This window comes from Tachypleus tridentatus, chromosome 9, assembly GCF_004210375.1.
Source record: "Tachypleus tridentatus isolate NWPU-2018 chromosome 9, ASM421037v1, whole genome shotgun sequence".
Classification (NCBI taxonomy): Eukaryota; Metazoa; Arthropoda; class Merostomata; order Xiphosura; family Limulidae; genus Tachypleus; species Tachypleus tridentatus.
The window spans coordinates 63,875,733-64,019,911 of NC_134833.1; the positions used below are offsets into that span (position 1 = coordinate 63,875,733).

At 34.7% G+C, this 144,179-nt stretch overlaps 1 protein-coding gene across 1 annotated transcript; it reads right to left on the reverse strand.

Moving 5' to 3' along the window:
* Positions 1–2,590: 2,590 nt before the first annotated feature.
* On the reverse strand, positions 2,591–107,797 carry LOC143227382 (cell adhesion molecule 1-like). Its single transcript, XM_076458835.1, has 6 exons — positions 107,542–107,797; positions 59,318–59,368; positions 33,535–33,870; positions 25,833–25,943; positions 22,512–22,808; positions 2,591–2,889 (listed from the first exon to the last, which is right to left on the reverse strand). Exons 1-6 carry the CDS (start codon positions 107,588–107,590, stop codon positions 2,591–2,593), a joined length of 1,143 nt encoding a protein of 380 aa, XP_076314950.1. The 5' UTR covers positions 107,591–107,797.
* Between the last annotated feature and the right edge of the window lie 36,382 nt (positions 107,798–144,179).

Below are 144,179 nucleotides of genomic sequence, written 5' to 3' on the forward strand. Positions count from 1 at the left end.
TTGTTTTTTTTCATATATACAAATATTTATCCACGTCTCTGTTTTTCCCTCTTCTACTTTCTGTTATACTTTCGAATTCGTTTTAAGTGTTAAACAAACATAAGGATATATCTGTATCTTTTTTTTTTTCATTTTCTACGTTGTATTTATATTCATAAATATTTGATAAACTCATATATTGGTTTTTTCTTGGTTTCAGATGTCTATATAATGTTACTAAATATTCTTTATCGTGATCGTTATTACAAAATATTTACTTTAATTTTATAAAAAGTTTTTCGTTTTATTGGTAAATAAATACGACTGCCCGTGATTAGTACCTATGACGTAATTAAACAGTGTTTTTATTACTTTTAGTTTATGGTAAAACATATTATAATATCGAAAGTAAAATTCATAATAAAGAGGTTAACAGACGATATAAATCCATCTGTCTATCGAATCTTCCTCTGAAATATAGCATTTAAAAAGTTTATTTTTCCTATAGTTAATGTTGTCCAAATTGTTGACACCAAACTTAATGCAAATTTATGCTTATATGTCGTGAATTTTCAGTCCTATTTTCTGGTGGTGTTTTTAAACATTTTATCGAGTGACAAAGGATTAAATAGACGTTGGAGAATGTTTGAAGTATATTTTCGACATTTTCAACGTTCTTGTTTTATTGAAAAGTAATGTAAATCAAGAAATGATAACTCATGTAATAAATCATTAATAAAGCCAAAATAATCAACGAAATAAAAATGTCTCGTTAAATGATATATGTGTCCCATAAGTAAAGCCACATCGAGGACTATTTGTAGTGTTCATCGAAGGGAATTGATCCCATAATTTCAGCGTTGTACCATCGTGGTTTTGATCAGTGAGAAACAAGAAATTGTAATATAAGAACCAACAAATAAGTTGTGTAACATCGACAGTAAGTCACCGTTAGGAATACTGTCTAATAAAACTTCACGGTTTCGATTACTGCATCGTTTCCTAGGCCAAGAATCGCGTAGCTTGGCTAAATTCATAACAAAGAGAATTGTCTACTTCAGTGTTCCCGAAACGTTGGTCTACTGACTGCTACAGGCCCTTGATTGTTTGGTTCGTTTTGAATCTCGCGCAAAGCTAGACGAGGGCTATCCGCACTAGTCGTTCCTAATTTAGCAGTATAAGACTAGAGGGAAGACAACTAGTCATCACCATCCCCCGCCAACTCTTGGGCTACTCTTTTACCAACGAATAGTGTGATTGACTGCACATTATAAGGCCCCCACGACTGAAAGGGCGAGCATGTTTGATGTGACGAGAATTCGAACCCGCTACCCTCAGTTTACGAGTCGAGTGCCTTAACCACCTGGCTATGCCGGACCTTTCTGAAAGAAATTATCTAAGTGTCATGTGCTCAGTTACGTGAGTGTGTATGTTTGACAAATAGTCAACGCAACTATTTATGTGCCTTGTAAGTAGAATACACACACATACACAGATAGATACATGTACAGGGTTATTCATACTTTACGTCACATTGAAGATTATTCGGAGGATAATACTTATAAGAAAAATGCTTATGAGAGATAGACTTGGTGAAGCACCGCTTGGCCACCAGAAAGCTGTTTAATTGCGAAGAAGATGCACACCTACATTTCTTCAGTACTCACAACAGAGTTAAAAAAAACTTTCAGATCGTACACTTAGAAAACGTACTTAACTGAATTTGTTGTACGTCAAATATAGACGCAACAGTACTCTAATTACTTCCGTTTCAGCTAATATTTGGTTTGGCTTTGATGTTAAACACAAAAACTATATTATTGGGACTACAGTCAAAAACTCTGTTGATACCAAAATAACTTATTTAATGTTTCAGTGTATTCTAATTATTTTTCGTTTCAGACCCCCGACTAAATTTTATCCCGTCACGTTTCAGTTCAAAAGATTTGTTTTTCAGATTACACCGCAACTTTGATAAATGGGGTTAATTAGCGCTATCACTAAAGTGTTATTTTGTCTGTTTGTTGAATTACGCGCTAAACTACACGAGGGCTATCTGCTCTATCCGTTCCTGATCTAGCATTGTAAGACTAGAAGGAAGGCAGCTATTCATCCACACTCATCGCCATCTCTTGGACTACTCTTTTACCAACAGATAGTGGGATTTACCACATCATTATAACGCCCCCACGGCTGAATGAGCGAGCATGTTTGGCACAACTCTCAGATTACGAGTCGAACGCCTCAACCACCTAGGCATGGCGGGCCAGAGTGTTAGAGTTATTATAAAGATGATAACTCTTAACACTCTTCACATGCAAGCTTTAGACGGTTTGTAATTATAGCTACACTCTCTCGAAGAATTACATATTAGAGGTAGAGGGACACTAAATATAGAAAATTGTCAGACTGGAGAAGTTTGGGAAATATTTCTTCCATAATACTATGATGAAGAACCCGACATCAGAAAAAAGAAATATTTCCCTGTTATTTGTATAAAGTAAATTTACAAATTACACAGTGCTATTTTTATCTATAGATCAATTTTTTGAAAAGGTCTAACTTTTATTCTAATTTAACTAGTTAACGGTAGTTACGGAATTTCTTAGCTTTACTTACATTCTACTTTGACAAGTACATTTTTACTTTCTCCCCTGCCCTCAACATTAGTGGCAAAGCATCGATAATAGCCACTGTGATGGCGCTGTACTCGTTGAATCACCAATGTTAGGTTATTGACAGCTACTCTCTGCAAATGGTCATTCTGGATTGCTTGATCATTAAAATACCAACCACTGCTGGTTATGGAAGGGATAGCGTCAACTTCACATAAAAGATGGATGTCTCTGCCTTCTGCCACTGTCCAAGAGACTTGGTTTACTCCTAATTTTATGATCACTTCTGGTTTATCTAAATGATAATAAAATGTTACAGGTTACTCGTCTTCTTTTAAAGCCACAATTAAAAATATATCATTACGTGGTCCGTATATCATCCACAACACACACTTGATTGACCAGAAGGTCTTAAGTTTATAAATGAAAATAAATACGGATACAGAGAAAATTGTTCAACCCATTCAATAGATGTATAATAATATGAAATATATAATAATTTACACACTAGCTTTAAGTTCTGTTAAGTAAGTTATGTATTATGCCTTGGAAATTTACAGTGATAAATTATGGGATATGCATCTTGCATGGCTGCTCTATGATATTGTTAAGATTCACAATATCACTTACATGTCACATATGGAAGTTCATATTCATACAGGATTTTACAAATCCGTTGCTAACTTCAGGAAATAAATTATATATATGATGTCAAGGCCCCATAATGAAACTTAGGAGACTTTCTCATCCATCCTTGATCACACTTCTTCTAATGTCCATAGTTGGGTAATTCTGACAACACTGCTATTTTCATCACACACACACACATTACCAAACCTTCCATTCATTCTCCATTGTACGTGAATGTCATATTCCAAGACCATTTTTAGCCATTCCCTATGTCCTAGAAGTCAATGAATTCCCAATCAGGTACATTCATACGTACAACAAAAAAGGATATCACATGATCTCTGGTTTAATTTTATATGGTCCTTAGAGCTGTTACTGTAAATTTAGACGTGTCATTTACTTGATGCTTAAAACTCGTTAGCAATCGTTTTCGAGAGTATCATTCCTCGACAAATATCCTGGGATATCTTGCACATACAAAAGTGTGATGGGGAACAACTTAGAACAATCTTTCTTGTAGGTTCTTTGCTGTTCACTGTGTTACGAACAGTGATTTTAAATTAGAGCTCAGGGCATTCAATTGATCTGCTCATCTTCTATACAATATTCTTGGTCATAAACTGACGTAACATATATTTCCAATGGTAAGCCTATTCCTAATGACATTGCAACGTTGCGCATTCAAACATTCGCCATAAATCTAAAGTAGAAATAGAAAACAAGTCGACCGTGGCCCAATGGTTCCAATGCACAGCAACACGTCACTATCTCTATATATAATAGCTAAATTTTTATCTATCACGCTCTGTATCTCCTGAACGGTTAATTGCAGAAATAAAAATGTATGTCAAAATGCTTTTTCTCAAGAGCACGTTACAGTCAACGTAAGGAAAACATATTAAAAACAAGTGTTTCCTTTTGTGAGTAAATTTCATGAAAACAATGAACCTTCCTTCGCCGACTGATTGAAAGAAATATTTCGAAGGTAGAAGTGTGAATATGAGCGGAAAGAAAGCATAATTTATTTATATTTGACGTCAGTATCATATATGTACAATATTATATTATACCATGTCGAATAAATTGATTTGAATTGAATTGAATATTTCCCCTTTGATATTTATTGTAGAAATGACAACCGTAAAAAAAGTACTCATTTTAGTGATAGCCTTTTCTTGCACTCAGTAAAACGACAAGGAACGATGACATCCCATGGAAAAAATTATTGTGGGTACTGAGCGAAACTGAGCATGCTATTGTACTGGATTCACCCAGTACCACAAAACTCGAGCACTTTTGCCAACAATACATTGTATTCAGCCTCCTTTACTTAAAACCAACTATGCAATTTTTGTTTATTGAAGTAACACAAAGAATGACAAAAAATGTTTGCAAACAGCCCACTAGACAATAATATTGAATATACGCTCTCATTCAACAGATTGGGTTGAGTGAATATTTTATATTTATTCATCGTTATTTTAGGAAAATTAACGTCAAATTCTTTCAATAGGCATATGCTAGTATTAATGTGTTCAGATTTTATATATATTGCGAACCGCGGCGTCTGTCTCCCGTTAGCAAAGCTGTGCACGCAGACAAAGCTCAACATTCACATTTGAACAGACATGAATAATGTTGATGGTAAATTATATCTCATAAGCAGGATATTCTAAACTGATGTTGGAATTAACCAAACCACCATTCACATTTCAAAAATTATTGTGGGTACTGAGCGAAACTGAGCATGCTATTGTACTGGATTCACCCAGTACCACAAAACTCGAGCACTTTTGCCAACAATACATTGTATTCAGCCTCCTTTACTTAAAACCAACTATGCAATTTTTGTTTATTGAAGTAACACAAAGAATGACAAAAAATGTTTGCAAACAGCCCACTAGACAATAATATTGAATATACGCTCTCATTCAACAGATTGGGTTGAGTGAATATTTTATATTTATTCATCGTTATTTTAGGAAAATTAACGTCAAATTGTTGCAATGGGCATATGCTAGTATTAATGTGTTCAGATTTTATATATATTGCGAACCGCGGCGTCTGTCTCCCGTTAGCAAAGCTGTGCACGCAAACAAAGCTCAACATTCACATTTGAACAGACATGAATAATGTTGATGGTAAATTATATCTCATAAGCAGGATATTCTAAACTGATGTTGGAATTAACCAAACTACCATTCACATTTCAAAATGTGACAAAACTTAATGACTAAAAATAAAGTTGCTGCACATTATTGTTGAATGGTTCTCAACATGACAGAAATGTTCAATAATTATTTTTCATGGTGGACGGTACAAGTAACTCAGACCTTTGGCTCTATGTGACACCAAGAGTGCAACACAATTAACCTCTCTAAAATCCATGAAACAATTTAAATTGTTAAATTAACTTAAACTGTTCCTGTCACTAGGGATGGTACTTTTCCTTGTGCTTATAAAATACTGTTGGTATACTATAGCAAATGATAAAGTATTTAGAAGTACTGTCAGTGCTATAGGTGTTGAAATCATACTATAAGCTTTCAGTGTTTAATTAACATAATAAACACAATGGTGACTACTTAAGAACACTTCGTATATTTTAAACCTTCAACAAGGGTTAACTGTCCAAGTTATACTGAAAGTAATAAATTCTCCGCTCACTAGAAAACGATTAGAAGCTGATAACAGCTTTTTCAAACGTGAAATATCATTTTAAATGCGGTGTACTTCACATTGCCAACATTACAGCTGTAACTGTCAAGAGTTACTCCCCCCTCTCAGTGGCACAGCGATATCTCTACGGATTCACACCACGAAAAACTTGTTTTTGACACCGTGGTGGTCAGAGCGCAGACAGCCCATTGCGTAGCTTTGTGCTTAGTTCCAAATAAAAAATATAAAATTTCTACTGAATATTTCATTAAATCTTTTATTTATAAATTTTCTTTTCTTGGTGCAAAGCTACACAATAGGTTATCTGAGGGATTCGAGCCTCTGGCTAAGAAAGGGGAGAGTTTTATCTGACTCATGGTCTTTTTATGCTCATGATATTCAACATTGTTATATTTTATTTTATCTAAGATCAAAAATCCTCTATTACAATAAACACTGATGACTCCCAAGTTTAGTAACAGTTTGGATCACTTAGACAGCAGGTTTCTTTTAATTTTATGTATTTTGTGCAAAACTGATTATGTACAGACACGAAAGGTTTCGTTCTGTTTATCTTTGCGGTTGATTAAACTAACCTCGTTTTTTGAAAGAAACTTCGAGAAGCTAGATCTGTTAAACAATTCAAAATCTGTTTCAAGACTATTAATTTTAATATCTTTGTTTTCACTTCCGTTTACTCACATTTCGTGCCATTTATTCTTAGAACGTTTACACTAACACAGGATCTGTACCCTAACGCAAGCTCTTTACACTAACACAAGATCTGTACCCTAACACAAGCTCTTTACACTAACACAAGCTCCTTACACTAACACAAGATCTGTACCCTAACACAAGATCTGTACCCTAACACAAGCTCTTTCCACTAACACAAGATCTTTACACTAACACAAGCTCTTTACACTAACACAAGATCTGTACACTAACACAAGCTCTTTCCTCAGTATGCCCTCTTCTCTTCTTGTTTGTAGGATCAATATTTGTAAAGTTAATTAAACCTTTGGATAATCCAAATTGTTCATGAGTATTTAAATGAATTAATATACAAACACGCGATTTTGTGTGTTTTAGTTTTTTTGTGTGTTTATTGAAGACGACAATTCAGTATATAATATAAATTATAACTGTTCTACTATAATACACCAACAAAGCCTATAAACAATCATAAAACAGCGCGTGTTGTAAATGTATATGTGCGTCAGAATAATTTAGCCATACGTCACATGTTTAACTGACAACTTCATTACAAATTCTACATCGTACAAGTGCTATTAGAAACCTTGGTTAAGCATTCGGTATTTAAATAGGCACGATGAATTTTGTAAAAATCTTAATATTGCATTTAGTTCCCTTACGTTATCAATCCCAAAAGAAAATACTTTGTCTGAATTTCAAATAATGAACATGACACATTGCATCCAATTCTGCCATAATTCGTTAATCTAAGAAAGTTTTATATATAGTGCTGCATAGTTAAAAGCGGAAATTACAATTGTGTTTTATAAAAATAATGTTAATTAAGTCACTCTTAATGAAGAACATGGATTTCATAAAGAATAAGATTATCAAAAGACAACAGCGGTTCTCAGATCACAAAAATATATAAAGTAAGTGCGAAAATAGAAACAGTACTGAGTATAAGTATTGAGATTATTATAACAGCTGTATGTTATATTTATATTATATTTACTTTGCCTTTATTAATTAAAACCTTGGAAAAGAAAGGCTTAGAAAAGTTTCATTAAATGTTTTATCCCATTTTTTTTTTCGCAGCAAAGGTTTACAAAGCAATTGTTCCTGTATGCTACTATGTTATAACAAGAAGGAATCCTCAACAGCCACGACACTGAAAATAATTTTAAGTAGGATTATGGTAAATGAATCTGTGAGGTTTATGTTTCCTTTCTATTAGCTATAGCCCGGCAGGGCTAGGTGGTTAGGACACTCGATTCGGGATCTGAGGGTAGTGGGTTCGAATCCCCGTCACGCCAAACATGCTCGCCCTTTTAGCTGTGGGGGCGTTATAATATAACAGTCAGTCCCACTATTAGTTGGTAAAAGAGTGACTCAAGAGTTAGCGTGGGTTGGTGATAACTAGCTGCCTTCCCTCTAGTCTTACACTGCTGAATTAGGAACGGGTAGTGCAGATAGCCCTCGTGTAGCTTTATCCGAAATTCAAAACCAAACAATTAGCTATATTTTTTGTGTCAGTAATACCAAACGTAAAGCGTACGTGTACCAAATTTTATTACTCATCAGGATCTCTACTAGCCTATCCTCGAATTGAAATTCATTTAGGCAAAATTAGATTAGATTTTAATCTAATGGAGGAGAGAAGAAAAGCTAAACCTAATAAGGAAAAATACCAAAAAATAAATAGACTTGTGAAGAAAAAATGCAATGTTGCCAAGAAAGAATGGATTAACACCCAGTGTACAGAGATTGAAAATAACAAGGTAAAAGACAGCAAATATATGCATAAGAAAATTAGTGAAGTGACAGGAAAGACTCCATCAGCAAAAACAGGATGCTTAAAATCTAAGAATGGAGAAATCTTGATGGATAAAAAAGATATACTTAACAGATGGTCAGAATATATTGGGGAACTATATAACGACAACAGAAGCCCAACCCCCACACATAGAAATAGACACAGAAGGCGTTCCAATTATGCCTGATGAAGTGGAACATGCAATGAAGAAGATACATAAAGGCAAAGCAGCTGGTCCAGACGACATACCCATTGAACTTTTATTAGCCCTAAAAGAAGTGGGAATCCAGGAAGTGACAAAACTACTGAACACTATTTATGACACGGGTGAAATACCGGAAGACTTTAAAAAATCAGTCTTTATTGCATTGCCGAAAAAGCCCGGAACAACTGACTGTGAACAGCACAGGATAATTAGTCTAATGAGTCATCTTACCAAGGTACTTTTAAGAGTACTCATGTCTAGAATGAGGAATAAGATAAGACCAGAGATTTCTGATACTCAGTTTGGATTTATAGCCGATAAAGGCACTAGAAATGCAATTTTCGCTCTAAACATGCTCATGGAAAGATCACTGGAAGTACAAAAGGATTTATATCTATGTTTTATCGATTATTCTAAAGCCTTTGACAAAGTGAGACATGGTGACCTATTCGACATGTTGTCAGACCTGAACATCGATGCTAAAGATCTAAGAATCCTTAGAAACCTTTACTGGCAGCAAATGGCAGCTATCAAAATTGAAAATGAATTGAGTGAATATAGACCAATTGAAAGAGGGGTGAGGCAGGGATGTGTATTTTCACCAGATCTTTTTTTAACTTATACAGCGAAATAATCCTACGAAACATCAATGAACATCAGGGAGTCAAAGTAGGCGGATGCAATATCAACAACTTGCGCTAAGCTGATGACACAGTCCTTATTGCGGACTCCGAACGAAATCTACAGACTCTCCTCACAACAGCAGTAGACGAGAGTGAAGAAAAAGGCTTGCAGTTAAACGCAAAGAAAACAGAGTGCATGGTTATCTCAAAACAATTAATTACACCCACATGTAGCATAACCGGCAAGGACGTGAGAATAAAACAAGTCGAAAGCTTCAAGTATCTTGGATATACTATAACATCAAATGCAAAGAGTGACACAGAAATAAAGAAAAGAATTGTAATGTCCAAGGATACTTTTTTATAAAATGAAGTCCATATTCACAAACAGGAACATAACAAATGTCACTAAAATTAACACCTTGAAATCATATGTATGGTCTGTTCTCTTATATGGCTGTGAGAGCTGGACACTGAACAAAGATACAGAGAAGAGATTAGAAGCTGCTGAAATGTGGTTCCTTAGAAGGATGCTAAAAATATCATGGACTGAAAGAAAAACAAATGTGGAAGTCATGGAACTGGCAGGATACAAAAGGTCCCTCATGAAAACTATAAGAAAGAGACAAATGGAATTTCTAGGACACATCTGTAGGAAGAATGGGATAGAGAAACAGATGCTATGTGGAAAAATAGAAGGGAGGAAAAGCAGAGGGTGTCAAAGAACTAAATATATTGACAGCCTCAATAACTATGTCACTAAGAACTCAATGAGCAACATCGAGTTGATAAGGAGGATTGACAACAGAGAAGTCTGGCATGCCATGGTCGTCGATGTCTGCCGCAGATTTGACACATGAAGAAGAAGAAGATTAAATTAATCTATGAGACCCTGAAAGTAGTAATTGAAAGGGTTCGACCTCCTGAGTCGAAAGCTGTCAAGAGTCGAGGGAGATATGACTTAAAAGTTTGTACTTGAAAAAACAAAACGAAATTCTCAATAACCGCGGCTGTAATTAGATTTCAAATATGTCAAAATATGAAAGAATTACTGTAAACAATACGTCTCTAAGACCAAATAGTTGACTAGGTTGAACAAAAATCACCTAACCTCACGCAGGTAGTGTTTCTGGTAAACCACTGCTGTATGGTTTTCTTTGAAACGACTGTTAACAAATGAGAGGGTTAGTCATCACTGGTAGCGGATGTAAAAGAGAAAAATAGGAAGAAAAGATTCTATGTGGATTTAACATGATGAAAATGGTTACTTGTATCAATAACATAACTTTATCAGGGATGGGAGAAAGTGTAAGTCACTGAAAGGCATTAGTTGATTCACGGCCTCAGGTCATGTGCTCAGCTAATGTCAATTAAAGTCAAAGACTATCTTTTAACACCCAAAAATAGATACTTCTTTGTAGTAACAATCATTTTGGAGAGACTGGAGGATCTTACAGTGAGATGACTCTAATGGAATTCTTGTATTTTACACGCTGCTACTGTGAACTTGGTAATGGTGATTCAGCAGATAAATAAAACAGGCTTGGCATTGAAACTTGGAGGTATGGACTTACACAGTACACAGGGATATATGTGCAGTTATCCTATGAAGATCTTATGTACGATTATCCATTCATCCTATTGATGCTGGAATCATATGCTAATAACTCCTTATTGCCAATGTAGTACAACGATAAATAGATGCACACAACTGAAGTTATTATCAGTTATAAGGACATCAGTTATAATTGTCTGGCATGAAGTTTGATATTTGATGGACCATGCATCATGCGAATAACTGACGAGCTTCATAAACTCTTACGTCCTGATTGCACATTATATTAAAGCACTATATTGAATATACCTTCATTATACAACATCAACTGAGAAGAAACAGGTGATAGTTTGCTATTTGCAAACTGCCCAAAAGATGGATAATGATCAGTAATAAAATCCACTATAAAGAAGAAAATTCATACAATCAATTATAATTTTGTTTCAGAACGGACACCTTAAAAATATAATCAGTGCTGTCAGGAAAGCTAATGAAACACTCAGACCTAACTTGGCTATTTCTTTCCACACAGTGAGGTAAAACATGGCTGTCAGAATCCGGTTAATGTAGTACAAATTGATGTAACATTTCGCAATTGTACAATCTGTTGCAAGAACACGAACATTTTTTCTACCACGTTATTAAATTCAAAAACATGGTACTTTACCTGTGTTGCATCTGAAGGTACCCAGGGGTTTAAGGCTAAAGATAATGCACGTTATGAATAATGCAAAAACTGGAAAACATTGGAGTATTTCACATACAACTCCCAGCATGTAAACATGATTTGTCTGGCTGTATATGTGTGACAAACGTTGAATGGTGGTGTAGATCCTCAGTAGCAAACATTGTACATCATATGGTAATATCCCTTTTAGAAGCAAACACAGGTAATTGCTTATGCTTGGAAAAAAGTTATGTACTAATAGGTCCTATGTCTGTTGTATATCTTTTAGTGTTCCAAAGATAATACACGAGTATCTACATGAATAATGGTAAAAATATATCACTTCTAGAAAGTGATTGCAGATTGAATCTCAAGCAATCAATTCAGCCTTACACCCACCACTACACTGGTACAGGTATGTTGATGATACAACTGATGGATTCACATCTACACTTAATTTTTTCAACCACGTTAACTCTATACACCCCAACGTTAAATTTAATTGTGAACAGGAAAAACTAGTCAAATAACATTTCTCAACCTCAAGATCACAAGAACTGATATACAATTCAAAATAGAAATCAACTGGATTATACATTTCCTGGAACTCATCACATGAAACAAAACAAAACATCAATATATTAACAAACCAAATAAACACAGCCACAAAACTATGCTCAACCGATACAATTAACGAAGAAATCAACAAAATAAAACAACACTTCATCAACATTAACAAATTTCCTCAAAAAACCGTGGAACAAATTATACACACACACTTAGATCAACAACAAACAATAAATCCCAAGACACAACAGACTACAAAACTTTACACTGCTGCATACCATATGTTCCCTACATCAGCGAAAAAAACAACCAACATTTGGAAAAGAAAAATTATAACAACACACAATATCCCATTAAACACCAAATTTATTCAAAAACCAGGTACAAAACTAAAGTCAATACTACGTATAAACTACATTGACAGACACAACACCAACATTATTTATAAAATACAGTGCAACAACTGCCATGACTTCTATATTGGAGACAAAAGCCGAAAAATGGAAACCAGACTCAAAGAACACAAAAACATGCCTTCACACGTGTTTGAACACTGCAAGCTAAATAAACTCAACATAACCAGAGGAAACACCCAGATACTAAGTAGGGAAAAAATGTAAACAAACGCAAAATCAAAAAGCCCTACTTAAACAGCAACTTAAACCAAAATTAAACCTATATAAAGGAACACCTTTATACCCATACTAATTAATTACCGAACATTTAACTGCAACACCCCTACAATCTTCTACACGTTTATACTCTCGTTCCTACGACATGAGCCTGGCATGGCCAGGTGGTTAAGGCACTCGACTCCGAGAGTCGCAGTTTCGAATCCCCGTTACACCAAACATGCTTGTCCTTTCAGCCGTGGGAGCGTTATAATGTACGGTAAATCTCACTATTCTTTGGTAAAATAGTAGCCTAAGAGTTGGCGACTGGTGGTGATGACTAGCTGTCTTCTATCTAGTCTTACACTGCTAAATTAGGGATGGCTAGCGCAGATTGTCGTCGTATAGCTTTGCGCGAAATTCAAAACAAACCAAACTCTAAGACGTTAACCTCAATATGACCTCGTAAGACTCAAACGTTGTTCTCTGCTTTATTAATAAAGATGTAAATTATGTATACCCATACCAGCCATTCTGAAATACAGATTAGGCATTTCTCCTCCACAAGAAAGGTTGCCACAGTTATGGAAACCAACTAATGAATAAAGCGGTAAAATTTAAGCACCTGAGCCTCTGTTGTCATGTTATTTTGATCGCCATTTAACATAGACCTCTATGGTTATACCTTTCATTTTCGATACCTAATCATATAAATATATAGAAAAACTAATCATGTTAATGGTTTTGGTGGTTTTAAAGAAAGTTATTTTGAATCTGAAACGGAGCCTTCAATGTGCAGAACGTCGTGTATTAAACTTATTTTGAAAATGGAAGTCAACACGTTTCGTGACATTCACAGCCGGTAAAAAGTTGAAATGAAACAGCATGTATCAGAACTAAATTTTGATATTATTTAACATTTAATAGTGGAATGCCACCTAAATTTGAGCATTTTGGGGAATATACATAGCATTCCTTTAAAACACAAAATATTAATATGAAACCTATTCACATTTGGAACTTAGAATTTACAAAATAGTGATATTCTTTGTAGTTTACAAAATAGTGATATTCTTTGTAGTTAATGGAAAACAAAGAAAACTAGTTCTATTTCAGATGCAGCAAGCAAAGTGTGGCATCTTGCAACAAGTGAGAATCCACAAACACAAAATACAATAGTAAAAGCCATTCATTCATCCCAGATAACATTATCCCCCATAACCGTAAAGGAACTTTGCCTGGGAACCAGGCCAACAGAGCATGGCTTTGCCAAGATAAGTATTATAGTCACACCTCCTATTAAATTATCAAATACCTCACACAAGTAGAGAATGATACTATCCAAAGACATGCCAGTCAAGTATGATTGTACAGGTAGTTAAAACTGACAGTTTGAAACCATCATCTTTCTGAAATACAAGCATTATGAAAAACACGCAGGTTGGAGTACTGTGCTTTGAACATGAAAGCCTTATGATGAAGTATTTTACCGTAGAAACCACATTTCATAGGTACTCTCAGGATATGCACAGTCATCAGATAAACAAAATAACTGGATGTGGCAATATGGTCTTTAAGAAAGAGGTGAGGTTCCCAGATCATTTTAGTGTAATGTAATTAACCGTTATATTTCTCTTAGGTATCATCCAGACATTAACTTTGTCCTTTAACTCAGCAAGTCAAGCATCTCCGTTTTTTTATACTTTCACTGGTTTTTTAAAGTCTTAGACAGTTTCAACCGTTTAGTTATTGTATTCAGCAGCAAGCTCTACAATTTGTCACAATAGGTATTTGTTTGTGATACCTTTTAGGTTTTGCTGATAAAGTATTTGTTATTATTTGTCTCCATAAGTTTTTTTTTTTCTCCTTTAACCAACAAAATAATTACTACACTTCTCCTTTAACACACTCTAGATCTGAGAGCTTGTATTTGTCGATGCGATCAGGTGACTGGTTGGCTTATTTTTCTTGACAAGTGTCAGAATACCACAGTGATTGTTTGTTGACGTATTTGCTACAACGACAAGATTTGTGGTAAACCTTCAGCACTTCAATTTACGTTGGTCGGTATGTCCAGTTTTTATGTTCGTTTTTTTATAGTGCACGAGTAGATAATAAGTCATAAATGCTTAAATAATCAAATGCTAAAACCTCAAATTCAATAACGATTTAAAAAGGTTTAGCTTGGCGTTGTCAGAGGATTGAACGGTTTTCAGACTAGAAATAGAAACCTCTTTAAAAAGCGGTGAGGATATCTCTATAACTCTTAAGTAATCTAGCAAGGGATTTTCGGTTGATAATACAAAACGAAACCCAGAATAGATAGTAAATCTCTATCGCTCGTGGTGATACTACTTTTTGGGGGTCTTCTGTATATTTACACATTGCCAAAAGTAATGAAGACCGATTTTCTAAAGGTTTAATATAAGGCTTAAAAACCGTTTACCAATCATTTTAAAGATAAATCGTCGAACATTAAAGTTGCCAAGACGTATTTATTCTTATATCTTCTAGCAGTGTATATTACTCCTTTTTTTTTTCGCAATACTTTGAATAGCCATGTTTTTCTTATGCAGAGATATTTTTCATCTTTCTCTAAATGGTAAAGTTTAGACCGTTTTTGGTCTTCTCTGTTCTTTCTTTAATAGTGTCTATTCTTTAGGTTTTTTTCACCTGTTTATATTTACCACATGGTGCAATGTTTCACGTGTTCGTTTTCTTCCCATTTTTTGGAATGTCAAAATCCTATCCGTTTCATTGCGTTGTCTGTGTCTATGTGTTATTCCACAGTATCTGAATATTTCACCTTTTCTCTTTATTACGACACTGTAACTTTTCTTTTTCATTATTCTGATTTTTTTCCGTTCCCATTTTTCATAAAGTTCCCAATCTTCGTCTTTTGTTTACCCATCTCTTTGAGTTGTGAATATCCGTTTGTCACATTTTTATACCTTTAATTGTATGCATTTCCTGTTTGTCATGATGGTCTGAATGTTTATATTTCTTTTCTCATTTTTTTTCAATATTTCCACACGTGCTTCCTCTCTCATACAGTTTCTCACTGTACACACTTCCTTTATTTAAAATGGTCCTGCATGTCCCTTTTCTCTGAAACTTTATTTTCTGTTTCCTAAGTTATTGATCGTATGTTTTCTGTTTCTCAAACTCTACTCAGTGCTCATGTTTCTTATCAGTTTCTATATTTCCTATTTTTCTACTGTACCAGATGTTTATTTTGTTCAATATTGTCAGTGTTAATGTTGTTGGTTTTTTTTTCATTCATTAACAGTAATTCTAATTTAATGAATTCCTATATTATTTCAACCGTAAATTTAAATGTAATGGATTCGTGTATTGCTTCAACAGTACACCCACAATATAATCGATTCCTACATTGTTTCAATCATACATCCGCAATCTGATGAGTTCCTATATTATATCAACCTTACATCCACAATCTGAGGATTTCCTATATTGTATCAATCTTACATCTACAATATAATGGATTACTCTATTGTTTCAACTACACATCCAGTAATGGATCCGTATATTGTCTCATTCATTTCAGAAGTCAATACAATAAACGCTGTAATATCAATGTGAGTTACAAGTTAATCATAAAACAGTTAATTATTATAAGAATCGGATCAACCCAGTTTGCTCCTCGAAAAAATATTCGAAAAGTACAATCTGCAAGTTGCTTTTACAGTTCGCGAAACGACCACTCACCTCTTGGGCAATTCTTTTACCAACGAATAGTGGGATTGACCGTCATATTATAACGACCCCAGGGCTGAAAGAGCGAGAATGTTTGGTGTGACGAGGACTCGAGCCCGCGTTATCACAAGTACCTCTTTAATGTGATGTATTTTAATAACTATTGAAAAGCACGTGGCATGATGCAAAAGACGGCTGGAAAAAGGAACGCTCTCAAAGAAAAGACAACGTTTTCGTATGCTTAGTAAATTTAATGTTCATCTACAACCACAACGAAATATTTATATAGATGTGTGCACAAGTTATTGTTTGTTTAGGCCTTTGCTTCATAGCTTTCCAGTTCTGAATATTTGCTGTTTGCATCAATTACAGTGAAAAGATCATTTTCAAATTTTAGTAAGTAAAATTCTGGTTGCTTTTAAAGTAGAAATGATTTTAAGCTTTGATTAATAGTGACAAACCACAGATGGTTTGGGTTTATAACAGAGTAAGTTTTGACATAAGGAACAAGGAGAAATTATAACACGGTTTCATTCCTCTTCGGCTTCTAGTTCTATTATTACGAACTATGAAACATTTGATGTAAGTTATGTGACATTAATTGACGGTACATTGTGCTGAATTTCACTCGCATTAAACATAATTACATTTTATCTGCAAATCTCGTTCAATATTGCGGTCTCGGACATCACGTCGTTCATTCGGTATTCCCATGGAACTGAAACATGTAATTCACGTATTAAGCTTAAAAGAAGTAGGAAGAGACTTTAAAAAGGCACACGCCCTACTTACTGCTAAGTGTAATCAGCTAAAAAAAACGCTTTGATACAATGAAATCGAGGGCAAAAAACTGGAAAAACTAAGAGCACGAAAAATGGTACAAGTTTTATTTTCGTTTTTTTTTCCTACTGCAAAGGATATTTTGTCTTCACTGTCGTCTTACCAAGTGAGGCAATATTTCTCTAATCAATAATATTGATCTTATTGTATATCTTAAGCATCTCAAAGCAGTGAATAAAAGTCATCACGGTTAAAACCAACCAGGGTAACTTACGTAAAATCAATGTTTAAAAACTTTAAGGCTTAAAAAACGGTAAATTTATGTTTCCGAATTATAAAAAAAACTGTGAATATTACGAATCTTGCCTATATGTGTGTGTGTGTATATATATATATTTAAAAAGAATATTAATACTGATAAAGTTAAGCCAACTAGTACAAAATCAAAGGATGGGCTGAGTTAAAAGCAGCAAATCCAAACCTTTGAATAATTAGATTAGTTTGTACACACAAGTATATAAATGCATATACATAGCATTTCATATTATTATACTCTCATAGTTTTTTGGTGTAAATATTCTGATCGAAAGTGGACTAAGAATTTATTGCTTTGTTTTTATTCTATTCACGAGATGTGATGGTGTGCAAAACTCTTTATCAACACATTGAACTTAGAAACCATTGTTTTTGTTCAGCACAAAGCTACACATTCAGCTGTCTGTATGATGCCCATCACTGGTGTCGAAATTCATCTTTTAGTGTTATGAACCTTCAGATTTACCGTTGAGCCACTGGAAGACTCGAGGGGTATAAACAGTGTTTGACCATTGTGAGGTAAAGCTTCAGTGTTAAGAATTTGTTGTGATAACAACATGAAATAGGTGCAATTTACTAAGCATTTCCCACTTAAAATTTGTTCTGTTTCTATAGCCTGTAAATCAGCAGAAAAAAAAGCTATTTAACTTAATATATAGGAGTTGATGTTCCCTTATTCTAAAACAGACATTCTAAAGACATGGAGCATAAGGCTGTGTATGTAACACCCTATGAATAAACATAAATTTCAATCATCAAAGAATGCGTATGCGTAGCAAGTTTAATTAGTATTATCACATACAATATACTACCAAAAGTATTAAAACCAAGCTCTGCTAATTACAAACTCATCTCACGCCCACCTAATGTGTTTTGGTATCCAATGTGATGTTTTGCATATCGTTCATTAACATTGACAGGTTATTGTTGCTGGTTTAAAACAATTTAGCTTTATTGTGAATCCCACTTCTGACACCAATTTGTTTAAATCGTGTCGTACTCGCACTTTACTTTCCCTTCAACTTTATTACAGTTATATTGATTTTTACCAATAGCTGATTGATACCAGTTTATGTATAACAAATAAATCTTATGTTTAGAACTGGGTTTTGTTTCTTACTGGTAGGATATTACTTTTTTCCTTTGGCTTGCTCGGTTTTAGTTATCTCTCTCACAATTTCTGGTATTTTTTTTACCCTTTCACTTAGATCCCATCTTATATATTCTTTTCTTTCATAGTTTGGTCCCGTTTTCATAATGAAGTTATGAAACTTCATAATCACAGGTGTTCTTGTAGCTTTCAGATCATATTGAAATTAGAAATTCGACTGTTCTCTCAAGTAATTTCCTAATGACTTAATGCATTTCAATCCCTTAATCCTTTACGTACCGACCAAACACAGACCGCTTTCTCTCATCTCTGAATCCCAACCAATGTTCCTTACACCTAACATTATAATAAGTATAATATTCTTCCATAAACCCCAAGAAGGTACTATGATAAAAAATTACCTCTTCACATATTAATAAGAAGCAGCCACCAAAATCAATTATTTCGTCATACATGTAAACACACAATGAACATGTTATATACAACCCATAAGCCACTTATTACAGCTGTGAGGGTATAAGAAACCTTGGTTTTCACTGTGTCTTAAATATCAAACTTAGGATGTAGAACTATGAACAAACATTACGTGGAGTGGAAAAACCTGTTGCTCATTGTTAGAACTATCAGGAACTATTATATATAGTGTGGAATCATGTTACTAATTGTTAAAACTATTAACAAACATTACGTAAAGTGGAGAAACCTGTTTCTCATTGAAAATTATGAACAAATTTTACGTGGAGTGGGAAATACTTTCACTCATTATTAAAACTATGAACAACCATTACGATGAGTGGGGAATACTGTTACTCAGTATATATTTAAAAACGGCTGGTATGGTTTGAGAACATTTTTATGCAGAGGAGCGAACAACGTTTCGACCTTCTTCGGTCATCGTCAGGTTCACAAAGACCCTAACCCGTCAATAGGCATTCCCAGCAACCAATTAGCAACCCTCATAGAATTCACCACGATGAAGATAAACTTCATGCTCAACAACCAGAACTATATACAAACAAATGGCCTAAGTATGGGCAATCCAGTATCACCAGTTCTAGCCAATATTTTTATGACACAAGTTGAAAAACAAGCAATTAACACAACATTACATTAGCAAGCTAGGATTAATAATCAAATAAGAATAATCTAGGATCAACAATCTAAGCTCAATACATTAAGAAATTTTGTATTAGCATAGAATTATTCTTTTCCGAAATATTTATTTTATTCTTTTTTCTTATGCATCATATTACCTTTTATGCACTATTTGATAACAAGTATTTTATTTTGAAATGCTAATTACTAACACAACTTAAACTAACCTTTAAAATAACTTAGGTTAAACTAAAAAAACACAAAAAACATGAACAGTTACTTACAGTTGTTGTTTGACGTTTACAAACAAACCTTTAGCAACAAAACTAAAAACTAACAGAATTACTGACGTGTTACATTCAGAACTACACAAAAAAAGAAAAAGATAAACGAAATTGTACGGAAGCAAAGATTCTTTCACTATCAGATTAAGCCTTATACAAAGCCTCTTGACAGAATGTTTGAGATTATGCTTGCAAGTGTTCCTAAACGAAGTATATACGACTGATCTAAGCTCATTACCTGAACTCTGTTTTTTTATCTCTCGTCATGTCCAGACGAAAAACAATCTTCGTAAGTTTTGTTGTGCCATGAAACTAAATATCGATATATTATACTTTGATAACAGCAGTTTTGGGCGTTTTCATAAATCCGTAAAGAATGACGAGTTTAACAAAAACAAGTTTACTCCTGTCCCCTTATATCTTTAATTCTACGTTTCAATAATGTAACATAAAAATAAATAAACTCCAGACAGGTTTTTTCTTTAACTGTGTTTTATAATTCCAAGAACAAATATCAATTTCATCCACCAAAGTATTCTATTTTGTTGGGAAAAAACATTATATGACTTTTAATGAAGTAATGATAAATGATTTTTTAACCAAAAATAGTCACGTAACTGAATATGTATTTCGGCTTATCTGTCTACTTCTGTTGACATTAAAGCATTTATTTATGTGAGACTCAGAACTGTTTCTTTTACTTTTCCCAAACGTTTCAATCATTGTTAACCCTGCCTAGTAAGGCGTGGTTAGTAAAGTACTCGATTTGTAATATGCAAGTTGAGGATTCGAGTCCCGTAACCAAGCATACTTTCTTTTTCGGATGTGGAGGAGTTATAAATTGACAATCAATTCCACTTGTCGTTGGTAAAGAGTAATTCACGAGTTGGTGGCGAGTGTTGTTGGCTGGCTAACTTCAAATTAGTCTATTACCTTAGAATTAGGGACGACTATCTCAGATGGCTCACGCAACTATATTCAGGTTGTTTGTTTCAAAGTGAGAATCTAATTAGTTAGGTAATTTGGTAGTTTTAGTTTACATTTTTTAAGACGAGAAGTTACATATTTTTGCAAAACATTTGGCACTTCGTTGTGTAAGATTGGCGTCTCACTAGAAAGAAATGGTTCTATTTCAATAAAACAATTGTCAAACACATTTTTCAGTTTAATACCAGATACTAAACTTTTCCAAAAAATGATTAGAAAATATAAAAGACACTTATACGAAAACAACAATTTTGTCTGAACACAAAACTAAAATATGACAATTCATTTCACATAAAGACAAACTTGAGAGCAATTGCCCACAATTTAAACATCGTCCAAAAACTTCTTGAATATTTATAAACATTAGAGACATTTTTGTGGTCGACTTTATTTGATTAGCGAATTCAAGTCTTATAGTTATAACTTTTCATAAAGTAAGAATCTTATGTTTTATAAAAGTAACACCAGATTTTTGCAAAACGCCGTATTTATGAACAGGAATGAAACATCAAAAGTTAATTTGTTTTAAAGCGAAAGTCAGTAGTAATCATGGAGACAAGACATTGTCCTGGACCAATGTCAGATAGCTCCTTAGTAGAAATTCAATAAATTAACGAATAAGTACTAATCGTTTTGGCGTTCATACATGGAATATCAACGTAATTAAAATAATGCTGACCTCTAGTGAGTTGCGTCACAGGAAGGTTTAACACGTTTTGGAAGAGGGTGGTCCGGTGTCATTCTATTAAACAATGATAAAAAGTAAGATGGGAAGCAAAGAGAGATTGAAAACCAAGAAAACGTACTCTGAATGAATTCGAAATTAGAAGTGCTCTATTTCAACGGATTTCTATATGATCAGCTGAAAAAACATTTAACTCAATATGGAGTTATTCTGGATGACCTATGAATAATTCTAACCCAACAGAAGCGCCACTAAACGACGCTGGCTTTCATACTTAATTTGATAGTTCTAAGGTAAAAATAGCTGAATACATCCAGCTCAGAAACAGATCTATAGGTCCATAGTTCGAGTCCGTGATGTGCTTCTGAACACACTTCGCGTTTGTGGTATGAACAATTTATAATAGTTGCAGTCAGTCCCGATTTTCGATTAAGAATACCTGTTTAGACGGCATTCCTTCTGTATGGATATTCCCCCCTTCGATCAATCGTTCTAAGTTAAGTATTGCTAAAATTCAACGTTTCTGGCCTGGTCATTTACAAAATACAGAAAAAATATTAAAGTTGAAACATTAAAAAGGTCATTTTTAAAGAAAGTTCCATTTTAACATAACAGTCATAAAATAATAAACGACTATAAATAAAGGCAGTCAGTTTAGCTGGAATCGCACGTGCTAACTCAGTATTATTAGCAACTGCAACACTTTCACTGGCGATTTCAAGACAACACCATATACGTCTTAGAGCATTAAAATTACGTATACTTCTTAAAACCTTAGACTTACGAGACTTTATCATACGATCAGTCTTCGTAAACAAAGAACGTTTTATGATGAATCACACTTTAAAATGACAATATGATAATGAACTTTATAATTTCATTAACGGGCACAAAAAGAGAATAAAAACCGCTTACAGAAAACTGTGAGATTCCATTTGTCTTCTATGGTACTCCCTGAAATCTTTGGGTTGTTAGAGGTACACATCAACATCTTCCCGTTATCTTCTCTAGAGGGCGAAAAGGTCAACTCGCTAACTGTGACATTCTGGCTTTCGGGAGGCATTCGTAAAATGCTGGACATTGGTTTGTTATCCTTCCACCACGTAACTTGGGCAGGTGGTCGAGATCCACTTGACTGACAAATAATTTTCACTTTTTTACCAGCCGAAAGGGGGCGTCTGAAAAATTTTATTCGTACGTCCACAGGCTTCACTAAGCAGAGAAAATAATTCATACACGTTAGCACCAACAATGATTTCATGTAATAGCAACTTAAAGTAAAAACAAACTAATTATCAATATTTCAAGCAAGTGCATCTCGCATGAAAGAGGAAAACTTAAATGACTAAGAAAAAAATGGGGTAGAAAATCGAGAAACCCTTTATTCAATCATATACATACACAGTTGACGTTTGAGGGGAAACAAAGACTTAGTTGTCTCGCCTGAAAATTATTTTTGTCGTCTGGTGTTTTATATAGCTTGATTAAAACTAATTTATTTGCTCAAGATAAAAAAAGCTATGTTTCTACGACTTCATTACCAGTCAGAACATTTCTATCGTACTACAAGAAGAATGAAATATTGTAAAACTGGTTTCATTTTACTGTTACTAAAAAAAGTTAGTTTTACAAACATAGGATTTTATCTAGTTGGTATAATACTCAGTTCAAAAACTGGTAAGAACAAAAGAAAATAGTAAATATATGTTATTGTAAGTGTGTTATTTAACGTATGTTATTATTAAATGCGTGTCATTGAGCATGCGTTGTTATAAATACTGTTATTGGACGCGTGTTATCGCAACGATTTTGTTGGGAACGTGATAAGTTATAAATAATTGTAAGTTTTTGTAAACGTATTAATGTGTGTTATCGTAAATATGTTACTGTAAATGTGGTATTGGAACTGTTATTTAAGTTTTTTATTATAAATTAGTTATTGTAAGTGTGTTAATATAAATATGTTATTGTGTGTTATCGCACTGAGGACCTTTACAAATGTTCAAAGATCTACGTGTAAAAGGTTTATAACACCTTTATTTGGCAGTAGAAAAAACTGTTTACCTACAAATTGAAATTAAAACGATGAATGTATTATACCATAATGGAGCTCTTGCTTATATGATACTGGAAAATCTTTTTATTACGCAGTGTTCAACCCCCTAAGTTGCCAAATATTTATCGTGTGTTTATGAAGATTTGCAGTATGGGTCACGATTTTTCCGTTTTGCTTCCGTTTCCAGTCACGGAGAACATTTTTTCTTTCATTCTCAGGGCGCAGATATGATGTATAAATATGTCACATGCGGATCTAATGCACCGGCGCCACGGGTATTTAAAAATAATCTTCTTAGTTACGAAATAATAGAACTGATCTTTCAAAATAGTATATTCTAGACTAAATAGATAAACTTAAAAACATCATTACGATTAATTGAAACTCGCCGTGACAAAGAATGTGAAGGTTTTGAGCCTAAAACAAACGTTATTTACTTTCATTACGTAAGTAGAAACACGTAAAATTTCCTGTCATTATAACGTTCATTCATATACATATGTAATAAAATACAACATTCAAAATAACAAAAAAATACTGTGTTTTTTTTCTAAACTTACAAAGTACAGGATAAAAGTTATACGTTAAGTGATTGAACGACTGTCTAACATTATAATTTTGTGTCCGTTGTAAGCACAATTTTATACAATAAGCTATCTATTTTGTGGCCACTAAAATTATCGAAGCCTCATTTTTAGTTTTATAAACTCTAAGGTTCACCTTACTCCCTTACACACCGTTGCAGGCCCGGCATAGCCAGGTTTTTAAGGCACTCGACTTGTAATTTGAGGGTCAGGGGTTCGAATCCTCGTCACACGAAACATACTCGCCCTTTCAGCTGTGGGGGCGTTATAAAGTGACGGTGAATCCCACTATTCCTTGATAAAAGAGTACCTCAAGAGTTGGCAGTGGGTGGTGATGACTAGCTGCTTTCCCCCTAGTCTTACACTGCAAAATTAGGAACGGCTAACGCAGATAGCCCTCGTATAGCTTTGCGTGAAATTCAAAAACAAACAAAAAACATACATACCGATGCCCTCCGCTTATTGCCCAACAGTAGCTCAGCGGTAAGTTGATGGCTTATAATGATAACGCTGTAAACCATGTTTTGATGCCCCTGGTCGAGAAATCACAGATAACCCATTGTGGAGCTTTGTGCTTAACAACGAAACAAACAAAGACTCTGCTTTGAGAAATTACAATCACCTAGCACTTACTAATTTAAAAATGCCGTTCATTAATCCAGAAATGTAAATTTAATTTCTCATTTTGGTTCGTTTTTTACTCCTATCATTTGGGGAAAATAAAACTGTTTAGAACTTTAAATGCAATAGCTTGTAAAAATTACAGCACCTAGTGGTAGTTATGTATCAGTGCACCTTTCACAGAGAGTTCAAACTTTAGGATTGAACGTAAGTCGCACTAGCATCTCTAAAATGTACGTTTCATCTTAACGTACTCACAATTTAAGTCAATAATAACGGAGGTGTTAAGAGGGCTGGTTATGTTTGTGTTATTCGCAACACAAATCAAACTGCTCAACAAATGGTCTCGCTTCAAACTTGGAATCACGAGAACGTTACGAACGACACCTGGAATCGTTTCTGAGTAATCATCGTTTATTAGTTCGTCATTCCTCCACCAGGTGACCGACGGTGATGGCTTACCTGAAATATTTAGGGAATAGTGCTCTGTATTCTTGAAACCATTACCGAAGTATATTAAACTTAAGATATATATATATTTCTATGTATACTACAATTAAAAAAAAACAATCTCGAGTCCCTGCAAATGTTTAGTAAGTAGTAATAGCCACACACTTCTCAATAACCTGAAACGAAAATTCTACTAAGATTTGATTGGTTACTTTCATTTAACGTATGCAAATATATAAAATGTTATTAACTATAGGACCTAAACTTCATTTTTTTCTTTTATATTTGAACACCACCACCCGAAAAATAAAAAGCAAAAAACATCCCAGGAAGCGATTAAAGTAGTAAAAATAATATGATAATAGTTTCCAATATTAATGTAAAAATGGAATTAAGGGCTTCATAAAACATAATAATGTAAAGAAGGACAATAAATTAACATTGTATGCATGGCAAATATGACAAAATGTAATGAGGTAACAGTTTATACAAGGTTATTGGAACACATCACGTAAAGTCACTTACCTCCTTTAACTTGACAGGTCAGTTTTAATTCAGAACCTTCGTCTAATGGGCCAACAATTTTCTTCAGCATTTCATTGTTCTCATTGAAAATCGCTATTTCTTTAGGAGGAACTGTAAGTGTAAAACAATACATTATATACATCTTTATCTTTAGGAGGAACTGTCAGTATAAACCAATACAGTATATATATATATATATCTTTAGGAGAAACTGTCAGTACAAAACAATACAATAAATATACATCTTTAGGGGGAACTATCAACAAAAAAACATTACACTATATATATTTCTATTTTTTCAGAATAAAACAATACAATATATATATCTTTAGGGGGAACTATCAACATAAAACATTACACTATATATATTTCTATTTTTTTGGGAACTGTCAATATAAAACAATACAATATATATATATTTAGGGAGAATTGTCAGTTTAAAGGGAAATGTCATTATAAAACAATACAGTGTATATCTATATCTTTAGAGGGAACTACCAATGTAACACAATACCGTATATATATATATATATCTTTAGGAAGATTCGTCAATATAAAACAATACAATATATATGTAAATAAACAACATTTTTCTATTTTATAAACAGATACATAATTTCATACAGTTGTAATTGGCCTATACTAATTAACCAATATAAAACTATAATACTTGGTAAATAATAAGACGATAAGAGATAAGAAATTCTCTTCCAGTGGTAAAACTAACAAACACCATGATACTAGTAATAATAATGTTTCTATGGTGAGAACTGTAGGACCAGAAGAGACGAAATGGATAACGTTCTCTGAATGTCAATCTGAAAGTTATGTTTTTGTGGCCCTTTGCCGTAAAAGTTCATTCCTTGTGCTGAGATGAGTGTGCGTTGTTACAAGACTGATGGTTAGTTTTTATTTCGATTACAAAAGTAACTCTTGAAATGGTGGTGGTGGGTTATTTAATCCTTGTAGGGGGAGGTTCTGTAAAACCAGTTGCTTTATTCCTTGTCTATCACTTCAAAATTCGCACAACTCTTCGCAAACAGCCCCTTGTAGGTCTTCGCGAAAATTCTGAAATAAACTGAGAAATATACACAACCAGAATTAAACATTTCACAATTTATACTTATTTAGAGATGACCCCTAAAACGTCGGGTCTGATCATAATGATATTTTCTTTTGGAAAAAATGGGGAAAAAAAACAAACACCGGTGCAACAATCAGAATTCGATTGGCTTGATAACAGCGACACCTGTGAGACTTAACAGAATCCTTTTTTTTTTTTTTTATCAAACATGCTTGCGTGCTGATGCAATTCTTAACGAAAACCCACAAGAACTGTTGAAATTGTGATGAAAGTCAAACAAATAGCGATTGTTACTGGAAAATAAAATCCCTGAGATGAATGGATAATTTTAGTCGAGTAGCCAATCATATCGGATTATACATTCAACAATCTGAAATGCCAGTTAAACAGTATTATTGTTCTGTTGTCAATGTGGAATGTCACATGTAAGAGCTGTGGCTGTGTCTCTATGGTTACACATCACCCTTGAACTAGAAGCAAGCACACGTTACACTGGCTGTTAAAACATTATCGGAACATTATTTCAGAGATCGATTCATCGGCAGACGTTTTCTACACAAGTGGTTTCCAGTTTTCATCCCTACCTAGTTGTAGCTTTGGGGCAGCACTTGTTGGGCGTCATGTGTATCCAATCTTGATAGGACTGAGGAAAATCATACAATACCTTTGGAAATCGTACAGCATTATAAGAAATAAAGGATGTCACTTCGAACATTATTAACAATTGTCTTTGTGAATTTTCACACAGTAGGTAAACTAACATTCATATATAGATCCTTCCCTTTATGTACTAAAACATTTTCTTTATAGTTCATACAACTACGAGTCTTACCAAAAACCTTAACTAGAGCGAAGAACGACACCAGCACGTTTCAGACAGATTACAGATTCGTTTTGATAAAGTACGTAATTTTTTTTTATTTTTGGTACTTAAAGAATATTTTGTTCGTCAAGAACCTTTCAAAGTGAATAATACATATCTCTATTTTATATTTAAATATTATTCGAAACGCACAAAACGAAAACAGTCAAAAACTTTAGTGCAAATGGATTGCCTTCCTCTTTAGTACCATGAACTTCAAGTACGATCTCTCGATAAGCCCAAATTTACAAATTTTATTCAAAGAGCGAAGGTTATAAGTGATATGAAAAAGAACGTTACTTGTAAAGGCAGCCATCACAGAAACGTAATATCCATTTTTATATGAGAGTTGTCCTAAATATACATTATACTTTAATATCAAATAATAGGAGTTTCTCCTGCCCTTAACGATGTTATTGAACATTGCTACCCTTAATTTATCTTTTTATGACACAGAGTATCTTTTTAAAAGGGGGTTCTCTGTCATACAGTGATAAGAGAAATAGCCTTGTGTATAGGCACCACAGTACTTTTTTCTTCTTTCACATCTATATATGATGGAAGAAGAGAGAGAGAATAGGTAAAAATAGAGTTATTTTTAATTTAGCGGGTCTATCTGTTTACCGTATTAGTTATAATTAACTTGATCTCAGTTACTCAGTATTAGGAGATATAAATATCTAACGGAGAAAAATAATAATGGAAACGTTTTTCATAAAACTGATTATCATAAAACTTATTAGTTTCCGTAACTAAAAAAAAAAGACATTTGTTGTTGTTTTTTAGCTTAAAACTACACAGGGTGCCACCTGTTCTCTGTCAACTGTGCAGAATCGAACTCCGAATTTTTGTATAGTCAATCAATAAACTTACCGCTTACCCGCCAAATAACTCAGATTTGTTCATGAAACATTCAATTATTTTAGCCATGAAATATCTTTATAACGCTTTGGTTGACACTTATGAGTGGATAGTAATTACAGTTAATGTTGTTTTAATGGCTCAGCTCTCTTGCGGGTCGAGCGTGGCCTAGTTGTCAACCTGTCGGACTGTGGACCTTCAGATCCATCGTTCATATTTTATTACAGAAAAAAGAATTCACCTCGCGTTTTGGGATCTTTGTTGCGTTATAAGAGTGAATGTTATATCTCACTTGTAAATCAACCAAATGTCCCTCGCATTTTGGTACCTTTATTGCACTGTAAGAGTGAATGTCCATTTTTTCCCACTTGTCAATGAAACAAAAATAACCTAATGGTTGGAGATAGACGCTGTTAACTAACTACCTTTCCTCTAGTTTATTAACTCAAAATTAGGGTAGTGTAATACAGATACCACTTGAGTATCTTTGTATCATGATTCGAAAACAATCAGCGTCTTCACGCGGAAATTAAGACAATTAATATAAAGCACAGTGTTTAAAAATAACCAGCTAACTGTAGATGTTTTAAACTAATGGTTTATTTTCAATGTAATGATTATTTTTCACAGTTTGTGTAACAGGCTGAAGAAAGTTTCTTTTTTTATGTTTTGTTTTTTTAAATATTATTTATCTCTTTCAGAACAAAGTTTCTGCTACATTCACTGCGGGAAATCGAATCTCAAGTTTTAACCATGTATGTTCTTAGTCTTACCGGCGTACGAAAGAGGAACTTTTAGAAATGTAGATTATTTGTAATCCGGCATGGCCAGGTGGTTAGGGCTCTGGACTCGTAATGTGAAAGGCACTGGTTCGGATCCCCGTCACACTAAACATGCTCACTCTTTCAGCCGTGGTGCAGTTATAATATGACAATTAATCTCACTATTCTTTAGTAAAAGAGTAGCTCAAGGGCTGGCATTGGGTGGTGATAGCTAGCTGCCTTCCCTCTAGTCATACACTGTTAAATTATGAACGGCTAGCGCAGGCAGCCCTCGTGTAGCTTTTAGCGAAATTCAAAACAAACACACAAACACATACTGGCTGATAACCAAAAGAGTATATGACGTAGAATAGGTTAGCAAATTAACAAATATTTTAACTTGTGCATCTTTAACAAGAATTGCTCGTGCTTGGCATGTGTCTGTATAACACGGCATTTGTTTTAACAAGTGTCGTTTTGGTAGCTGCTACTTAACATAACACATGATACCAACTGAGTGTTGAAAACAAAGCTCAACTTCTTTTGAATACCGTGAAATGTAACACCTGACAACGGATGTATACAAAAACTAAACTGTGAAATGTAACACCTGACAATGGATGTATACAAAAACTAAACTGTGAAATGTAACACCTGAGAACGGTTGTATACAGAAACTAAACTGTAAAATGTAACACCTGAGGACGGTTGAGTACAGACACTAAATCCAAGAAGCAAATGGACTGAATGTTTTCGTCTGTCAATCACATGCAGAAGTTAAACGTATTTTTTAAAAAATAAACGCTAACTGGTTCTAAGTATGTCTTGAGACCAATAGAAATGCTAAATGGTTCAAAGTGTGGTTTGAAGCCAATAAAAATATGATGTGGTCCTAAGTATGCTTTGAGGCCAATAGAAATTCTAAGTGGTTCTAAGTATGGTTTGAAACCATATGTCTAACAGAACAGAATTATTTTAATGTCAAATTATATGTTCTCTTATTCTTCCAGATGAGACAAACTTTTGTAACCAAGTTTAGTGCTTCTCAGTAGTATATAAAAGCGATAGCACATATTAATGGTTTAAGTGTTAGTACATATTTAATGTACACGTTTTAGCACATGCTGACTCTTTTCAACTTGATCAAATATTGATTGTTTATATACTAAACCGTCTCCTTGTTCCTGTGAAAAATGCACAATAAACATAGAGTCACACTTAGCTTGAGAACTTTTGTTCGTTCTATCAAATGCAAATCTAATGAATTAAAATATTTTATTCTCGTGAGAATCTCTTTGATTAAGTAAATGTTAAATTAATTTATTTAACTCTTCTATCTTTTTTTTAAACTTACATAGTTTGTGTTTGGACTTTGAAATGAATTTACTCTGTTTGTAATACAGTTTTAGGAGCACCTCCAATTTAAAAGCATTCTTATTTCTTTCTTGTACTTTCCTAAGTCTGTAAATCAAATTTCAGTCCTATGCTGAGCTTGAACCTCAAACCAAAATTTCGATTCAAGCTGAAAAATAAATTTTGAAGATTCTGGTTACGCCAGCTCCCTCGTTGTTTGTGTATTTTCGGAGGTTGTACGAAAAAAAACGACTACAACAAACAGTTCGCTCATGAATTATTTATGAATCAGAAACTGTCATCAGCATTTGTGACCGTTTTATTCCCACCGCTTTGTTTTGGATATCATAAAAGTATGTGATTAATACACGAGATTCCAAATTCAATTCGTTTCGTTATATACAAATATTAATATCTTCGATGAAAATGTTAATATGACATTTCATTCTCTATAGCTGGTTGAGAAATAAGTGTTTATTTGAATCCAAACACAACGAAAGTTTTTGTTTGTTTCATTCTTAAGCAAAACTTTACACAATGAACTATCTGTTAATACGACGTTTCATTCTGTATATTGAGGGGGGGGGCAAGTATGAGAGAAAAACATCGAATCTAAATATATTTTTTTTCATCCAAAATTTTTGTTTCATTACTGATTTATGTTGGAAATTATTAACCAAATAAAAACCCCGAAAGAGTGACAGAAATGTTTAAACCTTTCAATCCAAACCAATGCTCGTAACTCGAAATATATCTTCATAAGAACGGAATACGATTTTTAAAAATGAAAATTCAAGTTTAATTCATTCTCTTGTAAAGTGCTCCTCTTATCTTATGATGTACCAAAAATGACGTTTAATTTCTGCCTTTTGATTGGACTAAAGCTGCTGCTTGTGATATTTTACATTTTCTAGGCCTGGCATGGCCAAGCGTGTTAAGGCGTGCGACTCGTAATCTGAGGGTCGCGGGTTCGCATCCCGTCGCGCCAAACATGCTCGCCCTTTCAGCCGTGGGGGCGTTATAATGTCACGGTCAATCCCACTATTCGTTGGTAAAAGCGTAGCCCAAGAGTTGGCGGCGGGCAGTGATGACTAGCTGCCTTCCTCTAGTCTTACACTGCTAAATTAGGGACGGCTAGCACAGATAACCCTCGAGTAGCTTTGTGCGAAATTCAAAAACAGAAAAACAAACAATACATTTTCTATTGGCCCGGTGTTTCTTTTTTATTTGCCTTTTTTTTTCTTTTTCAAAGATGAGTTTAATAGTTTTCAAACAATATCAATAATTCCGGCATCTAAAATTATAGTCGCGATCAATTATAGTTTTAAACACTAATAAGATTTCTGCATAAGTGCACATGTGAGTCTTAACGAACTCGAGATGAATGTCAAGTTGCATTAACGTCAACCAAACTTAAAAAACAAGACCTCTTATCCTTGTGGAAACGACTCAGTTTCTTACAACCTGCTGAATACGTCAATTTATTGTTAAAACCAAGAGCGCCATTCTTACAAGCCAGTAGTCGAAATTAGATTCGATAATCTGGACATTTCTACATTACCAGCAATATCTACACGATAATAATAAAGTCATTTACTGACAGAAAATATATATATATGGTAAGGAAAGTTACACGTAGGAACGAGAAGGTTTACTGTATTTATTTTAATATACAAGTATGATTTGAGCTGCAGTATGCTAAAATTGAGTACAGTATGGATGTTATAACCGCAAATATTTATAGCATAACAAAATTTTTTAAAAAATAGTTTTATTAGGAATATTCAAAACTAATAGAAATGTTGTATTTCAAATATGTGTTAAAATTTTTTCATAACATCCACAGTTGACTAAATTGTTAACCTTTCGTCATAACATCCACAGTTGTCCAGACTGTTGACCTTTTGTCATAACATTCACGGCTGTTCAAAATACTAACCTTTCGTCATAGTATCCACAATTGACCAAAGAGCCTTGGATCGTGCTAAAATTACTTATAATTCTATTAGAAATATATATATATGTTATGAGTTTCATAATAATAAAGCCAAAACTCATAGGAATCGCTAAATAAGTAACGTCTGCCTGTTTCTTATGGCAAAAATCAAACATAAATACACATGAGTTAACATTCTTGCCACACCTACGTTATCCATGTTTCTTTAATAACAACGACCGTTTCAAATGACATCTCGCGATGACAAGAAACCCACTCGAAATAAAAGTATATCTCAGAACGGCTTTTATAGCCTGAAGATGACCTACGAAGGTCGAAACGTTGTTCTCTGCTTTATTAGCAAAATTATTAAAACCCATACCAGCCGTTCTGAGATATATTAAATGACATCTGTAACAGTGACTGAAACCAGAGACGCCTCAGAAAGAACATTTCATTGAACAAGTATGATATATGATGGTATTATTATGTTTCATAGATCATATTACATATAACACACCAAAATGTGTGCGTATATTTCAAATCTTGATTTTTTAGATGTTAGGAGTTGAATACGGATGCATGACCACTTGTAAGTAATATGCCATTAAAATAATTACATATTAATAAGAATAACAATATCGATATTACAGAAATAAATAAATGTATATATATACACATATATACATATATAGTAGATAATTTATAAACATCTATAATGTCTTAATAAGACAGTTTTACGAGGACCTCACTGAGGGTGATTAAGATAATTTTTGATACTACGATACATCATTGTGTGTATATGTACAGTGCCTTTAGAATATACAGTTGTATAAGGACCTCACCTTTCACCGTCAGGGTGACTGCACTATTCAACGTTCTTGCCCAACGATAATCCACACGACATCTATAATCTCCAAAGTCTTTCTCTAGAACTGGCTTTATCTTCATAATAGCAGGCTGGGTTCGTAAGTCAAAGAACGCTCGACTGCCTAGGAGGTCAGAAGAAAAATGTTTTGCGTCCATCAGATCACCGTTTCTTGCGTCAACACTGTATATCGGGGGGTTGATGTCCGCTCTGTACCAGAGAACGAGGGAGACGGCATCATCGGGACCCGGTCGAGATACATTACACGGTAGATCAGCGACTCCTCCTACAACTGTCGTGAATTCTGGAAATTCTGTACAAAAACGTGGATTACAAAACTATTTAATATCGGACCAATAGCTGTAACCCCAATGTACATTTAAATGTCATTGAACACGACGTGAACTTAATCTATAAACATGTTACACTGACGTTTAACGTCATTAATACACTAGTTTTGAGTTTTAAATTGACAATGTTACGAGTAATGATAAATCGAAATTACAACTGATACAAACGCTTTGTAAAAATAAAATAACCAAGTGGAACACCGATAAGTCAAAGGACTTACAACGCTAAAATCCGTGGTTGAATTCTTTGCAATAGACAGCAGATATCCTATTATGGCTTTGCTTAAAAACGAACAAACAAGCAAACCTTTATAACAACAATGGAAAGAAAAAACAGTTTTATTTTCTAAGTTTTTATTTCGATTGAAAATTCTTAAACATCAAAATTGGCTTCTTTTGGAATACTTTGTTTATCTGTTGCAGGAAGGGGAAATATTCAGTTGGAAATATTGATCGATAAAAACGAATTATGTAGTTTAGTTTATTCCCCATATCAAACACTTCCAACGTAAGAAAACTTCTGTCATAGTTGTAAATACAAGCCACATACTCGGCCCGGCTCGCTCAGTTGGTTAAGGCACTTGACTTGTAATCTGAGAGTAGCGGGTTCGAAACCCCCTTACATTAAACATGTTCGCTCTTTCAGCCGTGGGGGCGTTATAATATGACGATCAATTTCACTATTCGTTGGTCAGACAATGGCTCAAGAGTTGGCGGTGGGTGGTAATAACTAACTTTTTCACCTTATGTCATTTACGGCTAAGCCAGAGACAGCGCAGATAGCCCTCGAGTATATTTGTGCGAAATGCTAAAATTAAACTCTATAAAAGTCTTTCCATTTTACGTTTTGACTTAATTTTGCACGAGGGTAAGTAGGCGGCTGATATTTTGTAAAATTACACAGATCCTACTTAATTTTCATTGTACGTTTTTGCTGGATAATTAACTAATGCTTTGAATCGAACTAGCCACGAGAGAATACTAATATAAGGAAATTCGAGGAAAAGCAAGAGAAACAAGAATAAGGGTAGTTATTTACCATTTAATAGAATACTTATATCCAAGCCTTTATAACTAAAGTATAACATATGTGCTAAAAAACTAAAAAAAAGTAAATGTAAGTTAGTTAATCCTATAATAATCATTTCTTCTCATTAAACGGATCTTCATATGTTATTCGATATAATGCTTAATTAAATATTGACGGTAAACATTGTCATCGAGGAACGGAAGCAGTTTATACAATCGTTAATTTAAAATTCTATATTTTACAGCCTGTGGTTTCTTGCGATACTTTGATATTGATAAATTGAATCCAAATCAAATGTAAGAACTGTTTTAAGAAATCGTCCTTAGAGAAAAGCAAACAGGTAAAATATATCTTCACAATTTGCACTTGCAAAACTTCAGTTACCTTTAATGATAAAGAAACGTTTGTTTGTTTTTGAATTTCATACAAAGCTACATGAGGGCTGTCTGCGCTAGCAGACCCTAATTGAGCAGTGTAAGACTAGAAGAAAGGCAGCTAGTCATCACCGCTCACCGCCAGCCGCCAACTCTTGGGCTACTCTTTTACCAACAAATAGTGGGATTGACCTACCATTATAACGCCCCATAACTGAAAGAACGAGCATGTTCAGTGAGATAGGGGAATCGACCCACGACTCAAATTATGAGTCGAGCGCCTTAACCACCTGGCCATGCCGGGCCATAAAGAAACGTAAACACAATATTAAATTTATAGTTGCAAATGAAGTAAATGCACTTATTTATTATATATTTCATCAGCTGCAAGTTTCTGGATTGAACGTGGCCGTAAAAGCTAGATGAGGTTTCGTGACTCTTGAACTGTTGTTGCCTTGAGCATTTGTAGGTGCGTTGTAAGAGTGGAGATCAAATCCCATTATTCGATCTCACAAGAGTAGCACAACACATAGAAATGGCTGTTTTTGAATAGTTTGTTTTTGTTTGTTTGTTTTCATGTAATATATCACTCAAAATTAGTTCACATGAAAACTGTCACATTGCAGGCGAGATTCAAAAAACTGCGTTATGCATTTGCAGTCAGAAAAACCTGATTTTAGTTCAGCCAGTAACGACGAGTCTTATTTTACCACAAGGGTAAAGTAGAAATAAGATAAAAACAACAGAGTAAGACGTTGGGGATTTATAAAGAACTGTAGAATGTTATCACGGAAAGTTTTACTTGTTTGTTTATTATGAAAAACAAATCTGTACAATGGGCTCTCTGTGCTGTCCCCATAATTAGTAACGAAACCTGACTTTATTTGCATTATAAATCTTCATACTGACAGCCGAGCCACTTGGAGAGCTTATTTGTTTTTGTTTGTTTTGAATTTTTGCACATACCTACTCGAGTACTATATGCGCCACTGTTAACCATCACGTAAATAACTGGGTCGTTTGTTTCATTTATAAAGGTAAATTACGCACACAATATAATTTAATATTCTTGCTAACCATTGTCCACTTGATAGTCCTGCATTTCTTTCCTAAGAAACGAAGACCATTTCAAGAGAACAATGCAATTGTGTCTAAAAGGTTCGAAGAGGAATGACAGTAACTTCGGCTGTTGCCCCCCAGTGGCTCAGCGGTATGTCTTTGGACTTACAATGCTAAAAACCGGGTTTCGATACCCGTGGTGGGCAGAGCACAGATAGCCCATTGTGTAGCTTTGTGCTTAATTCAAAACATCATCATCACGTCGGCTGTCTTCCTGATAACGAGATTAAACATCTTTGGGACAAAGTTATACGTCACATCCCCCTTCTTCTCTTATGGCTGAGAAACCTAGACCAATCAATCTAGATTACTGGATGCTTTTAGTTAGTGAGACAAGAAGCAACTGCCACAAAATGGAAGCTAATAAAGGGAGTTTAGTGTTAGTAAGACAAGAAAAGAAGCAATTGACACAAAATGGAGGCTAAATAAAAAGATTTTAGTGTTGACGGACTCTTTTGTGGTAACGAAAATAGAAAGTCACGTTTGGTGTTGTTTTTCTTTGGGGGGTGACGTTGATACGTTACGAAAGTAACTGTCAAATATCAGTATTAGGTCAGGTTACAATAGTCCAAGAAAGTTGGTGGTGGTGGTAGGGTGATTGGCTATACCCCTTTACTGCCAGTTAATAAAACGTACGACAATCGCATTCTTTTGGCTGTGGGCAAAATTCAATAAAACAAATAAACGACCAAAAACGATATATTTTACTATATACACGTAAGTTACAAAATTATGTTTTCAGGGGATCACAGAAATAACTAAATAAGAAAACATCAAACAAATAGGTTCACTAAAGGCCTCAAAATACATGCTCCTGTTTGAATTGTTTGGTTTAAAAGACACCCACGTACATTACCTTATAGATGTATAATCCTTCCTTTTAATCTGTATGTCATAGAGATTTCATTAAAATATTTTAAAATGTGTACGTTTGGTGGAAAGACAGACTCAATAGCTCTACTCCGAAGTTTTGATTAATATCGAACGTACTGACTTTCAGTGCTTCCCTGAAAACATCAATAACATAAGCGAAAACCATATTTCACGTGAAAGAATAGAGACGTGTGATAAAATTGAAAACAGAAGATATAGTCCTAGATATCTCGAGGTTTTTAGGAGATTGATTTCAAAGAAATCTGTCTTATCATCTCACGTTATATCATGCTTTAGTGCCTTTGAAAAAAGTATCAGAATTGTATCTTCAATTGCACTTTCACGCACGGCACCGTTTTTATTTATTTCTGTACTCTACCACCAGGGAATCAAAAGTACTCGAGCGCTAAATTGATTGATGATTACACATGACTTTGATTGATTATTTGTTTGTTTGTTGAATTTCATGGGAATTTATTCGCGGGTTACCTGTCCTACCTGTTTCTAACTTCGAAATAATAGAAGGAAAGCAGTTAGCAACACCACCCACCGATAAATCTTAAGCTATTCATTTAGTACGAAAACGAGGGATTGATTTTCGCGTTATAAACTTTCCCACTGTTGAAAGAACAGACGTCCTCGATGGCGGTATCTGAACCCACTATCTGTAGATTACCAGTCGAGCTCAAAACCACAAGGACATACCACGTCCTAACCACTAGGCCATGCCAGGTTCTAATTACTAGACCATGACAGACTCTAACCACTAGAACATGTCAGACCCTAACGACTGGGCTACGCCAGTCCTAATCACCAGAACATTCCAGACTATACCCTTTAGACCTTGTCAGGTCTTAACCACAGAACCATGCCAGGACCTAACTACCAGATCATTCCAGGCTGGCTTTGACTGATGAAGCGTTAAGATGGGTAACCAAAAAAAAATCAGTCATTCTAACATCTATCCTAACTAATAACTACTCTCCTATCCTTATATTTGTGACACTCCAAAACGAAAACGTTTTTACTGTCCAAGATAGTCTATTAAACTCACTATTATTTAATATATATATATATTTAATCCAAGATAGGAAGATGAAACACAAGCAGGAGGAACTGTATATGAAAAAAAATTACGATTTACTGATTAATTGCGGATGATATAACTATAGTAGCAGATGATGGAGGAGGAATAAACGAGATAATTGAAAAGTTTTTGTTTTGTTTTGGTTTTTTTTTGGAATATTTCAAACGTAATTAAAATGAAGGATAAAATATGGCCAAAAATCTGTACAGTAGAGATAAAAATAAGAGCTGAAATAAAGGGACAATTGAATAGGATAACGAAAAGTATTGTAGGATAATAGACCTAACATATGTGATAAAAATCACATCAACTTAAGCTCCCTTTTATGCATATCCTGCAGTGAGACAGCGATAATTTTAGGTACTTATAACGACAACACCGTGGGTTCTATTCCTCTAAAACAGACAAATATTCTTTAAAATTCAAAATTTCTTAAGAAGGAAACTTCTTCCAGCCATTTACAAAAACTGTGAAATATATTTATTACATTAAAAAAATAAACCATTAATTTAAAACATCTACAACTGACTGATTATTTTTAAACATTGTGCTTTATATTAGTTGCCTTAACTTTTGCGTGAAGGCGCTGATTGTTTTCGAATTACGATACAAAGATACTCTGCGCTACCCATCCATATTATTGAGTTAATAAACTGGAGGAAAGGTAGTTAGTTAATAGCGTCTACCTCCAACCATTTGGCTACTTTTGTTTGACTGACAAGTAGCAAATGACATTCACTCTTATAACGCAATAAAGGTCCCAAAATGTGAAGCACATTTCTTTTACTGTAATAAGATCTGAACAATGGATTCAAAGATCCATTGTCCGGCAAGCTAACAACTAAGCCACGCTTGGCCCGCTAGAGTGCTGAGTCATTAAAACAACATTAACTGTAACTACTGTCCATTCACAAGTGTCAAACAAAGCGTTTTCCACATTCCTCTTGATATAGCCAGATGTACCTTTTGTATCTCACAAGCCACTGCACGATTGGCCTATCGTATGTCATCCCAACTCTTAAAAGATGAGAAAAGAATGATTCCCTATAACGCTATTTATATATAAACCAGAAATCTGACTAGTTCTGGAGTTCAACGAAATGCTTCTTTGACAGTTACTTATAGGAGACAAACAGTACATCTAAAAGACTATTGTTACAGTCGTGAGATACTGAAATTGAGACAAATATTGGAAAGCAGCATCTGTAACTGATAAAATTCTGATGAGAAATTTTTAGGCTTATGTGTTCCTAATTCTTAGGCACTTAAATCATGAGTTTTAAAGTATTGGAAAGTGTTTGAAGTAGAGAAATAATAAGATTGAGTAAAGAGGAAATATATATGACAGTTATACAGAAAAGTATTGTAGGAATGACGAGAACAAAAATTGGACAAAATGTCCACGAGAAATGGAGTGCAGTAAAATAACTTACTTATCATAAAAGACAAAAACAGGGAAACTGTGGGTATTAAAACAACGTTAAAAACACATGATAAATTATCGATCAGATTCACATGCTCAAATAATAATTCGGTATAAGAAGATTTAAGAGCATCACAAAATTAGAAGCTATTTCTTTATTTCTTTTCGTAAAGTGAGGCTACACAATGGGCTATTTGTGCATGATCCTCTCCACATGTCAGTGTTGGAAGGTCGTAAACTTACCGTTGACCTAGCGGGTGGTAAAAAAGGCGCAAAAAAGGGAGAGACAGTGGAATGTGTATGAATGTGAATATTTGAGAAATATAATAGTGGGAAGGATAGAACATGAATGGTTTGACTAAGAAAGAAAAGTGGAAGGAAGTTAATAGATGTGGAAGACGAGGAATGAACACAAATGAAACGTTGTAGAGGTTTATTGAAGAATATGATGAGTAAAAATGTAAATCAACGAATATATATACAGAATAATATACATAATATACATTAAAAATGTACCTAACGGTACTGAACTCATTGGAGAATGTATATACAAAGTCTAAAATATAAACATGAAGAAAGTATTATAAATAAATTATAAGACTCCTTCCCAGAGAGAGAAAATATTAGACGGGAAAAATAAATACAAACTTTCATTGTTTAAGTGGAAAGAGTACAGAGAAACGTGTCTTAAACCAAACCTTCATACATTGAATTGTATCATTTTGGGATAAAAATAGTAGATTTCCGTGGTAGTTAAGCAACTACGAAGTAACTATTTTCATATTAGATATTTATGAGAGTTGTTTCTTTCTTTGTTTTGTGTTTGAATTTCGTGCAAAGCTACTTGAAGGATATTTGCGCTAACCGTCCCTAATTTTGCAGTGTAAGACTAGAGGGAAGGCACCTAGTCATCATTACCTGCCACCAACTCTTGGACTACTCTTTTACAAACGAATAGTTGGATTGACCTCACACTATAACGTCCCCACAGCTGAAAGGACAAATATGTTTGGTATGATGTGGATTCGAACCTGCGACTTTCAGAATACGAGTCGACCGCCCTAAACACCTGGCCATCCCGGGTCAGAGTTGTTTGATATAATCAAAATAGATCGGATGGACAATTATGATATATATATTTCTGTACATAATGCAGATTATATATCAGAATGAAAATTAATCATCGGCTATCAGTAAAAGTATCTCAAATTAGTTGAAGCTGTTTCGTAATGATAAAGTAATGGATTCTGTCTTTATAGATATAATCTTGTTAAGTTAAAGCTATTCAGTGACGATGCACAACTATCTGTGCTGTGCCCACTACGGGTATCGAAGGCTGGTTTTTAACGTTATCACTTTTATCTTTTAACTTCACGTTTTTTAAAGCTCACTTGATTTCTGAAAGTTCAATTAAGATCTGATCGTGTTGATAGAGAGAAACTGCTGATGTCTTTAGTATAAGTGATATGAAACTGTGATTAAACTAAGGATGTGTCCATATTATGGGTTTAGAATTTCGATAAAAAACAGGATCTCTCGTATACCTAATGACATTGGAAAACAAAGGAATATGGATCAACATAGGACACCAGGACTGTTCAGAAAAGGTTCTGCAACAATTCGTATCCCAGAAATGGTAAACAAGGCCCAGCATTTGTAACAGGTTAGAATCTACTGTCATGGGTCAATGGTAAAGCCATCCGCGTACCACAAGCAACAATGTACAACATTATCAAGAAGAATCTCAATCTAGAAAAGCGAATCAAGACCCTTCCGTGACGTGTCCGTTTAACCAACGCATACCTAAAGCAACCAAAGAATGAATCAGGCCTTCATGATATTGAAGATATGCCGTTAAAATCGATAGGAGCAGCAAATATGGGTTTTTGGTCGCTCGACTCGATTAAAAAGATGTTAGGAAACCGTTGTACTTGTACACTAGAATGTACGCGGAGAAAAGTAGTATGCTTTGAATGTGACAGCTCTAATAAGGAGCTTTCTTAGAATGGAAACTTCAAGGCTATTGTCAAGTTGGGCGGGTGACAGAGAGAGTATGACTGAGAGTATCATGAACTATAGTAACGTGGTGATTATTCAAAGTCATTTTAACTTCACTACATTTAACTTATTTTGTCAGCTACTACTCACTTCCCTCTGTTTTATAATGCCGAATGTTAATACACACATAACAAATGTACAACAAGCAATTTTCTACTAAATTAGAGGAAGCCACTCACACACGACAGTCTCCTACACATATATCATCTGCATTTACCTTTCAACGTTGAGATGCACATGTTATTGTAGAGTTTAGAAAATGTCCAGCTGGGGAGCACTATTAATTATTTTATCCCTAGCGATGCGTTGAAATAGCACTTAAAGCATATCGGCCTCAGCATAGCCAGGTGGTTAAGGCACTCTACTCAAAATCTAAGGGTCGCGGGTTCGGATCCCCGTCACACCTAACATACTCGCCCTTTCAGCCTTGGGATAGTTATAATGTGACTCTCAATCCCACAATTCGTTGGTAAAAGAGTAACCCAAGAGTTGGCGGTGGGTGGTGATGACTAGCTGCCTTATCTCTAGTCTTACACTGCTAAATTAAGGACGGCTAGTTCAGATAGCCCTCGTATAACTTTGCGCGAATTTCAAAAAACAAACAATAACATATAAAATATATAAGTAAAAAATTTAAGCAGCAGTATAACCCTGGATGTATGCTCCAGTAACCTTGTCTGCTACAACTAAGCTATATTTGTAGTAACAAAGTTTTTAACACTTCAGTATCTCTCACGGAATTAGGACTAAATTTCAATGAAAGCAATTATAGACTAATAAAACATTTAACACAAAAATTGGGTTTGATTCACTATATTTGTTTGTACTATATTCAGAGTTCTAAAATCTTACTTTGTACGCTTCCAGTATCAAGTTTTGTATATATTACTATTATTTTTAGATAGAAAAAAAACGTTCAAGTGTTTTGGTGTAATCTTATTGCAGTGAAACATTCGACAACATCTAGTACGAAAAAAAAAATGCCCACACATCAAGATTTGATATTCTTTTCTCGTATGATATATATATATATATATACCTAGATTATATGTTTAATTATAGATTTTGTTCGACTCCACGAAAAATTGAAAAGAAATAACGTATTTGTACTCAAAGGATAATGAAAAAAAGGCTTTACCAATGTTTACCAAGAAAATTAAAAAAACAAAAAAAGTATGTAATGATTTTCTCAGAAAATCTTACTTTCCCTTATTTAAACAATCAGCGAAAAGATAGAAACATTCACAGTCAATATAGAAAGTCCTAAGGCAACTAGGGTTAGACAAGCCTGTATATGAAGATTCTCTATTAGGATAATAACATTTTCCTATTTCAAAACAAATACAAAAAAAGGGTTTTCGTTGAACGTGATGTACAAAAGTATTACCAAAAAATAGTGGACAGATATTGTAAAATCCATAAACCTATGAAATCACCTGCTGGACCTTCTTCATCGCGATTGATTTGAAAATACATTATCAAATCGAAAACAAGTGAACTTCTGGAACGAGTGAAAAATCATTCTTTTAAAATCAAGCGTGGTTATTGTAAAAATCGAATATAGTGAACGTCTTCCTTACTTTGTATTCATAACTTGTTCAGTGCATCAATCTACAGAAAACTGTCTAAACGGAAAACAGTCAAATAGATAACGTGTACTGAAAACCTAAACATTTTCAATGTTCGTCCAGTCATTTGGTTTTCTTAAGATTCATTCTTCCATCGTTTGCGCGTATTTACAACTAACTGTTCCATCAAACCACGAGGACATTCACTGCATAAAAAACTGAACAATTCTTTGATTTAAAAAAAAACAACAACAAATAAACTTGGGGTCACTGATTATGACTTTGTGTTGTGTACACTTGACAACGACGTCCTTTTTTATTTCTTATATCATTTCCATCAACAAATATATTTTTTTCAATCTACTGTTATAGGTATCTATGTACTAAACCTAGCTCTGACAAAAGTGTTTCTTCAAAGTTTTCAACTTCTAAATTAAAAACGAGATGAGAGAGTGGAAAGTAAGCCACATAGATCAAATCCATATTTTTAGATATTAGAACCAACAGAGAATAATTTGTTTATATTATAAAATCTATTTCTTTATAGTTGTTTTTCGTGTAGTAGTTTAATTTCGTTATACAATATCTGTAATAAAAGACTTGCACCGTGCATTGCTATTCGTTAGATCTGTTTATGGTATAATTCGATTTCACTTTAAACATCTAAAAATATCCTTTATTGCAAGAAGATACCTGTGAACAGCTTGAGCATTTGAAAACTTGTGATAATAAATGCGTAGCAAAGAAACATAATATTACTAAAGGACCTTTATATTATATCATCAATTACTTCTAGAGTTTCACATCTATGTGTAAGTTGTATGCACAACATTTATACTGAAATAAATACATTTTTTATTAACTGGAGAACCATTTGCCGATATTTCAAATTAAGACTAAACACTGTATTGGTTCGAAAGATTTCTGTAACCAGTTCACTGATCTAAAGTGGTTATCCCAGACTTCCCAATAACCAAAATATGTTTACCAATACTTGCACTGTTATACAGGATACTTAAACAATATTAGTGATAACGTGTTAAAAGGTCCTTCCAGTACCCACATTGTTATACAAAACACTTATACAATATTAATGATTGCAATGTTCTAAAGGCCCTACCAGTACCCCCATTGTTATACAAAACACTTAAACAATGTTAGTGATAGCATTGTTCTAATGGCCTTACCTGTATCCATACTGTTATACAGGACATTTAAACAATATTAGTGACAGCAATGTTCTAAAGGCCCTACCAGTACTCACATTGTTATACAGGAGTCTTAAACACTTTTAGTGACATCAGTGTTCTAAAGCTCCTACCAATAGCCACATTGTTATACAAAACACTTAAAAGTATTAGTAATAGTAATGTTCCAAAGGCCACATTTTGTATTTTTCAATTATTATATAATGCTAAAATTCACTTTCAATATTTTCTAATTAATTATTTCTTTGTACAAAAAGCCACTTTGAATACCAACCACAACAATTTTTTCAGTTGATCCCGTCAAGAAACATCAGTTAAATAATGAACTTTTTTGTACATACATAAGATCTCCTCGTTGTTTTAAAATATCAACATCTGTATTTTCTACAAGTCATATCCAAGAGACACTGATAACATCCACCAATATACCCTAAACAACAAGGACGAGATTTTTTGTGAAGTATTTTTGAACAGTCACACACACGCTGGTCTTACTGTGGCATATTAATCTTAAATGTGCTACTAGACGATCACTGCACAGTTAACTTTATAAGGTAGTTAATACTTAATGAACTATACACGTCGCTCAGTAAATTACATTTAAATAACTTTGTGGTTTATTTTGAAATTCGCACAAAGTTACGCGAAGGCTAGCCATTCCTAATTTAGCAGTGAAAGACCAGAAGGAAGGCAGCTAGTCATCACCACTCACCACCAACATTTGGCCTGATCTTTTACCAAAGATCTAATTCATCACTAACCTGAAAGATAATGTCATTTGTTTATTTGTTGGTTCATTGCATTGATTTAATGCATGTTTTATGACACCTGTTCACATTTATTAGTTTTTCAAATATAAAAAGAATTCAATAACATTTAAAGGTTTATAGACTTCACATAAGATTATAGATAAAGTTACTTAGGAGTACTTAATTAAACAAACAGTGGATTTTTTCCAGAGATAAATATTACAGTTATTTAAAAAAGTGATAACTTCTTTAACAAGACGCTGTATCGTGTATATTCACGCATCTGTTGTTGATTGCGTTGCATCATATATACACACACAACTGTCGTTGAAGTTCAAGATGTTGTATCGTGTGCAATAATGTTGATAATTACTATATTGTTTCTACAAAATTGTTAATTATCGAAGTTCTATCTCGTGTTACATCCTGTATGTCTATTGTTTTCTTTTAAAACGCTCCCGTAGTTAAAATTAACAGATAGGCTTGTTTCTAATTTGAGAAAAAACGTTTGTTCGAAAGTCACTAAGTAAATAAATAACCACCAAAGATTTAAATGCGATTTCTCTTTAAAGTCGAATCTCTTTATTTTAAACCTTCGCATTTTTCTACTTATTTATTCCTGTTTAAGATTACTGGTGACATTTTGAAACGTGAATGAAATTTTATGTGACTCTTAAGCTAAGCGGCCAGATTAGAGGCCCCTAAGTTCAGATATAACCTTCACTAGCTTGGAGCTGGTGATCACTAGCACCTGCCGCCTATTAATCGAATAGAAGAACTAACTGAAACAATTATAAAATTATATCGCCTCCACATCTAGGACATTTATGGCAACTCGTACGCTGAACCTTATGATCTAAAGTCCTACACGCCAGCCACGTAGCAACTCTCATGATTCTATTAAATATCAATGTATTTTAGGCTGATATGCGTTCCTTCTCACTCTTTCGTATAAACCAGTTTCAGTTTTTATTGGTTTATGAGATTAGCAATAAATTATGACGTCAACCCTCGAAACAGGCTGTAGATGAAAAAGCTAGTTGCAATATTGTTTTCCGTTTCGTTAACTCAAGTGTGATTCATAACACATTAAAACCAATACAGTAGCACAATGTAAAAACAAGACCAACTTTTCACTTCATTTCATTTCGATTAATTCATTCCTTTCTACTCCACAAACTTATTGTTCATGATATAAAGAATGCACTGCCTTGAGAAAGCTCGATACTTTGTATATTAAGAAGCTGAAACAAAATAGGAAGGAAAACTAACCAACATCAAAACCAATAAACCAGTTTAATTTAATTTGAAATAAAAATTTAATTAAAATAATTAATATTTTCGAATTTAACTTGTTACGATTAAAATGTCTTCATTGTTATAAGTTGTAATTTCGCCGTCATATAAATGATGCAACAATGTTATTAATACAATTATTTTTACTATATTTTTTGTTAGCCTGAAGATGACCAAAGAAGGTCGAAACATTTGTTCTCTACTTTAATAAAAGTTTAACAACTCGTACCAGCTGTGAGTAGATTGTTAAAAAACACAATAAAATCTTATTTTACTTAATCTCTTGCAAACAGTCGAGTCAAATATTATTGATTACTGTTTGTTTCTAACAAAAATTTGCTATCATGTACAAGCTGAAACAGTTACTAAAGCTTTCGCTAATTTTAGTACGACGCATAATCCTCTAACGAGAAACCATCATTGGTTTCAATCCAAGTTTTTTTAAAATCTGTAACCAATGACAAAGTGGTTGTTTTGTTTTTTTTAATATCTAGTCATTAGGTAATTGTGTTATGAAGAAAAACTAAACATTGCTGATGTTCGAAGATAACATTTACGATAAAATAATTTTTCTTCGAGATCGAATTTACGAAAACAACAAAGTGCAAACACTTCTTACCACGTTACGTACCAGATGTTACAGACTTCCCATAACATCCCAACCGACTGCTTGCATGTCAGGTCGTCACCTTAAATCAGAATTGATGAGTAACACTACTAGGATCTCAGAGTAATGTATTAAATCCGCTACATGTTCTAAAACATTGGTGAAGAGGAATGAAAAGAGTCCACGCTTTGGAGACAAAATCCAGCCCTTATTCACGGAAATTACTAAGCCTATTTAAAACGAATCGCTGTGCGAAACTAAATTTAAGGCTACAATGCTATTGCTTAACCAGCGAAAGTTAAAGATAAATTAATAAAAGTGTAAAATCTGTTGGTAATTTTAGAATTTAGACAGTTTTGATTTTTGGCTTTCACTAAACAGGGCCTCTTATTTTATGGTTAAAATATTTTAATATGTAAACACGTTTGTTTTAACAATCTGATAAATATCCGTTATAAATAAAACAACTTTCCGTACAATCTTCTAAAATTAGCATCCTATATTTTCAAAACTAGTTTTAATTAGTTAGTCCATTTGCAGTTAAAATTAATGTTTCTATAAAAACTACACAGCGCCATTATTTTGTGTAGGTTAAGTCTCAAGTACTTCATAATCTTGAGGAAAACAGTAAGTTTATACAAAACTACCAAACGTTATTCTTCAGTACATGTTAATAAGTCACAAGTACTTCATAATGTGACAAAACGGTAATTTTATACAAAACCATTAAATGTCATTGTTCAGCGTACGTTTTTAAGTCACGAGTACTTCATAATGCGATAAAACGGTAATTTTATACAAAACCATCAAATGCCATTGTTAAGCGTACGTTTTTAAGTCATAAGTACTTAATAACGTATTTTGAGAGATAATGAGATGGCGTGTACATTTATTATGTATTATTTGTTGTAAAAATATGTATGTTCTTAATGTATCAGAAGTTCTATGATCGACATTCTGTTTGATTTATTAACTCAATTCTATGTTTCCAGTTTATTGGTTTGAATTCTGCGCAAAGCTACACGAGGGCTATCTGCGCTAGCCGTCCCTAATTTAGCAGCGTAAGACTAGAGGAAAGGTAGCTAGTCATCACTATCCACCGCCAACTCTTGAGCTGCTTGTTTACCAATGAAGAGTGGAACTGACCGTCACATTATAACGTCCTGACAGCTGAAATGGTGAGTATGTTTGGTGTTACAGGGATTCGAACCAGCTACCCTCAGATTATGAGTCCAGCGCCTTAACCACCTTGCTATGCCGAACTGTTTCAAGTTGAAGCAGATTGTTTTAGTACAAGAAAATATTGCTTGAAATACAAACCCGTTTTTAATAATGAAGTGTTTGAAGCCTACTTGCTTGAATATACCTAATAGTATAACAACTGCGAAAGACACAAACGAACAGATTTATCTGATTTTATAATTTACTGACTTAATTTGCATTTATTGCGATCAAGGATTAAACCATGAATGCGAGACATATTCATTGTTTGCACGTGACTTGATTTGGAGTGTAACGCTAGAAACTGGGTATCAACACATTAGGTGGACACATAATATATAGTCCTTTGCGAAGCTTTGTGCTTAGATACGACAAAGAAAAACATTATTGATGTTTATAAAAACAGCTAAATGACACATTACTCCATTTAGAATTACGTTAGAGTAATTTCATTGAAACGTTTTCAAAACGTTAGTATAGTATATTGTTTAACGAAGAAATAAAATAAAAGTCCACACAAACTCAACTGATAAATAAACGAAACAAGAAGTTCGAGTTTATCACGAACAAAATATTTTACTTTTATTTTATACAGATATGAATCTGTAATTTAATGAGCGTGTGTCTGACACCGTATCTGTCATTCTTCTCAAGGTAACTATAATTGTCAGGTGGTCAAATTGGAACATTGTTAAACGCCGTGACATACCAATTCAGTTTAGGCCTAGTGTTTTAAAACTTCGCCGTTACTTAGGTTGGGTATTGCTGAAGTGACGTCATCAGGCCAGCAGGGTGTGTGATTTATACTGTTTACAACAATTTCAAACGGCACTTTACATTAACGTGTTACATTTCACATTTTTCGTCTCTAGTTACTGCAATAATACCAAATAATAGATTGGTGATGTCGAGAAAACCCACTTGTAGAGAAATATATATGCAAAAACGGCTCGTTTGGGTTGATTCAAACATCTAACACCGCCCTCTACATTCCGACACTCAGTTACACAACCCCTTCCAAACATGTGGTCAGCTTCCGGTCAGTCACCTCTCTCTTTCTTTGTGAACCTGACGATGACCGAAGAAAGTCGAAACGTTGTTCGCTCTTCTACGTAAGATATTTTCTCAACCCACACGAGCCGTTTTTGCATATATATTTCAAATAATAGATTACTAGTATTCTTCGAAAACTTGGACTTTTAGCCATATACGAAGTCACCAACAAAAAACGAAGTAATTTATAAGTGGGACATTTCTTTCGTCCCAAAAGATACCGTGATGTCTCAACTTCAAGCTCGTTAGGAATGCAATACTTATTCATCAAACTTGTCTTTGGTATTCCATCTTCTTCTCTTTTAACACATAAGATGATAATGTAAAGAAACATCATAATAATCGTGTTAACGTTGTTCGTTCTTAACCCGTTTACATTTGTTCTCCGTCTTATAGCCTTTTCTTTCCTTTTTTTATCAGTTTAAGTCAGCTTTGCTCAAATTAGCGTAGTTCCTATCAAAAAAGACAATAGAAACAGAAGTGTCTGTATTAGGAGACAACGGAGGAGCGAGTAACCATCATTTACTAACAATACTAATGTGTTGTTGGTTGGTGACTTTAAATTGTTGTGATAGAAGAAAATTATTTATTAAGTGCCTGTCTAATGTCGTATTGTTGGTTGGTGACTTTAAAAATGTTGTGACACTAGTAAACCATTATCTAGGTCTCTCTCATGTCGAACAGTTGGTTGGTAGCTTTAAATTGTTGTGATACAAGTAAATTAGTTACTGTGTCTCTAATATCGTATTGTTGGTTGGTGGCTTTAAATTGTTGTGATACAGGTAAACTATTTACTAGGTGTCTTTCCGATGTCGTATTGTTCGTCAGTGACTTTAAATGTTGTGAATAATTTCAATACACCAGTAAGCGAACAACTTTTTACCTGTCGTGAAATGATAAAGAATTATTTAGTGTTTCTTCCAAAGAAAGTGTTTCAAACCTTTATTCTCTGATTAACGCTGCTTGCTTAAAAGAAAGGGGGTTAAAAATTCATTAACGCTAAAGAATATTTTGGAAATAAAACTCATCTTGTATAATGTGTCTCAGCAGTACGTTTGAAGCCTTATAAGACTACAAACCTGTCGTAGTCACAATACAAAAACCCCATTATACAGTGTTCTACTTAACTCCAACGCCTAAAGTGTGCTCTCGTTTTGCCACAAAGTTACCTTTAGAACACTGCTTTAGAAACTTTTTAGTAAGAAGATATTTATATAATTACTATCTGAGTGTTGCGGGTTCGAATCCCCGTTACACCAAACATGCTCATCTCTCCAGGCGTGCGGGCGTTAAAATGGGACGGGCAATCCCACTATTCGTTGGTAAAAGAGTAGCTCAAGAGTTGGCGGTGGATGGTGATGACTAGCTGCATTCCCTCCAGTTTTACACTGCTAAATTATGGACGGCTAGCGTAGGTAGCCCTCGTGTAGCTTTGCGCGAAATTCAAAACAAACAAATAATATTAATCGTGTTCCAGCCTTTACAAAAATAACATAAGTGTGGTTTCCTGTTTATGCCCAGGAAATCAGAACTTTAAAAATAGTTTCAACATTATAGTTTCATCATTGATTTATGGCATGCATGTGACGTAGTACGTATAGAGCATGTTAAATGCATTTTGTCTTTATTATGTGTCAGAACAGCCAAATAACAGTGAAATATATCATTTGAGATATCAATACAGCCTTTAAAGGTAATTTTGTGTATTATTTTGTCCCACACACAAAAGAGTTATTTTTGATTGTTATTTTCTATAATTACAGTTGTTACAATAATTACAATTGTTACACACTTCTTATTTTTGGACTGATCGTCTTGATACTTGAAGAGAATAAATCAGACATCACAAGTTTAACACAAGCTAGAGGTAAAATTATCGTGAAATTGAAGTGGTTTTATGCTATTTTTATATTTCGACTAGAAAGCAGTTATGAAGCAGACGTATGTGAAATTGACGTCTTTCTTGCAATTCTACAGGGGTCATACTTCAAAATGTTTCGCAAAGTTATGGGTTTGGGCCTGAAACTTTTTATATTTCGACCAACACAGAATATACTATGCACAAATATATCCTACAAAACATCCTATTAGACATAGCTATAGCTGATATATATTTGTGCCTGTCTTTCATATATTCAGAAGTCAAAATTAAAATCAGATTGGTAATAAGTGTAATAAGGAACTACGAAGCTAGAGGCATTGACTACATATGTAAATGTTGAAAGAAGTTGCATACTCCGCATTAAATAACAAGTCCTATTTGTCCCAACATTACATATAAAGTTCTTGTATTTAGTATGCTTCAATAAATCTTTCTTAGAAATAACTTTCAATGTTGATACCGTGTTTAAGAGTCAAGCCCTCTGTGATGCTGTTTCTTTTCCCTATCTTCTGCCTTCAATGTTGATACCGTGTTTAAGAGTCAAGCCCTCTGTGACGCTGTTTTTTATCCCTATCTTCTGCCTTTAAATAAATTTAATTCTCTTTTAAGATTTGTTTGTTTTTAGCTTCAGATTGAGAGTCAAACGCCCTAACCATTTGGCTATTTTAAGGATCTTATCAAATAATGGCACCCATTTCAATTGGTTTCCTTCCTAGCTTCTTTCTGCTTCTTCAGATCATGGAAAAGTTATTCCAATTTCACAGTTGTTTACCTCTTGGGAGAATTAGCTAAAACTGACTTGATATATAAAACAAATTATGGTTATTTATAGGTGTACAGGTTTAGGCGTGGCCTAGTGATTGGCGTATTCAGGCTGTAAATCCAAGGATTAATGGCTCATGTCCCACTGCAACACAACTTCGCTCTGCTCTATATGACTATGGATATGTTGTAAAGAATTACGACCATCCCCCCATTATTCACTCAAAAAACATAATTCAAGAGTTAGCGATGGGAGCTGTTGACTAGTGCGAGTAGTAGTGCTATTGACTAGTGTTAGCAGTAGGTGCTGTTAACTAGTGTTAGCTCTGGCTATTGTTGACTGGTGTTAGCGGTGAGCGCTATTGATTAATGTTAGCGGCGGCTGCTGTTGACTGGTGTTAGCGGTAAGCGCTGTTGACTACTGTTAACGGTGAGCGCTGCTGACTAGTGTTAGCAAGTGGGTGCTGTTGACTAGTTATCTTCTTTATAATATATCGCTTTAAAATTAGGAATATTTTGAAGCTAGCCATTTGTATAGTTACACGCGAAAAATCTGAAACGAACTAATTATAAGGTGGAGTCGTTACGAGACTTGAAATGGGCTGGAGATCTAGGGCGCTGGACTCGCAATTTACGGCTCAAGAGTTTGAGTCCCGTCACCGCACACGCTTGTCATTTCAACCGTAAAGGCATTGTAACGTATCGGTAAATCCCATTATTAAAATAGGTGAGAGTAAAAGAGTAGCCTAAGAGTTAAGAGTTGGCGGTGGGTGGTGATGACTAGCTGCCTTCCCTCTAGTCTTACACTGCTAAATTAGGGACGGCTAGCACAGATAGCCCTCGAGTAGCTTTGTGCGAAATTCCAAAAAACAAAAACAATGTATTGGATCAGTTTAGGTGATTCTGAAAAGAAATCCTCAAACTTGTACCATTGTTTTTTTTAGTCTTGTGCGAAGCTTTATTTATTTCTAATTTTTAATCCCGAGGCGAATTCAACTTCTTACATTCTAATTAATGTTATGACTACTTCTAACTTCAAAATAACTCTGTTTTAATTTAACAACGAATTTTTGCTTATTCAATAACTTAGCTCAGAAGGAACCAACGTCCCAGTTGTTAGTACGAAACTTTAAATTATTATAAATTAAAAAACTTCCGAGTGAATTACTCAAACGTTTTCGGGCCACACTAACATTACAAGAGAATAAACTGATACTTATTTCTAATTTCATGAAACATATCACACTCAAAATTTACTAATATTTGCCTAATTGAGGTGGCGCTACTGTTGTTTCTTCAGTTCCCTATTCGCTGCCTTAGAAGATTGAAACAAAAAATTATTTCTATGAGATGGTGCCTCTAAAGTTAAACACAAGAAAAAATAAAAGATAAATTCAAAACGATAAATTTTGCCTTTAGTGGGTTTATCTCAAGATAAAGCTCCATAGGTTTTGTTTTTGTTTGTTTGTTTGTTTTTAGTTTTAAATTATACATACTTGGCGACTTGACTTTATTTAATTCGACAGATAATAAAATCTCATGAGGCTAACACACTAAACTACCTTATTAACCTCACATTTATTTGAATAACAATTCGCCAACGTAATTAGTAACCAAGACAAGAAATGATTTACTAAGAGTTTATTTTTGCATGTCTTATTCGCCAATGTTTGTTTTTCGTTACTGACAAAACTTAACGTTTGAACTTATTATACAAAGATCACAGACTCAATTATTGAAGCACTGGTATTTATTTGTTTCGAATTATCTAAATACTTGCAGTCTTAGAGAACTAGTACATATAACTCGAAGCAAGCTACTACACTAGGTGAATAATAAACGTTTACTTAAAATTAAGTCTTTGTAACATCAATATTTTGTATGAATCTGAATCGGTTTGTTTGTTTCTTTTTTAACTTCGCGCAAAGATACATCAATGCTGTCTGCGCTAGCCATCCCTAATTTAGAAGTGTAAGACAAGAGGGAAGGTAGCTAGTCAGCACCACCCACCGCCATGTCCTGAATTGGTATATAAATGGATCCTCTGATATAAATTCAGCTAATAAGAACAGTTCCCACGAGATGTGATATGTCCTGAAACAAATCTGTGAAACTTTGGAATGTATATTGCATACGATTTACAAATACATTAATAACACCCATTACCTAATTTCTATGTTTCTGGACCTCTAACCTAATAGTCTGCAATTGACAATGGAACTTAAATAGATCCGTCGTATATACTTACACATTAAATAAGTCTAAATATAACTTATATTTAGAAATTCAGAAATTAATCCACGCGCAACTGAATCCTTATAATTGGAAATTTCTTATTTAAATGATCCCTCGATAGGAACTTATTGTGATTATTTTAATCGAGCAATTTAAAATTTAAATACGAGAAAATATTGCACGTGATAGTTTCGTTTAAAAGACACATTAAATTTTAACTCAGGCAAATCTCTTTCTTAAATAGTGTTAAAGTAAGTTGATTTTATGAGGTTCTTGATTAATTAGTTGATCTGTGCAAACAAAATACTGGTTCATAATTAATTTACGATATTTGTCTGGATCACTCTGCCTTAAAGTCCAAGAGAAATATTCGGTACTTATAAGGACTTGATAGATACATTTAAATAAGTGTCTCAAGTCTATTAGTTTGTAGTAAAGCACAAAGCTACACAAATAGGCTATCTGTGCTCTGCCCACTGCTGGTATTGAAACCCAGTTGCTATAATTGTATGTCCACAGTCCTGCCGCTGAGCCACAAAGGATGTTTTAAATCTCTATGACCTATTTGTGTTCTCAACATTTAATTTTGTGTAATCGTATTCGAGAAGGACCATCATATTACTACAAGAAACCAATTCGTTTTTAATTTTCAGTCACCATTCACGTATTCATTTCCTAAAACAATAATGTTAAAAAAATTGGATTTTCAAATTACACACAAAACGATTCTCGCTCTTTTTTTTCTTTTCCTAACATCGTATTACTTTAATGAAATTCATTAAATTGAGTTTGGTGTATTTCAACTAGCTCAAACTTACATCTTCACCGCTAGCAGTATTCCAATTACCGTAGCATTTTGTTTTCGTACCATAACATGACATCAAGGAACCTTTTCGTCCCTCTAAGCCGTTCTGAACAGTAAGTTACATTTAACTCTAAAAATCTCAAAGTCAGTCCTCATAATTGAAATAGTAAGAGAGCTTTTCTTAAACTCCCATAAATTACCGACATCCATCGCATATATCTCAAGGCAACTTGTCCTAAAGGCCAACTACCCTGTTAGAAAAACCAAACCGTTATAGATGATGATGACTCCTACACTGTCATAGTTTATTCTTGTATCCATTAGTCCTTACGTTTTCAGCAATAAGTACGAAGTAAAAGATGATGCAAGAGCAAAATCAATTCCCTTAAACATTCACTACGTTTTAGTTCAAGAAAAACATTTTCATAGATCTTGACCTGTTACTGTAGGACAGTCGTTCCATTCCAGATATCATACTGTCTAACCAATGACATTATAACCTCTTTCTGTAGATATAATGTTAATTTCTATTTCTTCTGCCATTAGTAACACTGCTTTGGAGACTGATAAACCACAACACCAAGATCTTTTTCTTCCATAGCACAGTTAAGATTACTTCTATCAAAAAGTTATACACAATTTAAATTACGGTTTCACACACGCATTACAGTTATACCTCAAAATAAAATGAAAATGCCCTTTGTTGGATTAATTTCTTAGAGTAAGTTACAAACCACAAAAGAGTAAAACGCATATAAAGACGTTCTAATATATTTTATCCAGTCCAAAGGCAGTAAGGTCTAGCATGGACAGGTGGTTAAAGGGTCGCGGGCTCGAATTCTGGTCACATCAAACATGCTCGCCCTTTCAGCCGTAAAGGCATTATAAAGTGCGGTCAATCCCACTATTCGTAGGTAAAAGAGTAGCCCAAGAATTGTAGGAGGGTGGTAATAACTAGATACCTTCTCTCTAATCCAATGGTTCTTAACCTTGTTGGAGGTACTGAACCCCGGAAGTTTCGTATTTGCATTCACTGAACCCTTCGTAATTGGAAAAATAAAATATGATTTTTTTCAAATTCAAAACATAAGTAGATATTTTATTAGTGCACAAAATGAACCGTGCATCAGTTGCACACAATATCACTGTGTTCAAAGAACAAAACCAACAAAATATGAATTTCACACAAAAACAAAAACATAACCCAATGAATATTTACTGCAAATCAACGTGACTTTTGCTGTTGTATTTCAGAGACAAGTTCAGAAATGCGCGGGTTCACCTTGGCAATTGCCACTCTCATATTATTTTCGCAACAAAGATTGTTCCTTTTCTTCGTTTTTATGTCTGCCATCCTCGAAAAGAATTGCTCGCAAAGATACGCTGTAACAAGTGGTATGAGTATCTCAAGGGCTTTCTTAGCAATGAGAGGGTACGCTACGATTTGGTGACACCAAAATGTTGAGAGCGTTGTTGTTCTCAAAAGTTGCTGGTAAACCTGGTTTTGCTGAAATTCAATGATTTCTTCGAGGTATTCATCATTGACATCTGCTGTCGCAACACTAAACGTGAACGGTTGTTTCACCCATGCTGGATATGACTCTCTGGTGGGGAAGTATCCGTCGAGAGACTTTGCGAGCTCATCTAAGTGTATGGCAATTGCTTGCTTCAGTTCCCCGGGTACAGAAATGTCTCCAATTTCAGACACATCTTCGATCTTACTTACACAGTCGTCCAGCAGGAGAAAGTTTGCAAAGTTATCATTCTCTGTTTGTCGTTTCCATAACGGTAGCTTTTTTTGAAAAGCCTTCAGGTTTTCTTCCGCTTCAATAATGTTGACTCCACCGCCCTGCATCCGTTGATTGAGAGCATTGAAGATATCGGCAATGTTCGCCAAAATGAGAATGAACTCAGATTTTTCGAAGCAATCTGCCTGACAATGTTGATTCTCACGCAAAAACAGGGCTAATTCCACACGCATGGCAAAAACACGATTCAGCACCTTTCTCCGGGATAACCAACAAACGTTAGAATGGTACAGAAGTACCTCGAATTCAGAGCCTATTTTAATACACAGCTCTTTGAAGATGCGGTGCTTCAGGGCACTATTTCGCACAAAGTTCACTCATTCCAATAATTACAAGGTTCTTGTTGCCAACGCATGCCTGTGCAAAACACAGTGTGTTACAATGATGTGTGGTGCATCGACTTTCACCAGCGCACCAAAACCAGAGTTTCATCCCAGCATGACTGGAGCTCCGTCCAAACAAACTGCCGAAACCATATCCCACGAAAGATCGTTGTCTCTGAAGAAGTCATCCACAAGTTTCTTTACGTCGGCTGCCTTAGTTGTTGTTGTAAGAGGTTTACAAAATAAAAATAAAATATTTTATCTCGTCGTTCATCACATAGTGCACGAATACAACAAGCTGGCTTGGATTGGAAACGTCGGTGGTCTCGTCGAGTTGAAGGCTGAATTCTGCTGGGCTTGAAATCAGATCTGCAACTACTTGAGCCAAGATGTCATCGCTCATGTCATCTATTCTGGTGCTGATGGTGTCATTTGAAAGAGGAATTTGGAATAACTTATTTTCAGCAGCTTCTCCCAGCATGATATTTGCCATCTTCAATGCAGCTGGTTTTACGAGTGCTTCACCAATGGTGTATGGTTTGCCCTGCTTTGCGATCAAGTACGCAACCTCGTACGATGCTGTGAGGATCGGTTTGTCGATGGGAACAAAGCCGAGAACAGGCAAACTAGCCTTTTCATCGAACCTGGCTCTCTTTACCTTGAATTCAGCAAGCGTTGTGTTCTTGTATTTCCCATCTCCATGCAGCTTTAGGGAGTGATCTCTTAGTTTTGCCGATGCTAGACTAGAATTGCTCGACTTGGCATTGCAAGTTATGGATTGAGGACGTTGACTACCATCATGTTCCGTTATACACGTGAATTCATATTGTATGTATTCGTCGGACCACTTTCTGTTTTTGCTCGACATAGTTAGTATGAAGGAATTGAAAGATTAGGAAAAAAAATCACAAATTACGCACGATTACTACAGTCACAAGTCGACTGTTAAGCGCACGAAGTTCCCTGCAGCACAGATATTAAGGCCAAGTGATGTGACGTGATCAGCCGCAGCCAATGATGGCCAAGTGGAGCATGACGTCACGAATCATACGAGTGGGGTGAACGGAACGGACACACACACAGTGTGTGTGTTTTGACCTCCGCCGAACCCCTCAAACTGATTCACCGAACCCATGGGGTTTGATTTATCTCAGGTTAAGAACCACTGCTCTAGTCTTACACTGCTAAATTAGGGATGGCTAGCGCAGATAGCCCCGGTATAGCTTTGCGCGAAATTCAAAATAAACAAACAAATCAAAGACAATGAAAAGTTTGGAACTATTTTCTAAATTTTGGTTATGTTTTAATAAATTAACAATGTTCGTTTGTTTAATACACTTTACGATAACATAAATATAATACTTGATATACTCTCGCAGGTTCCCCAAAAGTGGTCTGTTTCAAGAGTAACTAAAACCAAAATTAAGAATAAGAAATGTTTTATTTCTTGCTTTTGAAGTTCATTTGTCAAGTTGTGTTGTAATTTACAGAATGCATACTTTTCTCGTGATTCATGGCATACGCACGTTTCACTGAAGCCATCAGAGTACAAACTGTAATGTGAAACGTCTTTTATGTGACGTCTACTAATTGATCGACGGCCAAGCAACTACTGTATAATTGTACGAGTTGTTAAAAAAAGTAACCCTTCCAGGCAGCCTTCAGTGCTCTTTCGTGTAAAATATTAACACAGTCTAATCTGATAACAATGTATTTAGTTTAATTATATTACCACAGAGAAAACTTTAATCTACTTATTCCCAAAAATAACGTTTGTTCTCTCTCACACTCGTCCGTAATCATAAAGTTACTAGGAGTCCCATGGGACCTTTTATTTTGTTTCATTTTGTCCGATTTGATAAATATTTTTACTGTTGTTTTGCGCTCTTTAAGACAAAGCTGAGGAAATAAATTAAGAGCGTTCCTTACCTTGGGATTCGTCAAAGCTCACGGGTGTTCGAAGTTTTATTCCAGATGAATCTGAAAATGGAAAATCTGCTTTTTTCAGTACTTCATTTCTATATGTAATAAACACCAAATCACAAATATTAAATTAGAAAACTCCAACATTCAGTTTAAAAAGTGCTTGGGAAGTTAATCTAAAATGGTAAAACGACAACAGTTTAGTTTATAATTTTAAGATAAATGACCAAAACAGTTATCTTTATATGTTAATTGGATTCCTTTTTTTTTTCAAATAATGTATAAAAGTGACTTATGTACAAAAAAACAAGCAACTCTTTCTTGAAGTAAATAAGTAACTAACAATAGATTTTCCTTTCCAAATGGATTTTGAGATTTGAGGAAACCAATATTTTATATACTTTTGGTTTAGTAACTGTTTCATCTACGTACGATTAACCTCTCTTTTGAAAACTATTGTTGTAGTTTTTATTTCACAAAATCAGTTAATTTGTTTGTTGAATTTCGTGAAAAGCTACTACTAGAGGGCTATCAGTACTAACAATTCCAAATTTTGAAGCGATAGCCTGGAGATAGACAATTAGTCAATGTACAAGCTCATACTCCAGCCAAATACTGGCCTAATCTTGTACTAACGAAAAATGGGATTGACCATAATATTGTAACGCCACCAAGACTAAAGAGTGAGCAATTTTGGTGACGAGAGATTCGTACTCTTAATCCACAGATTGCCAGAGCCAGACGACCATCATGCCAAACCATGCCTAGCAAACCAGTCATGAAACATTTTGACATAAACATTTCAAAGTATCTGGGAAATATTATTTAAGACTAATTAAAAACTTCATTGTTGAGATAGTTGCATCATTGCAACAAATACAGAACAATAAAACTCTCTTTACACTCCAACATTTCGCCATTTCGGCTTCAAACGGGCTAATTAATAAAAGAACCTCATGGTTGGAAAATGTAGTTCGATAACCAAGATGTTTATATTCGTCCAGTATACAGTTACAGATATTGTTCCAACCATGCGTAGTGTTGCTTTGGATAAGTGTTATCCGATAAAAATTCCACAGAATGTATGGAAGCTTTATATTTAACGGAACGATCCAATATAACAAAAAGTTCATTTATACTGAACGCAAATTTTTAACGGATGCATAGTCATGGCGAACTTTCATGGGATAATTAGAAATTAATTATATATTGTAAACTTAATTATTATGCTCAACACTCAATTAACTGTAATTTGTAGCTACCGAAAGTTCTAATTAATTCATGTCTCTCAGTACTTCGTTTACGGTATTCTTAATCAAGACACAAAGTTCGATTTTTTGAGCAATGTTAACAAGAATAGCCTTAAATGTAACTTGAAACAGCTATGGGTCACAATGCAAATTCAAAAGTCTGATGGTTAGGGTACTTGACTCGCAACCTGCGATTCACAAATTTGAATCCCGTCACCGAATGTTTATACTCTTAGCCGTGGGGGCAGTTTAATGTCATAGCCAATCCGACTTTTCGTTGGTAAATGAGTTTAAGTTCAGTGGTACAGACTAGCCACATTCTTTCCAGCTTCTCAGTTCTAAATTGATTAGAACCAGCGAAGACAACCCTCAAGTAGCTTTACACAGAACTCAACAAACAAACAAGTTAAGGATATTTCTAACGTATTGTCATTTGGCACTCAGATATTATTTTGTATTTTTAATTTTTAGTATTTGAGTCGCCTTACTATATCCGTAAATCTGTACTAGAAAAAAATAAACAAAAAGTAACTGCATGTGATTGGGCTTGGAGGTACCCTGTATATTATGCGCAATATTGCGTAAATGTTATCATCGAACCTGTAAAATTAGATCCTGTGTTATACAATTGTGATCTAAGTATTTTATCTTTATATAATTTACTAATATTTATAATTGAACACGGTATTCAGGGTTAACGACGGTGGTCAGGTACTTTGCACGGTTTACTATACCTAAGCCTATTTGTTATTGCTTCTTATTCCAGATTCTTATATACGTATGACAACAGACTTCTATAATAAAGTTAACTAAACAAAAACTTTACTGTTGAATATATTACCTCATATTAACCATTGCTTCATAAGTTATCGTTAAATTGAAATAAAAATAATAGAAAAAGTAAATAAAGTATTGTTTGTTTTGAATTTCGCGCGAAGCTACTCGAGGGATATCTGCACTAGCTGTCCCTAATTTAACAGTATAAGACTAGAGGGAAGGCAGCTACTCATCACCACCCACCGCCAACTCTTAGGCTACTCTTATTACTAACGAAAAGTGAGATTGAGCGTCACAGTATAATGACCCCACGGTTAAATGGGCGAGAATGTTTGATATGACAGGAATTCGAACCCGCAACCTTAAGGTTACAAGTCGAGCTCCCTAACCACCTGGACAATTCGGGCTAGTGAAATATTGGGCACATGATTATAAATATTATGGTTCTAAGACTTCTATATGTTGAAACTACTTCACTTTACAGTTTATATATATAAATATTTTGGAATAGAGAAATATTAAAACCTCTTAAAAATATAAAGCGTGTTTTGTTAAATTAATTAACGAAAGTGTTAAGTTACTTGCGTAAAACATTTATTAGCTTCCATTGCGAACTTCGAATCTTAACAATATATATATATATATAATAATATAAGCGATATATACACTTATAACGTCTGTTGCTCTTGCTTTTAACACTCCTACGAAAAGTGGGCCCTAATAGGCCCCAGAGCAACTTGAAAAGGTTATTAATATTAGGCTAATAATTTTGTATTTAAATGAAATTGCTATTTAATTTGATTTCATTTCATTAAATGAAATGGCAATTTAATTTAAATACAAAATTATTAGCCTAATATTAATAACCTTTCAAGTTGCTCTGGGGCCTATTAGGCCCCACTTTTCGTAGGAGTGTTAATAGACTTTTTCTTCAAACTGTCAACGCTCGTGTCGAACGCACTTTCCGATTATTCGATATTTTAATGTTAGTTTCTGATCATTTCGTTGTTTAATATTTAATCTCTAGGTATCGCATATTCGACTACGTCCTTTATATTTCATACTTGTTTTTATTGATATTATTTTTAAAACCATTCTCCTATTAAAAAGTCCCCCCACCCCATTGTGACAGCGGTAAATTTACAACAGTAAAACCCAAGATCGGATTCAAACTCACGACCCACAGAATGCGAAATGAGTGGTTAACAAACTAGTAATGACAACGTATTTCATTTCAACGTATCTGTGGAATATTACTGGTGAAATAATTTGTTGTTCAGAACGTTGCATTACTGTGACAAAACCTGAAAAACAACAACCTTCACTCTCAGGATAATAATAATAATAGTAATAATAATAAAAATAATAAATACATTTTATATCAATCACTCGGGGCCCGGCATGGCCAAGCGTGTTAAGGCGTGAGACTCGTAATCCGAGGGTCGCGGGTTCGCTTCCCCGTCGCGTCAAACAGCGTCCTTTTATCTGTGGGGACGTTATTATGTGACGGTCAATTCCACTATTCGTTGGTAAAAAGAGTAGCCCAAGAGTTGGCGGTGGGTGGTGATAACTAGCTGCCTTCCCTCTAGTCTTACAATGCTAAATTAGGGACGGCTAGCACCGATAGCCCTCGAGTAGCTTTGTGCGAAATTAAAAAAAAAAAAAACAACAAATATCAATCAGTCGAGGCCCGGCATGGCCAAGCGTGTTAAGACGTGCGAGTCGTAATCTGAGGGTCGCGGGTTCGCATCCCAATCGCGCCAAACATGCTCGCCCTTTCAGCCGTGGGTGCGTTATAATGTGATGGTCAATCCCATTATTCGTTGGTAAAAGAGTAGCCCAAGAGTTGGCGGTGGGTGGTGACGACTAGCTGCCTTCCCTCTAGTCTTGTACTGCTAAATTTGATGGGCGAAATTCAAAACAAACCAAGAATATCAATTTTCTACACACTTAGACTTTAGTAACTTACCAAACTCATACATGCTGCTAAAAGTAAACATGATTCATAGGCACAAGATATTAGGTGCATTTATCACTATAGGTTAATATTGTGAGTTGTAAGGCACTAAAAATAAAAAAGATATATGTTATAGTTTTAGCCGATATCTAGCACAGATAGCCCTCAAGTAGCTTTGTGCGAAATTCAAAAACAAACAAACAATCAATCAGTCGATGTTTCGTCGTTGTAGGCTCATCCTAGTTTAGGAACAGTAGACAGCTTATTGTCCCTTTGATGTAAAAAATGAAATCTCTTAGCATGCATAGTTTTTTACCTTGTTTTCAGTATATTTTTATACGTATTTCATTATACGTATATAAATCTAATCTACAGCTCAACACATTACTGTCAAACTCTCTTCTTCTCCAAGTTATTAATTTTTTCCTTCATGAAATCTTTATTCATAGCTTATAATCTTCACCGCAGAATTATGGTGGTGTGACATCAAATCCCTGTATTTTCAACACCAATCCCTCTGGAGTTTTAACTTAAAGCTGTGATGGATCAGGTTACAACGAATTTGATAAATCATGGCATGAATATTTTAGTGCAAATGATCGATAATCAATAAAAACTATTGCACTGCCCTTACTCTGCACACTGATTAAAATTACTGCGTCGTCTTCACCACCGTTTCTATTTTCGTAAAATATATGCTCTAGTTACCTCCATAATTTGTTTGGAGCTACAGTCGATATTCAGACTCCTCTGAGTGTTACAGTTTTACGTCTGTTTACATCATATCATCCGACCTCTTAAACTAATCGTCCATCACAGTCAGTCTTAACATGTGTTTGTTTGTTTCTTTTTGAATTTCGCGCAAAGCTGTACGAGGGTTCTCTGCGCTAGCCCTCCCTAATTTTGCAGTATCAGACTAGAGGGAAGGCAGCTAGTCATCACCACCCACCACCAACTCTTGGGCTACTCTTTTACCAACGAATACTGGGATTGATCGTAACATTATAACGTCCCACAGCTGAAAGGGCGAACATGTTTGATGCGACGGGGATTCAAACCTGCAACGCTCAGATTACGAGTCGAGTGCCTTAACCACCTGGCCATGCCGGGCTTTTAACATGTGTTACCTGATAAAAAAAAATTATTTTCTCTCTGTTGGCTTCCGTTTACAATTTATAACTTTTAAAATCTGATGGTTATTTATACCGCAACAGTGAGAACAGATATTACGACGGTTTTTGAACGCTAAACAGTAGTCAATGTTACACCATCTGTTCTGTTCTCACTGTAGGTATCGAAACCATATTGTACAGTTCTAAATCTTTAGAGTTGCGGTTGTCCCACTAGGGAGTTTGTTCTCTGTCAACTACAAGTATCGAAACTCAGGTTTTAGCTTTGTAAGTCCGCAGACATACCTATGGGCCACTAGAGGGCTAATAGGATGATAATTTGTGTACACAAAACAATAATATATTTATTTGTCATCAAGCACAAAATTTCACAATGAGATATCTGTTCTCCGCCAACCACGGGGGTCGAAACCTGGCTTCTAAAGTTATAATTATTGTTGAGCCGCTAGGAGACATAGTAGTATAATCAAACCTTATGACGTGAACCTAATATCAAAGCTTTGTTATCTAAGAGTTCTGTTTATAATTTATAGAACAGTATGTATTGAGCCCTTATACCGAGCAAAACAGCAGTACGTACTCTGTATCGAAAACTACATAATGAAGAACAAAAAACACCACATAACACTTTTTTCTACATTAATGCGTCTGAAATCTTAAAAGTTGCGTGAGATATGCATTACCATTAAATTTTCGTTACACACTACGTTAAAATTATTTTACGACTATTTTACAAGAAAGTTCTTATAATAACTCTCTGTTAACTTACCAGTAGCAGCAAGTATCAATATGTTACGTTTGTACACAAGTTATTCGTTTTTATAGGTTAGCATGGGCTGGTAGTTAGGGTGCTTATGTCGCAATATGAGGATCGCGGGTTCGAATCCACCAAACATGCTCACCCTTTTAACTGTGATAGCTTTATAACGTGATGGTCCATCTCACTATTCGTGGGTGGTAGTGGCAATGAAGAGCTGCTTTTTTTCTAGTCATTCACTGATAAATTAATGACTGCTTGTGTACACAGATAGCTTTACGTGAAATACAAAAACAACCCAACTCTGTAAGATACAATGATGCAAAAACTCTCTAGTCTAGTTATATCCGATTCTACTTATTAAGAGTATTTTTTTAATTAACTTTACTTTCTGGATATGTTGGCCGGGAAAGTCTCGTGTTGTTATCCACTTTGACTCTGTAGTGAAGTGTTTTTCTTCCGTCATCTTAGCTTTTTCGTTATTACAGAAACAAACATTGTAACATCCGTCATTAACAATAGAACACTTGGTAAAGAAGATAGAAACCGAGAATAAAAAGGAAGACAGTTACTGTCATATAACCATGTTAAACATGAATACAGTTACAGTTACATAACCATATTAAACATGAAGAAAGTTACAGTCACACAACCACATTAAACATGAAGACAGTTACAGACTCACAACCATGTTAAACATGAACACAGTTAAGTCACACAATCATATTAAACATGAAGAAAGGTACAGTCACACAACCGCAGAGGTCTCTCTGTAAACGTGCAAAGGATATGAAAACAGCAGAAATGAGAACAGTATTCAGAGCCACAACACGGACATAGTAAGTACACACTACATGAAGGCTCAATGGAGAAAAAGGTACCTTTCACAGAATCCCAACGAATTGGAGGAAAATAGACCAAGCAGCACAATAAACATACGAGACTTAGTAATAGTGATTTATCTGCAATAGTCCATTCTGCCAAAGAAGAAAGCTATACAATAAATACATATATAATATAATATTAATTGGAATAATTCCGGGATTATATAATATGAAATTGCAAACAAACAAAAAATTAAAAAAGCTTATTCATAGATCCAACCGATAAAAATCTCAGAGAAAACTAGGTACCCCTTCTTGAAAACATTCAAACAGTTATTTGATTCAAACTTTAATGAGGGACGACCCAACTTGAGTAAACATCATATTATGTCATGAATGTCACAGGTTCGAATTTGTTAGCTATATTTGGAAAGTGAACACTACACAAGAGGTGATAGAGACAAGCATGCCCTAGAGAAAATATTCTGTCTAGATCTCCTTGGTTTTGTGTTTAAGTTTTACTTTGTAAATTCGCTTTGCCAAAATATATACCGTAAATTTTATTTCATTTCAACTTTCAAGTACACTTAATTAAAATTATTTTCTACTTGTCTTTATCTGAAATTTTTCTTTGCTATGTCTGAAGTACAATAAAGTTTGTTTTTATTTATAGTGAAACAACTACCTCTTATTTTTTCTCCTATAAGTTCTCTTAGCAGGTTCTATCAAACAAATTCTTCGAGTATCTATGGAGTTAACAATCTGTTTTACTTCACCATATAGTAACCGAAATGAATTCAAGTATGTGAATAATGTTATGACATTTCGTTGAACTCATAATTCGGTATCACACGGTAAATCAACTGTTTAATTATTGTATATACATATGCTAAAGATATATGTCAGATTGTTAAATATATATGACCTTTCGCTTAAATTTAATAGGTGTTACGGTTTAGGTAGTCATAAAGCGAGACTATTAAATTTAGTATTTTTAGAAGCGATAATTTGTTGCAGGTCTGCTTTCGAAACTGGTTATCTTACCAGAATATTTCTCGTTGTTTCAATTGAGTATTGTTGAATCATAACGTTTCGTAGTTTGTAAAAAGTTCTAGGCCTCCGTTGGGCAGTATATATATATATATATGTACAAGTGCTCGAGTTGTTGCAACTAAGTTACTGAAAGTAAAACTAAAAGTGGAAATATAAGAAGTTAGATTACATACGAGCTTAGCCATGACGAGCGGTTTCTAAAGTGAGTTTTACAGCTTTGTATTTTAATAACAAAGTACAGAAAAATAATTTGTCTTGTCAAGAGGTGTTCTAGAATAACTGAAACTGCCTCTATATATCTTGACAAAAAAGAGACAGTTATTTCAAGCTCAGGATGCAACTGAAATAACCAATAGTGTAACGAAATCTTGTGCATAGGTTTGACTTGTTTTGAATGTATAATTTTAAAACCAGTGGAGGGTGTGTTGTTTCATCTATTGTTGAAATTTATCGCCAACGAGTCACAGACACTGACTGTAAATAATTCGACCCAATAAAACTGACGTAGCTGTTATATACATTTCCCCATTATAAAAGGCCTAAAGGTATTTCTTTAGTTTGCTTGAATAGTCTGTGATCATGAGCCTTGAATAGGAGAAACTGCAGTCCACATCAGAAGATACCACTAATCAAAGAATGCTTTAAGTCTATATCTCTAGCAAAAAAGCAAATAAGGTTTAACATATATATATATAAATTATTGAAATCTTCTGTTTCACAATGACAGAGTCGACTGTGTGTGTTTCTCAAACAGGAGTATCAAATCAGAAGAACCACATTAACTTATGGATTTATATTAGAGTTCAGTTGAATAAAAGAAAACAATAAAATGCATGTTTAATCACAAAACTGTTATTCTGAAATGCTTCAAATATATTTCATTTTTAATGTAGGAGAGAAAATCCCCCAAGTTATTAGCAGTAGTTATGACTTTTGATTTTGGTTTGGCTGAATATACATATTGGACAGTGTAACCGGACTGTGTATTTGTTGATTTTGTTCGCCTCTCTTTTCCGCAGTTACATAAGCCTCAGTTTAAGGCTGTGGATATTTTATAAGAGTGACAGTCAAAACATATAATTTGTTTAGATAAAAGTAATCCAAGTGGTGACGGGCTGTTCATTAGGAGTATCCATTCTATAGTCCATCTTTTCAAAATCAGAGATGGCTCTGTAGAACAATATCCTTTTGTGTAGCTATGTGTGAAAATGTTTGAAACAAACAAAGACTCTAATCTGAAACAAATAAACAAAGACTCTAAATCTGAAACACATATTCAAAGACTCTAATCTGAAACAAATAAACAAAGACTCTAAATCTGGAACACACAAACAAAGACTCTAATCTGAAACAAAACAAACAAAGACTCTAATATGAAACAAACAAACAAAGATTCTTAATCTGAAACACAAATAAAGACTCTTCTGTGAAACAAACAAACAAATACTTTAACCTAAAACAAACAAAGATTCTGTTCTAAAACAAGTAAACAAAGAATCTTGTCTGAAACAAGTCAACAAAAATTATAGCCTAAAACAAACAAACAAAGATTCTATTCTGAAACAAGTAAATAAAGACTCCAATCTGAAACAAATAAAGACTCTGACTTGAAACAAACAAACAGATATTTTAGTCTGAAATCATTTCAAACACGAGCTGATTATTTCTACCAGTTGTTTGAATTGTAAAGATTTCTGAAACAAAAGTAATTATTTGTTTATTGTAAAGCAAAATGTTGTATAATTAGATATCTGTGCTCTCCCCATTGGGGTATCGAAACTCAAATTTTAGCGTTATCATCTCATTGAATTACTGTAGCACACGTAACAATCAAGTTAAACATACGTGTTTTTGAGCCACTTTGTTTTAACGTAGATGAGAAGCAAGACCTGTCATTTATTCATATGGTTGGCCTTGTCTGATTTGGCAAGAACTGTCTTTCATTTAGTTTGAGTCGTATCTTCTAAAGCATGGTTCCAAAATACTAATAATAAACGTAGGCAGAATCAAATAAAATATTTTATTTGTTTATTTGATAAAAATAGTTTAAGAATACTTACCTTATATCTGATTTGCTTGTTGTTTCAAATTAACGCCCACAAGCGTCAAAATATTAGCAAACAAAAACATCATTAAGATTCCAATGGAAATTTTAGCGGATACTGAAAAGGCGGTAACTTCTAATAAACTAGATAAATATATGCCACAAGTTCGTTTGCGACATATATGAACTATTCTGACTGGATTAAACGCTCACTAATTTTTGTTTAACTTCATACAAAAATACCACGTTGACTAGTACCTTGCAAACATCGAATTTTAGGCTTACGCATAACTCTATTCGATTCGACTCAATAAACTCTGTAATACCTGATTGTGTAATCATGAGTCAAGAAATATATGTTTAACGACTTCAATGATAATTATTTATTATGGGGGATGAAGGCACATCTAAACGTATATTCGTTTGCCACTTCAAATGTAATAAGCTGAAAATTTTCATAAATACATCTTTTTGAAACAATAATTTGTTCCCCTAACAACTAAAGTAAACCACGGAAGAAAGCGTTAATAAATGTTACATTGCGCTGATGGCTTTTAAAGGACCCTCTTCTCTGATTGAAGATCGTACCAAAGAATGCATTAGTCGGATTGTTTATTTAAAGTACTTTAAAGGAAAGTTTAATCGGAATGGAAATTATTTGTTTAGCTCCTATCATGAGTTTTACTGCCGCGTCAAAAAGGCCCGATAGATTTTTAATCGGATTAAAAATGAATGCGAGAAAAAATAAATTTTGAATAATCTTATTGTTTTTATTGTTCCTTGGTTTCATTCCATACATCCAGATCTGTTTATGAGACCACGAGCAACATTTGAATTAAACCGAACAGAAAAACTTTCCAAATGTCGAGTTATTGGTTGCAATAGCTAAGATAAATTGACAGTGTTTTAGACCTTATTATATTTTGTTAAACGAAATACATTAGAAATCTGATTAGAAACTCTTTCATTTGTAAAATTGAAACTAAAATGTTTCTGCTTCTCTGTACTTTGTAAATGTAATTATAAAATCAATAATTTTATTCTATTATTTGTTAAAAATAAATAAAACGGCCTTCCAATTTTACTGATTATCAGCAACTAATATAATAATATTAATAATAATAATTCTCAATTAAGTAGTATAGTACAAAACGTGTTTTAGGGCTTAAAATCATAAATTTTTAATGGAAACTACGGAAATTCTATTATGTGTAATATTCATCAATTAATATTTCCTTTTCTAATGAGGTAATTACAGTGATGAATTTGTGACATCTTTTAGCTGTTAGGTCGATTCTCAAAAAACGGTACATAAATTATAATCAAGTTTAATTCACAATAAACAATCACCTGTTCTGCTGTATATAAGTCACAGTAAACCAGTTTTACTGTATTCTCGTTCACCAGGTTTGTTTATAATACCTTTGATAGTTGAGCTAAAAGTCTGATTTAAAAACGTGCTACTATAGGGCAATGCGTCGGCAGTTCCAACAATCAGTTCTAATACTCAGTTCTAGTATTATATTGTATTATCAGTTCTAATTTCCTAATAGAAACCGTAATTTTAAAAGAGAGTCGATTTGTTAAATAATATATTGTTGAATAGACTAAAGCTCCGATGATTTTTAGTTTTCCGAGAAACTCATGTTCACAATAATACAAAAAACGTAGGATATGTAAGCGTAATGTGAATATGATACGATATATTAAGTGCGGCTATTCTTAGTATCGGTAATTAAACTTTCAACCAGCATATAAATCTAGTCCTCCTTATAAAAAAGAATGTCCTACGGAACTATTGCTGTAGTACGCTCAATATTAGTAATTAAAAACTTTCAACCAACATATAAATCAAGTCCTACTTATAACAAAAGGTCCTACAGAACTATGGCTATACTATTCTCAGTATCGATAAATAAACTTTCGACCAGCATATAAATCTAGTCCTGCTTATGACAAAAGGTGGTAAAAATTTCTTTGATTTTGGACTCAGTTTGAACAAATGATGACGTCAAACTTTATATATGTAAAAAAATAAATCATTTTGTTGAGAGTTTGGTTTGAATTTCGCATAAAGCTATATGAGAGCTATCTGCGTTAGCAGTCCCTAATTTATCAGTGTAAGACTAGAGGGAGGGCAGCTAGTCATCACCATCCACCGCCAGCTGTTGGATTACACTTTTACTAAAGAATAGTGGGATTGACCTCACATTATAACGTCCCCACAGCTGAAAAGAAGAGCATGTTTAGTGTGATGGAGATTCGAACCCGCGACCTCTGATTACGAGTCGAGTGCCTTAACCACCTGGCCATGCCGGGCCCTTTTGTTGAGACAAGAACAACAAACAGGAGAAGAAAGAGACAGATAAATCTGTGACAGTTGATGATATAGAAATACAAGATAAAACTGAAGTTTTAGGTAACTGAACTGAAACGCAAAAATATACTGAATATTCATAACTAACTTTAAGGGAAGTCATATAAATTCGTGATCAATGAAAGGTTTTCTTAGGACATGAAAAGTTGCTTCCCTTATATCTTATTATAAAATTTAGAAAAACGCCCGTAAAAACTGAAAAACACAAAATGTGAAAACATAAGTTCGCATGTATCTCCACATGATCCCAGCAAACATTTATGCCAAATTGAGCAAAGATACGATAAAGAGAGAGCAAAGTTGCGATAAAAACGCAGTTAAAAGCCGTAAAACTCAAAATTAAAAATTTGTGTGTACCCTGCGTAAGAATCGCTGAATTGATTACATCGTAGAACAGAGTTGTGTTATGATCGGTGCCAGGATGGAAGCTGTTTTATAACAAAACACGTGCCACATCCTGTCGATTCATTTAATAAATCAATATAACAAGGCCTTGTATTCTCTGTATCAAAGGTGAAAGGAAAATATGAATAAAACTGCTGACTGTAACATGAACTCCTTTCCTTTACTCCGCCATCAGTATTAATCAACATAATCAAAGTGCTTTTCACGAATGTCGTAACTTAAAGACCCAATTTCCTCTGTTAAATGCTGCTTTATATAGATTGGAAAGTAGCCTCTCTATATATGCATAAACATCACGTAAGAAATCCAAATATTAAGTCTGTTTCCATAGATCAGGAGTTGAAAACTCATCTGTGAGGAAGAGTCATTTCTTGTTTTGAGAGCCACAATAACAAAACAAAAACGGAAAGTCTTCTCGTTTACAACGCTTAAACCAGGGGTTCAGTTCTCACCGGTGAACACAGCAGATTGCCCGAGCGCAGCAGGCCGCCGATTCCTACCCTAGGTCTATATTCGCTATTTAAAGGTTCTGGAATAATCTGTTTTTATAATCCATGTTTAAATAATATCTAGATACATTAGATTACTTCAGTAATAGCCTGGGATGGCCAGGTGGTTAAAGCACTCGACTCGTAATTCGCGGGTTCGAATCCTAGTCACACCAAACATGCTAGCCCTTTCACCAGTGGGGGCGTTATAATTCCACTATTCGTTGGTAAAAGAGTAGTCTGAATTGGGGACGGCTAGCGCAGATAAACCTCGTGCTGCTTTGCGCGAAATTCGAAACAAACAAATACATTAGTAACCAGTTCACAAAAGTTATGAAAATAATTTATTTTATCTATTCGATAGACGCAATCACCTTACAAAATGTTATCTTATGACTCGTGTAATTAGGCCTATGTACACAATGTATTTTATGAGTTTTGTAATTAGCGTTGTTCTCACCACTGATGTACGGTGTTTTATTTATCATTATTATTTGCTCGTTTGTTTTTTATTTAGAGCAGTCACCTTTCCGCATCTGGCTGCAAACAGTGAATATATCAGATCTTAAACATACTACAATTCGACTGTACTTAAGCACAAATCTGCACAAGGGGCTATCTGTGATCTGCCAACCAAAAGTATTAAAACCAGTTTACAGCATTGTAAGTTCATAGACATATCGCTGTGACACTAGAGGACATTATTCTTTGTTCACACAGTTTTAAACTTTGGATTATTTGTTGTTGTTAAGACAAAGCTACGAACATGGCTATCTGTGTTCTGACCATCACAAGTATCGGAAGACGATTCCAAGCAGTACAAGTTCCTCGACATATCACTGTGACACTAGGAAGAGTTCGTTATTTACAAACTTATGAAAATATACAGCAAATTTGATTTTTATGATCTTATAGAATTATATGGATATCTAAATATTATTCTTAATTATCACCCTCAATTCATAAACACATAAATATTACATTTCTACTAAAAGCTTTCGCTTTGAATTATTTAAATATCAAAAAATATTAAACAAAATTTGGCTTGTAATTGATGCATTCCGTGAATGACGTGTTATTCCTATAAATAATTACCGTAAAATCAAAGTTTGATTATTCTAAGATGGTAAATTAGAAGGATATTTAGTGAAAGTATATTAGCAGTTCAGCAGAATCTAGCAATCTGTGGGCCGTGGGCTCGAAACTCCTTTTCACCAATATGCTCGCTCTTTCACTCATGGGTGAGTTATATAGTGACGGTTAATCCCACTACTCGTTGGTAAAAGAGTTGGCGGTGGGTCCTGATGACTAGCTACCGTTCCATCTACTCTTATACTGTTAAATTACGGACGGCTAACAAAGATAACCCTCGAATAGCTTTGCGCGAAATTCAAACCTTACACCTTTTATCTTACTCATAAGAACTAACCTTTTACTATTTTGAAATTGTTCATCCTCCTAAGAATGAAAATATCGTGAGTTATAAAACCAATTGTTTTGGGGAAAAGATTCAAGGTGTACAAGTAGTTGAGTTTATAAATTGTGAGTATTATACTAGATTATTTCTAATTAGCAACTGTATCCACAGTTATACATAGTTCTTGTTGTTCTTTATTTCATTTTGACAAAACTGGTCACATAGATTTTATGCTGTGTTCGTTTCTGAGGTACAAGTCCTTACCGAAATAAATTGTCTGTTTGTAACTGATCACAAAGTTATACAATAGACTATCTGTGCTCTGCCAACCGCAGAATTGAAATCTTACTTTTAGCGTTATTAGCTCTCAGACTTACCACTGGCCGCTAAAGAAATTTAAAAATTCACTTTTTCATATAAATTTTAGAAATATTAGCCTCACCCCCACGGATTCTTCTCTTGTTAAGTTTTGATAGAAATATGGGGACTGTTGTAGTTAGTCGTGTTTTATACCAACCTGACAACTTAATGACCGGTAATATATGACCTTAAAACTCAGATAAATTGTTATCTTCCCAGGAATAAAGTCTCGTCTGGTTTGAAAAATATTGATTTCACGACAAGTCGTTAGCTTAGTAGATAAAGTTCTAACATTGCTGAGCGATCCATGTGTATTTTCTTAGCTGTTTCATCAATAGAGCTATGCACAAAAATAAGAATATATTCAAGCAAAGTCTAAGCACCTATCGGTAGCAAAAAGTAGTGATCACGATTTATATAAAACATTTATTTATTGGAAGATCAATGACCAGAAAATGTAAAAGAGCAAAAATATACCCGGTTTGGTTTGTTTTGTTTGTTTTTTAATTTCGCACAAAGCTACTCGAGGGCTATCTCTGCTAGCCGTCCCTAATTTAGCAGTGTAAGACTAGAGGGAAGGAAGCTAGTCATCACCACCCACCGCCAACTCTTGGGCTACTCTTTTACCAACGAATAGTGGGATTGACCGTCACATTATAACGCCTCCACGGCTAAAAGGGCGAGTATCTTTGGCGCGATGGGTATACCCGGTTTCAATAGGAGATATTAAAGCTATCTCAAGGGTCGTTGTGGAAAAGACGCACTATTATTGAACTATAAACATATTGTTGCGTTATCACTTTAAGATTGAACCGAAGACGATGGCACAACAATGTATTTTGTAACGTGCTACTGATATTCTTACATTGTCAGCAGAACTAGTTGGCATAGTATAAGGATTTACGTTACAAGATAAATACACTGTCACTTTAAGTCTCCAAACATATAATTTCAGAACCAAAATGAGCCCGGCATGGCCAAATGGTTAGGGCGCTCGACTCGTGATCTGAAGGTTCGCGGATTTGAATTCCAGTCATATTAAATATGCTCGTCCTTTCAGCCGTGGGGACGTTATAATGGGACGTTTAATTACACTATTCGTTGGCGATTCGATTCCCCTCGGTGGACTCGACAGATAGCCCGATGTGGCTTTGCTATAAAAAAACACACACATACACCCAGTCGCCATTAACTTTGTTAAGAGCTTATAAAGTAGTCCAGGCTACTAAAAGTGAACAACATATGAATTCCAACAGCATAGAATTTAAAGGATAATAGAAATTAATAATTTTATTGTAAACGCGACAAAGTAGAAATCTTCAATGTAAAATAATATTAACGCACTCTCACATCCCCAGATCCCTGCAATTCGGGTTTCGATACCCGTGATGGGCACAGTGCATTTTGATCGCTGTGTAGTTTTGACTTAACTGCAAATAAAATAACGCCACCTGGACTTAATTTTTATGAGCAGATACTTTATAATTAATCAGAAATGCGAATAATTCTTCATAAACTGAACGCTAGGTGGCTTTTTCAGCATTTCACTCCAACACGAACCCTCACGAAAAGAATGGACATCATAACATTGATGTTAGGAAGTATTACAGCATCAGATGGTAATAAAAAATGCTGTACGGTGCAATCCCTCTAGCATGTGATTTTAACGGAAGGAAAAATTGGTTTACTTAACAGTTTTTTTTCTTTTCCTTACATAATATATCAGCATCTATATCATGTAGCATTTTACTATTGAATTGTTCTCCATTTGGACTAATTGCTTATGTTTTGATTTCGTGCAAAGCTACTCAAGAGTTGTCTGTTAGCAGTTCCTAATTTAGAAGTTATAGACTAGAGGGAAGACAGCTAATCAACAGCACTCACCGTTTAATTAAAGAGCTATTCTTTACCAAACAATAATGAGATTGGCCCGACGGCTGAAAGGACATGTTTGGTGACAGAATTTGAATTCCCGGATAGCAGATGGCGAGTTGAGTGTTCTAATCAGGAGGCCATGCCAGATACTCAGAAAATAATTACATGCATAAATCTGGTAAAACTTAATCTATTTTTAAGAATAATATTACCCCATCTGCTGGTAATGTAATGAACTGTGTGACATTGTATCAATTTCATGCTTTTGCAGTGAGTGGAATACTCTTCATTAGACATACAACAAACAGATAAGCTGTAGCCATCTGAAATAGTCTCGAAACAGTTGATGCCATTGCGATGTTCTAGCTATGTTGTTAATAGCAACCAGCTTCGTTTATATCTTCCAGTGACGCTTTCTGTTTTCAAAATGGTTCTATACTCTGCTAAAAGATACTAGAGGCACTTGTTGCTTTCCGTTTGTTTGGCAGCTATCCAGATAAATAAAGCACAGGGTGTACAGGGTTCGAATCCTTTACACTCTGTACATCACTCCGTAATAACTGGTCCAAGATGATTATGTAATCTTTTATTTCGTTCAAAAATACTTTTGAGACAACACCGTGTGAGACAAATTTATATAGCATAGTCTCAATGACTAGTCATTCGTATTTCAAATTAAACTCATCATATCATGACTTCAATAACAAGGATCTGAGTAAATTCTCTGGCGTTATTTTATAATATTGGTTAAGTCTTCATATAGCTATCACATATTATACCTGACATAGCAGATCGTAAAGATTATTGTATTTGTTTTGCGCTGAGTAACTGCAAATTACAAGACAATAATGATGTAATAGGTAAAACTGAGTAACTGGAGATTACAAGACAGTAATGATGTAAAAGTAAAAATGAGTAACTAGAGATTACAAGACAATGATAATGTAGTAAGTAAAGCCAAGTAACTGGAGATTACAAGACAATGATGATGTAGTAGGTAAAACGGAATAAAGGTTTATTCTGATCCAACATTTTATGTTGGAAATTGTTTCGTGAATCAGTAACCGTTTTTGGTCACAGTACATTTGAGATGACTGAACCAGCATTGAAGACTTTTCGTCAACAGAAAATCGACTTCTGAATAACTAGAAATAGTTATGTTAGAACATCCGTTTTCTGGAGGTTTAAAAGTTGTCTCATCATAACGCTAGGGCTTCTGAATTGCATTTGAACTGTTTTATTTAATGTAGAATCCGATAAACCGGATAAATTGACTTTTAACTCAAAACTTTGTTTTCTGAAGGAATATAAAAGTTTATTTGAATTTCGTGCAAAACTACTCGAAGAAGATCCGCGCTAGTCGTTCTTACTTTTAAAGTGACTAAGTAGAGAGAAGGAACACCTACCGCCAACTCTTAAATAACGAATAATAAGATTGACCGTGACCTTCACATTCTAAAGTTCACATGAATGAATGGCGAACATTTTCGCGTACGAGATTCGAACCCGCGACCTTCATATAGTGATTCGACTTCCTAAGCACATGGCCTAAATGTAAAAAGAATAAAACCGGGTGTTTATGAACCATAAATTTCCATTCATTTAAAACTTTATCAGCATATAAGAGTCGAACATGACCTACGTTTCTAGCGTTCCGGACTTCTGACTCGTTCGTCCTTATGATTGTGTCCTGTTACTGCAAAAGTTTGGGGTTTAATCGCATTTTTCGATCAAATAAGGGTATCCCGAAAATTGTCTGTGTGCGATGTTAATAAGCCTGTTTTCCCTCTCTTATATCAGTTCAAAAAATAGAGACAACTTAGTCTTGGAATAGTTTCACAAATCCAATGCCTCTGTGATAACTTACCTTGTTAACCATGGGTCCAAACCTTCAGCGAATATTATCTATTAATTATGAAAAACTTCGAGGTTGAGTTAATTTCTCGTTTTCAGCAGGATAAACGTCAGATTGAAGAGATTTCTCTGTTTTTGTTCTCAGGCACAATACTACTCGGTGGGATGTATTTGTTGTGCCCACCACTGGTATCGACATCCGGTGCTCAAAGACAAGCAAATCGTGCTATTAAATATTCTTACTGGAAGTAGGGAATAGCAAAATATAAAATTAACACGGATACAGAACATCTACTGCACAAGTCTCTAGTGTACACAGATACACGATTCCTAATAGGCACAGAAAAAAGATCCCGAATATATACACATACACAACCCCTAATGTACACAGACAGATAATCCCTAATCTACAAGAATATAAAACCCGTACTCTATATGAATATAAAAGACTTAATGTACACGGACTGAGACTTCAGGAGTATGACTTCAGGCGTAAAACGCTAAAAACCGGGTTTCGATAAACATGATGAGCAGAGCACATGCAGTCTACAGTGTAGTTTTGCACTTAGCAAAAAAACAAACTTTATTTTTTCCTTTTTTGAACAATATATAATATTCACTTACTGAATTTCAATATTATTCAATACCTTATCCAGTTCTGGATATATTGTTTGATAATGATTATTTCAATGGACTTTCAATATTGTTGTATAACTTAACAAGTTCAGGATACACTGTATACTAATGATTATTTGAATGGAAGTTAAATGCTGTACTATAACTTATACAGTTCTGGATATACTGGTTAATCAAAATTATTTCAATGGAACTACAGCATTGTTGTATAACTTATCAAGTTCTGGATACACTGATTAATAACGATAATTTCATTAAAACTTCAACATTGTTCTATAATTTACCAAATTTTGAATAATAATAATCATTAGTAGAATAGAACTTCAATATTGGTGTATAACTTATCAACTTCTTGATGCCCTGTTCACTAATGTTTACTTAATAAAACTTAAATATTTGTCTATAACTTATAAAGTTCTGGATACACTATTTAATGACGATTATTTCATTGGAACTTCAATATTGTTCTATCACTTTTAGAATTCTGTAAATACTCTTTAATAACGAATATTTCAATGGAACTTCAATATTGATGAAACTTTGGAGAATGGACAGCAACTGCCTGTTATGGAGACACAAGTGTAGAGGACGACGTTTCGAAAGTCTTCTGCCTTTTGTCTTCAGCTCAGTTTGTGTGTAAGGTGTTATCGGTCTTTTATAATATCCTGGAGGATTGTAGAGAGCGTGTTATGATTAGTTGGATTATCACTGTTTCTGATTGGAGAAGATATTTCCTGTAGATTAAACAAATGTTACCCACAGGATACTCACCTCTAATCTGGAATCTCTGTTTAGTGCTAATATAAATTAATTCTTTGATTTTTCTTCACTTCCAGAATTTGTCCGTGTCGATGATCCAGTTTATTCTGTGTCCAGTTAACGTGGCGTACGCTCCAATGGCTGAATTTTGTGTTTTCATGAGTCTTGTACTATCTTTATGTTCTTTTATTCTTGTCGCGAATTTTCTTCCTGTTTCTCCTAGGTACGTATCGTTACAGGAACACGGAATTTCATAGCTGATGTTTTTGAGTTTCTATTTGGTAGGTCGCAGTTTGTTTTCTTACCAGGATGGACCTTAAGGTATTGTAGAATTTACACTGGACTTCTACAATTAATTTCTTGGATATGCATTTGAGTGTTTAATTGAAATGTTGTAGATATGGTAGGTAAGTGGTGTTGATTTTCTGATTTTTCTTCTGATGATTTCTCTTGCCTGTTTGCTACTGAGTATGTCAAGAACCTGTAGACTATTTTGTTCCTCTATATCCATAGTGAAGTGGATTCATTTGTCTACAGAACTGAGATGTTCTAAGAGGACTGGTAAGTTTTCATGACAGTGAGGCCAAATAACGAAGGTGCCGTCGACATAACGTCTGTAGAAACTTGAGTTTATTGGTGTGTATGAAAGGGCTCTTTCTTCAAAATCTTCTATGAAAACGTCTGCTAGGGCTGGAGAGATTGGTGATCCCATGGCTAGACCATCTGTTTGTTCGTAGAATCCCTCGTTGTATTGGAAATAGGTTGACTGTAGGCAAATAATAGTTAGTTCCATTATGGCGTCTATTTTCATATCTGTTCTGTGTGGTAGAGAGTTGTCATTCAGCAGTCGTTATCTGGTGATGTGAAGGAATTCTAGGTTGAATTATTGATAAGTAGGTCTGTGACGTCAAAACTGACCATAATATCCTGGGATTTGATATGTAGCATTTTAAGTTGTAATACGAAATCAGTCGAATTTTGAATGTGATGTTCAATGTTTCCTCTCAGTGGAGATAAGCTAGGTACTAGAAAGGTAGTTAGATCATGGCAAAGAGAGTTTTGAGAACTGACTATAGGCTTTAAATATATATTAGGTTTGTGTACATTAGGTAGTCTGTAGAACTGAAAAGGGAATTTTTCGTTGGATTTTAACTCTTTGGCTATTGTTTCGTTGATTAAGCCTTGTTTCTTTAGTTTGTTCAGTGTTCTATTGATGAGTCTCTCTGTCTTTTCTGTAGGATCATTGGTGATCTTTTTATATTGGTCTTTGTCCAGTAACTGTTTGGTCTTCGTGTCATAATCGTTGACGTCTAAGAAGACTACACTGTTTCCTTCGTCTGTTGGTAGAATCCTGATGCTGTTGTCTCGTTTTAGATGATTCAGTGCGCTGCATTCGTGTTTTGTTATGTTTGGTTTTGGTTTCTTGGCCTTCCTGAGGATGTTCAGCCATAGGGTTCGGGAGGTATTTTGCAGAAAATTCTAAGGTTTCAGCTATGTCCTATCACCAATGATCCTGCAGAAAAGACAGAGAGACTCATCAATAGAACACTGAACAAATTAAAGAAACAAGGCTTAATCAACGAAAAACTAGCCAAAGACTTAAGATCCAACGAAAATTTCTCTCCTCAGTTCTACGGACTACCTTAGGTACACAAACGTAATATACATTTAAGGCCTAACGTCAGTGTTCAAAACTCACCTTGCCATCAACTGGTACCTTCCTAGTACCTAACATATCTCCACTACGAAGAAACACTGAGCATCACATTCAAAACTCGAAAGATTTCTTATGACAATTAAGAAAGCTACACAACAAATCCCAGGATATTATGGTCAGTTTCGACGTCACAGACCTTTTACCAATGTTACAACCTCAGAAACCTTTTCATATCTCCAGATAACGACTGCTGAATGAAAACTCTCTGCCACACAAAACAGATATTAAAACAGATGCCACAATGGAACTAATTACTATTTGCCTACAATCAACCTATTTCTGACACAACGAGAGATTCTACGAACAAACAAATGGTGCAGCCATGGGATCACCAATCTCTCCAGCCCTAGTAGACATTTTCATTCAAGACTTTGAAGAAAGAACCCTTTCATCCACACCTACAAATTCAAGTTTCTACAGACGTTATGTCGACGACACCTGCGTTATTTGGCTCCACGGTCATAAAAACTTACCAGCCTTCTTAGAACATCTCAGTTCTGTAGACAAATGAATCCACTTCACTATGGATATAGAAGAACAAAATAGTCTACAGTTTCTTGACATACTCAGTAGCAAACAAGCAAGAGAAATCATCACAACTGTATCAGAAAACCTACTCACACGAACATATACCTACCCATTCAGTCCTATCATCAACCTCAATAAAACGTGGTATAATCCAATAGCTAAACAATACAGCAGAAAACATTTGCGATAAGACATCTTTCGAAGCAGAACGCGAAAAGATCGTACAGAGTTTTAAATAAAGTGGTTACACCTTCTCCCTCACCAAAAACTCCTTGAGGAAGATCACGACAGAAAGAAAAGATCAGAAAGAGAAAACCACTGCCACCATTTACCTACCACACCTACAACATTTCAGTGAAAATCTCAAACGTGTAGCCAAGAAATTCGACATAGAAGTCCAATGGAAATCCCACAGTACCTTAAAGACCATCCTGGTAAAAAACAAACAGCGACCTACCAATGAAATTCTGAGAAACGTCATCTATGAAATTCCATGTTCCTGCAACGATTCATACATTGGAGAAACGGGAAGAAAACTCGTGACAAGAATTAAAGAACATAAAGACAGCACAAGACTCATGAAAACACAAAATTCAGCCATTGCAGAACACGTCACGTCAACTGGGCACAGAATAAACTAGAATCATCGACACAGACAAATTTTGGAAGACAAGAAAAATCAAAAAATGATTTTATATTAACACTATTAAACCTCACTAAAAAGACATTCCGGATTAGAGATGAGTAGCCTGTGGCTACCATTGGTTGAATCTACAAGAAACCTCTCCTCAAAACAGAAACAGTAATAATTCCACCAATTAACACGCTCCCTACAATCCACCAGTACACTACAAAAGACCGGCAACACTTTACAAGCACACTGACTTGAAGACGAAAGGCGGAAGACTTTCGACACGTCGTTCTCTACACTTGTGTCTTCACATCAGGCAGTCCCCGTCCATTCTACAAAGTTTCACAATGAATACTCTGCCTAAACAATCTAAACCTTCATTATTTTTCTATAGTTTATCAAGTACTGGATACACTGCTTAATAACGAATATTTCAATGGGCCTTCAATAATATATTATTGCTTATTAAGTTCTGGATATACAGTCATGTGAAAACGTTAGAACACCCTATGAAAGCCTGTTTATTTTTGTAACATTTTTACATATATAGATATTTAATCTCAAGTTTAACAATACTGAGAGATTATAAGAATATAACTAAACAATTAAAACAGAAGAAAAGACTTTTCAAGATATATATCTATATATCCAAAAGTGTTACACAAATACACAGGCTCTCATAGGGTGTCCTAACTTTTTCACATCACTATACTGTTCGATAATGATTATTTCAATAGAACTTCAATATTGTTTTAGAACTTATCAAGTTCTGGATACAGTGTTTTGTAACAATTATTTGAGTAGAACTTTAATATTGTTGTATAACTTATCAAATTCTGGATACAATGTTTAATTTAATAATGATTATTTCATTCGAACTTCAATATTGTTCTATAAGTTACCAAGTTCTGTAAGTAATAATCGTTAATTCAATGGAACTTCAATATTGTTGTATAACGTACATTGTTCTGGATGCACAGTTTAATAACGATGATTTCAATGGAACTTCAATATTCTTGTATAACATATCAAGTTCTGTATACACTGTTTAATAACGATTACTTCAGTGTAACTTCAGTATTATTCTATAACTTATAGAGATCTGTATACACTCTTTAATAATGACTATTTCATTGGAACTTCAATGTTGATGAATATTTGTAGAATGGATGGCAACTGCCTCTTGTGGAGACACAAGTGTAGAAGACGTTTCGAAAGTCTTCCGCCTTTCGTCTTCAAGTCAGTTAGAGTAAGGTGTTGTCGTTCTTTTATAGTGTCCTGGTAGACTGTGGAAAGCGTGTTATGATTAGTTGGATTATCACTGTTTCTGACTGGAAAATAGATTTTGTTTAGATTCAACCAATGGTAGCCACAGGTTACTCATCTATAATCCAGAATATCTTTTTAATTAACGTTTAATAGTGTTAATATGAAATGATTCTTTGATTTTTTGTCTTCCAGAATTTGTCTGTGTTGATGATTATAGTTTTCTTCCAATTTATTCTCTATCCAGTTGAAGTGGTGTGCTCTCCAATGATTGAATTTTGTGTTTTCATGAGCCTTGTAATATCTTTATGTTCCCTAATACTTGTCAGAAGTTTTTTCCTGGTTCTCCAATGTATGTATCATTGCATGAACACGGAATTTCGTAGATGATGTTTTTAAAGATTCTCTTTGGTAGTTTGCTGTTTCTTACTTTAAGGTATTGTGGGATTTTCATCGGACTTAGATGTTTATGCTATGCGTTTGAGATTTTCACTGAAATGTTCCAGGTATGGTAGGTAAATGGTGGTAGTGTTTTTTTCTTTTCTGATCTTTTCTTTTTGTCGTGATCTTCTCCAAGGAGATTTTGATGAATGAGAGGTGTAACCATTCTGTTTAAAACTCTAGGCCATCCTTTCGCGTTCTGCTTCGATGGATGTTTCATTGCAAATGTTTACTACTCTCTTGTTTAAGCATTGGATTATACCATTTTATCGAGATTGGATGATAGTACTGAAAGAGTAGGTATCTGTTCGTGTCGGTGGGTTTTCTTTATATAGGTGTGGTGAATTATCCTGCCTATTTGCTGCTGAGTATATCAAAAAACGGAAGACTGTTTTGTTCCTCTATTTCAATGATGAAGTGGATTTTTTGTCTCTAGAATTGAGATGGCCTAAGAGGGCTGCTAAGTTTTCATGACCGTGGGGCGAAATAACGCAGGTGTCATCGACATAACGTCTGTAGAAACATGGTTTTATAGGTGGGAATGAAAGAGTTATTTCTTCAAAGTCTTCCATGAAAATGCCTGCTAGGATTGGAGAGATTGGTGATCCCATGGCTAAAACATTAGTTTCTTCGTAGAATCTATCGTTCTAATAGAAATAGGTTGATTGCAGGAAAATAGTAGTTAGTTCCATTATGGCGTCTATTTTCACACATGCTCTCTGTGGATGAGAGTTGTCATTCAGCAGTCGTTTTCTGGTGATGTGAAGGATTTCTCAGGTTGGAACATTGGTAAATAGGTCTGTGACGTAAAAATCTGATCATTATTTCCTGCAATTTGATATTAGGTTTCTAAATCTGTGAAATCTGTCGAGTTTTGAATGTGATGTTCGGTGGAGATAAGATAGGTACTAGAAAGGTAGCCAGATCATGGCAAGAAGAGTTATGAGAACTGACTGTAGGCTTTAAATATATATTAGGTAGTCTGTAGAACTATAGAGGAAAATTTTCGTTGGATCTTAACTCTTTGACTAGTTTTTCGTTGATTAAGCCTTGATTCTTTAGTTTGTTCAGTGTTTTATTGATAAATCTCTCTGTCCTTTCTGCAGGATCATTTGTAAACTTTTTATATTGGTGTTTGTCTAGTAATTGTTTGATCTTCATGTCATAATCTTTGACGTCTAGGATGAATATACTGTTTTCTTTGACTGCTTGTAGAATCTTGATGCTGTTCTCTCGTTTTAGACGGTTGATTGCGCTGCATTCGTGATTAGTGACTTTCGTTTTTGGTTTCTTGGCCTTCCTGAGGATGATGTAAATTTGATGTCGAAATTGTTCATCCGTATGGTTCGGGAGGCTTATTGCAGCAGATTCTAAGGTTTCAGCTATGTCCTATCACGAATGATCCTACAGAAAAGACAGAGAGACACATCAATAGAACACTGAACAACTTAAAGAAACAAGACTTAATCAACGAAAAACTATCCAAAGACTTAAGATACAACGAAAATTTCTCTATTCAGTTCTACGGACTACCTTAGGTACACAAACCTAATATACCTTTAACGCCTACCATCAGTGCTCAAAACTCACCTCGCCATCAACTGGCTACCTTACAAGTCCCAATCTTATCTCCACTATCAGGAAACACTTGACATCACATTCAGAATTCGACAGATTTAATAGGACAACTTAGAAAACCATATATCAAATCCTAGAATATTATGGTCAGTTTTGACGTCACACACCTATTTACCAATATTCTCACCTAAGACATCCTTAACATTACCAGACAAAGACTTCTGAATGATAACTCTCTTCCACACAGAATAGATATGAAAATAAACGCCATAATGAAACTAACTACTATTTGCCTGCAATCAACCTATTTCTTATAGAACGATGGGGTTCTACGAACAAACTAATGTTCTAGCCATGGGATCACCAATCTCTCCAGCCCTATCAGACATTTTCATGCAAGACTTTGAAAAAAAGAGTTCTTTCATCCACACCTACAAAACCTAGTGTCTATACCGTTATGTTGACAACACCTTCATTATTTGACCCCACGGTCATGAAAATTTACCAGCCTTCTTAGAACATCTCAATTCCATAGACAAATGAATCCACTTCACTATGGATATAGAGGACCAAAATAGTCTACAGTTTCCTGAATACTCAGCAGCAAAAAGGAAGACAAATCATCACAACTGTATCAGAAAAACCCACACACACGAACATATACCTACACATTCAGTCCTATCATCCAACCTCGATAAAAAGTGGCATAATTCAATGGCTAAACAAGAGAGTAGAAAACATTTGCGATAAGACATCCATCGAAACAGAACGCCAAAATATCATACAGAGTTTTAAACAGAATGGCTACACCTCTCATTCATCAAAAACTTCTTGGAGAAAATCACGACAAAAAGAAAAGATCAGAAAGTCAAAAACACTACCACCATTTATCTACCACACCTATAACATTTCAGTGAAAATCTCAAACGCATAGCCAAACAATTCAACATACAAGTCCGATAGAAATCCCACAATACCTTAAAGTCCATCCTGGTAAAAACAAACAGCGACCTACCACAGAAATTCTGAAAAACGTCATCTATGAAATTCCGTTTTCCTGCAACGATACATACATTGGAAAAACGGGAAGAAACCTCGCGACAAGAATAAAAGAACATAAAGATAGCACAAGACTCATGAAACAAAATTCAGCGATTGGAGATCACGTCACATCGACTGGACACAAAATAAATTGAGAGAAAAATAGAATCATCGACACAGTCACATCTTGGAAGACGAGAAAATTCAAAGAATAATTTGATATTAACACTATTAAACCTTCACTAAACAGACATTCCGGATTAGAGATAAGAAATTTGTGGCTACCATTGATTGAATCTACAGGAAATCTCTCCTCAAATCAATAACAGTGATAATCCAATCAATCAACACGCCCTCCGCAATCCACCAGAATACTATAAAAGATCGACAAACACACCAATTTAAAGATGAAAGGCAGAAAACTTTAGAAACGTCGTCATCTGCACTTGCGTTTCCACATCAGACAGTCGCCGTCCATTCTACAAAGTTTCACCATGAATACTCTGCCTAAATGTTCTATAGTTTATCAAATACTGGATACACTGCTTAATAACGATTATTTCAATGGACCTTCAATACTGTTCTATAGCTAATCCTGTTCTAGGTATAGGTATAGTATTTAACAATGATTATTTCAATAGACCTTCAATATTGTTTTAGAACTTATCAAGTTCTGGATACACTGTATAAAAATGATCATTTCAACGGAACTTCAACATTGTTGTATAGCTTACAAAGTTCTGGTTACACTGTGTAATAATGATTATTTCAGTGGAACTTCAATATTGCAGTATAACTTACAAAGTTCTGGTTACACTGTGTAATAATGATTATTTCAGTGGAACTTCAATATTGCAGTATAACTTATCAATTTCTACATACACTGCTTAATAACGATTATTTAAATGGAACTTCAATAATGTTGAATAACTTATCAAGATCTGGATACGCTGCTTAATATGATTATTTCAATGGAATTTCAACATTGTTTTAAAACTTAATAGTTCTGGATACACTGTTCAATAACCACTATTTGAATGTTTTCTTCAATATAGTTCTTGAACTTTTCATGTTCTGGATACACTGTTTAATAGCGGTTATTGCAATGGAACTTTGATATTGCTGTATAACGTATAAAGTTATGAATATTCAGTTTAATACGAATTATTTCAATGGATCTTCAGTATTATTGTATTACGTATCAAGTTCTCGGTAGACTGTTTAATAACGATTATTTCAATGGAATTTCAATATTGTTGTATAACTTGAATTATTCTTCATACATAGTTTAATAACGATTATTTCACTGGAACTTCAATACTGTAGTAGAACTTATCAAGTTCTAAATACGCAGTAAAATAGCAATTATTTCAATGGAGCTTCAATATTGTTATTTAATTTATCATATTCTGGATACACTGTTTAATGACAATTATTTCAAAGGAACTTCAATATTGTTGTTTAACTTATCGAGTTCTGGATGCACTTCTAATAACGATTATTTCAATGGAACTTCAATGTTGTTGAATAAGTTAACAAGTTCTCGATACCCTGCTTAAAAATGATTATTTCAAATGATCTTCAATATTGTTGAATAAGTTAACAAGTTCTCGATACCCTGCTTAAAAATGATTATTTCAAATGATCTTCAATATTGTTTCATAACATATCAATTTCTGGATACACTGTTTAACAATGATTATTTCAATGGATCTTCAATATTGTTTCATAACAAATCAAGTTGTGCATAAACTATTTAATAATGATTATTTCAATGGAATTCAATATTCTTGTATAATTTATCAAGTTCTCGATACACTGTTTTTTAATTACTATTTCAAAGGATCTTCAATATTGTTTCATAACATATCAAGTCCTGGATACACTGTTTAACAATCATTATTTCACTGGATCTTTAATATTGTTGTATAACTCAGCAAGATGAGTATAAACTGTTTAATAACGATTATTTCATAGAAACTTCTATATTGTTCTAGTACTTACCAACTTCTGTAAATAATAATTATTAATTTAATGGAACTTCAATATGGATGTATAACTTTTCAAGTTCTGGATACACTGTTTAATAACAATTACTACAATAAAACTTCAACATTGTTGAATAACATATCAGGTTCTGAATATAATATTCAATAGTGATTATTTCAATGGAACTACAATATTGTTTTATTACTTATAAAGTTCTGTATACACTCTTTAAAAACGATTATTTCAATTGAACTTCAAAGTTGATGAAACTTTGTAGAATGGACGGCAACAGCCAGTTGTGGTGACACAAGTGTAGAGAACGATGTTTTGTAAGTCTTCTGTCCTTCGTCTTCAAGTGAGTTTGTGTGTAAAGTGTTGTCGGTCTTTTATAGTGTCCTGGTGGATTGTGGAGAGCGTGTTATGATCGGTTGGATTATCACTGTTTCTTACTGAAAAAGATATTTCCTGTAGATTAAACGAATGGTAACCACAGGTTACTCAACTATAATCAGTAATCTCTGTTTAGCGAAGATTTAATAGTGTTAATATAAAATGTTTTTTATTTTTTCTTATCTTCCAGTTGGCGTGCTCTCCAATGACTGAATTTTATGTTTTCTTGAGTCTTGTACTATCTTTATGTTGTTTTATTCTTGTTGCGAGCTTCCTTTCTCTTTCTGCAACGTATCTATCGTTGCATGAACATGGAATTTCCTAGTTGACGTTTTTGTTATTCTATTTGGTAGGTCGCAATTTGTTTTTACCAGGATGGACTTTAAGATATTGTAGGATTTTCACAGCACTTCTGTGTTGAATTTCTTGGCTATGCATTTGAGGTTTTATTGAAATGTTGCAGATATAGTAGGTAAAGAATGGTAGTGGTGATGACTTTCTGATCTTTTCTTTCTGTTGTGGTCTTCTCCAAGGAGTTTTGGAATGTGTAACCATTCTGTTTAAAACTCTCTACGATCTTTTGGCGTTCTGCTTCGATGGATGTCTTATCGCAAATATTTTTTACTCTCTTGTTTAGCCATTGGATTATGCCACGTTTTATTGAGGTTGGATGACAGGAATGAATTTGTAGGTTCGTGTGGGTGGGTTTTCTATATATAGTTGTGGTGATTTGTCTTTCTTGTTTGCTGATGGGTATGTTAATAAGTGGTGGATTGTATTGTTTCTCTATTTTCATGGTGAAGTGGATTATTTTGTCTACGGTATTGAGATATTCTAAGAAGGCTGGTAAGTTTGATGGTCAGGAAGCCAAATAACGAAGGTGTCGTCGACATAACATCCATAGATGTTTATGAAAGGTCTTTTTCTTCAAAGTCTTCCATAAAAATGTCGGTTATGACTGGAGAAATTGGTGATCTCATAGCTAGGCCACCTGTTTGTACGTAGAATCCCTCGTTGTATAAGAAATAGGTTGATTGTAGGCAAATTGTAGTTAGTTCCATTATGGCGTCTATTTTCATATCTGTTCTGTGTGGAAGAGAGTTGTCATTCAGCAGTCGTCGCCTAGTGACATGAGGGGTTTCTGAAATTGGAACATTGGTAAATAGGTCTGGGACGTGAAAACTGACCATAATATCATTTTAAATTGTTCTACGAAATCTGTCGAGTTTTGAATATGATATTCAGTAATTTCCTCGCAGTGGAAACGAGATATGTATTAGAAAGGTAGCCAGTTGATGGCAAGGTGAGTTTTGAGCATTGATGGTAGGCGTTAAAGGTATATTAGGTTTGTGTACCTAAGTAAGTTTGTAGAACTGAAGAGGGAAATTTTCGTTGTATCTTAACTCTTTGTCTAGTTTTTCGTTGATTAAGCACTGTTTCTTTAGTTCGATCAATGTTCCTTGATGAGTCTCTCTGTCTTTCCTGTAGGATCATTGGTGATCTTTTTATATTGGTATTTGTTTAGTTACTGTTTGATCTTCGTCTCACAATCTTTGACGTCTAGGATAAATGCACTGTTTCCTTTGACTGCTGGTAGAATCTTGATGCTGTTGTCTCGTTTTAGACGGTTGATTGCACTTCATTCGTTTTTAATGATGTTCGGTTTTGGTTTCTTGGACTTCCTGCAGTTCATGTAAGTTTGATGTCTGAATTGCTCAGCCATAGGGTTCGGGAGGGTTAGTGCAGCAGATTTTAAGGTTTCAGCTATGTCCTATCACCAATGATCCTACAGAAAAGACAGAGAGACTCGTCAATAGAGCACTAAACAAACTAAACATGCAAGGCTTATTCAGCGAAAAACAAGCCAAAGACTTAAGATCCAACTAAAATTTCTCTCCTCAGTTTGACGGACTACCTAAGGCACACAAAACTGATATAAACTTTAGGTCCCTCGTCAGTGCTCAGAACGTATCTTATAATAAAATGGCTACATTATTATTTCCTATCTTATCTCCACTACGAAGACACAATGAACATTACATTCAAAACTCGACAGATTTCACAGATTTAGAAACCTAATATCAAATTGCAGGAAATAATGATCAGGTTTTTACGTCACAGACCTATTTACCAATGTTCCAACCTGAGAAATCCTTCACATCACCAGAAAACGACTGCTGAATGACAACTCTCATCCACAGAGAGCATGTGTGAAAATAGACGCCATAATGGAACTAACTACTATTTTCCTGCAATCAACCTATTTCTATTAGAACGATAGATTCTACAAAGAAACTAATGTTCTAGCCATGGGATCGCTAATCTCTCCAATCCTAGCAGACATTTTCATGGAAGACTTTGAAGAAAGAACTCTTTCATTCCCACCTATAAAACCATGTTTCTACAGACGTTATGTCGATGACACCTGCGTTATTTCGCCCCATGGTCATGAAAACTTAGCAGCCCTCTTAGGCCATCTCAATTCCAGAGACAAAAGAATCCACTTCATCATTGAAATAGAGGAACAAAACAGTCTTCCGTTTCTTGACATACTCAGCAAGACAAATTAACACAACTATATGCAGAAAACCCACACACACGAACAGATACCTACTCTTTCAGTACTATAATCCAACCTCGATAAAATGGCATTATCCAATGCTTAAGCAAGAGAGTAGAAAACATTTACAATGAGACATCCATCTAAGCAGAACGCGAAAAGATCGTACAGAGTTTTAAAAAGAATTGTTACACCTCCTTATTCACCTTATATCATCAAAATATCTTTAAAGAAGATCACAACAGAAAGAAAAGATCCGAAAGTCATCACCACTACCACCATTTACCTACCATACCTGGAACATTTCAATGCAAATCTTAAACTCATAGCCAAGAAATACAACATAGAAGCCTGGTGGAAATCCTACAATACCTTAAATTCCTTCCTGATAAAAACAAACACCAAACTACCAAAGAGAATCTCTAAAAACATCATCTACGAAATTCCGTGTTCCTGCAATGACACATACATTGTTGAACCAGGAAGAACACTCCCAACATGAATAAGGGAACATAAAGATATTACAAGACTCATGAAAACACAAAATTCAATCATTGGAGAGCACACCACTTCAACTGAATAGAGAATAAATTGGAAGAAAACTATAATTATCAACACAGACAAATTTTGGAAGACAAAAAATCAAAGAATCATTTCATATTAACACTACTAAACCTTCATTAAAAAGATATTCTGGATTATAGATGAGTACCCTTTGGCTACCATTGGTTGAATCTACACGGAATCTATCCTTCAATCAGAAACAGTGATAATCCAACCAATCAACCCGCTCTCCACAATCCACCAGGACAAAATAACAGACCTATAACACCTTACACTCACACACACTGACCTGAAGACGAAAGGCGGAAGACTTTCGAAACGTTGTCTCTACGTTTGTGTGTCCACAACAGGCAGTTGTCGTCCATTCTAAAATGTTTCATCGTTAATATTCTGCCTAAACAATCTATCAAAAAAAACTTCAGTATTGTTCTATAATATATCAAATACTAAATACACTGTTTATTAATGATTATTTCAATGGCCTTTCAGTATTGTTCCATTGCTTATCAAGTTTTAGACATACTGTTTAATAATGATTATTTCAATAAAACTTCAATATTGTTTTAAAACTTATGAAATTCTGGATACACTGTTTAAAATTATTATTTCAACGTAATTTCAGTATTGTTGTAGAGCTTATCAGCTTCTGAACAATATAAAGATTTTTCAATGGAACTTCAATATTGTTGTATAGCTAATGAAATTCTGGAAACACAGTTCAATAACAATTATTTCAACGGAACTTGAATATTGTAAAACTTATCAAGTTCTGGATACGCTGTTTAATAACGATTATTCCAATGGATTTTCAATATTGTTGTGGAATTTATGAAATTCTGGATACACTGTTCAATAACGATTATTTCAATGGAACATTAATATTGTTTTGTAACTTACCAAGTTATCGATAAACTCTTTAATAACGGATATTTCAATGGAACTTTAATATTCTTGTAGAACGTAAACACTTTTTGATACACTGTTTAATAGCGATTGTTTTAATGGATCATCAACAGTGTTTTATAATTTATCCAGCTTGGATACACAATTAAATAACAATTATTTCAATGGATCTTGAACATTCTTGTTTAATTTATCGAAATCTTGATACTCTTTAATAACGATTATTTCAATGTAACTTCAACACTGTTCTCCATACACTGTTTAAAAATAATTATTTCAGTGGAAATTCAGTATTGTTGCATAATTTATCAAGTTCTGCGTACACTGTGTAATAATGATTATTTCAATGGAACATCCATATTTACGTATAATTTATCAAGTTCTGCGTACACTGTGTAAGAGTGATTGTTTCAATGGAACATTAATATTTATTTATTTCTTATCACGTTCTGGATACACTGTTTAAAAATGTTTATTTCTAAGGAACTTTTGTATCGTTGTATAGCTTAATGAGTTCTCGATACACTGTATAATAATGATTGTTTCAATGGAACAATAATATTATTTTATAACTTATCAAATTTTGGATATAGTGTTACAAACGATTATTCCAATGGAACTTTAATATTGTTGTATAAGTTAACAAGTTCTGGATAATATATTTAATAACGATAATTTCAATGGAAGTTTATTATTCTTGTGTAATTTATCAAGTTCTATATGCACAATTTAATAACAATTATTTCTATGGAACTTCAATATTGTTCTATAACTTATCAATTTCTGGATACACTGTTTAATAATGATTATTTCAATAGAATTTCAGTACTGTTGTATAACATATCAAGTTTTCGATGCACTGTTCAATGACGATTAGTTCAATCGAACTTCAATATTGTTGTAAAACTTAAAAACTTCTGAATACACGTTTAATAATGATTACACTATGTAACAAAATTTTTACTTTTTCTTGTTTCTGGGCAGAAAGTGTTATTTCCCAATTGCTTATGCCTAAAGTAATTGGAAAAGACTTATTTTTCTCTTCAAACTTTGCTTTTCCGACTTGGGTAATGAAATTTTCAAATTTACTCTTTTCTCAGAACATTCCAGGTAGATTCAGTGTTGAGTAGCTGATACAGAATTTTCTCGAAATTACAAGAATTTTCAAGAACTTTCTAAAATGTTGAATAACTTACGAGAATTTTCAAGAACCTCTCAGAATTTTTTTTATTCCATAGTAATATATATACAGGGGCTTACCACTCCACTTTAGTTTTATCTGCTTACGTGAACACATAGACCTATCTGATTTTACCAGAGATGGCATTAAAAAATTGCAAGAGTCCTCCAGACGCATTCTGCTGTGTATGTAGCCAATTTATAAAGACAAGAGCGAAAAAGTACTCTGTGACAGCAATCTGCTAAAATGTGTGAAGACTACAATGCATATTTCGGCATGCCTGTCGGTGATCAAGACAAACTCTGGGCACCTCATTTTACCTGTGAGCACTGAAAAAAAAAAACTCTAGATAGTGAGACGGACAATTTTTGCTTGCTTGAATAGTAAGATTTTATACAATACAAATTTTAGACCTTTTAAAATTTAATTATCTTTTAATATATTTTTTAATTTCAAATAGTAGAGAAAAAACATCACATATAAAATATTTTGCATGAACCTCTTACACATTAATTGTAGATGAAATAAATTTATACTTCATGATAACAATTTTATTTTGCTCTTTTGCAGGTTGGTATAGAGGGGAAAAAGAGAGCCATGAAGTTCGCTACTCCAAGAATTTGACGTGAACCCACTAACCACTCAAGCAATTGCTACTTCTGCATGGTAGACCCTTCCAAACGTCGGGCTGGTAAGAATGCATCTGCTATCATGTATCTAGACCTTCCATCATCCATCTCCACAGTGCCACACTGCCCTGAGCTCCCTGTATCCACTCCACCAGAAAGAAAGCAACCATCCTCAGAAGAGAGCAGCAAATCAGAAGAGGAGGTAGACGTTGAAGATCCAGATTACAATTTCAGAGGTGCAGCTGGTGAGAGAAACCCATACTACCCTAACCAAAGAGACCTCAATGGTCTAACAAAGTCGAATGCCGAGCTTTAGATATCTAGGCTCAAGGAGTGGGATTTGTTAGATGAAAGTGTGCAAGTCGCAAGTCAGAGAAAATGTCACAGACATTTCTCAAGCTTCTTCACTCGTCAAGATGAGCTCTGCTTCTGCCACAATGTATCCAGTCTGTGCGAGGCAATTGGAGTCATCTGCAACCCGAATGAATGGCACCTCTTCCTTGATAGCTCATCCAAAAGCCTCAAAGCTGTAATTCTCCATAACGGGAATAAGTATCCGTCTCTTCCCTTGGGTACTCGGTGCACCTCAAAGAGGAATATAACAGCGTCAAGACCTTGCTAGAAACCTTGAAGTATGACGAGTACGGCTGGGAGGTTATCGGAGACAGCAGGGACATCGCAGCACACTACAACAGGAAGCACTGGCTACAACGAACCGAGTTCTCTGGGGGAGGCACAATGTCAAGTGTGAGCCACTAGTAGACCTCCAGAAGTGCTGGATACACAATATTAATGTATTTGAATGGAACTTCAATATTGTTGTAACTCAAAAACTTCTGGACACACTATTTAATAACGATTATTTCAAAGCATCTTCAGTATTGTTGTATAACATATCAAGTTCTGGATGCACTGTTTAATACCTATTATTTTAATGAAATTCAGTTAACAACTTCATAATGCAATGCTTAATATGGATTATTTCTATGGAACTTGAATATTGATATAAAAATTAATAAGTTTTCGATACACTGTTTAATAACGATTATTTCAATAGAACTTCAATGCTGTTCTATAACTTATCAAATTCTAAACGCACTGTTTAATAACGATTATTTCAATTGAAATTCATTATTATTGTATAACTTATCAAGTTTTGGATGTACTCTTTAATAATCATTATTTCAATGGAACAACAATGTTCTTCTATAACTTAATAAGTTCTGGATACACTGTTTAATAACGAATACTTCAATGGAACTTCAGTATCGTTTTATAACTTATGAAGATCTGTATAAATTGTCTGATAATGATTATTTCAAAGGGAACATCACTATCGTATTAGAATTTATCAAGCACTGGATACACTGTTTAATATTAATGTATTTCAAGGAAACTTCAATATTGTTGAAACTTAAAAACTTCAGGATACACAATTTAGTAGCGATTATTTCAATGAAATTCAATATTCACCTTAACTTATCAAGTTCTGGATACATTGTTTTATACCGATTATTTCAATCGGACTTCGATATTGTTGTCAAGTTATTGAAACACTGTTTAATAACGTATATTTCATTGACACTTCAATATTGTTGACAAGTTCTTGATACACTGTTTAATAACCATTATTTCAATGGAACTTCAATACTGTCCTCAAGTTTTTGATACATTGTTTAATAATTATTATTTCAATGGAATTTCAATATCGTTGAATAACTTATCAAGATCTGGATACAGTGTTTAATAACGATAACTTCAACGGAACTCCATTATAGTTCTACAACTTATAGTGGTTCTGGATGCACTGTTTAGTAACCTTTATTACATTGCAGCATCAATATTGTTGTGTAATTTATCACGTTCTGCATGCACTGTTTGATAATGATTATTTCAATGGAACTTCAGTGCTGTTTTTAAGTTCTCGATACACTGTTTAAAAATGATTATTTCATTGGTACAACAATATTGGGGTATAACTTTGAAAAAGTTTAATACTCTTTTAATAACGGTTATTTCAATTAAAATTCAACATTGCTGCATAACCTTCCTTAATCACGATTATTTCAGGGGAATATAAATAGTATTCTCAAGTTTTGGATACATTATTTAAAAAATTATTATTTCAATGGAACTTCAGTATTGTTCTTTAACTTATCAAGTTCTGGATACACTGTTCAAAAACAATTATTTCAATAAAACTTCAATATTATTGTCAAGTTCAGGATACACTGTTTAATAACGATTATTTCATTGGACTTCAATATTGTTGTATAACTTATCAACTTTTTGATATACTGTTTAAAAATGATTATTTCATTGGAACTTCAATATCGTTGTATAACTTATAAACTTTTTAGATATTCCTTTTAACAACGGTTATTTCCATTAAAATTCAACATTGTTGTAAAACTGATCACGTTTCTGATACTCTGTTTAATAAGAATAATTTCGATAAAACTTCAATATTCTTGTCAAATTCTTGTTATACTGTTTAATAACGTATATTTCATTGGAACTTCAATATTGTTGTCAAGTTCTGGCTGCACAATTTAATATTGATTATATCAATGGAACTTCAATATTGTTGTGTAATTTATCACGTTATGGATAAAGTGTTTACTAAAGTTTATTTTAATTATTCTTCAATATTGTTGTGTATGTTACCAAGTTCTAGATAACGATTATTTCAATGGAACATCAGTACTGTTCTCAAGTTTTGAATACATCTTTTAAAAATTATTTCAAAGGAACTTCATTCTTGTTGTCTGACTTATCAAGTTCTGGATACAGAGTTTATTAATGATTATTTCAAAGGAACCTCAGCGCTATTCTCAAGTTATGGATACATTTTTCAGAAATTAATATTACAATGGAATTTCAATATTGTTGCATAACGTATGAAGTTCTGATACACTTTAAACAACGATTATTTCAAGGGATATTCAGTACTGTTCTCAAATTTTCGATACACTGTTTAGAAATAATTATATCATTTAAAATTCAATATTATTGTAAAACTTATCAAGTTCTGGATACTCTGTTTAATAATAATTATTTCAATAGAACTTCAACATTCTTGTCTTGTTCTTGATACACTATTTAATAATGTATATTTCATAGGAACTTCAATATTCTTGTCAAATTCCTGTTACAGTGTTTAATAACGTATATTTCTTTGGAACTTCAATATTGTTGTCAAGTTCTGCCTACACTATTCAATAACAATTATTTCAATGGAACTTCAATATTGTTGTATAACTTATCAACTTTTGAATGCACTGTTTCATAATAATTATTTCAGTAGAACTTCAATATTGTTGTGAAATTTATAACGTTCTCGATACACTGTTTATAAATGATTATTTCAGTGGAACTTCAGTACTGTTCTCAAATTCTCCATACACTGTTTAAAAATGATTATTTTAGTAAAACTTGAATACGGTTGTATAACTCATCAAGTTTTAAATACAATCTTTAATAAAGGTTATTTAAATTAAAATTCGATGTTGTGGTATAACTTATAAAGTTCTGAATACTCTGTGTAATAAAGATTATTTAATAGACCTTCAATTTTGTTGTTAAACTCTGAATACAAATTTTAATAACATATATTTCAATGAAACTTCAATTCTTTTCTCAAGTTCTGTATACACTGTTTGATAACGATTATTTCAATTGAACTTCCATATTGTTGTGTAATGTATAACATTCTGAATAAAGAATTTAATAACGATTATTTCAATTGAACTTCTATATTGTTGTATAACTATCAAATTCTGGATAGTTTGTTTAATAACGACTATTTTAATAGAACTTCAATATTTTTCTATAATTCATCACGTTCTGCATACATTATTTAATACCGATTATTTCAACAGAACTTCAATACTGTTCTCAAGTTCTGAAACACTGTTTGAGAATCATTATTTCAGTAGAACTTCAATATTGTTGTGTAATTTATCACGTTTTGGATACACTGTTTAATAAAGACTATTTCAATAGAACGTCAATAACCTCTTACAAGTTATCAATTTTTAGATACACCTTTTAATAACGATTATTTTAGTGCTACTGCAATATTGTTTGATAATTTGTCACGTTCTGCAAACACTGTTTGATAACGATTATTTCAACGGAACTTCAACACTGTTCTCAAGTTCTGCATACACTGTTTAAAAATGATTATTTCAGTGGAAATTCAGTATTGTTGTGTAATTTATCACTTTCTAAATACACTGTTTAATAACGATCATTTCATCAAGTTCTCGATACACTGGTAAGAAATGATTATTTCATTGGAACTTCATTACTGTTCTCAAGTTCTGAATACAGTGGTTAGAAATTACTATTTCATTGGAACTTCAGTATCGTGGTATAACTTATCATGTTCTGATACACTTTTAACAACGATTATTTCAATGGAAATTCAGTACTGTTCTGAAGTTTTCGATACACTCTTTAGAAATAATTATATCACTTAAAATTCAATATTTTTGTAAAACTTATCAAGTTCTGGATACTCTGTTTAATAAGAATTATTTCAATAAAGTTCAATATTCTTGTCATGTTCTTGATACACTATTTAATAGTGTATAGTGTAACGAATAGTGGGATTGACTGTCACTTTATAACGCCCCCACGGCTGAAAGGGCGAGCATGTTTGGCGCGACGGGGGATGCGAGCCCGCGACCTCAGATTACGAGTCGCACGCCTTAACACGCTTGGCCATGCCGGGCCCTTTAGTGGAAATTCAATATTGTTGTGCAATTTTTCACGTTCTGCATACACTGTTTAATAGTGATTATTTCCGTGACACTTCAGTTATGTCTTGTAATTTACCACGTCCTAGATTCTGTTTACTAACGATTATTTCAATGCAACTTCAGTACTGTTCTTACGTTCTCTATACGCTGTTAAAAATGATTATTTCATTGGATCTTCGATATCGTTGTATAATTTATCAAATTCTGGATACTCTGTTTAATAACGATTATTTCAATGGAACTTCAATATTGTTGTCAAGTTCTAAATCCGGGGTTCTTAACCAGGGGTGCCCGCACCCCTAGGGGTTGCGAAGATGATTCCCAAGGGGTGCGAGGATGCCCACGAATAATTAAAGCAAATCTATATTTTTACATAAGAGTATGCTTTATATTTTTAGCTTTTTTTATATTTAAGTTTCCAGGGGGTGCGAGAAATGATTACTGATTTGAAAGGGGTGCAAACACTGAAAAAAGTTAAGAACCACTGTTCTAGATACACTGTTTAATAATGATTATTTCATTGGACTTCAATATTGTTCTATAACTTATCAACTTTTGGATATACGGTTTAATGGCGATTATTTCTATTGAAATTCAATATTGTCGTGTAATTTATAACGCTCTGGATATTCTGTTTAATAAAGTTTATTTCAATGAAACTTCAGCACTGTTCTCAAGTTCTGCATACACTGTTTAAAATGATTATTTCAATGGAAATTCACTATTGTTGTGTAACTTATCGTGTTCTGGATACACCGTTTTAAAAGTTATTTTTATAGAACTTCAATATTGTTGTCAAATTCTGGATACACAATTTATCAATGATTATTTCAAAGGAACTTTAGCGCTGTTCCTAAATTATGGATACATTTTTCAGAAATTAATATTTCAATGGAACATCAATATTGTTGTATAATGTTATCAAGTTCTTATATATACACTTTTAACAACGATTATTTCAATGGATATTCAGTACTCTTCTCAAATTTTCGATACACTGTTTAGAAATAATTATTTCATTTAAAATTCAATATTGTTGTAAAACTTATCAAGTTCTGGATACTCTGTTTAATAAGAATTATTTCAGTAGAACTTAAACACTCTTATCATGTTCTTGATACACTATTTAATAATTTATATTTCATGGGAACTTCAATATTATTGTCAAATTCTGAATACACTGTTTAATAACGATGATTTCAATGAAACTTCAATATTGTTGTATAACTTATCGAGTTCTGGATATACTGTTTAATAACGATTATTTTAGTGGAACTTCAGTAATCTTCTCAAGTTCTTGATACACTGTTTAATAACAATTATCACAGAATAACCTATACAATTCAAACCATTTGTTTTGATAGGTTATGCAATAATTTTTAAACAAAAACTTACTGGTTCACATTGCAGAAGAAAACATGTTTTTCTGGATATTTGATAAAGAACATTGGAGATGTTGTACAGGTAGAAAACGGAATTATATTGTTTATATATGTTAAAAGGAAACAAAGTTGTTTACACAAATTAAAATTTATAAGAAAAAAAACAACAGAGAAAAAACATCGTGCCGCATAACACATTCGTAATTTCTCGTCAGTAATGGAAACAAAATAGTCATATGCACCTTGTAATGCATCATTCTATATACCATCGTGTTGACGATATATATGTTTATTTAACATGAAACCTTAGAAAATATTTAACTACGTTGGACTGACTGTTAAACGTCCAACATATTATTTCTCAAACATTTCTGTTTATATTGAAGCCTCAAAAGTCGGCAGCGCTGTAAGTCACTACAAGTACTGTAGATTATACATTCTTGAATTTGATGCTTAATAAGAATGGATTGATATCAAATTATTATCACGTGGAGAGACAGGCTGATGGAACGAATATTCCTATTAATATTTTCATGTAAAAATATTAGTTTGGAACAGATAGATGGAACATACAACATGTTGTGTCGTTGTTCGTTTGGAGAATTTCGCGCAAAGCTACACGAGGGCTATTTTCACTAGCCGACCCTAATTTAGTAGTGTAAGACTAGAGGTAAGGCAGCTAGCTAGTCATCACCACCCACCACCAGCTCTCGGAGTGTTCTTTTCCCAACTCCAACGAATAGTGTGATGAACCGTCAGATGAAGAGGTGAGCAATGATGTTAGGTAATGGGATTCGAATCTGCGACTTGCAAATTACAAGTCGAGAGCCCTAACAATCAAGCTGTGCAAGACCTTTTACATGAGAAGAAAGTTATCAAGTTAGTTCTTTCTAACACTTCAATCAGAAAATTACTGTTCTTTTTTTTTATCTTTGCATTCTTAAAATCAGGGGTTTGATTCTCCTCGGTGGACTCAGCAGATAGCCCGATGTGACTTTGCTATAAGAAAACACACACACGTTCTTACGTAGTGATATCTAGTTTATTAAAATACAGCTTGGATGAAATTAAGGGCATTTATTTTTGAATAATCATTTATAATTAATAAACAACATATTATTTTCAAACTTCCTTTAATTAGATTTTAAACTATTCTTTTCCTCTACGCAAAACGCCCTGTAGTGGCAGAGCAGTATTTCTGCTTTATAATAAGAGTTTCGATATTTGTGGTGGGCAGAGCACAGATAGCCCATTGTGTTTCTCTTCAAGTAAAAATAACTTCTACGTAGAACATTTTAAATGGTTTAAACACACATGGGCAGATGGTTAAGGCACTCAACTCCTAAGCTATGGGTCATGAGTTCGAATCACCCTCACAATAAATGTGTTCGCCTTTTCAGCCATGAGGCCGTTATATGTGACAATCAATCCCACTATTCGGTGATGAAAAAGTAGTCAAAGACTTGACGGTGGATGGTGATGATTAGCTAGCTGCCTTCCCTCTAGTCTTACACAGCTAAATTATGGAAAGCTATGGCAGATAAACATCGTGTAGCTTTGCACGAAATTCAAACAATAAATAAAGATAAATGTTGATTTAATAAAATAAATGTAAAATGAAATATCACATATTTCAGAATAAGTTGTGCTACAACAACCTGTGTTAGTGCGCTACTTAAACATATTTGTTCGTTTTTAATTTAGAATAACGTCATCTCACTAGTTCGTAAAACGGTCACTTGTGTTGATTTGATCGCGTATTTTTAATTACATATTTTTGTATTGTTACGAATGAACAATTCAGGAAGATGGAAGGATATATTATTATTTTTAGGTTTAACATTAACCAGTTGAAAATGTACAAGAACATAAAAATGTGAATATTACGCTGCGTAAAGTGGCCTATAATAATAATATTTCTCATAAAAAAGCATTCAGGCGGCGTAATATTCATAGAGCAGGTCCTACGCAATGTTGGTGAAGTGGCATTTTCTGGTAAAACAACTTACAAAACGTCGTTCAGACATCGTTTATCTGCACATAACTAGTTGCTATATCAAGTCAACAAGCAATAAAACACTGTGAAATAAACAGTCTGCGATGTGTATTTATAATACAGAGAACGAAAACAATATAACCCTATATTCCTGAGCTCAGTTCAACCTAAAGAGACTCGAGTAAGCGAAGAATGTCGTATATTAGCCTTACGTTTTCATATACTCAGGGTAAATAACTCGAAAACCAAAGTGGACATTAGGTAAATACTGAAATAAAGATTAAAACTTCTGTTCTATAAATATATTACTTTTCAAAAAGCAGAGATAAATGACATCGCAGGCCCAACATGGCTAGGTGGTTAGGGCGCTCGACTCATAATCTGAGGATTGCAGGTTTGAATCCCTGTCGCACCAAACATACTTGCCCTTTCAGCTGTGGGAGCATTATAATGTGACGGTCCATCCCAAATTATTCATTGATAAAAGAGTAATCCAAGTGTTGGCGATGGGTGGTTATGAATAGCTACCTTCCTTCTCGTCTTACACTGCTAAATTAGGGACGGCTAACACAGATAACCCTCACGTAGCTTTGCGCGAAATTCAAAACAAAACAAACAAATTATATCGTGCACGAGGACAAACTTCGCCAAAGTTGATGACAAAGTCTAGAAAGCACGGCAGAGCATTCCTGCTTCTTACAGAATAATTTCAATGGTGTGTGTGTTTTTTCTTATAGCATAGCCACATCGGACTATCTGCTGACCCCACCGAGGGGAATTTCAATGGTTCATTGTTTAAAAGAAGCTAATGTTAGAACACGTTTTATTTATTACCACGGTTTTACGTAACAATAATGTTTAGGTTTTAAACAAATACTGAATTACGTTTCAAAATACATTACCAGAATACACAGATGTATGATTTAAAGTGAGTCTCTTACTGATTTCTGAACACCTTGCAACACTATAAGCCGAGTTTCGATACCCGTGATGGGCAGAACATACATAGCCCGTTGCGTAACTTTGTGTTTAACTACAAAGAAACAAGCACATCTTAACACCTGGGAAGAATTACCGACAGTTGATGAAAATTAACTTTGTATAAATATCATCCCATCTATACTACTCTAGGTCAGCGTTTGTTAACCTCTTCGATTCCAAGGCCAACTAGATGTCTCCTTGAACAGTCACCGTTATGAGTTACGTAAAAACTTCTGTAATTTTTACTTCTTTGTTTTTTGTGAAATCCCACAGTGGTTATGACGAACAAGACTCGAATATAAGTTTAGTAAAGTAGGAAGTATTTGTTTGTAGTTGAACACAAGGATACACGATGGGCTATCTAGTATTGTAAGCTAAGGTAGGGACAAGACAAGATCTCATTGGCGCCCACCACACCTACTTGGTCATAAATTTACAAAATTAAAAACAACGAGCGAGTACTTAAAGTCAAATTCCAATATAAGTGTTTAAAGACGAGTTTTATTTTTTATTTCTCATGATATACATTCTGGTCATACAATATTAGGTTTGTAGTCAAACCAATGGTTTTATTGGTATTTGCGAATGAGGACTCACCGCCAAAACATGCCGGAAAAATATATTTCTTTTTCATACAAAACTACACGAGGGCTATCTGCCCTAGACGTCCCTGATTTAGCAGCGTAAGACTAGAGGGAAGGCAACTAGTCATCATTACCCACCCCAATTTTTGGGCTACTCTTTTACCAACGAAAAGTGCGATTGGCCGTCACATTATAACGCCTCCACGTTTTAAAGGGTAGGCAGATTTGGTGTGATAGGGATTCGAACCCGCGACCCTCAGATTACGAGTCTAACACCCTTACCACCTGGTCCAGGAAGTAGAAGAGCATAGAGAAATATCTACTTTAGACTATCTATTCAGGTTAATGTTTCTTTTTTTGAAGGAAGATAAGATAAGAAAGTCAGTTACTTGATGACTTTATTATGACCCTTATACTTTCTTATCCTGGTAATTAATCATTTTAATTCAGATCTCAAATTATTCAGCACGGCTTATCGTCAAACACATGCTAAATGTTGTTTTGTTTACGGTGATTCTTTTCGTCTTTGAAGGTTCTGCTCACCTAAAGATAGTGTTCGAAAATTGGAATAATGTAGCTGTTCTTTATGTTTTAGTCTGTATCGGTTCAATGACTAGACAGCTCCAACAAAAGACGTCTCAATATATGTCTTTCTCTAAGGACAACAAGTCACTTCTGTTCAAGTACAATCACGACACCGTGTTGTGCAAACAGTGAGAGGCAACCTTCCTCCACTTCCCCCTCCATAGTTGTTGCACATGAAAACACATAAGTTATAAAAAAAAACATTGAAAATATATCTGAAAGTACAAATTGGAAAAATAAGGAAGATTTTTTAGTCACCGTACAAATGTAACTAGCCTTAAGACTATAGCGACAATAATTAACGTGGGAAAATGACACGTACAGGTTTGAATAGGGAGATGCGTCAGTGCGCAGCCTCCGAAAGGAACAAGTAAACGTTAATTTTACGCTAAAAACGTAAATAGAAAGAAAGGTTACACAGTCGAAACTCCGCATATTTTATTATCTTCTCGTGTTTCAAGGTGAAATTAATTAACCTCTCATATAAACAAATAGTTTTGTATTCGAACAGTTTCTTGCAAACGAGCAAACGTTCCTGGCAAACTAAGTCTAATTACAGTTGGCTGCTCCAAATCACTGTATCTTGCTATGCATATGTTATAATTTAAAGTCTGTAACTAGTCGGCACGGCCAGGTGATTAGGGCGCTAGACTCGTAACCAGAAGGTTGTGGGTTCGAATCCCCGTCACACCAAACATGCTCGCCCTTTAAGCCATGGGGGCGTTCTAACGTGACCGTCAATCCCATTATTTGTTGGTAAAAGAGTATCCCAAGAGTTGTCAGTGGGTGGTGATGACTAGCTGCCTTCCCTTTAATCTTACACTGCTAAGTTAGGGATGACTAGTACAGATAGCCCTCGTGTAGCTTTGCGCGAATTTCAAAAAACAAAATATGTAATCTATGAAATGGGATATTTGCCCTTCATACTACTGACTGTTTTACTGTATTTGTCGACCGTTTATGTTGACCTATCGTCCCTGAACATGGTTAATTATTATTTCATCCCTTTACTTACCTAATTAAACTTCCCTTGTATTTATTATTTTAGGTATGTGTATTACTTTATTTGTCATGCTAGTTAAAGAACATATTTGATTAATTCAGTATAAAATATCCACTTACACGGCTTACACATCACAAATGCAACGTTTACAAATGTTATTTTATGAGAAATATTTAAAAATTTAGGCACCAATAGCCCTCTCTTAATTAGAATGAAGAGATACATTAGATATTATAAACTGAAAGCCCTATTTATAATATTATAATATTTATAAACCAAGAATACATGATGCATGGCTACATTTCATGTAAAAAGCAAAGATAGTGTTGATTGGATTACTTAAATATTACGAGTTATTTGTTTTTACGCATTTGTACACTTTTTGTTTTTAGTTTAAGTTTCGAACACAAGTGTAAATTTACTTGCTGATCAAAAACATGGCTAAGGGGGTGTTAAATATCTGTTACAAAACGAGCTCACCTTTCTTTGAGACGCCTCAGAAATAAAACAAATAGAACAGATCATTAAGTGATAGTTTTAGCTGTGAACAAGAACCGAGCATTTCCTCGGTTTTCAATTCTAGTCCGACCCAATATATATATATTCTTTAAAATACCTAGTAAATATATTTTGCTCTATAAAAATCACGGTCTTTACTTCTTTCAGCAGCTAAAGCTGTATGTAATAAATAAGAAAATTGTAATAATGTTTTAAAGACTTCATAAAAGTATAAAACAAAAATATTTATTTTTAGGGCCATCTGGTGGCTCTTTTTAATAACATAGCGCTAAAAACGTGTATCTCACAAAAACGCACTTATAATTCCTTTGGCCAAATATAGAATATCCGTAGTTCCAAAATAGCCTTAACAATATATCCGAGTCACGCTAGTCATGACTTGAGCTTTAAGGTTTAGCACTCGTCACAACTTACAATTCTATGTGTTAAAAGACCGCTTTGTTCAAAACCATTAAACTGAAGAAACTGATACGGATGTATTGTTTTCATACATAACATGGTACAAGTTGTTAGTAATATAGTTAGCTACCACACGTAAAATGGTACAAGATGTTGGGAAAATAGTTAGCTACCATACATAAAATTGTACAAGTACAGACAATACATGACGTACGTTTAAGCAGAGACAATATATGTTTAAGTAGAGACAACACACGTAAAATTTCCCCTACACAAATTCACTACTGTGCATATCTCGACTGACACGTTCTCTGTATGCAACTCGCTACAGTTGACAGGTTTAACTACACTAAATATACAGGAACAATTTGGCTTTTTGTAACTTGTTAGTTTTGTTGTTTGTGTGAAAAGCCGGAAATACAGAAATATACTGCAACTTAGTTTATTACTCCATCTGTAGAAATAACAAACTTTATTTATTCTATCTAATTATCCAAACTTAGGTACAAGTTCTTTGTAGTGCATTTCGTAAAAACAATATATTAATTAACCTATAGCGAAAATTGTAAATGTCAAAGCCCTAAAATAATAAAGTAGAACATTTTATTATACTTGGAACAAAACCGATGTCTTACCTATCGTCACGAGAATCAGGCCAGCTACCATTAGATATACCCAATACATTATGTGCTTCAAGACATCGATCACTAGGTTTTTAAATGTATGGTTTAAACACCTTTATTCACCTTAGACGTACTCAGAAATGGTTCACATATAACCGGTGTGAAACTTTACACTCACGTTAACCAAATAGACACCTTTCTATCAGAAATCACTCCAACATCTGTTCTAGCTGCAGCGCTGTACACCGTGCCAGGAAAGCGTATATTGATCAGTAGTGATACTGGGACTGGTGATAGCTTGTCGCGTGAAACCGGCTGCCAGATTGGTGGCACTGTTGTGCTCGTGTAAAAAAACAAACAAAAAACGAACATCACCAAGCTATTTTACAAGTTAAAAAAGGTGTCTCTATATTTCAAGATATGGAACTTTTCGTTGACAAAAGAAAGTCGAAATTTCGTCTCGTTGAAGCCCCAAAAAAACAAAATAACAAAAGTCTTGAAGCGTAACATTCGCGACCAGGCGTAAAGTTTACGACCAAGCGTAGAAACTCACAATTAGGCGTAACGCCCAAGAATATGAACAAAACTCACAACCAGGCGTAACACTAAAAGCCAAGCATAACATACTCGACCAGGAGTGACGCTAACAGCCAAGCGTAATAATCACGGTATAATCAACCAAACACTTTCCGTTAACTAATCAAAAATTATTTGATTAATCTCACCCGTATTTGAATGTACAGTTAAAAACTAGATATTTGTATCAATAATGTCCACCGCTGTACAACAGTAAGTCTACGGATTTATAACGTTAAAAACAGGGGTTCGAGTACTTTCGGTGGCCTTAGCAGATAGCCCAATGTAGTTTTGCTATAAGAAAACACACACACGGTATTAATTCTTTCTCTCTCGTGTCTTGAATTATAACATCTCTTTAATAAAACACTCGTCTGCTATATATATTTAATATGAATTAAAATAAGTCCTTTCCCTTAAAGGTTTTTCCTTCAACAACAAAAAAATTGTCCAATACTTATTAACTTCCACCAAGAATTTAACAAATTGTAAGGGCGTTACTATCGTTTAAACTACGATCACATAACTATTGATTTCTTTCTTTGTGTTTCTTGTTAAGTGAAAAGCTACATAAGTTGGCTATCTTTAGTAAGCCAATCACTGGTATCGAAACCCGATTTTTAGTGATGTAAGCCTTCAAACATACCGCCGGGACACTGAAAGAGAGGAGTGCTACGGTAAAAGAACTGTTGACTTGTTTGTTTTTTGCCTGATTGTCGTTAAGCGCAGAGCTACATAATTAGCTATCTGAGCTGTCCCGATCACCTGTATCTAAACGCGGTTTTCAGCGTTACAAAACTTCAGACGTAACCAGGTACAACGATTTTTAAGGCGAATATATAAAACTTGAAACACCCTCTGGGATCATTACGCTGTAGATTTGGCAATTTGCGTACATTCAGTTGAGAGTTGACTCCAGCATATTTACTATATATATGAGTGCATAATTTTACGTGCATACACATTATGCACGGAACGTAATATGTGGCTTCACAGCAAAACAATTTTTTATTTATATTTGTCATTGCTGAAAAAAATCTATTACATGAGCATTATTTTTCTGTATTATTAATATCGCGAGTATCAAAGTTATTAATGAACCGAAACATGCTGATGTTTATTAGAGAGTTGTATTTTAACAAAACTGTCACTCAGTACACCAGACTAGAGTTGAACCATTCCGGTAACAATATAAACGACTGTATGTATCTCTACACACTGCCCTAAACTATGAATATTGATTACTCACAAAGGGATCATTGGCTGCTACTATTAAGATTAATGTCATAGTGTATAACCGTGAAGTTGACGAACTATTCATTTTTACAAGCGCGTTGGAAATGTTGCAGGTTATTTTACCAATAGTTAACACAACAAAGTTATCAAATTATTCTAGGATTGGTATTGAATTTCGAGCAAAGCTACACGAGGGCTATCTGCGCTAGCCGTCCCTAATTTAGGAGTGTAAAACTAAAGGAAAGGCAACTAGTCATCACCACCCACCGCCAACTCTTGGGCTACTCTTTTTACCAACGAATAGTGGGATTGGCTGATAAATTATAACGCCCCCACGGTTGAAAAGGCGAACATGCTTGTGTGAAGACGATTCAAACCCGCTACTCTCGGACTACGAGTCGAGTGCCTTAACCACCTGGCCATGCCGGGTCTTGTTTAATAGGAATTCAGGTAGACTTTCCATATTGTGCAGTTCTATTAAGAAGGCAGATAAGCCCATTATGAGATTCTCACATTCCTAGGTCGAAACTTCCAACCCTAAAGCGATCGTTTTCTGACGTTTGATCGGTTATGATGTTCGAATTTTCAAGCTAAGCGTTATGCTGTTAATACAGTATTTTTTGTTTTACTTTCGTCAGCTTTATGTTGATTTCAATTGCATTTAGCAGTTAAACGTCACTGATTTAATTGCTTTGCAATGTATCAGGCTATTATTTCTATCCTCTACAAGACTAGAAAATTAATCCATTTTCTGAAGTCTGATGGTTATAATGAAATGGTTGGAACTTTATACTCCGATTTTTATTTATATTTTCTACATATGTTAAAGTTATTAGGGTTACGTGTTACAGGTCATAATTTTGAGATCCTAACTAGAAGAAAAGCAGCCAGTGAATAGCACTCTGCTGGCCGTCATTCGTACTAAAGACTTTATTGTTATAACGCACCTATAATCGTAAATACAGGAATATCTAGTGATATCTTATAGATTCGGATTCGGCTCAGTTGCTTCGAAATCCAAGGTTTTACCACAGGGACAATATTCAACATGTATTACGATTCAGCTCTGTATATGATTGTATCATGAGAGAGCTTATAATTATTGGGAATTCAGAAATTAACTCATTAAAAGATCCACTAGTATATAATTTGGTTTAAAGATCCATTGTTACTTCATTTTGTTTGAAGATCTACTGGTATCTAATTAATTTGATATAAATATCCACTGATACCCAATCCGTTTTAAAGACCCACTGATATCTAAATTAGCTTAAAGATCCACAGTTATGTAACCATTTTAAGATTTCCTGTTATCCAATTTGGTTCAAAGATCCACTGATATCTAGATTATCTTAAATATCCACTGTTATCTAATCATTTTAAGATATACCGGTATTTAATTAGGTTTAAAAATCTACTGGTACGTAATTTGGTTTTAAAATATACGTGTGTGAGTTTCTGTTTATATACATATTATGTAACTATCGTGGTTAATGACGACTTGTATAAATGTCCCCAAGATAAATTTGTTGTAATTTGTGTAGTAAAAAAAACACACACATTTAAATTAAAGTTACATCCTTGCTAAGGCAAATCGCATTGTTAAATACAAATAACCTATCAGTACTTGATTAGGGATAGTAACAACAAAAAAGGCAAAAAGTGTCAAGAAAATTGAAGAACCAGACGCGAAAAACCTGAATAGGTTCGTAAGCCTTATATTCTTTATTATCAACAATCCAACTGTCATCAGACGAATACATTTTCAAATAAAGTAACAGCGATCATGAATACAATGTAACTAACTAGACAGTGCTGATAATGAATAAGTTTATAAATAAGGTATTCAGCGGCTTGAAGAATAATAAATACGTTTCTTATTAAGTGGTTCAAAACGTTTTTTACCGTTGTCTCCAGCGACCGGAGAGATAAAAAATAAACTTCTAAATAAAAGGTTTAAATAGTTGTCTAAAAGTGTAATTCTTCACTACAGTTATAAAATAAACAAATGTCTTCTTTAATATTCAGTAAAGCCTAGCTTACATTTAACCTTACTTTAAAGCTAAGTAATTACCTCTATAGTGGCTCATCGAAAAAATTACGTAATAAACATTTTTATTTCCCCATTTTCCTACGTGACAATAAAACTGTGTTCTACAGATTGTTTGTTTAGAATTTCGCGCAAAGCTACACGAGGGCTATCTGCGCTAGCCGTCCCTAATTTAGCAGTGTAAGACTAGAGGGAAGGCAGCTAGTCATCATCATCCACCACCAACTCTTGAGCTACTCTTTTACCAACGCATAGTGGGATTGGCCGATAAATTATAACGCCCCCACGGCTGAAAAGGCCAGCATGTTTGTGTGACGACGATTCGAACCCACGACCCTTGGATTACGAGTCGAGTGCCTTAACCACCTGTCCATGCCGGGCCGTGTTCTATAGAAACATGATTTATATACGTTTTTTCTTACGATTTGTATATGCCACTAACATTAGATATTATGTTGAACTCAATTTTAAAACTTATGAGTGACTCGTATGTCAAATAGTTTTCATACTGAATTCCTGAGTAAATGATTTTATTAATTTATTTTGGATTTTATAAATATGTGTAAATATATGTTATTTTTCTAATCAGATTCACTCCTATGAGACCTTTAGTTTATCGATTTATATACACACATTCCTGGAAATTTCTACTTTAACGAATGTATATGAAACCATACTCAAACTTTAACTAAGCCTTAAGCACGTATTGCCTGTATGATATTTTAATATATATATAAGTGGCTTTCACCATATTACTGTAGGCTTGTCTTGCAGGTAAATTTTAAGATATAAGAAGTTATGTTTGTTTCTCTATTGTTTGCATCTCTTGCTGGTTACAAACTTTTATATCGACAAACAAATAAATTACAGTTGGTTTCAGAACTATTGTGCAAAGCTACATTAAAGGATATTCGCATGTAGCCATCCTTCGATTCTGACTTATAGACTATGGGACATGGGGCTAGTCAATAGTGCCCACGTCAACTTTTAGGCTACTATTTTCTGACTCAATGTGGAATGTGGCCTTTATTTTTATAAACTCACGATTCAAAGGTGCAGAGCGAACTACAAATCCCCGAATTCAAAGTCACGCATGACGCCCCAACCCACAAACGAAATATATATAATATCTTAAACCGTATGTATGCACCTAAAACTTAAGCAGAAGTATAATACGTTCTATTGAAACGACTTGGGGCTTCACCACACCCGAGATTTCTCCATATTAAAACTTAAATCTTGACAATAGTATTTTAATGTAGTTTTTGTTTCAAAAAACTCAAATAAAAACTTTCATTTCCAATGTGCCCCACTCTTTCCTGCTTTCTTTCTATAATCCGCCTAGCTTACGAGCACAGTGGTTTCTCAGCGCCTATTTCTCAGGTCATAACACAGAGATCCATAGGCGCTGAAACTTGACCGGCATATCTTCATATAAAATAACCTGAATACCCATTTCTTTTTCCAGCTCTTTAGGTATGCGATACTTGAACGAAATATATGATTGGAATCTTTAATGTGATGAACTATTATCCTGTTGGCCTCGTTTTCAGACGAAGATCTTTCTTAATTATGTTGCGCCTCACTTGACTTACCTCATCTGGGTACGACTTGTTGCAGGTCTCTTTATAAGCGGTTTAAACCCCAAAATAATCTATATCAGTTCCCAATATCTTCAAATACAAAGAATGTCGTTTTCATCTTAAAAATTCTAAACTCTTTCTCTGTTTGTGTTCTGCGTATATGAACATTTCAATTTTCAACTTCTAGTGCTGATATATCCTATTCCACTGCGACTTTATAACGACTTTGTTTGTTACATGTTTGCTGATTGGGTATTCAAAATCATTTTCATGAAGAGTAGTTACTTCTCTGTAGTTACGTGTAGAGATAACGCTTGACTAAAATAGTCTACAATATTTATAATTTTTTCTAATATTTCTCATAATTTTATGCATACACAAAAACTGTGTTTTCACCTACAACTGCAATCAAAGTTTTCAAGAGATATCATTCTTTGACCGTCAGCGCTCCTGACTGATATAACATACTTGAAAACAGGCAAAAATTTCAGATAATCGAGTTCACCAGGTAAATTTCGAAAATAATAAATAAAAACAGTTCTTCGATAGTACTTGCACATATTTTGGTGAGAACGAGTAATAATTACCTATTATTTGTACAGCAAACTGTAGGTGTAAAAACTTGACACAATTATTGTTGTACTAAACAGATAAACTGAGCATTGTTTCCTCGTCTCATGTTTCGTTCAACAATTAATTATCCATAGCATACTGTTTCGCCAATTAACAATATATCTGCAGCTTAAATTTCATTGCTTAATTCTATTCCCTTTTCACTAGTTGAACTTAGTACATAAACAGTTTTAATATAAATACTTAATTTTCATGATTTTGTTGCTTTGAATGCCAGAGCTTGAATAATAATTATAACCACGATTTGTTTGAAATTGAATCAAAATTTAAACAGCTTTCACTGTTTACTGTAAATTGCTCCCCCCCCCCTCAGATATCCTGGAGGTTTCTCAAGACCCCCCCCCGGTCTACACTGTTAACTGCCTCAGCTGATTCTGAAAGCCCCCAACTGAGATGTTCAGAAAGGAAAATGTAATCTCTACATGTGCTATTGACGTGAATTATTATTATTACATTACAATATGATTAGCTTTATTCGTAAACATTAAAACGAACAAGCAATGTCCACTCTAACTCTTGGGCTACTTTTTTCTGACTGAAAAGTAAATTTAGTTTGGTTTGAATTTTGCACGAAATTACTCGAGGGTTATCTGTACTAGCTGTCTCTAATTCAGCAGTGACAGACCAGAAAAAAAGCAGCTAGTCAACACCGCCCACCGCCAACTCTTGGACTACTCTTTTACCAACGAATAGTGGGGTTAAACAGCTGCAAAGGCGAACATGTTAGGTGAGACGGAGGTTCGAACCAACAGACTTCTCACCACCACGTCGTGCAATGCCTGAAAAGTGGGACTTGATTGCCACTCTTAGAGGACACTCTTTGCATCACTAGTAGTGTCCTTTTCAAATTGGCCTTTAGGTTATTGGTCATTAAAGCAAAAAATGGCACATAAAAACAACAACAAAAACCTTCAACAATTACTGTTACTACAGTATCCCCTACAATATTTTGTTTTTATTCACCAAATGCATGTCGGTCAAGAATAAGTTTACGGATTTACAACGTTAAAATCTCATGTTCGAGTCCTTGCTATAGGCAAACAAGAATGACCAAAGTGAGTTTTATGCTATAAAAAAACAATTACGATCTAATTACTTGCTGCGTAAAAAAAAAAAAAATAGGCTTGTTTTTGTTTGTTTGTTTTGAATTTCGCACAAAGCTACTCGAGGGCTATCTGTGCTAGCCGTCCCTAATTTAGCAGTGTAAGACTAGAGGGAAGGCAGCTAGTTATCACCAGCCATCGCCAACTCTTGGGCTACTCTTTTACCAACGAATAGTGGGATTAACCGTTACATTATAACGCCACCACAGCTGAAAGGGCGAGCATGTTTGGCGCTAGGGGATGCGAACCCGCAACCCTCAGATTGCGAGTCGCTTGGCCATACCTGGCCGAAAAATAGGTTCACTAATTTGTTAAGAAATTTTATTATAAAAAGTAACATGTTTTTTCGTCTCCATCTTCGTCTCTTTAGCACTACTTTTGTAATCAGTTCTGTGTGAACAGCATGAAACAAGTAATACTTTTCAAAGAGATAACAGAAGGATTTAAAAAGTGGATTTGATAAACAGTGTAAGCGAAGTCCATCGGATTTTTTGTTGTTGTTGTTTTTCAATTATAATTCTTAACTAATTCTGACGTCAAAAAGTAAATAATTAAAATCCACTCAAACAAATACAAATAGCGTTTCGGTTGAGATATAACCCACTGATAACTCAGATGGACTGGTGAGCTCAGGTACTGTGAGAAATTATTTTCACCAGTGACTTGAAACGAAACAACTGCTGCTTAATACGTCTTTCTTGAAGACTGTAATGAGTCAGTTAAGAGTAAAACGCCTTAAGGTATTGTCAATAATAGCGCCTTAAGGTATTGTCAATAATAGCGCCTTAAGGTATTGTCGATATTACAGCACAATTTTCACATTGTTGTAACAGAGATAACGCTTCGTCAATTTCGCTATTAAACGCAATAACACTATGCAAAAAGTACTTCGATAAACGTTGTATGGCTAGGCATTGCATTCTAAGAAATCATAAATATTGCAAAAAAAACTTCTGAGTATGTTAGTGTCGTTTTTATAAAAGCAAGAATCGTGGTGGAAAATTTTCTACTCTCTCTCCCAGCCAACTGTTATCAGCAAGTTTCTGGTTCAACTGTTATCTGGTTCGTACTTAAATAACCATTGAACCGTTTGTTTGTTTTTTTACGATAATTTAACAATCCTTAATAAATATATAACTTTCTAACATACGTACAGTTAAGTTTCTTTAACTTTGTACATATAATACTCAGGTAGAACATTTATTTAAAATTTTCTCAATACCTGAACATTAAAATAATATGAATATGATTCTGTCCACCCACTTTGTGTGTGTATCTGTGCGATCCAATGGTTAGCAATGAATCAGAGAGTTAACCCTCCTCCAAAAAGTAAAAGGAAAATCGCTTTCCTAAGCTTAAAGCTTCTGCGTGCTATAAGAATGGTATCAAACCACACTTTTGGTCGGACACTAGTATCCAAAAACTTAGCGATGAGTTCTGCCTTTCACCTAATCTATCAGTTCAAACTTAGGGACGACTATTCATAGAGAAATATTTCTTTTTTTAGGTTTGTGCGTAACTTCGAAACCAAACAAGTAAATCAACTTGTCATTAATATATATATTGTTTGTTTTTGAATTTCGCGCAAACTTAAACGAGGGCTTTCTGGACTAGCCGTTCCTAATTTAACAGACTAAGATTAGGGAGAAGGCAGTTAGTCATCACCACCCACCGCCAACTTTTGGGATACTCTTTTATCAACGAATAGTTGGATTGACCGTACCGTTATAACGCCCCCATGGCTGAAAGGGTGAGTATGTCCAATGTGACGGAGATTATATAGGTAGATAGAGAGATAGACAGATGAACAAAAAAACTTAATATCACAACGAAAACTGAAGAGTTTTTTACCAATCACAGTAAGAGGTTTAGGACCTACCATGTTATATATTAGATAAAGTAACAGTTTTTTAGCTAAGGACCCTGTTCTTTACCGGTCAATGTAACTATTCTAGCTTATTCTGTGATTTTCAAGCTGTGGTAATCAGAAATAATGAAAACAATACAAAATATCTGCATTTATTTAAGCTGAATCAAATATCATGTACGATGGAGAACTGTTCTTGCAACTTCCTCAGCTTTTATATCACAGATCAAAAACGCCCTATATGCAGCATATAAGACCCCTTTTTGGTTGGCTTAACAATAAAAATTTGTAACGCTAAAAGCTGGATTCATATACACGTAGTGGGCGTAACGCAGACTGTCCATTGTGTAGCTTTAAGTTTAACAACAAACAAACAAGCAGAGAAAGAAGCATTTCACATCTATATTTTGTTTACCATAGTTCACATATATATTTTGTTTTCCCCTGGTTCACATTTTTATTTTGTTTGCCCCTGGTTCCCAGATTTCACCACCTAAAGAAGACTTGGTGTTACTGGGTGCTGATCTCCTTTTTTTTTTCCACTTTTCTACAGCTTAGTTGTTTTCTAAGTTAATGAACCCTACGATGAACAACTTAATAAAGGATTTCTTTACTAAGTCTCCAATTCTAGATGAGTCTAGAGCAGTGGTTCTTAACCTGGGTTCAATGGAACCCCAGGAGTTCGGTGAGTCAGTCTCAGGGTTTCGGCGGAGGTCAAGACACACACACACTGTGTGTGCCGTTCCGTTCACCCCACTCGTATGATTTGTGAAGTCATGCTCTACTTGGCCAATGATGGCTGCGGCTGATCACGTCACATCACTTGGCTGTGCTGCAGGGAACTTCGTGCGCTTAGCAGTCGACTTGTGACTGTAGTAATCGTGCATCATTTGTGATTTTTTCCTAATCTTTCAATCCCTTCATACTAACTATGTCCAGCAAAAACAGAAAGTGGTCAGATGAATACGTACAATATGGATTCACGTGTATAACGGAACATGATGGGAGTCAGCGTCCTCAATGCATGATTTGCAATGCCAAGTTGAGCAATTCTAGTCTAGCACCGGCAAAACAAAGAGAACATTACCTAAAGCTGCATGGAGATGGGAAATATAAGAACACAAGAATTCAAGGTAAAGAGAGCCAGGTTCGATGAAAAGGCTACTTTGTCTGTTCTCGGCTTTGTACTCATCGACAAACCGATCCTCATCGTACGAAATTGCGTACTTGGTCGCAAAGCAGGGCAAACCACACACCATTGGTGAAGCACTCGTAAAACCAGCTGCATTGAAGATGGTGAATATCATGCTAGGAAGAGCTGCTGAAAATAAGTTATTCCAAATTCCTCTTTCAAATGACACCATTAGCAGCAGAATAGATGACATGAGCGATGACATCTTGGCTCAAGTAGTTGCAGATCTGATTTCAAGCCCAGCAAAATTCAGCCTTCAACTCGACGAGACCACTGACGTTTCCAATCTAAGCCAGCTTGTTGTATTCGTGCGCTATATGAAGAACGACGAGATAAAAAAAGATTTTTTTTATTTTGTAAATCTCTTACAACAACAACAAAGGCAGCCGTGTGAAGAAACTTGTGGATGACTTCTTCAGAGGCAACGATCTTTTGTGGGATATGGTTTCTGCAGTTTGTTCGGACGGAGCTCCAGTCCTGCTGGGACGAAACTCTGGTTTTGGTGCGCTGGTGAAAGCTGATGCACCACACGTCATTGTAACGCACTGTGTTCTGCACAGGCATGCGTTGGCAACAAGAACCTTGTCTTCAAAACTGGCAGGAGTATTAAAAATTATAGTGGAATGAGTGAACTTTGTGCGAATAAGTGCCCTGAAGCACCGCATCTTCAAATGTTTTTGTGTGAAATTCATATTTTGTTGGTTTTGTTCTTTGAACACAGTGATATTGTGTGCAACTGATGCACGGTTCATTTTGTGCACTAATAAAATATCTACTTATGTTTTGAATTTGAAAAAAATCATATTTTATTTTTCCAATTACGAAGGGTTCAGTGAATGCAAGTACGAAACTTCCGGGGTTCAGTACCTCCAACAAGATTAAGAACCGCTGGTCTAGAGTTTTGTGGTCGATACAGTTCTGTGTTCAACTGATTTCAGAAAATATTATCCTTCACTGGAATTTGTTTGTTTGGAATTAAGCATAAAGCTACACAGTGGACTACCTATGCTCTGCCCACCACAAATATCGAAACCCGGTTTCTTGCAGTATGAGTCCGCACATATACCCAGTGGCTCAGAGAAAAGTCTTCTTGTTTACGACGTTAAAAACCTAGTTTCGATCCCAGCGGTGGGCAGAACACAGGTGGTCCACTTTGTAGCTTTGCACTTAACAAAAACTAAACCAACTTATCACCAACTCTTATGTAGTAGTTTCTTCTTTAACAAAGAAATTTGTTGTATTACAGAAACTTGAACCCGGAGCTTCAGTAAATTGAAACCTTTTAATCACACCGTGAGATAATAATAAAAGATTTGGCAAACAATTTCAAAGGGAGGGACAAAAATAACTCTACTTTTACTCAGCAACTGAAAATATATTAACACGAATCCAATATAAAATTCCAAAGGTAATGTGGAATTCTAAGTTTTCCTTTGCCAATCTTACCTCTTCCAACTATCCACGAGTTACAATATCCGTCCAATATTTCTCACGCTGTCAGTTTTCTTTTAAACGACATCATCTTAATGAAAACAGAAGCAAGAACTGTTCCTATGTGCACAAAAAGTTTACGCCTTTTTCCACCTGAAAAGTGCACGGTAATGATGAAGTTTTAATATTAAGGTGTGCAGAAGGTGTGACTATAGTAAGTGCTTATTACCAAAGACAAGTTCAATTGAAAGTTTTCGAAATAAGAAATTTCTCTCTGTGACTACTAATGGTGTTCATATACACATTATTCCGCATGGAAGATAAAAAATAAATAAAAGGAGAGATAGAATAGTGTGTTCCAAGACAGTAAATTCCATTACGTTATTAAAATATTCAAAAACGAATACACTGGCAGTTTATTACTACGTCAAACTAGTTTTTTCTTCCCATTATAACTCTCTCACTATAATGGCCAGGTGGTTAGTGCACTTGACTTGCAATCTGAGGGGCGCGACTTCAAATCTTTATCCCACCAAACACGATCGCATTTTCAGAAATAGGGGCGTTATATTTTTTGGTTAATCCTGCTATTCGTTGGTAAAAGAGTGGCCCAAGAGTTGGCGGTGAGTGGTGTCTTTCCTCTAGTCATTCACTGTTAAATTAAGAACGGCTAGTGCAGGTAACCATCGTGTAGCTTTTCGCGAAATTCGAAACAAACAAACTATAACGTTTATTTGTACTGTCCAGCTACATGAATCGAAACAAACAAACTGTAACGTTTATTTGTACTGTCCAGCTACATGAATCGAAACATCATAATTATAACCTCTTGTTGATAAAATACATATAAAATATTTTCACACCAATTAACGCCCTGGAGTCTCTTTGTTTCAGAATTTTCGCGCGAGGCTATACAATGACTTTTTGCACTTGTCGCTCTTAATTTTAACCAATAGACAACAGATAAGGTAGCTAGTCAAGTGCCAGTGGGCGTAGATGGACGTGACCCTGATTGGGGTTAACACAATCCTGATAGTGACTTCATAGGAATACGGAACCTTCATTTAACTGTGCTCTTAAACGGATCACAACAACATTACTGCCAGAGGGAAGAAGAGGTCGAAATAGCACCTTACTCTCTCAAGGGTCTATGTAGCACCTGACCCTACCAAGACAGTATTAACCAAGACTAATCAAAAGCTAGTTACCTATCTCATTCCTAATATCAGCGTAGGCTGTGTCATATAAAATCCTATCAAACCCACAGGAAAGTTGTAGACTAGGCCTGGCATGGCGCTCGACTCGTATTCTGAGGGTCACGGGTTCAAATCACCGCCACACGAAACTTGTTCGGTGCCTTTCAGCGGTGGAGGCTTTATAATGTGACGGTCAATCATTGGTGAAAGAAAATCTCAAGAGTTGAAAGTATGTGGTGATGACTAGCTGCCTTCCCTCTGGTCTTACATTCATAAATTAGGGACGGTTAGCGCAGGTAGCCCTCATGTAGTTTTACGCAGAATTCAAACGAAACAAACAAACGTATTTACTCAGTTTCGCATTATTTTTTGTATGAATGGTATACTGTAGAATCAACAGTGTGACGTGATACTGTAATCGTGATGAGTAATTAGTTTTAAAGGCAATAAGGTTTTGTATTTATGAAAGACATTAACTCAATGGCAGTTTTGATTTCGCTAACATCATGAGTGTTTGTTGCATTCACTGGAAATAAAAACATATATTATCTACATGTTCAGAAATACGAGCCGATATGTTGACTTACGTGGACGTGTTTTCAGTTTATAATGACTCACTCACGGATGCAAACCTTACAAGTATATAAATACATTAAACTGATTTCGATTCTCATTATCCGGCTTTTATCTCGTTCCGAAAATTGATAAATATAACTATGAATCATCAAACAAAACTCACGGTATAACACGAACACTCGTGCAATAATTCATCAACAAGATACCTTACGGAACCATCTGTTTATGAGCTTCATGGTTTATTTAACATTATCACGACATTTCAATAGTATTTTATATACGTCTTTAATAACAAACGGTTCAAAGGTAACCTTGGTTACCAATCGTACTGTATAGTATGCATGGATGGTTAAAATTATTCATATAACTGAGTGCACATTTTATATATTTCTATATTAATACAATTCTACAATTTCCTTCTCGCAGCACTTACTATTCGTTGAGCTAGGCATATTGAATTTTACTCGGCGAGTAGGTTTGTGAATATTATAGAGGCTAACGGTTGGACAACATAAAACAAGTAATACTTATCTCGTCTATCTGGTGGTTAGTTAGTTATCACCATTAGATTTCATCTAGGAACATAGGGCCGCAATCGCTTGCGGATCTTCAACAAGTATTTAAGTGAGTAGGTTGTTAGCCCACTGCACCGAGCCGTCCCTAATTTAGCAGTGTAAGACTAGAGGGAAGGCAGCTAGTCATCACCACCCACCGCCAATTGTTGGGCTACTCTTTTACCAACGAATACTGGGATTGACCGTCACATTATAACGCCCCCACGGCTGGGAGGGCGAGCATGTTTGGCGCGACGCGGGCGCGAACCCGCGACCCTCGGATTACGAGTCGCACGCCTTACGCGCTTGGCCATGCCAGCCCCTATCTGGTGGTAATCAGTTTTATTTTGCATTTTTTCCCTTGGAAACAGCTACTTCCCCACAAGTGACAGTGGCTTTATATATAAGAGATATACAAACACACAAGTGACACTTGCTTTATATATAAGAGATATACAAACACACAAGTGACAGTGGCTTTATATATAAGAGATATACAAACACACAAGTGACAGTGACTTTATATATAAGAGATATACAAACAGAGGAAAAAAACAATATCCTTGCTGCGAAAGATTTTATTTCGTCACGTGTTTTAAGAAACAAAAAATATTTTATCTGCTGGATGTTTTTTGTTTGTTTTTTCCTTCTTTCTACTCTTTCATGTAATTATTGGTTCTTTCTTGTTGTTGATATTGGACTGTTCACATTGGTCTGTCGTCTTTTGCTTTCTGAACTTAGGCTTCGAATGCAACAGGGGCTTATACCATTCGAGTTTGTGATAATTCATAAGCTCTACAAGAACATGTTTCCCAGTTTACGTAACCATTCAACCGAATGCTCAGATGTAACTATTGGTATCTTACGACTGTTTATGTATGATATGACTGTAATGCCCATATTAACCACATCTGGCAGTCGGCGCAGGTTTACAAACAACTCTTAAATCTCTGCAGATATTTTAAATCAACCTTCAACCTTTCCACTGTTCAAACAACTTATCAGTGAGTTATGCTGAAGTACTAGACAATGGATAAGTCTCAGCCCACTTGGAGACCAGAACATGTCGATTATTAATATAAATATCTAAGAAAGGCCAGATATACCCATTTCTTTAAAAAAAAAAGCCTACATTTCTATGATGTTTTCTCTTTATATGCCACCTTTTTCTTTAAGCAAAACACGCTGTAAAGTGGTCTTGTGTTGGTAGCAAAGTAAGAACCTTTATGGTGTACAGTACAGAGGTTAAATCATCTTGTATTGAGAACGATGTAAAAACCTTTATGGTGTACAATACAGAGGTTAAATCATCTTGTATTGACAGCGGTGTAAGAATATTCTTAGTATATAGTACAGAGGTTAAATCATCTTATATTGCCAGCGATGCAAGAACTTTCTTGATGTCCTTAGTCCTTGCAAGATGTTAGTCAGAGAATCTTTCGAATTAAAGCACGTGGTAGAAAAGTCATCCAATATCACATGAATGTTAAAAATTTAAAGCGTACGTTAGCGCCTCTTGTTGCTGAAGTGACATCACATTTACTATCATCATCAGTCACAGTTCCAGTAATCATTAGAGTCTAAAGGCAAACAGCCATATGTCCATAATAACTAACTATACAACCATGATTTTTGGTTGGAGTGAAAATAATGTGTTTCACGCATCATTTTCCCCCCAGTACAGAGGTAAGTCTATGGATTTACAACGCTAAAATCAGGGATTCGATTCCCCTCGGTGGGCTCAGCAGATAGCCTGAGGTGACTTTGCTATTAGAAAAACACACACACGCATCATTTTCACCTTCACAGGTCCTGACTAGTCACCACAAGCTGGTCTTAACACAGAGTTTCAAGCGTCTAAACAACAACCCATTCTGGCTCATAATTCCTTCATCTAGTCCAATACTAAGATACAAATACTTGAACTAAGGTTAAAAGCAATGATTCGTGGTTGAATAGAAATAGCATAGATGGAATAAAAGCACGAATCTCCACTTGCTTCTGGCTTGTCTCCATTAATGGGAATAAAATCAGTAATGAATGGCACAAAACGTCTTATAAGAGCAATTAAAAAGTATAGTTCTAGTGGGTACAGTGTCCAACAGATCTTAACTTCATGTAGTTGTAATTAAAAAGTATAGTTCTAGTGGTTACAGTGTCCAACAGATCTTAACTTCATGTAGTTGTATTGGCACATACCATTCCGCTCACACAGTTCAGAACGAGCTGAGTAATTACCAAACACATTTAGACACTGACTTTTGTTTTATTAAATTGCTTATCTACATAAAAAAATCGTTTTATTTTACAACAACCAATAGTTGGGGATGTTATGAGGTCAACTACGCTTCTATTTTTCGACTTCAAAATTAACGTTACTGTTGTATTGTCTTTTATCTTTTATCATAAATATATTTACATTACATATACAATTAAAAGTAGTAGAAGCTAAAGAACTGCACAATACATAATGTATTAAAAACAGAGACTAGCCCTAAGATGGTTCTTCCTTTTTTGTTGTTCTTACGTTAAGAACACCAAAACAAGTGAAATCATTTCAGGGCTAGTCTCTGTTTTCAATAAATTATTTATCGTGTAATTATTTTAACTTACTACTCCTTTTAATTGTCTATATGTCGTTTTAATTTACATATACAGTTTGTTTGAAATTAAGCACAAAGCTACACATTGGACTATCTATACCTTTCCCACCACGGGTATCTACATCCGGATTCTAGCGTTCTATGTCCGCAGACACACCGATGTGCTACTGAACGATATTTATATGTATACATATTATTATAAAGTTTGAAAGAGTACATATTTTAATATGACAAATATACCATATAAAATTCTAAGAATTCAGGTTTTATCATACAAAAATAATCATACGCGAAAATACGACAGGCCGGCTCGGAATAGTCAAATGGTTAGCGCACTCGACTAGTAATCTGAAGTTGGCGGGTTCGAATCCCCATCACACCAAAAATGCTCGCCTCTTCAGCCGTGGTGGTACTATAATGTGACGTTCAATACCACTATTTGTTGGTAAAAGAGTAGCTCAAGAGTTGGCCGCGAGTGGTGATGACTTGCTGCCATCCCTCTAGTCGTACACTACTAAATTAGGGACGGCTAGCACAGAAAGCCCTCGTGTAGCTTAGCGTGAAAATCAAAAACAAACAAAATAATACAATACGAGAGGCAAAAAATGTATAAGCTACGGTAGTGCCCACTGTATTAAATGTGTACTATAAAAGTTGGGTTTTATACGAACAAAGATGAAAGTAAATTACTAGGCCCGGTATGGCAGGTGGGTTAAGGCGTTCAACTCGTAATCTGAGGGTCGCGAATCCCCGTCGCACCAAATATGCTCGCCCTTTCAGCCGTTGGGGCGTTATAATGGGAGGGTCAATCCCACTATTTGTTGGTAAAAGAGTAGCCCAAGAGTTGGCAGTGGATGGTGATGACTGGCTGCCTTCCCTTTAGTCTTACACTGCTCAATTAGTGACGGATAGCGCAGATAGCCCTCGTGTAGCTTTGCGTGAAATTCAAAACAAAACAGTAAATTACTATTAAAAAAAGCGAGACATTATTGAGCCTTCTGTTATAGATTTCTCACCGAATTTTATTCTGAAACTTTATGTACAAATAAACTGTTACCATTAGATGTAAGAATATAAGAAAAATTCTAGAAGTTAATATATGGGTTCACTAAAAATTCTGACAATTACATCCTACAGGATCTTTAATAGCATCTTAGCAAAGTCACATCGCGAATAGAGAATTTTTGGCAACAGAATAGATACTGTTTTCAACACGCTAATGAATTGCTTAGCTTAAAGCAATGTGATCTACAGAATGCAACTAAAACGCCAGGGTATGTGCAAGTATGGATGCTAAAGTTACTTTCCAGAGCTAGAAAATTAATCTTTTATGAGAACGTCAAAGAAGTTTTCATATTTATTTCACGTGCCTTTGATATCTCCACTGAAAATTATTCTTTAAAAGCACATCGTGTTATAGAACGTAGAACCGTAACCTTAAAGAATATACAAAGTAATAAACGTGAAAAACAGAACAAAAAAAACACATCAGAAAAACTAACAGATTAGAAAATAACATGCCGGGTGTGTGGACGTGTATTATGATTTTATTTCAAACATTCGAGATGACATTGAATATATATTTTCGAAAATTAAAACACTTATCTTCTTACAAACTCACCATGGCAACACAAGGGGTTGTTTTTTTAATTTTGCGCTAAGCTACACGAGGGCTATTTGAGCTAGCTGTTACTAATTTAGCAGTGCAAGGCTAGAGGGAAAGCAGCTAGTCATCACCACCCACCGCCAACTCTTGGGCTACTCTTTTACCAACGAATAGTGGGATTGACAGTCACATTATAACGTCTCCACGGCTGAAAGGGCGAGCATGTTTGGTGTGACGGGATTCGAACCCGCGACTCTCGGATTACGAGTTGAACGCCTTAACCACCTGGCCATGCCGGGTCGGTCGACCAACAGAAGGGAATAAGTCTCCTAGCGAGTGAATAACCCTGGACATGCGTCCTACTCCTATAAATTTAAAGAATTCAATTAACTTACTAATGTCAACCAGTTGGTTAACTTGTGCTCAGAGAGTTTACCTCTGGGAAAAAGCTGTGTTGTTGCAAGTGGTTTTGATTAAGGTCCAGAACCCGCTGATAACTAGTGGTTAGAACTCCCTTAGCTCTCAATTTGTGGATCGCGAGTTCGAATCCTATCACCGAACATGCTTGTCTTTTAGTCACATTGTAACGTAACGGTTAATCCCATTCTTTGTTGGTAAAAAAAGTGCAGTCCAACGGTTGTCGGTGGATGATGTTAGCTTGCTGTCTATCGCTGCAAAATTAGGGACGGGTAACGCAGATAGTCTTCGTGTAGCTTTACGCAAAATTCCAAAAATAAACAAACAAACCTGAGTCCGCGCTGAAAGAAAGGATCTTATTCCCAGTTGTTATTAGTTTAAAGGAAAATAACTCATGTTATTGATTACAACATCCCTTCGTATCAGAAGCATTGGATCGTGTATTTCGTGGATGGATTTACTCGAAAATGTTATCGTACGATGGCTTGAGGTACAATGTGTGACGTCACAGTTGCAGACTATTCATACCCGACTCCTTAGTCTACGATATCCATCTAGAATGCCCGACAAGGTCAGGTGGTTAAGGCACTCGACTCAAAATCTGAAGATCGCGTGTTGGAATCATCGTCACACCAAACTGCTCGCCCTTACAGTCATGGGGGCGTTATAATGTGACAATCAATCCCACAATTCATTGGTAAAAGAGTAGCCCAAGAGTTGGCATAATTTGTGTATATTTAGAAAATCAGTTTGATTGGAAAAGTTTCACAGAGACTGTCATTTCACAATATCCCAAGCTTAAGTGGCGCCCTCGTCTTGTGATTTTCGATATTATTGTATATCTGGTTTGCTTATCAGTTAATGTTCACTTTTTAATTGAACTGTTTTACCAAGCTCACCTCTGTGTCTACCTTGACCTTTGAAGAACTTAGCATTTACAAATCGAGGATCAGTTTTGGAACTGATCCTATTACTTACCTGGACATCCGTTCAATCTCTAACAATACCCTATTATCTGACTGATATTCGAGGAAAACGTAAATGTTTGTATACGTTTTTATTATTCTGATGGTATAAGTTTTAGTTAACGTGAAAATCACAAACAAGTAAGAACGATTTGTCAGGGTGAGGTGTATAAATAAACGCAATCTCGTGACGTAAGAATACTGTGCACGAGATTAAGCAAAGTGGTTTGTGATCATGGATTTTTTTATCATAATTTATTGCATCTCTTTCTTACGAAGTAAAAACATAATTATATTACATCCCATGATTCTGTTTTGTTTGTTTGTTGTTTGATTAGAATTAAACACAAAGCCACACATTGGGTTGTCTGTATTGTATCCGCAACGAGTATTGAAACACGGTTTATAGCGTTATAAGCCTTCAGACGTACCATTGAATTACAAGGGGACTGGAGTTTGGTAAAACTGTATTTAAAAAATATTTGACCCTAATTATTTTACTTCAAATTCATCTTTAACAAACCTAGACATTTATAGATACGCCTGAGTAACGTAAATTTTGTAACAACAATTAATATTTAATTTATCTTCTGGAACTCTCCTTTTAAAATTGTATCATTAGAAACACTTTTGGTGGCTGGCACTGGACGTTTCAACGTTTCTATATTGCTAGTTCCCTTTTCGAAGCCGAGATCATTATTGTGGTTCAGAATAGCCTTTCATTGCCTAGTCGACAATTACAAGAGGTCAATTAATGTATTTACTTAACCTTGAGCGAGACACGTCACTTGGTGAAGAACGTCCATACAACGGCCCTCGAACCATTCTGCCAGAAGCTTTGTACGCTACAAAGAGTATACAGTATTTTTGCTAATAAACAGGTTCTTCGCCCGGAAATGAAAAGACAGGTGAATAATTAGCTAGTTTGTCACGTGCGTTAGAAGTAACACTCAGATGAGTTACTTCACGGTTAACCCAAGCGGAAGTGGAAAGAGGTCGCGTGGAGAGTCTGCCGTAACCTCGCTAATTAACTCCACTACTTCCTTCCTACCTTAATACTTTCATCCGCAAGTGGATGGAAACAATTAAATGCTAAACCATTCGGGAAAGATTAGAGAAGTCGTCAGAGAGTTGACTGAAGTTGCGAGAGACGGCTTCCTGTTTAACGACACCATGTCATTAAGACGAGAACAATGGAAACTGTGTCAGAATCTGATTGGCTGTTAATGGTGCTTCGTTCACTCGGCTACTCCCAGTCATTATTCTAGGAAAGTTGTCACCATGCCCCAGTTTAACTGACAAGTTTACAATACACACACACACAGAATTGCTGTCGCGGATGTATGAGGTCAGTGATTTAATATTTCGCGGACAGGAAAGCGGAAAATTTGCTTTCGTGTACTTCTGATTTGGTGGATAAGTTCTCAGTTGAAAATCTCACAATGATATTTTAAACGCGTTCCATATTAACGTGTAGTTTGTCGACGAACACAACGACAGAGATCTTATAATGAACCATTTAGTTACACCAGCATTATTTCTAGACGATATTTAGAAATTTTGTCAATGAGGTTATTAAAAACAACTATTTTTTACTCTATAGATAATATAACAATGAGAAAAAACATCTTATTTCAACGAACATTTCGCCGTTGCGACTTTATAAAACTAGTGGTACAATAAAGTTGATTCAAAAATGTTTTTATTATTATTTGTTTGTTTCTTTTCTAATTTTTTGCCAAAATATTTAAAACATAGCTACGTTGGACTAGAAACTGTGTTCACTACGAAAAATCGAACCCCTATTTTTTATGCACCGAGAAACGTATAAAAAAGGTTTAAATAGCATTTTAGAATTGAGCTGAACAAAATTATTTCACACTGAGTTTTTTTAATTTCATCATATATGGCAAGGAATAAGTAATATTTTATTCAATATCATGTGCATTTTTAGACGTTTTTCTGACACAGGTTTTTGCCAAGCGTGTTAAGGCGTGCGACTCGTAATCTGAGGGTCGCGGGTTCGCATCCCGGTCGCGCCAAACATACTCGCCCTTTCAGCCGTGGGGGCGTTATAATGTGACGGTCAATCCCACTATTCGTTGGTAAAAAAAGTAGCCCAAGAATTGGCGGTGGGTGGTGATGACTAGCAAGCTGCCTTCCCTCTAGTCTTACACTGCTAAATTAGGGACGGCTACCACAGATAGCCTTCGAGTAGCTTTGTGCGAAATTAAAAAAAAAAAAAAAGACACAGGTCTTACTCGACTTCCTTCAGTTCCTATAAATCAAATAAAGAATTTCATGCGTAAATTTTTCAATCACACCACACACACCTAAGGAAAAGGCCCCAAAGGCAACATGACTTGCAGTTGGTTTTCAACCAGAGACAGGGACAGTAGGGTACATACCTCTCCCCCACTGTGTTGATCAAATTCGGCTCTTAAAAATACAAAAATGCACCTGTACATCCGTCGTTATCAATAGAAATAGACCATCATAGACAGGACAATGAGAAATAACATTCTCTACCAAGTTTAACCAAACTAATATTATTTTTGACTGAGTTTTAGCCCAAAAATAGTCTGAAAAAACCGGTCCCCATGTTAATAGATTGCGATTTGGGAGATTTTTATGACCTTCCTGCTTTGACATGACTCCACAAAAACTAAGCACTTCTAAACTGGGTTATATTCCAAATGTATGCCAGCTTTTGTAACCCACTTACCCGTTTTCGAGAAACCTTCTCGAGAAAGAAGCACAAAGGTGAAAACATGACCTCTGTCCACTTTCGGCAATAAGCAGTATTAACACTAATTTACCGACGTCTACTTGTAAATTTAAAGGTACGTAATCCAGTTACGAAAATAGCATATTTTCAAACTTGCCAATAGATCTTCCGAAAACACAAAAACACCAGTTTTTTTTTTGTTATTAGAAGAGATGTCAATTGATTTTAAAGGTGCCCACAGTGTTAGAAAACATGCAATAGTTATTGATGCAAATCGAGAGAGATAATGAAGTCCTATAAATGTGAATCAATACATATTAGACCTTGGAGCATACATTAATGTTTGTTAACCGCAAAAGCACCAGGTTTACAGGTAATGTTTATAGGATACATATTACTTGTGGTACTGCACCGTTTAAAATTAGGAAATGCTAAATAGGTACATCGAAAAAAACGTAACTGAAACATTTTCTTACATTGACTGACTCACAGAAAGCTGCATCCTTATATTTGTCATTATCCAAGCCAGATAATTATAATTAAGTTTTAAGAACTAGTTTCATGCCGCAGCGTATGTACGTTTTCCCCATATATAAGGAAAATCAGTTTAATCCTATTAGTCGTTCCTACATCCTAGGGCCGATGACCATTGTGGCCACCTTTTATATTTCGACTGACGAGGTGAAAATTTATTTAAATTTCTGTCTGATTATTGTTTTTATACAGAGTAGTGTAAAAATCGCCCACTACTACGAATGTACTAAGGCATTTCCAGGTGGCGTTGATACCACTACACAGTGTCACTTGGGACGCTCGACTCGCAATCTGAGAGTTGCTGGTTCGAATCCCAGTCCCAACAAACATGCTCACTCTTTCAACTGTAGAGATATTATAATGTTATGGTAAATTCCATTATTTGTTGGTAAAAGAATAGCCCAAGATATGGTGGTGAGTGACGATAATTAGCTACCTTTCTTCTAGTCTTACACTGCTAAATACAAAGCTGATAGCTCTGGTGCAGCTTTTTGCGAAATTTGAAACAAACCGAACCAATGAATTAAAGCACTAAAGAAGTGTAGTCTTCAAACAACAACAACAAAAATAATTTATTGGGTTGAGGAATAATTCGTGAGCGTTTTTTCAAGTTAACAAAATATATTCATAAATGAAACGCTTTCGGAAAATATTTCTTGTCATTTGGTAGATAATTTTTTTGCTCTAATAGATGGTGTGTTTGATTTTCATATGTCTTTAATTTTTGCTTTCATTTTCAGCTCATTAAATGGAATGTCAAGTGGACAAAATCGAGCATTTTCGACACCATTTGCTTTTCGCATTTAATTTCTTGCAATTTCGTTTAAAACAATGCATACTATATACCTAGGTATTACATGAAATAAAGTATCATAATAAATGTTTTGGGTGTAATGTGTTGATGCATTGAAGTATTGTATAGTCATGCATGTAATGCTTGAATGAAATTATTTAAAAACGCTCACGAATTATTCCTCAACCCAATAGAAAAACCATTGTAAGCACTAACATGATAATGATCCGATATTATAAATAAAAATTAGAACCACATCTGTATTAAATAATTATATTTTACTCATTGGTTTTCTCAATAATAAATGCCCCTACCGACAAAACTGTAAGCCTACAGAGCTGCAACGTTAAAATGTTGAGCTCGATTCCCCGCGGCAAATGCGTCAGCTAATTTAGGGCAGCTTGCTCGAGATTAAATTAAACTTCTAAACGTCTGGTATCACGAATTCTGCTGAAGAATTGACTAAACCAGTTCCGATGAAATTTCATCTTGGAAACAAAGGTGAATTTTCAGAAATTGAATTTAAATCGGTAAACAATCGGAGGACCGCTTCGACTTTGGACGTCAACTGTATCATGTAAAACAGGCACTTTAGTACTGGATGAACAGTTCGTGTGAGACGGCTGAAAATAGTGAAAGAGGTCGGCCCGTACCTCCATTTATAACGTTACTTGGAAGCATGTCATTGCCTGGTACGTTTATTAGTTATATGTATACTGTCATATGAAAAAGTTAGGACACCCTATGAAAGCCTGTGTATTTTTGTAACATATTTGGATATATAGATATTTAATCTCAATTTTAATAATACTAGAGATTATAGGAATATAACTAAACAAATAAAACTGAAGAAAAGACTTCAAGATCTTCTGTAAATGTAATTTACAAAAATGCATATTCTAACTGAGGAAAAAGTTAGGACACCCCCACATTTATTCTCACTTAAAATGGCTCAACTCACACACAGGTGTATCACACCAGGTGCACATGATTAGAAGATCGTTACTCAGCATTTTGAATGAGGCTTGCCCTATTTAAACCTCAGACATTTAGTTTGGTGTGGTCCTGATTGTTGAAGTGAGAGTGAGCACCATTGTGAGAGCAAAAGAGCTGTCTGAGGCCTTCAGAAAGAAAATTGTAGCAGCTTATGAGTCTGGTAAGGGATTTAAAAAGATCCCAAAAGATTTTGAAATCAGCCATTCCACTGTTCGGAAAATAGTCAACACGTGGAGGGCTTTCAAAACAACTGCCAACATGCCCAGGTCTGGTCGTTCAAGCAAGTTCACCCCGAGAGCAGACCGTGAGATGCTACAAGAGGTCTCCAAACACCCTAACATGTCATCATGGGACCTACAGCAGGCTCCGGCTGCTGTTGATGTGAAAGTGCATGCCTCTACAATCAGAAAGAGACTGCACAAGTTTAACTGGTATAGGAGGTGTGCAAGGAGAAAACCTTTGCTCTCTAAGAGAAACATCAAGGCCAGACTGAAGTGTGCCAGAGAGAATGTAAACAAAGACCAGGACTTCTGGAATAATGTTCTTTGGACAGGTGAGTCCTAATTTGAATTATTTGAACACCAGAACAGAGGACATGTTTGGCGTAAACAAAATACTGCATTCCAGGAAAAGAACCTTATCAGAGGGTGCTTGAGGATCATGTGAGTCCATCTGTACAAAAATTAAAGCTGAAGCGAAATTGGACCCTGCAATGAGCCAAAACATTCCAATAAATCCACCAAGGACTGGTTGAAAACTAAGAAATGGAGAGTCCTGGAATGGCCGAGTCAAAGCCCAGATCTTAATCCTATTGAGATGCTGTGGGGTGACTTGAAACGGGCTGTACATGCAAGAAACCCCTCAAACATCTCACAGCTGAAAGAATTCTGCATTGAGGAGTGGGGCAAACTTTCTTCAGACCGATGTCAGAGACTGGAAGATGGCTACAAGAAGCGTCTCACTGCAGTTATTTCAGCCAAAGGGGATAACACTAGCTATTAAGGGGTAGGGTGTCCTAACTTTTTTCCTCAGTTAGAATATGCATTTTTGTAGAATTACATTTACAGAAAATCTTGAAAAGTATTTTCTTCAATTTTAATTGTTTAATTATATTCGTATAATCTCTCAGTATTGTTAAAATTGAGATTAAATATCTATATATCCAAAAATGTTAGAGGCTTTCATAGGGTGTCTTAACTTTTTTTACATGACTTTATATATGTACATATATTGAGTACTTTGAGACTAGGAGATTGAGTGTTCACAATAAGTTATTTATGGTATACGCAACCTCTTTTTTTTTTCTCGCCTCAGACAATACATAATGTACCTTAATTATGTAACCTATCGAAACTTAACGATAAGAAATTCACCCATATTGATAATAAATCACAGATTACTGTAAACCTGAAAAATCAAAAATTATTTCCTGATAAAAGTATTGGGTAGAGGGATAATGTGTAAATAAAATGTTATATTTTATTTGTAATTCTACATGTTTTTAGAGTGTGATACGAGGATAAATAAACGGGTGAATATGTAGATAAATTAGGAATATAAATAATATTTTAGTTCCATCCTTTTGGTTTGTTTTGAATTTTGCGCAAAGCTACACAAGGGCTATCTGCACTAGACGTCCCTAATTTAGCAGTGTAAGACTAGAGGGAATGCAGCTAGTCATCACCACCCACCGCCAACTCTTGGGCTACTCTTTCACCAACGAATAGCAAAATTAACCGTTACATTATAATGCTCCCACGGTTAAAAGGGCGAGCATGTTTGGTGCGACAGGGATTCGGATCCGCGACCCTCGGATTGCGAGTCGAGTGCTTTAACCACCTGGTCATGCTGGGTCAGTTCCATCTTTATCTTAATTTAAAAACCACACGAAGATATGTTTCTATTATAATATAAGAGTGGTTAGGTCTGTTCAGACACAGGGTTTCGGCATTCAGAAAAACTGTAGAAATAATAATAATAATCCAGATCTGGCCAAACGTGATCTCGTTCATGTAGTCACGGCAATATTAATCCATCTTATTAACAGTAAATATCTGGGTTTATAAAGATAGAATGTGTGGACTAAAAGAAATAGTACGTATACTTGGTTAAAACAAATTTGTTTCAAGTTAAGCTACAAAATGGACTATCTGTGCTGTGCTCTGCCCACCATGTGTATCGAAAGCCAGTTTTTAGCGTTGTAATTCCGCAGGTATGCTGATGTGCCACTGGGGAGCCTATACTTGATGGTAGCTCTGTTCACATAGCCAGTATATATGTGGGTCTATAAAGGTAGGGCCTATGGAGGAAAACAGATTACATGAAAACTTCACATCTGCTGTGTTCATATATCTAATTATTAGGAACATTGGACGTTTATATTTAATAATTTGTCAGCTACTTTCTCGTTTAACGCTTGATTATGTCAATATTCGTTACTTCTCAGACAACCTACGACGTTTTCCTAGTACAAGACGAGATGAAGACGATGCTAACCGGCTCGGAGTTCGTTGTGCAAATTTAGAAATGAAAATTACTTGGTTGGGATGTTTCTCCTCATATCTGTAGTGAGCAGGTTATCTTCGTCGATATGCTAACCTTGTGAAGCTCTTTAATCATTGCATCTCGTACCAGAGCCATAAAGATGTGCCCTAGAGAAACAGCCTGAAGGATGGATAGTCACTAAATGAGGCGTAAATCTTTCAGTCTTTACGTCTGAGCCTCAGTGTCATTTAGCTCCGGACCCATTAGTAAGAGACCGAAACATACTTTATACCAGCAGCGATGGTAGTTGTTACCTACAGTCGTGTTCAAGATACCGTGAACATCTTCCCAGACCTGGAATTCCTCGAGTTCGCCTTGTAACACATGCATGTGGATGGGGAGAAAGGTTAAATTAAGATGGAAATAATAATCAGAACGAAACTGTTTATATCTTCAAAGGATTATAAAATCCTATGTAATACAACGCAACATAATACAAAATAAAGGTTAGGTTTGTTTTTTTGTACTATACCAGCACTTATCGACTAATTAGTGTTGGTCCTAAGGGAAGAACATTATGGACACTAAGATGGTGTTCGGCCATGATTTTTTTTTCAAATATTTTATTTTTGTGTGTAATTTAGTTCTCCCACTTGTGTCACAGAGATAACGAGTCGCCCATATTGAGACTTCACCCTGAGCTTTCTATAATTATCTCTTGCATTTTTATTACCTCACACCAGAACTAACAACAACTTTGTATTCTTTCATCCATGGAATTGTTAAATGCACCTCGTGGTGTTTTCAGATTTTAACCCTAAAATACATCCTGAAAAAAAAAGTATTTCCACACATTATTTGGGCATTTTTTATTTTGTCATATTATACTCTAGAGAAGATGTGGTTTAGTAGATATATTTAACCAGATTTATTCCTCAAACTAAAAACAGGGTTTACGATCGCAATGGTCAGTCATAAACTAATGGTAAATATAGTGATTGGCTTACAACGTTAACGTAACCTGCTGATACAGCGGTAAGTCTACGGATTTACAACGGTGAAATCGGAGGCTAGATTCCCCTCGATGGATTCAGCAGATAGCCTGAGTTCTACCATTTATGCACTGTTAATGATGCAAAAGTTTTAATTTTCAAATGTTTGTGTGTTATGAATTACACGCAAAGCTACACGAGAGCTATCTGTGTTAACCTCCCAAATTTAGTAGTGTAAAACTAGAGAAAAGGCAACTAGTCATCATGATCCACCGCCAACTCTTGGACCTCTCTTTTACCAACGAATGGTGGAATTTGCCGTCACATTATAACGCCCACACGGCTGAAAAAGTGAGCATGTTTGGTGTGATGTGACTGGGTTCGAACCCGCGACCCTGAGATTGCCAAAAGAAAGTGGTGAATTCCGTAGTCATGTTTGCCAAAATAGTGTCACTGATTAGGATGTTTTTCGTCACTCTTTTTTGAAATATATTATAACAACAATTAGTCGCTTTATGAGAAAACATAGAAGCAGTTGCATTTACAAATATAGAAACGTAACAGCGCCACAAACATTTCAGTTAGTAAAAAACATTTAACTGGAACTTAGCAGATCTAGCTGTTGTTGTGTCTTCAAGAAATAACACTGTAAACACATTAACGAAACAAAGTATTCTAACGTTATTTCAAAGTGCATAAAATAATATATTTTAAGCAATATTATTATTTGCTTAAATATGATATATGTCATCAATAACTATGAGAGATCGAAACGACCGGAGCTCCCTGTAAGCTGTCAACAAACTTAACTATGTCTCTCTTTTGATTTGTTACTTAAATAAACCCTTCTGTTAAATAAGGGCTATCACCAGAACAGAGAACAAACAATAATCTCAAGATATTATCGAATAAACAAACTCACCAACTTATGATATAAAATATACGTTCTTAAGATTTTAGGCTTACATTTCACTACTATTTACCAAAGACTCCTTTCAAGAGTCCTGCTGAATAAACAACCAGCTTAACATGATACTAACAAATAATTCTTTCAACATTCTACTAGAAAAAAACACCTATTCATACTTTGCGCTAGTGAAACAGTTTGGTTAAGTTTTTCTTAGAAAACACCTACCCAAGGTGCTACTTAAAATAATATACCAAATCAAGGTATAATATTCCATCCATTTCCTTTAAATTTATATTAATAGTAACCAAAAGTATTAGATACTGTCTATTTGCATTAATAGTAATCAAAAGTGTTACATGTTTTCACTGTGTGTTAACAGTAACCAAAAGTGCTACATATTGTTTGTATGCAGTATCAGCAACTAGAACTGTTACATATTTGCATAGTTATTAGATTGGTGGACACCACCTGAAGCATTAAGAATCATGGTTAATCACTGTTTGTATCCAATCTGCAGCGAGGTGGATGTATAAAAGTGCTCTAAATTAACGATTTGCTTGTTCATATTGAAACCGCTTTCCTTCGTCTATTCCTGCGCTGAGTAATTAACTGAATCTTTACTTTGGAAATAAGATTAGAAAAAAAAATCCAGATGACAAAGTCAAGCCTGATAGAAACATTGGAACGTTATAGGGTCATTCTACGAGAGAAAGTTCTGTTCTTCAAAATGAGATAGATATTTCGAGGTATACGTTTAAAGAAGTGTGCCATAAAGGAAAGCCTGCTGTAGAGAAGTAGCGGGTAATCATGTCCATTAGCATGGTAGCAGATGACGTAAGAGGAACCTATAACATGATCATCAACGTTCCGCTTTGTCTGAAATAATGTAACAATCAGAAAAGACTTCAATGTGGAATATTTTTTCGTGTTCACATTGGAGAAGTTTCATCCTTTTAAACCTTTTTTGCTTCTGCGAATCACGTGGCCGTCTTCTATGAGTTACATTGGACCTCTCATTCATATAGTCTAACATGAGCAAAATAAATTATCTTATAAGTGTATATTTATAAACCATTCTGTCAATAAAGAAATAAACTCCAATAATTATATAAAAATAAAATTAGAACAAATAGTTTGTTTGATCTTCTCTTATCAAATTCATATTAGCCATAAGACATTCACTTGAGTACCCCGCTTGTACAGTAATAAGTTTACGGATTTATAACGCTAAAATCAGGCGTTCGATTCCCCTCGCTAGACTCGGCAGCTAGCTTTGGCTTTGCTATAAGAAAACACAAAGATACATTTACTCGAATTAATATACCACCATTGAGATTTCGAAGAGGTCGTATTTATTTATAGAATCAAAATAAAATGTTTCACCTTTTATCTCTGTCCCTGAAGACGAAATTTAATTAATAAAACTGTTTAATAATTTTATCCAATCATCCCGAATGGATATACTCAATATATTGTCTGATTGTCTGACTCTCCAAAGAAATTTGGTACACTGGTTACACAACATACAGGTGTGTTTATTTTATACTTATTTAAAAAAGTCAAACAGTTATACCCTCAAGTTCAGTTGAAATGTGTTTTCCTAATTATGGAAGGATCAGACAACTAAAAAACAACTGAAACAAATGAATTCAGTCGATTTATGTTCGTTTCATTCATACCTGTTGTACTTTATTTTTGTATATTGTAAATATACCTATGCTTCATTTAATACTGTTGACACTGATTTTCACAAACTCAGCAGGTTGGGTCATTGTCATCTAAGTTATAAAAGTTATTTTCAGTTATTAGGAAGCTTGATTTATTTTTATAACTATTTATTTAGTGCTAGCTATTTATGTTCACCTAAAAGCAAACAAATATTTCATTGTTCGGTTACATTATTAAAGCTCAGATGTAAGTTATATTATATACTGTTAGCTATTTCTGTTCAACTAAACGTAAGTGAATATTTCATTATCTAGTCATATTACTATATCTCAAATAATACTGGATATTTGTATGTGTTTGCTTATAGCAAAGCCACTTCAGGCTATCTGCTGTGTCCACCAAAGGGAATCAAACCCTTGATTTTAGAGTTGTAAATCCGAAGACTTACCGTTGTTCCAGCGAGACACAAATGATATTGGACTAAGTCACCTTTCGCTACAATAAAACTTGAACTCAAAGTGTTAAAAACCTAAAATATGTCTTGTGTTATAGAAAAACCATTTTTTCCAGATATGGACACAAGATAGAAATTGTTGAAAATTTTATGTTTGAGTTTCTTTTATAAACTTTCTTAGCTGGAATGGGTTTTACTGACTAAATAATACAACTGAAGTATCTGCCACGCTCTTGGAACTAATATCAGTTGTTTCAGTTTCATCTTGGAAGAGCTTGTGTTGATCAGTGTTCGAATCCAGAATAGTGTAATGAATTTCATTATTAACGACCTTCAGGTATACTTAGGTTTATCTGCACCCATCTATAGAAACCAAAAACATCCCTCCTATGTTGCAGAAACATTTTCCACTTAACCAATACAGCGCTGCAAATTCTTGAAAAATCTAAAAACAAATGAGTTTGAATAGCCATTCAATGAAAGGGTATTTAATAGCGACACTCCTACCAGAGAAGCGTCCATTACTACGCAATTTTATTTAAGTCTAGCATATAAACGTTTTGGCACACTACCTCACTTATTAACTGCAATATATATGTGTATTTTTGCGTTTATAAGCACTCAAGCTGCCATTTTTGCACATCCAAGAATTTAGTGTTTATCACCTGAATGCAGAGAGTTGTAATCAAGTGGTCATTCAGTGTAAGAGCCACACTTTCAGGTCATATAAAATATTTTTTAAAGTGCACAGACATAAGTCAACGATATAAGATCTTTGTAATTCATAAACTAGCTGTTTCGATGAACCACAATTTAGATTCAGAACTTGTAAACAATTTACCATCACACACACATTCCGAATTCATTAACAAGAATCATCTACTGGTAATTTGTAGAACAATCTGTAATTATTTATTTCATACAACACGATGGTTATGACACTCGACTCGCAATCTGCTAGTTCGAATCTCATCATCGAACGAGTTCGCTGTTTCTGCTGTCGGAACGTCATAACGTGATAGTCAATCCCACTATTCGTTGGTGAAGAGTAGCCCAAGAACTGGCTGTGAATGGTGTTCACTAGATGCCGTCACCCTAGTTTATCACGCCGAAATTAAGGACCGCGAGCGCGGAGAACCTCTGGTTAGCTTTGCGCAAAATTCAATAAACAACAAAAAAAAATACACTCCATATTTACTGATAATTTCCCAGACGTTTAGCAATTAGTTTAGTACACACACAAAAAGTTTTATTTATAAACAGTTCCGTTTCTATTTTTATAATTGGGCTTTGTTTTATACGTTAGAAATCTCGTTTATAAGACAATTAGTTCTATTTCTCTAACTTCGAAACTAAACCATTTAAAATATCTTCTCCAACGAGATGTAATTTATTTCGTTAATTTTATACGAAACACATTTTGTTGACAGTAAAAGGTGAAAACTTAAGAGTGAAACTATTCTCTGTTGTTAGCATGTTTGCAGTACTAAAAAAAAAAAAAGTAGAAAATCATGTGATTATGATTACAGTTTCTACCTTATATCTTCACCCTGAATGAAGTGAAAAAGTAAATGGCCGTTAGGGAATATCTAGTCTGTGGTTTCTCTAACGAGTTCCCTCCATCTGAGCGTTATCTTGAAGCGTCATTCATCTGAGATATTTGATAGGAAGGAAGGCTACTGCAGCTCTAAGTCCTTTTTCAGCCGCGTGAATCCGATAATTGAATTTCCTGGTCGAATCTGTAACCCTCCCGCCTCTAAACGTAGCACGGCGTTACTACTTTTCACCGTTCTACAGCATGCTGAGTTTCATGAAGACAGAAGACCGTCACGTGTAGATTTCAAACCGTCTCGTTAGCCCTTGTCGAGTCAACACAACAGTGCAACAATGTTCAGTGTCTGTTATGAAATTCACAGAAGGCCTTTGAGTAGGTAGGTGTCCATTAAAGATATGATGTGTTAAACTGGCAATGCTAGTAAAAAAAGTCTCTGTTCTTGAATGTGTAAGTAAGTGACACCTGTATTGTGTATGAGAGGTCTCTTCTGTTCAATATGTAAGTAACCAACGACTTATGGTGCTATACTGTGTGTGTGAGGTCTCTGTTGTTGAATGTGTAAATAACTATGTATTGTGGTACTATATTTGTATGTGAGGTCTCTGTCTTCAAAGTAACTAACGTCTTATGATATTATACTGCGTTTGTGATGTATCTGTTGTTCAATGTGTAAATAACTATCGTCTTGTAGTACTATTTTGTATATGTGAAGTCTCTACTCTAGAATGTATAACTAATGCCTTTTGTTATTATTGTGTTTGTATGCGTGTTTTTGTTGTTTCTATGTTATTGAACATATCCCTCTCTAATTTTGAAATAACGAAGTTTAAGGTAGTTATTCAATAGCACCGACCACTATCTTGTACTCTGAACTATTGTTTGACCAAAAAGTAAGTATGTGTTCTTTAAGCTCTCACGGCTTTAATCTACACATTGCGTTTTTGCATCAGTTGGGAGCAGCCCATGAAACCTAGGTTTCAAAGTGTGGGAACACTAACTACGGCGCCAAGTCCTTTCCGCAGGCCCATAATTGTAGTATTGTTCTTTTTCTCTATACCCTCATCCATCTATCATATTCTTTCTTAATAACAGCTTAAAAATCAATGGAAGTTAATCAAGAAGCTATAAACAGAAACTTCTTGGATTGAAATGAAATATGTAGACAAACATATCTATAAAAGGTAAAAAAGAGATATTTAATTTCTTTTGAATTTCGCGCAAAGGTACACGATGGCTATCTGCGCTAACTATCTCTAATTGAGCAGCGTAAGGCTAAGGAGAAGGCAGCTAGTCATCACTGCCCCCGCCACCTCTTGGGCTACTCCTTTACCAACGAATACTAGGACTGACCGTCACACTTTAAACAACTACGGCTGAAAGGGTGAGCATATTTGGGGTGATGAGGATTCGAACCCGCGACCCTTACATTGCGAGCGAGACAAATGCCTTAACCACCTGGCCATGTCGGGTCATAAAGACATATATACTCAAACCTCTGTACACTTAAATACAGAATTTATAAACACCTAAGGTACTTTTCCGAAGTTTTCAATAATTAGTAAGTCCTTCAATTTAACCAAAATATCACTAAAGTAGAAAACCAGTGAGTACCATAACAGTCAAATGTTCTGGTGATCATTCTGACGTCAGAAGGGCCAGATCACCGATACCTGAAGCTGTTGTGATGTTTTACACAATAGAATGGTATATTTTAAGTTAGGAAATGCAGAAACCGTGTAACGTTTCACTTTCTTCAACACATGATGTCCATCAAGACAACTTGTTACACCAGACTAAAACTACTGTCTTTCTAACGACTGTCGTTCATATTGATTGTAATTGTTTTAAAAATGAAGGAAGACAATTGATAAAAAACTGGAACAAAATAACTGTGATGTAGGGATGGAAATGTCAAAAAAGTACAGGATGAATACACAAAAACTAAATAGTAACTTCTACGTAATTAGCCACTAAGTCATTGTTACAGTTTTATGGTTATTAGCCACTGTAAGACTGTATGTATAGCACTATTCAGTTTAAATGCTTTTGTTGAAACCTTAATTCATGCAAATGAAGGGAACTCAACAATTAGTTGTAGACCAAAGTTTTCCTTAAAAATATATGACTACTTATGCAGTGATTTTTGTATGGTTTCGTTTATCCATCTCTAATCTGTTTGTATACAGTTGGCATTACCATTCCTACACCATACCTAATATTTAACTTTAAAATGGTCAACACCCACCGAGATTTCAAGAACAAGACAATTAAGTATCAAAGAGTAATGGTGGGAAAGGGAAACGATCAGGTCATGAACAGATTAGGCCTCAGAAGTACTGCGAGATGAAGTAAGTTCAACGTGAAATGGTGCCAAAAATGTTCAAATTAATATAAGTTTGTAAATAAAAAACTTCCTTGAAATATTTCTGGATTGATAAATACTTGAATGTCAAGAAACTCTTTCATACGCAGACTCATTTCTTTAAAGTTGATAAAATATCTTTCCAAAATTACATGTAATAAACTTAGTGCAAGCAAAAACATTACACATTTGGTCACTTTCTAGTCTGAATATAAATTAAGAATAGGCCCGACATGGCAAAGTGTGTTAAGGCATTCAACTCGTAATCCGAGGGTCGCGGGTTCGAATCACGGTCGCACCAAACATGCTCGCCATCCCTGCCGTGGGGGCGTTATAATGTGCCGGTCAGTCCCACTATTCGTTGGTAAAAGAGTAGCCCAAGAGTTGGCAGTGGGTGGTGATGACAAGCTGCCTTCCCTCTAGTCTTACACTGCTAAATTAGGGACGGCTGGCGCAGATAGCCCTCGAGAAGCTTTGCGCGAAATTCAAAAACAAAACAAAATATAAAGTGAGAAAGAAAACATGAACGAGTAGATATATAGCATTTGTAAATTAAAATAAAAGAATTAATTTATATTCTCACAATGAAAATATATTTTAAACCAAAAAATGGTGGCACAAGTAACACGAATAAATTAAAAACGAAATGATAATATATTTAACGTCAAGTATCTACAAATCAGAACCGAGCTTGGCTTAGTGGTTATCGTTCCAGGGAACGGATCTAAAAGTCCAAGATCTGAGTCTCGCAGTCGCTTATCATGCTTCTCTCTTTATCTGTGGACTCGTTATAAAAATTACAGCCTGGTGTTCTGTTGAATGGCTTCCTTATCTCTGTCATTAGTTCAAACTTGGGAAAGATATATTAACCTATACCTCCCATTTGATTTAATCTAGTCCAGGGAAACTTAAACTGAAAAACACATACCTACTTTGTTTCATTTCTTTTAGCTGTCACCAGGACGCAAGACAAATGTTTGTTTGATGTTTGATTGATATTTTCAATACAATATACCAGAATTAACTTTATAGTGCAGTCAGAGATGGAGAATCAGCTACTAATACAAAATATTGTCGATTTAATATAAATATATCTTTAAAACTATCTTCAAAAAAAATTTCCTTGTAACTGAATTGTGTAATTTATTTTCCTCTCAATCTTACAGAATACTTCTCTTAACGCTCCTGGTGAACTCTGATTATAGAATTATTTTAGGGTTCCATCAACAAATATGTACAAAACTACTGCTACTGTAATAACATTATTTCCATATATAATACTAATATTCATAATAATTGCACGACAAACAGTTTTGAAAGATTCTTGTATTCGAAATGCATAACATATCATACAGTACATGAATATAACTTAAGCCTACTAATATATTTTTTAATTGCATGGTTTCTAATCTGTAACAGAGGTGAAATGCATTTAATGTAATAAAATAGTTTCCAATAATATGTTGGTTTTGTTAATTTTTTAAAATTTTGAGTAAACGTTTGGCATTATTTGTCATGCTATATGTTTCGTTCCCCACCGAAACAGCAGTAAGTCTTCGAATTTACAACGCTAAAATCAGGAGTTC

Coding starts and splice junctions, on each gene's coding strand:
- LOC143227382 (XM_076458835.1), bottom strand. CDS start 107,590: ATGTATTGGGTATATCTAATGGTAGCTGGCCTGATTCTCGTGACGATA. Junction 59,369..107,541: donor CCTGATTCTCGTGACGATAG/GTAAGACATCGG, acceptor TTCCATTTTCAG/ATTCATCTGGAATAAAACTT. Junction 33,871..59,317: donor GAGCTTTGACGAATCCCAAG/GTAAGGAACGCT, acceptor GTTTTTGTACAG/AATTTCCAGAATTCACGACA.